Source organism: Mustela erminea, chromosome 2, assembly GCF_009829155.1.
Source record: "Mustela erminea isolate mMusErm1 chromosome 2, mMusErm1.Pri, whole genome shotgun sequence".
NCBI classification, from domain to species: domain Eukaryota; kingdom Metazoa; phylum Chordata; class Mammalia; order Carnivora; family Mustelidae; genus Mustela; species Mustela erminea.
In genome coordinates, this window is record NC_045615.1 from 1,951,971 (window position 1) to 2,095,119 (window position 143,149).

A 143,149-nucleotide genomic window follows, 5' to 3' on the forward strand; every position below is an offset into this window, starting at 1 on the left:
TCACAGCTACTCCTTCTGTGAGATGTTCTGCCGGTGGGGTGCAGGGGTCGCAGGAGGAATCCAGGCAGGGTAGGGCGCTGGTGAGAGGGGGTGGGGGGAGGCCCTCTTGCCAGCACCACACACCCAACGCCTACCCAGGCCAGGTTTGGCCAAAGTCATCTCTGGCTCGCGATTCCTTGCTGTTAGCACATTCTGTTTGAAAACGCAGGTTTTTCCAGGACACGCTCTCATTAGTCCTTGGGGACTTCAGAGAGAAACAGGAAGGAAACAGACTTTTTCCTCTTGACACCAAAGAAACAAAAACAATAACAAAAACCCTCACACAAAAACAACTAGGCTGCAAGAGCAGCCGAGAGAGGGTAGGGCAAAGGGCCAGGCTGCGGAACCCACCCCTACCCCTGGAGACGGCTGGCCTCCACAACGGGAAGCCCACGTTCCTTTCTCTGTCTTGCCCTCTGGCTGTGGATCCACGGGAGCCCTCGCTGGACGCCGCTCAGCCAGAGCCCCTCCGGGTCTTCCTGGTACATTCTCAGCAGCTGAGAGGCTTCCAGGGCCAACACTCGGCACGGGGGTCTCCATCAACATCTCCCTAACTTCCAGGGGGCATCCCAGAGAAGGCTTCCAAACCAATACCTGAGGACAGAGACCATGGTCTTGTTGTTTCCTCCGCCTCGTACTTCCTGCGTGGTCATGATTTACATTACTCTTTAGGCTCCCCCATAACAATTACCAATAACACCCTTACAAAGGAGGCCACTGGGTGGCTCAGTTAAGCATCCGACTCTTGTTTCAGCTCAGATCATGATCTCAGGGTCGTGAGATCGAGTCCCACGTCAGGCTTCACACTGGGCATGGAGCCTGCTTAAGGATTCTCTCTCTCCCTCTCCCTCTGCCCCCCACCTCCTGCTCACACACTCTCTCTCCCTAAAAAATTAGTTAATTAAATAGTTTATTAATTATAAAAACCCTCCTATAAAAAAGGAAGGGGAGGTTTACATGCCTAGTCAGCAGGGAAGTGAGGCAGCAGAGGTGACCGGCCTGTGGGACACACGGCCCTAGGGACACACAGTCTGTGGGACAGGGAGGAGAGGTCCAGAAGGAGAGAAAGGGGAGATGTCCTGGTGCCAAGAGATCCCCCCCCCAAGGCTACTGCACTGCCACAGTGACCCACTGCCCGCCTTTCAGGACTAGGGGCACGCTCTGAATTATCCCCTCCACCAACGTGGAAGCAGTGCTTCCTGGAGGGAGAGGAAGGACCACTTGAAGCAACTTCCTTCAGTTTCCACCAGTTTCCTTGAGCAAGGTTTGGGGGTAGGAGAGGGACATTGCTGGGTGGGTGCATAGGGATAGCCACTGGAGCTTTCAGAATTCCTGGGGGAACAGGCCAGGGTAGGGGTAGTTTGAAAAACGATCTTCAAGAGTATAATATTTCGTATTTAAAAACAAAATTAATTTATGTCATTTTCATAATGCAAAACCATGGAGAATGAAATCCAACATGCTTTTGATTGCTGGAGAAAGGCACCTAATAGCGGTGCTTCTCTGTGGGATGGGAGGACCAGCCCCTTGCGGGAGCAGAGCAGGATCCCTAGGGGAAGGAGCAAGATTTCCATGCCCATCCCACTGGAACCAGGACCGGGGTTGTGACACTGGGTTAGTCTTGTCTGCCTGGCTCCCGCGGGCACAGATGGGCTTGAGCACTCCCCTAGGTTCCCCTGCCAAGGATAATCTGGTGCTCATGGGCAAATGCACACTCCCAGGGCCCATTGCAGACCGAGGGCTGGGCTCTGGATTAATTTTAACAAGTAACCCAAGTGATTCTTAGGATCAAGCTAGGTTAGAACATACAGACTTCCAGGACAAGTCAGATAAAACATGTATTCATCAAAAGTCCAGACTAAATAAAAAAAGAAATCCGGAGAAACTTTGCCCCGTACCTCCCCTGTTCGCCACCACCTTTGATCCAACCCCTGTTCTTCCCCCAATGTTTCTTCATGCAGACACAAGCACAAATGAGTATATATATTCTTATTTCTTCCCATTTTTCTACAGAAGATATGATACTGTTTACATGTTCTCTACCTAGCGTTCTTCACTTAACAATCTCCTGGAGCTGGAGAAATCTCCAGCTGGGAAATCTCCTGGAGATTTCCCTCTTCCTCACTGCTGCAGTTTTCCCCTGGGTAGACGTACCATAGTGTATTCCTCCCTTCCCCTGTTGTCAGATGTGGGTGTGTCCCCAGTGCCAGGGCAGCTGCAATGCCATCGTTATACAAAATGACTTTGTTCATAGGTGACATCACACCTATGCAGCTGTGTCTGTGGGCTAGACCCCCACAAATGGGAAGGCTGGGTGGAAGGACAGATGCATTTGGGATGCGGGGAGACATTACCAGGGTCTCGCCGAGGGAAGCACCCCACCTTACACCCCACCAGCGACAGCAGAGGCTGCGTGCTTCCCCACAATTAGGCCAGCACTGTGTTTTGTCAAGATTTGGGATTTTTGCCAGAGCTGAGAGGTGAAAACTGGTATCTCCTGGCATCATAGTCATTTGTATTCCTCCCATTATGAACAGGGTGTGCTTCTGTTGGAAGAGGAAAAGACCATTTGCATTTCTGTTTTGTGAACTCGGTGTTCATATGCCTTGTCCATTTTCCTACTGGGTTATGGAACTTCCTGATTTCTCATTCTTGTCATGTTAGAAGGATTAGCTCATTGTGAGATGCATTGCAAATACTTTTTCTCAGTTTGCCATTTGCCTTTTGACTCTACTTACGGTGTTTCAGGCATGCATAAACTTTTTTATTCTTACTTAATCAGATTTACCCATCTTTTCTTTTTTCATTTTATTTTATTTTTTCAGTGTTCCAAGATTCAGTGTTTATGCACCACACCCAGTGCTCCATGCAATACATGCCCTCCTTAATACCCACCACAAGGATTACCAATCCCCCCACCCACCTCCCGTCCAAAACCCTCAGTTTGTTTCTGAGTCCACAGTCTCTTATCTTTCATCTCCCCCTCCGATTTCCCCCAACTCACTTTTGCTTTCTTTCACCTAATGTCCTCCGTGTTATTCCTTAAGCTCCCACAAGTAAGTGAAACCATATGATAATTGACTCTCTCTGCTTGACTTATTTCATTCAGCATAATCTCCTCCAGTACTGCCCATGTTGATACAAAAGCTGGGTATTCATCCTTTCTGATGGAGGCATAATACTCCATAGTGTATATGGACCATATCTTTATCCATTCATCTGTTGAAGGGCATCTTGACTCTTTCCACAGTTTGGTGACTGTGGCCATTGCTGTTATGAACATTGGGGTACAGATGGCCCTTCTTTTCATTACATCTGTATCTTTGGGGTAGTGCAATTGCAGGGTCATAGGGTAGCTCTATTTTTAATTTCTTAAGGACTCTCCACACTGTTTTCCAAAGTGGCTGCACCAACCTGCATTCCCATCAACAGTGTAAGAGGGTTCCCCTTTCTCCACATCTTCTCCAACACATGTTGTTTACTGTCTTCTTGATTTTGGCCATTCTAACTTGTGTAAGATGGTATCTCAATGTGGTTTTAATTTGAATCTCCCTGATGGCTAGTGATGATGAACATTTTTTCATGTGTCAGTTAGCCATTTGCATGACTTCTTTGGAGAAGTGTCTGTTCGTGTCTTCTGCCCATTTTCTGATGTGATTATCTGTTTTTTGAGTGTTGAGTTTGAGGAGTTCTTTATAGATCTTGGATATCAGCCCTTTGTAGTGTCATTTGCAAATACCTCCTCCCATTCCGTGGGTTCCGTCTTTGTTTTGTTGACTGTTTCCTTTGCTGTGCAGAAGCTTTTGATCTTGATGAAATCCTAAGAGTTCATTTTCACTTTTGTTTCCTTTCCCTTCGGAGACATGTCTTGAAAGAAGTTGCTGTGGCCGATGTTGAAGAGGTTACTGCCTATGTTCTCCTCTAGGATTTTGATAGATTCCTTACCCATTTTTTCCTTGGCTTCTAGATTTGAAATCATAGTTAGAAAGGCTGACCTCATCCAAGGTGATCTCCATGTTTCCTTAAAGCAATTTTATGTGTGTGTTTAACATTTAAATCTTTGTTCCACCTGGAGATTTTCCCAATGCATGGTATGAAGCACAGAACCAAATTCATCTTTTTCCAAGAATGGCTATTTTATGAAACCCATATCCTTTATTTAAAGTTGATCTTTGCCATATTGATTTGGTATCTGTATCACCTGTATCATTTATCACCTGATCTTTACCATATTGATTTGATATCGGTATCATCTGTATCATTTACTAATTTCTTATATATGTGCTTGGCCCATCTTAGAAGCATTCTGTCCCTTTGTCCCTTTGGTCTATTTTTCTATGCTGCCGCCACACCGTTCCAATTACGGAGGTTGTATCGTGTTTGCAAGTTGTCTGGTAGGACTAGTCTCCACTCCCTGCTATTTTTTTTTTCTAGTTATTTTTTGGGGTTTAAATTTCCATATATACTTTAAAATACCTTGTCTAATTCTGGGGGGAAAACAAAACTCATTGGTATGTTATTGGAATTACATTAAATATATACATTAACCCAGGGAGTACTGGCCTTTTCATGGTAGTGGAAACTTCCCATTCAAGAACACAGGTGGAGGTGGGGGCAGTGGAGATTGAGACTCAGCCTGAGGGTCTGGAGGCTGGTAAGGAAGGGGAGGATAAGCATGGTGAGCGTGAAGCCTGAACTGACCATGTTTCCCCCGCCCTTCCTGCTAGGATAGTGTTTTGTGGCCAGTGTTCATCCCAGCTGTTCCTAGTTTACTCCTATTACTTGAGATTTTTCTGAGAGGACATAGGAGACACTGAAGAAGTTGAGCAGGACACACTAATTCCATAATCTCCTAAACATCCAGTTTAGGGTTGAGACAGCTCAGTATCACTGCAGTGATTGAGGGGCAGCGGGAAGGAGAGATGGAGACGTGTTACAAGTAGTAAACTTATACAAGTACTAAACACGCTTCCCATGTGCTAAGACTGGGGAGGAGGTTTTACAAGGAGGGAGAGATTCCCAGATGCCCCAGAGCACGCAGCTGGGTTCAGCAGCTTGCAATTTCTCAGTGTGTGAGGTGAGAGGCTACAACACTGACACCAAAGGGGACCATATGTAAATGGGTTTTAAGTTTTAAAGGTGAAAAAGAAAGGCATTGATGGATAGCAGATATGGGCTTCAGCACAACATAGGGATCCACAGACTTAACTTTCCCCTTATCTTTCCGTGTAGGCCCTCCCTTCCATCCATATAAGACTTCCTCCAGACATATAAGCCTGCCATTAGTCCTGGGCCTGTCACAGCCAGCCACACCAAACAACCCAGGGTGCTCCGCGGCAGCGCCAGCTCTCATCTCTCTGTGCATCCACACAGGCTGTTCCTCCTGCCGGGTGCCCTATTCCCCAGGGTTGCCTGGCATCTCTTGCCCACTCTTCCAGACTCAGCTCAAGCACCCCCCGCTTCCGTGAAGCCTGAGCCAACAGCTGCTGATGCTCAGCCTACCTTCGTGGGGCCCTCTGGGACTGTGTGCTCTGCACACCCTCTCCTGAGCACCTCCCCTTGGCTGTGCCCACATAGTGTGCTTTGAGGACGGCCTCCCTGCTTAGACTCTGAGCTTCTCCAGGGCAAGGTCTTCATCTGTATTTCAGAGCTGGATTTACCGAAAACATCCAGTCTGTGCATGCGCCAATGGACAAGCTAACAAGGCAATAAGCAGGAGGCCGCTGCTTCAAATCCTGGATCTGCCACCACCACTCATGACTAAGTGACATCGGATGAGGTATTAAACGCGTCAGCCTCAGTTTCCATGCTCATGAGATGGAGAGAATGATGCCAACTCCTCATAGGAACATGAATAGGATTAAATAAGATAAAAGGTAAAATGCCTAAAAGGCACTCAATTAATGTTAGTTACAATCGTTGCCATTAATGAGATCTTAGATAATGAGGTGTGAAGCTGGGGCTCTATGTTTAACAAAAGAGTGTGGGGCTAGCTTGGGCTGACATTTCCTGTAGGAGAACTCTTCCCACCATACTCCGCCACTTGCCATAAATGTCCCTGCTCCCGCTGAGGCCTGAGCTAGGTGTGTTGGGCCCTGCCAATGCAGACCCACTCAGGGGATTTCGAGGCTTGAAGGGGGGCCTGCTGCCGCGGGGACACAGAACACCACAAAGGTTCAGAAGCCTGACTTAGAGCCCCAGTGGTACACGGAGCCCAGCAGGCCAGAAGCACAATTACAGCATCATGGGCTTTCTGGAGCATTCCTCAGAAATGCTTACTGAACAGCCAACCCCAACTTCACATAAGGTCCCATCAGAAAACCGCTGACAAAGGCCTAGTTATATAACTGAGACTGCAAATTATTAGCACAAATGTTCCCCAACAGAAGTAGCAGAAACTCCCCCTAAGGCCCAAGTCGTTCTCCAGAAGGACACCACAGAGGAAGTCGCCCACATTAAGCCCAAGTATCAGGAAAGGGTTTCCTCCCTGGGACAGACTTAATCAAAAACCTTCAATGTACGGCCTGAACACCCGAAGGAGCTAAGCCAAAGCCTGGGGATCTTCCTGTGGGGCTGCCCCGTCTTTCTTCACTCCCCAGAAAGGTGTGGGGGGGGAGGGGTCTTAAGAATTCATAGCACCAGTCTCCCATGCATGCAAAGGGGGAGCCCACCTTGCAGGCTGGCCCATCAGGGACTTTTGAGGCTCGTCCTTCTTGGGCTCCCCCTGGTCAGTCCAGAGTGGGCTCTAGATAAATAGTACTGAATGAAAACATTTTTCCACATATCAGGCTCCGGGCCCACAGGGATTTCCAGAGGACCAGGAGGAAAAACAGGTTATTGGGGCAAGGTAGAGGGTGCACACAGATCACCTCCCCCTACTAGGTGCCCGTCTGCTCCTTGAAGGTGCACCGGCCCCTGGGCCTCCATTGTCTTGCAGGCCCCGGTTACTGAGACTGGCTGTGTCTTGGGAGAGAGGATTCTTCCACATAAGAGTTAATACCCAGCTCTCAGCAATGTGGAGTGAGTTACTGCATAGATTATAAATCGGTGAGGGCTTCATAAAGAGCCACTGAATAAATAGGCTATGCTTTAAAAGCCCTTAAATGTGGGTTTAATTTTATACTGCAGTTCGAATTTGGAAAGTTGCTAAATGCCAATCCGTGCGTGCGTCTGGGTGGCCACTCCGATCGGAGGCCTGTGTGCATACACCACAGAGTTTCAGAGGCAAACCTCAGAGCCTCTGCTCCCCGTGCCGCGCCACCCCCCAGCCCCTGCCACATTAATGCTGTCTTCAGCTACACTGCCTGTCAGAGCTCTTGACTTTGAACACAGCCCCAGAAACAAACCAAGGCCTTCAAAGCCAAGCCTCCTGTCTTTCCCTGACGCCATTAGCCCGTGTAAACCACGGGCAGAGGTGGCCCTACCAGAAGGCCAGGCCCTCTCAGCTCCTGCAGGCTGGACTGGGATTCAGGCTCTGATCATCTTCAGAGCAAACTTCAGAGACCGTGCCAGCTGCTAGACGCAGCCCCTGGAGGCACTCCCACCAGGCGCAGGGCAAAGAGCCCTGAACCAGTCTCCCAGCTGCACTTTCTACTCCAGCCGTGCCGCTGGCTGGGTGGTGGATCTCCACCCCAGCACTTGACCTCTCTGGGCCTTAAGCTGCTCACAGAGAATCCAGATGAAAACACCCACCGGCCTGCTTCCCGTAGTCCCCGCGAGGATGAAACAAGATCATGGCTGTGAAATAGCACTTCGGAAATATAGAGCTCTAAGCCTGTGCCACAGGTAATTGACATAGCTTCAGGATGATACCCCAAAGCCATGACCTAGGAGGGCCAGTGTCCTCGGCCAGGTTCAGATCATCCAGGCCAGGGGCCCAACAGAGAAGAAGCTGTTCTTGCCTGATGTCTGGAGCCCAGGGTCTGGGCTGGGCTGTCCACCCAGAAGTGTGGCCTGGTATACCTACCTGGACCCCGATTGTCCCACATAAAATGAGAGGTAGACTCCCGACTTCATGGACCCCTCCCAGGTCCACGTGCCCCGAGTCCGAGAGCCAGACCAGTTATTTGTCTGCACGGTGTCTCCAATGGTGTTCAGTAGTTCATTTGGGGCTTTGTAGAACAAGTACGTCCGGCTTGCAGGAAAGGAGTGTCACCCAAAGTACGGCCTCAAGGAGCTTCCGGTGAAGTTAGAGAAGCAGGACACATCGGTGCTTCACATCCCCGCAAGGGGCTCCTTCATCACAAACCCTTGCTGAGTGCTCGCCACGGGCCAGACAGACACGCTTTTCCCACACGGTCTTAGTCTCCCACCGCTCTAGGAAGGAAATTGCTTCACCTCCACTTCTATAAATAAGACAACAGAAGGTCGGAGAGGCAGAGCCGTGCGCCCAAGAGCACACAGCGGTGAAGCGACAGAGCTGCGAAAATGCAAGTCCTTCTCCGCTCCAGAGTCTACGGGCTGGAGCCCAGGGCGCTCACGGGCTAGAGCAGCGCACGAGGCGCTGTGGCCGAAAAGCAGGTTATTCATGCATTCACTTATATACATTCCTGTCCCTACATTATTCCAAAAGCTTCAGAGTTGTGTTTACAATGAGAGGTGCGCAATAACTGTGGGAGATCGAAACATAAAATACCAAACCCCACTGAATACAAAAGATGAATCCGTCTGATGCCTGACGGAGATGTTTTATACAAGCACTTGTTTAATCATTCACCTTCAGTCGATGGGCGTTTACTGAGTATCTCACAGATTTCAGATGCCAGGGGTTCTATGCCCATGTACTGGACTGAAAGACGTACTCTGGCCTCAAGGAACTTACAGCTGGGCCTTGGGTGAGCACATGCGTGAGCTCGCATGCCTACCTGTGTGTGTGTGTGTGTGTGTACATGCACTCGTGTGTGTACATGTATGTGTTGACTGCATTGTGCATGCGTGTGTGTGTGTGTGTGTGTGTGTGTACACATGTGAGTGCTGAGAGAAAGGGAGGGAGGACATCAGCCTGACAGTGTTCTGTCTGAGGAAAGCCTGAACACCACAAGCACTAAACTGGGCCTCTTTCCCAGACTTGGGGAATCAGAGGTTTCCCTGAAGGATGTGTGAGAGAGGTCAGGTAGTACAAGCATTTCAAGCATTACAGCTCCTAAGCACAAAATTTAATTGAGTTTTCTGGCAACCAAGGCCAAAAGGGGAAATACAATCTGCTCCTTCATGGTCTAACATCAAGGAGGACTTCATTTTTCCTGTACTAAAATCTAAGATAGTATATTTCAGGGACTTTGCCTGTAACGGGCAGCGTCTTCCAAAATGGGCTTGCAGACAAAGCAAACCTCCTTCAAGCAGCTGTGACTTACAGAGATCACCCAGGAGAGGCAAGAGTAGAATGCCAGAATATTCCTCAATGCACTTATCTACACAGGGTCTCAAACTAATACGGGCGCCATACCTGGCTTTCCAATTCTCCAACCTGGTGCAGCAAGTGAGTGAGAAAGACTTGGGTGTGGACCATAAGGAAATAAGGACCCAAGAAGGCAACCTGTTCTGTTAAGAGCCCACTCGGTGCCAGGCCCTGCCCTACATTTACATTAGCTCACTCAATATTGTCAACTCTTCAAAATAAGGGTGACTTAACCCCCTTTACGGGAGACAAATTGAGACTTACAGAGGTTTGGTGGCTTCCCAAGGTGACTTAGTGGGAGCTCGTCTTTGAAGGAGCTGGAAATGGACCTGGCCCACACTGAGACGGCCCATACGCTCCAGTGGGCCACCCACAGCTCTCACCCATTCGGCTCATTCTAGATTTGCCCAAGCACCTGCTCCAAACCACTCATTGACAGAAGAGGAAATTGAGGCAGACACAAGGAAGTCCCCTGGACCAGGACAAGAACCACAGCCTTGCCTTTCTGACTCTCAGATGGACACCGCCTCCCCCACACCTTTTCCTCCAGGCCCAGCAAAAAGCCTTGCCCATCCTAGTGGAGCAGCCCATCAAAAGCCCCCTTCAGGGGCAGCTGGGTGGTGCAGTCAGCTAAGCATCTGATTCTTGGTTCCAGCTCAGGTCGTGATCTTGCGATAATGAGATCGAGAGCCCGGCATCAGACTCCATGCTCATCATAGAGTCTACTTGGGATTCTCTTTTCCTCTCCCTCGACTCCTCCCCCTGCTCGCCCCCTCTCTCTTTCTCAAGTCCCCACCAATGACTACCCTTAGTAATGAGGACCTCATTGGAACCCCTCTGCCCTTTGCCTGTTGTCCATCTCAAGGACTTTGCCCCTTCAATACCACCCTGAGGACCATGCACAGAATTCCCTGAAGGGCAAATACTTCCTAGACTCCATTCAAAGGGATGCAGTGTCAAAATCCTACCCGTCTTTTATTGTGAGGCAGTCTCCCCCATGTGCAGGGAAGCCAATTAAAGTGAAAGGGGAAATCCCTCTACAGCCTTCCTTCTGGATGCTTTTCTCCCTGTCCACTGTTCTTGTGATTTCTCTCTAAGGTCACGTGCAAATAGTCAATGACAGTTTTAAAAGTCAGATGAAAGCTTTAGCAAAATTCTTCACTAGTTGCCAGTTATCGCAGGAAGAGGGCCATCACAGGGACCATTGAAAGAAATGCCCTGGACTGACGGGCTTTCAGTTGGGTTTGAGACAGGAAGTCAGATGGATAGGCAGCAGGACCCCTCTTGCTGTGTGCACTTCCCCCCTGCCCGCTGCCAGGCCCAACTGTGGTACCCCTGGTCACCTGAGACCTGTGGTGGGTCTGGGTGGCTACAGGCCTGGGCGGGGGAGCCGAGTCTCCATGGTCCCACCCTATCTCAGCCCACAGCCCTTCGACTTGTCAGTCAGTCGGCTTCCCACAAAGGAACTCAGGTACGGTTCAGAGAATTGTCAGAGTGAACGATTCCGCCCACCCTCACTGTTCTGCAAGAAGAAATGTGTACGTGTGTGCTTGTATATATACCCACTGGGGCACACACACCCATCCCCCGCTCACAGCAGAACAGGAGCACAGGGAAGAGAGACGGGGCCCTCCGGCAGCATGCAGCCTGCCTGACTCACCCTGCATGGAGAGGAGAGCCTGGTATCATGCACACGAGGCATTTTTGGAAGTTGATTGCCAGTAAATTTCAAAAACTTAAGACCCAGGGTTTGCCGTTCCTGGTCCCTGACTTCTCCTTTGTCTTGAAAAGTCAGCTGCTTTGTGACCCCGACAGGAGGCCAGGGAGCTTTGTCTCTGACCCCTGACTTTGGGCCCCGACCGGCGCCCCTCACACCCTATCACCAGTGGCTGGGGGGATAATTATGATAAAGAGGCTGCTCACCCCAACAGACTTTGTATGAGGTTCTGTTTGTTCGCCAGGGCACTCCAGAACCTTTCCGTTTTATCGCCTTCCTGAGATTATATCTATGTCCTCCCCACTTCAAGAGGCAGCTGTTGATCTCGGCTGTAATGGCCTGGTGATTTCTAATGAGCTCCTTGTCCCTCTGCCAACGGCCTTTCTCAATCACATACCTGAACAAGCAAGACTTAATTTTCCCCAGTAATATCAGTAGCTCCACAGAGCGAATAAGCCCCCTGCCCCCTTTCTCTGTTTCTCCATTCCAGGCCCCTCTTTAACCCTTCCCAGCTCAGCCAACCTCCCAATTTTTTAACTAGGAGAGTGAGGCTGGGTAAACCAGGACACACAGTGATTTGGAGGGACGGGATGGAGAAATCCAGATGTGTGCCAGCTTGATTATAAAATAAGCTTCCTGCAGAGGAACTCCCCTGAATTTGTTAAAAACAGATGTTCGCATCACCATCGGCGGCCAAAGGCTCTCTTTAGACACCCTCATCAAATCTGGCCAGCCGTAAATCTGCGCTCTTCATGCGCTCCATGGAAAGTTCCCTTTGTCCTACCCACCAGAAGAGTTTGCTAAGCAAATTAATTCTTTTAAATGAGATCGCAGGGTATATAGACAATCATCTGAGAGAAGAAGCCGTTGCTTGGGATGGAAGGAGGGGGATCAGACCGACAGAGTCCTGAGCTCTAGGCTCAGCCCTGCTGTTAAGAATGCACGGTGTGGCCTTGGGAGAGAATACAGGTTCTGGACTTGTTGCTTTTCTTTTCTTTTTTTTTTTTAAGATTTATTTATTTGCAGAGAGAGAGAGCACAAGCCAGGGAAGCAGCAGGCAGAGGAAGAAGCAGACTTCCCACTGAGCAGAGAGCCCAAAGCAGGACTCAATCCCAGGATCCTGGGATCATGACCTGAGCCAAAGGCAGACACTTAACCGACTGAGCCACCCAGGTGTCCCAGTTTCAACAATAAGGAAAAGCTGTCCCAGGACAGCACTCTCTGGGCTTCTGCTTTGATATGCAAATTCAGGATTCTCTCTGTTCTTCCCACACCCTGTTTGCTCTCAGTGTGCCACCTGCACATTCTCTTGGGAACCACTGAAACTCCTGATCTACTTTCTTCCAGTCAATCAACAAACCTTCGCTGAGGTTCCCCCTCTGCCAGGCACTATTCCAGGGGCCTGGAGAAGGCAACAGAAAAACAACAGCCGAAGATGCTGCCCTCTTGGAATTGACATTGTAGTGGAAGGAGACAGGTCATAAATACCCAATACACATACACATACATCCACACATGAACACACATGCGTATGTATAGTCTGTCGGAAGGTGACGTGTGCTTGGAGAAGTGAAGTGGTAGGGAACAGGAAGTCCTGAAGGAGGGGGCTGAGAGAGGTGTCCTGGACAAGAAAGGATGTGAGGGAGGGAGCAGGGAAGGGAGCTATAATGATTGGGAGAAGAACAGTCCAGCCAAATGGAACAGCCACGGCACAGATGCTGAGGGGGAGCCAGCCAGGCATGTCCAAGGAACAGCAAGGAGGCAGCATGGCTGGAGTGAATGAGCAGGGGAGAGCGATTGGGAAGCGTGGGGGAAGGCGGCCAGCCAGATCCCATGGGTCTCACAGGCCATTACAAGGGCTCTGTCCTACTACAAATAAATACTACAAAAAGAACTTTGTGGGGACACATCCCCCAAGATGCCGCTCAGGTGGGCCTGGCTGCTAAGAGGAAGAGCAACCTGACATGAAGGACAGGGCTTAGAGGAGGAAAGCCCTAACTTCCCCAGGGCCTACAGAGGCTGAACAAACAGCCTGGTGAGCAGGTGACACCAGAGAAAACCAGCCCAGTGGAAGACGGTGGAAAGGGGAAGGAGGAAAGACAGAATCGCGGGAAGAGAAATGACCGTGACAATAACCCTGAGTTGCTGGTGCCCCACAGCCCCTCGGACTCCTCTGACCTGCTGAGCCCCACCCAGAGTCAAAACCCACATTTGCCTGCCCTAGGATAAGCTCTGGAGTGGCTTCCACACAAGGATGTGTCCAAGGCCACAGCCCTGGCCCAACCACAGAGGGTGAAGTGAAGAGAAAAGGGGAGGGTCTTTGGGACAGCAGCCCCCAGGGTGGAAGTTGGAGGGATCAAGGGAGCCCCATCTTCTGCTCTCATTGCCACAGCCCAGTTTGGAAGGAGGTAGGACCAGTCCTCCCACTGACCTGATGCTATCAGATTTCATGTCACAGCTGCAAATCCCTGAGTCCACATGGAGACGCCCAGACCAAGCTGAACTGTCCCCAGACACATGGGGTCTTTGCCCAGCAACCTCGGGGGCAGGTGCCAGGATGCATGGAGAAAGCCCTCAGCTAACACCCAGAGGAATGAGGGCCATGCATGAGCTCAGCCCCATACCCCCCGTGACAGGGACCAAGCAGTCCAGGCTGCTCGCACAAGCTCTCTTCCCACTGCCTGGTAGTCTTTCTAGACGGGTCCTCTCCACGGTTGCACAGGCCCCAGACACTGAGATGCACAGGCCTGGGTGGGTTTGAGGGGCTGCTGAGGGGTCACCCCATCGCTGGAACAACAGCCCCTCCAGACCATTTTCAGGAGCTAATAAAATCGCCTCCTCATTTGGAAGAGAAGATTATTTCAGCAGCTCCCCAGTCAAAATGCTATAAACGAAATTTCCGGGACGCAGGGATTTTGGACTCCTTCGTGTCCTGTGGCCTCACACTCGCCTGGCTTTCTAACACAAGGAGAATTAAGAGCGATTTCAGGTTGTGGAGGTCCCGGGAAAAAAGGCCTTTCATCTTCCACAGAGGATAAAAGTGAAGGATGGACCAGGCCAGAAGTGTCATCCCACAAGGATTTGTTCAGCCTGCCAGGCTGGACTCTGGTTTTTAAATGAAGTAGAGTGAGAGCGGCAGCCTTTATTTTAAATTGTCAACCTCATGCATGAGGCTGGGCAGGGAGGAGAGAAGGGGAGTCCACTGTGCGCCTAGGGAAAATCACGGGGGAGGTTTCCCCAGATGCCTCTCTTCTGGCTGCAAGAGCTTCCTCACCCACCGAATCACGCCGGCCATGGTGGCTGGGCAAACTCATCCTGCAGAGATATTTGACAATGATGAGTCACTTCGGGCCTCGGTGGCCCAAGGGTAAACAGCTCCATGACCTCTGATGGCCAAGCAGCATCCAGGTTAGATGGGGACGCAAGCGTGGCCTCCCCAGGAGGGGGAGGCAGGACCTGGTAGGCGTAGCTCCCTGTGGCCCCAGCAGGTGTCAACTTTCTGGGAAACGCAGCCTTGAAAGGGGAAGAAATGGAGCAGAGCGTGAGGGGTGTCACCACGGCCATACCCAGAACAAGCCCCACGGCAGCCGTCTAAAGCTCGGCACGAGACACTGGATGAAAAATGGAAGCAACCAAGCGGGTGGCGGTGTTTATTGAGAGAGAGATGAATTCCGTCTCCTTCGAAGTCATTCTGTGCCGGGCTGGTGAGTTCAGAAATAGCCTGCAGTCATAAAAACCACAGAATCCCACTTGCGGAAAGGAGCCTTGGTGAGCCGTGCCTCTGACCCTTTCCTTTGTCGATGAGGAAAGGGGGCACCCCAAGCCAGGTAAGTGACTTGCCGACAGTCCCACCAGGGCTCTCAGGGCCCCGGCTGCCACACCCCCCTTTCTCTGTGTGCCTGTGTGACTCTTCTCCCCTCCCGGCCCTGGAACGGCAGTTTCCCTTCATTGCTCTTGGCCATGGGTCAGCTGCAGCACATTCGGGAGCCCTTGTGCAAACCAGCAAGTGTGGCCCCCTGCTCAGGCCCAGGGTGGGCCCACGGGTGGCTGAGTTGAGTGCAGGTGAGTATCAGCCCCATCTGCCGGCCTGGCCCAAAGCCCCTTCACGCCGGACCAGCCCACTGTGAGCACAGCCCCTAAGGTACCTGGTTTCCCTCCTCTTTCCCATCTAGCGCGAGGCCCTTCCTTCCCACCAATTTCGCCTCCTTGTCCTGGTTGCCCTTTGTCATCCTCCAACCCCAGGATGATTCCAGCCCCGCACTCCCACCACCGAAGTTCCGTGCTCAGGCTGCCAGGGATGGAGAGCTTGGTCTCAGAGATGAATGAGAGAAAGGAGTGGCAAACTAAGACCCCTAGGCTAAGTGCAGCCTGCGTCTGCTTTTGTAAATACAGTTTTATTAGAAGGCAGTCAGGACCTGTGATTTACATATTGTCATATGAAAGGCCAAGTTGGTAGTTGGCAGCCAAGACCCGCAGGACTTACAAAGCCTATGATCCTTACTATCGTGCCCTTTACAGAAAAAAAAAGTTGACTCAACTCTTATCTAGAGCAACCTTCCTGCGGCTCAGAGAAGTTCAGGGACTTGGCTGGTGGACGGCCAAGCAAACTTCACATGCAGGCCCCCTGACACCCTTCCAGAAGTACCCTACATTTCTTGAGGAGAGCCTGTGAGGTTGAACATGGCCAGACTCACACCTCATTGCTAGCCTTGTTTCTACAGGGAAATTGCAAAGGAGAGCCAGTTCTGCTCAGCAAACCTGGAGGTGATTCAGACTTCATCTCAAAAGAGGAGCCTGGGGCTCCCTCCCCACAGGTTGTTCCCAAGAACCCATGGTAGCTAAGTAGCTCTGCTCTTGCCCTGGGCCACTGCCAGGACCCCTGTGGATGCTGACACTGCCCTTAGGCCCCATGATCAGTGTTTCCAGTCTCCCTTAGTGCTCCCGGCCTCCCGTTTCCCTTTGGAGCTGGTGACCTGAGATTCATTTGCCCTGGTGTCCTGGAGCTGAGATGTCAGCACCTTCATGCATGGAGAGGGGGTGGCCAATCAAAAGGACTCCAGAGAGCATGACATTTGGCTGTTCTGTAGCTACTGTCCCCAGTGACTCATAGATCAAGTCAACTCTGCTTTACAAATAACAAAGAAGTTTCCCTTTTCTCTCCCCCCTCCTCCAGCCCTCTCAATCCCAGTTGGCAACCGTTCAAAGAGGGCAGTCCAGGGTCCTAATGACCACCATGTTCTTTGTTTGCCACCAGGAATCCAGCTGTTACGTGGAGGAGCCCTGGCGGGCTGGGCAGAGAATCTGCAGAGGTCCCGGGTGGTGTGCCCAGTAGTGAAGGGAGATGGCCCACCGTGGACCAAGCCCTTGGGCACGTAATCCCAACAAGTGCTGCTGAGGCAGGGACGGCCATCCCCATTCTACCGATGAGAAACCTGAGGCTTATGTTGGACGTGATCAGCCAGCCAGCCAGTGGCAGACCTGTCCTGCACACTCAGATCCGCCTCACTCCCAGATGTACCCTCTTTCCTCTACACCACGGTGTCCCCGAGGCAAGAGCAGTCCAGCATCCAACAAGCAGCTTCTTAGATGGTGAAGCTCCTTCCTCAAGAGGCCCTCTTCCGACCAAAGCCATTTCCCCAAAGGTCCACACCCATCCCAGCACACAAAGAGGTAGACGGCTCCCTCCAAGGCAGACCTGGGACGAGCCGTGTCTGGTGCAGCCATGCCCGGGGAGCACAGTACTTGCAATTCTCCCCTTCTTGAGCCCACACGGTCCACACCTGGATCTCATGAACTTTGTTCACAGAACTCCCTCACCGTGTGCCGGGTAGGCTGGAGAGAGAAGAACAGGCAGGCTATAAGCCCAGATTACCTAGAGCCCCCCAGGGGAGGGACTGCCTTCGTCAGGCCAGTTGTGGGCCAGCACCAAGCAGGGTACAAAGGACGCAGCTCCGTTGGGCGGTAGCCTGGCCCGGCGCTTGAGCCCTGCCGAACCTCTGCCCGATCTGGGGCCGGCTCACCCCGTCTGTGCTTCATTCTGCTCGTTGGCAGAATGGGGAGACAGAGCCAGCCTCGCTGCATCCGCGTGGAAATGAAATGAAGGCATGATCATGCAATTTTAGAACCGTGTCTGGCACACAGTGGGGGCTACGTAAGCATGCGTAAATCTCACGTACATTGTCTTTTTTTAAATATCCACATTTTGTTTCAGTTTTGAGCAACGCTATTAAAATCCTCCTAAAATGTTAACTGCCCTTTCTCTGCTCTGTAAGGTGCAGCCCAAAAAAGCACATTAGTTCAGAAGTGGAACATGGCAAATCCGTGTTCTGATTAACTGATGTCTCAGCCCTGAGTCTACAAACCACATCTTTGCGAAGGTTTCAAAGCCCTTTCCGTTCACTCACTTGTTTTAGGATAGGAGTGGAACAATGAAGTAGCATGGCCGGGTTTTTAGAAAACACATCTGAACTTAGAAATTCCAAATGGCCACGCGGGCAGATGGGGCTGGTCCCCCTTGCTCAGATCGTGGGGTGGCTCCCTGGGCAGGAAGAGCCGCTGGGTGTGGGCCTCTGTCTGTCTGTGTCTCTCTCCCTGTCCACAGCTGATGCAGAGTTGAGAAGGGCCTTCAGCCTCATCTAACAGAGCTTTGCAGGTGAGATAACCCAGGCTGAACAAGAGGATAGCAACCAATCTTTTTAAACCCATTACTATGATATCAACTTTTTACCAGTTTTGGCTCCAAATGACTGGTTTTTCCTTAAAAAAATTAAATCTGTTTCTAAAAGATAAATATCACTGAGACTTTAGGGCAACGGGCTATGAATACATTTACTGATATTAACACGGAGGGTGTGTCCAGTTTTATCCCCTGGTATCTTAGCCTACAAGAGAGGGAAGACCCAACTGCAACTCACTTCTCAAGTCAGAAAAGGCTGGCAGAGAAGTGGAGGGCAATACTGGGGTTTCGCGCTTACGTGCAAAAAGGCAGGTCTTTGTCTCCTGCAGGCATTAGGCAGTCTCTGGGACAAGGTTGGCAACTAGGGACGGGCACATGCACACACCATCCCCCATGAGGTCCTCGGGCATGAAGTTAAGCCATCACAGGTGGGCCATCAGACCCAGGGAGCCCAGGGACCAGAAGTTAAGCAGCATAGGGGTGGTTAACCAAGGGCCCCTGGGTGGGCAGGAGCCCAGACACAGGTGACAGCTGGTCACTCTGGCAGCCCTGAAGAAGCCTGGCATCAAGAAGGTCTGGTGGAGACGGCAGGACCCAGCTGGGGCCTGAGGATGGAGTCAGGGCTTATGTCTTAGAAGGATTTAGGAGAGCAGGGTTGGGCTCAGTCCTGCGACACCTGTGTTGGCAAACAGGTTAGGAAGATAGAAAGTGGGATGCAGGGAACTGATAATGATCCAGCGTCTGGTCTCTGAACAAGGCAGAGGTGCAGCTAGGCAGCCTGTCACTGAGGTCAGCTCGGAACCTGGGCGCAGATCACTTGATGTGGCGTCCTCTGTGATCCTGAACTGGCCTTCTTGGATCCACTGCCATTACAAGTCTCCCCTGGGCCTGCAGCCCAGTCTGAGTGCTCCCAGCTACGTTAGAGGAGGGCAGCCCAGTGTGAGCCAGGCAGGAGGCAGATGTCTGGGTTCTTGACTGAGCAAATCTGTCCCAGGCTGGGAGCTTCTCCAAGGAGGGGAAAAGCGTTCCTCTGTGGTCTCAGTCCTGACAAGGTCCTGGGGCCTCATTGCAGACTGATGCGTGCCCCAGACCCAGAATCCCCCAGGAACAGTGACAAAGAAAGCACACTGTACAGACCATGCTGATTGGAGTAAAGGCACAGTGAGCCTACACTTCATGTAGCTGACTCTCCCCAGAATAACCCTAAAATGATCTCAGCTCTATCTCTGAAGCCCCCGCCATTTTTCCCCTGATTCTGTTCCTGCTTCCCTTCACTGAACTGTCCCCCAAACCCAATCTCAATGTCTAGGTCCAAATGTCTAAATGTTAACTGAGATTCATTGCGACCATTAACCTACTTACCGTTAAGGTAGTAGCATTTTTGCTCTTCCCAGTTTTATTTACATATTTTGAGAGGATCACGGAGAACAGGAATCATCCCAACCACAGGAATGAGTATTTAATAGTAAAATTCCAGCTATGTGATACCTGGAAAGGGAGAGGTTTTCAGGCAGAGTAAAGCTGCCCCACAACCGTTCCTCCTTCCTGACGGCACCTCCGTTTCATTTCGGGAGATTTCCTCTCCTTCGTTATGCAAGCCAAGAGCTTGTATCACACTAGGAATGCCAGACATGACATATTCTCCTCTCCCACCAAAGTGCGGCAGGAGGTGGGCACAAGGCCCCAGTGCAGCCAGTTGGGCGACACTTGGTGATCCTTCATCCCAGAGGCAGCAGCATGCTGACCCCACAGATCATGCCTTCTGTCCCTCCAGATGTCCTTTGGTTCCTGCCCTAGACTCCCCCGGTCCCCCCCTCTCCACTGATTCTGTGAGCCTTCTCCCCACAAAGCTTTTTAAGTTAACCAGGCGTCGCTCTTCACAAAGAACATGGATTCCCAAGTAAACTTCACGGCCACCTCGACCCAGAGTAAGGCCAGCGGTGGCTGACCCAGAAGACCGGATCCCTGACTTCACAGTCACATACCCTTCATAAGCAAGGAGTCCCAGTGGAAAGATACCACCAACAGGACCACTTAATAGGACCACCCAGGCAGCCTTAAAACCCAAACAGACTCAGGGCATCAAGGTCAAGTTGCCCCCGGCCCTCCATCCTCCCCACTGCTTTCTTTCTCTTCAAGGCTAGGGCCAAAGCACATTGGCACTGACTGGTAAAGGGAGCAGGAGAGGACGGGTGAAGAAGGGCCCAGCAGGCTCAGCCTGGCCAGGATGCCAAGATCCACCAAGTGGAAAACTGTCTCCTAAAGGAGCTCCACCACCCACACCAAAGACACAGGACAGATGGAGACATGTGTGCACATGCACAGACATGCACACACCCTCCCCAAGGCCCGCCAAGGGCCCAGGTAAGTGGCCAAGGGGTGGCACTGGGCTAAGAACAAAACAGGGGGAGAAGGCACGCCCAGAGTGAGGCAGAAGGCAAACTGCTTCCTAGTATATTTATTGGAGCCTTGGTTAAGTATGAATCCGGATCAGGAACCCCCTCCACAGCCCAGTCAGCCCGACGGGGGCAGAGACACGGGGAGTCGATCTTCTTTTTTTTTCCCTCATTATAGACAACATTATTAAAAAAAATAAACTTTACAATAATACATTTTCGTTCATCTGTTGGGTATTATTTCTATAGTTTTGCTTCTTAAAAAAAGGAAAAAAAGGGGAAACCACACAATATATGTATATGGATGTGTATATACATATATGTTGAGAAAGGAGGCGTGTTATGTACACAGAGTTGGCGTTCGTCTGGGAAATGAGGAGAGAACGTGGAAAAGAGAGAGAGGGAGCCGAGAGGAGGAGAGAGCTGCAGCCGCCGGAGCATGGGGCGGACAGGCGTCCCACCGTGCTCTTCTCTGCCCCTCTCAGGGCCCCCTCTCCCCAGGGTGGGGGAGGAGGGAGAAACCCACCAAATGGACCCACAAGAAACCAAAAGAGCCAACAAAGGATCATTTCTCTTTGATTTCAAAATACCTGCCACCAAGGAGGAAGCAGCAGCCTTGAGCTAGTGCCCAAGCTCTACTCCCTCTGCCCCAGGAGATGTCCCAGGAGGGCTGAGTTCCCAAGCCCCCCGGAGCTTGGCCCTGGCCACCCCCCTCCAGGTCACATCGGGGAGCCCAGTGCCACGCCCTCCCCAGGCCTTGCTGGGGGTTCCCAGGTCAGATGCAGATCCACTCACCCCGCAGACAGAGAGGGTGAAATCAACTCCATCCTCGAAGCCCGGTGGGGGTACCAAGGGACCCGGTGGGACCCCCAGTGGCCAGCTTCACTGCCCCACCCCCCAACACCCTCTGCCAGGCCCCCCGCAGGTCCCCGGAGTGGGTAGCTGGAGAAGGGCCGCCACCCTGCTCCCAGTTTGTATCAGCACAGCCACGAGTCCCTTGGGCTGCAGGGGTGTCGTCTTGGTCTCTTACATCAGCAGGATCCAGAGAGGAAAACACCAGGAGAAAGTGAAGCGCGTTTCTAGACCCCCACGCCCTTTCTCAGCGCTGGGTTTCCCCTGCCAAGGGACCTCTGGGCCAGCTCTCAGGCTGCCCACCTGCTTGTCTGTTTGGTTTAGAAAAACTTCTCCAGAGAAGAAACCTGGGAGGAGACAGGTTCAGAGACAAGGTGGGGGAAAACATTTTTTTGCAAGGTGTGTATGTGTGTCTGTGTGTGTTTCCATTTTGCCTGGTGGGTGTTCTCATCTGTGTAGTTTCCAGAAATCTCCCGACTTGATTCCCAGAGCCTACAAGGCCAGCTTCAGCATCAGGAAGGAGACAGCAGTCAAGGCAGCCGACGGTGTGGCTCTGCAGGGGCCTGAGTTAGGTTTGATCACCTTGTTACTCCCTGGGATGATATTGGTCGTGAGCTACAGTCAGGCACATGGGAGGGGTGGGGGGACAGAAGCAAAGACACAACAGAGGACAGAAAACCAAATGAGTCAGCAGGTCTGGGGTCAGGCAAAGAAAAGGACTCAAGAAGTAGAGTCCTCGATCCCCTGCTCTCCCGGGTCCACCCAGAGGCCCTGCTTTGTGCTCCCCTGGAGATGGAGCCGGGCTTCCACGGAGCTGACCTGACCCTGGGCTCTGGGAGCCAGGGCAGCAGTGCCAGCAGTCCCCAGGAAAATGGGATGATGCTGCCAAGTGAAGCAGAGGTCTATGAACCAGAGAGGAGGGGGTATAGTACTAAGATCTCAAGAAGTTCCCAAGGTCCACAAGCACCCTGGAGAGGAGAGGAGAGGGAATGGAGGAGAGAGGAAGGAGGGGAGGAGAGGGGAGTAGGAGGGCCGGGGGGAGGGGAGGAGAGGGGAGTGGAGAGGGGAAAGGGGAAGGGATAGGTGGGGAAGCTCTGTTCTTCCTGATCCTAAATTTCTTTGAATCCCTCTTCTTCATGAAGCTTCCCTGCCCATCTCTGTCTGAGCTTTCCCCTCCTCTAGAAGCTGAAGCTTCCTTACCTCTCTAGCTCTTCAATATCACTAAAACCAGCAGAGAGCAGATGCAGACAATTGTCCTAAAGAGCCAGGAGGGCTTGAGAGGGCCTCTGCTCAGAGCAGCTGCTTGTGTCTCACCCAAGGAGATGGCCAAGGGCCCCGGCTGCAGCCCTGCCTGCACCCCCAGCAGTGAGTGCCCACCCCAGCCTAGACCAAGAGCTCAACTAGCCCGGCCAATGCAAGTGAGTCTGAGACTCACCTGGGAAACATCCCACCCGCTTCTGGCCCCCGTGCCCATCCCCCACTCTGCCCCTCACTCACCTCTGTGAAGCACATGCTTAACTCTTTGGAGTTATTGGCCTTCAGCCCCTGTTCCTGTGGAAGAGAAGGCACTAGTAAGGACAGACCACCAGAGCTGGCTCTCTGGCTGAGCTTAGTCCCAGGACTTGAACGAGACCAAATAACATATGGCTTTGCCTTCCACCATTGGCATCATTAAGCTCAGGGTGTGTGAGGAGATACCAGCTGAATCCCAAGCAGCAAAAAGACCCTTATGCCTTTTTTCACACCATCAACACTTAGGTCCTGTCTCCCCTGGGCTCTTGGAGAAGAGATTCCTAACTCTGCTCCCCAACTTAAGGCATTAGGTATTAATAAACCATTTGCATGTCTGTCAACTATACTCAGAGCTCTTTGATGAGGCAGGGACCACGGCTTCTTTTCCTTGCATTGGGCAGTGCCTGGCTCATCACCCCAGCTCAGTGAATGCTCTCCTAGATGCATGAAAGGATGAATCAACGAATGAATGTCATAGAGCAGAACAGGGATCCAAGTGCCAGCTCCAAGAAGATCATGAGCCCTTGTCTGGGCTTGTGGGAAACAGAGTTGTAATTGATTAATGATGTCTGCCACTGGTGCAGGTGAGGAAGACATGGGCCACAGGGCCAGGTATTGGCCATGCCACTCTAAACAGATGTGTGGCCCGGGGGAGCTCAGCAGCCAAGGCAAGGAATGAGAAAGGAAGGCTGGCTTGCTGATGATTCCAGGATTCTCTGCTCCTGGCATAACCGCTTGGATGCAGGACCAGAGAGTGTGCAGGAGTAACCGTCCTTTGTTACCATCATCATAATGATCCATGGGAACCAGCTGGGGGACATGGTGTTTCTACCCTGGCTTCGAACGACTTGGTTCCCAAGGCCCTTGCCGAGAAGCTCTGGCCACCAAAAGCACTGGGAAGCCCAAGAAATTATTCCTAAATTGCTGCTCTTGGCCAGAAGTATCAATAATCCCTTAAACATCACAGGCAATCTACCACCCAGGGCATCTGGTCAGCTAAACAGGACCCCAGCTGTCACACAGAGGCCAGCCAAAATCAAAGTCTCTACCAACAGTGGAGATGTGAGCACGGTGACGATGAGCAGGAAAGGAAAGGAACCGGGGACCTGACCCAGGAAGATCTCATTCAAGACTACAGTGTCAGTGACTTCAGCTGTCAAGATCTAGCCCGGCCAAGCCCCCTACATTTGTGGGGCTCTTCGGAACCCAAGGACTGGATTCTACCACCCCCACCAAGTGGAGCTCCAGCCAGGGCGGTGGGAGGCCACTGAGGGACAGAGCCTGTCCATCCTGCCTAGGGGCTGTGCTGTCACCATAGTCTTCCATCCAACTGGCCTCCTCTTCAGCAATCTGCCCTCGGGCACCAGCCTTGAGCAACTTGCAGCACCTGTGGCATTTTGTGCCACATGGCCCAGCCACCCCCGCCCCGCCCCCCACCATCCCATGGTCTTTCCTGCTGTCACTGGTTCATTGGTCTGGCAGGCCTCTGTCCCCTCCAGCACAAGTCCTCTCCCAGTGCGTCCCCTCCCCCAGTGTCCCTCACTATGCAACCTGTGTAGAATCAGTCAGTCAGAATCCACGTCCTCACCCCCACGTCAACCAAACTAACTCTGTTTTGGTGTTATGCATTGGAGTTACATGCAAAACCGATCTTAAAAAATACTGCTTCAAAAAATAAATAAATAAATAATAAGGTTTGAGAAAACAAGTGAACTAAGTGACCTCTGAGGCTTCTGCAATGGGACGCCAGCTCTCAGGGTCCTTGGCACAGGTGCGGACCCCACTGGCTCTGGAGGGCAGCACCCCAGGTGACCCGGCAAACAAAGGAGCATGGGGACAGCACAGGCTCAGCCCAAGGGGAGAGGGTGAGATCTGAATGACAACCTGCAGCCAGCCGTGGGCCTATGGCTGGGCTTCCCCTCAGAATGAGTGGACTCCACAGGCTCCTCTTAAAAGCAGAGAGGAGAGGGGGCTGGGCCTAAATATTTGAGGAAAACGGAGTGGGGGAGGAGCAGGAGAAAAGAAGTCAGGGAGAGAGGAAGAGAGTAGCAGCAGCGAAGGAGCCAAGGAGCACAGACAGCAGGGAAGGGGGCGGGGGAGGGGGGGACAGGGAGGAGCAGGTGGAAGAAGCAGACGGGATAACGGAGGCAGTGAATGGAGAGGAAGGGAGGGTGCCGCAGAGGAGAAGGAGGTAACAGAGGAGGAGAGGAAGCTGCCCAGGAAATGTTTCCATCCTCTCCTCATACCTGCATTAACAGGAGAAAGGGGCACAGCTCCCCGGGCCAGCCCCCAGGCAATTCAACCCCAGGGGGGCCCCTGGCAGGAGCCACAAGGACTTTGGTGTGAGAGGACTGGCTTCCATGAAGACCAGGGCTAGGACCCCTAGGCCTGCTCCCCATTACTCACTGGGCATCCATCATCCACAGCATGGACTTAAGTCCTTCTGAATCAAGGACAAGTCAGTCCAGCAGGCTCCGGGCCCGCCGGCCACACACTGAACTGAACGTGTACTGAACGTGAGGGTGACATCCGGGGCTTCCGCCTGCTGTCCTCAAGTACTTCCTTCAGGTGCTCGGAGATCTGGCTCACAGACTTTTGTCCTCACAGACCCATCCAGCCTTTCCCTGTTAAGCCAAAGGGCCCTAATCCTTGGTGTCCATCCCCACAGGACCACTCCCGGATCCGAGGAAGGAAGAGCCTGAGAGGCCAGAGCCCCAGACTCAAGTTGTGTTCATCCGGTGACCCAGGCAAGTCACTTCATCTCCTGTGACATCAATTTCGCCATCTATAAAATAGGGCAAGACCAAAGCACCTCGCTGACCCACGGTGACAATTACACGAGACAGGGCACACAGCCCAGTAAGACCCCACACCGGTATAAGGGCTCCTTAATGCCATAAGGCATAAGGCTGAGCCAAGCTTGGTTCTGCGTCCTAAGGCAGGGCCTCAGGAAGGCAGACCCGGCCCAGGATGGGGCCAGGAGGTGAGAGCCAGGGCCAGCTGGAGCCCGGGGCTACCCCTGCCCTACCTGACAGCCGGAGAAGCAAAACACAGGGGCTGGCCAGGAGCACCTGACTTCCAGCAGACACAGAGCAGACGCTGAAGGCTGCAGCAATCTCCCCAGGAGCCACCCTGAGACCCTCACCCAGCCCTGGCCACACAGAGCCATGTGGGGGTTTGCCCACCAGCTGACCTCTGAAAGCAGCCTGTGGGCAAGGTGCAGAGAGAAGGTTCCTCTACATAATGGCCAAATGACCGGTGGCTCAGATCCACTGCCTCTCTCACCCATCATTAACTTTCCCCCACGGCTCCCACAAGGGGTTCCAAAGATGAATGACTCACAGCGCTGCTCACGCCCTAGTGAAAGAAATAAACATCCACACAAGTCACCTCAGGTCCAGCTCTGGAAAGGGGAGCAGGAGAGGCTGCTCCCTCCCCGAATCTGCCAGGCTATAGGCTGCCCTCTAAGGCTGGGCTCCACCCAGGCTGCCTGTGACACCCACTCATCCAGTTTTCCTGGACTCCTATGGAACAAGTTTAGGGGAACAGAGGTGAGTTGCTTCAACCCCTGCCCTGCCCCTGCTCCATCTCTGAGCCTTTTCTCTCCTCAAGGCCAGCTCAAGGGCTGTGGGGCTACTGTGTCCCAAAGGGCTGCAAGGACGGCAGGGGGCAGAGCCTTTGTGCCCTTGGCTATAGCGTGGGTTGCCTTCAGAGCATGAGAGCAGCAGGTAGCACTGGGGGACTAGAGTGGGGGTAGGGGCTCAGACACAGAGGGAGAATGGCATCAAAGGCAAAGCTGATCCTTCTAGAAATTTCTCCCAGAGGGGTTTTTCCCAGGCAGCTAAAAGAAATTACTGTCTTTCTCTTTCTCCCTGCCCACCTCTGTCCCCACTTCCAAAGCTGGGTCTGGCAGTCCCAGGGCCCTGCCAACCTGGCCTAGGTGTCGGGGACCAAGTCCAGTGTTGCATCCATAGGAACACTGCGTCTTCTGCTTCTGTTCCTGGCCCCGGCCCCAGATCTCAGTGTCTTTGGCCACCTCCCCTTTGATAGGCCCAGCTGGTAACTCACGCCTCTTCCCCTCCTCTCCTCACGCCCTCCCCCCATCTAGCCCTACCATCTTGCCTATGACTATCAATGCTGACAAAAATCAGACAGGTCCACAGGTGTCTCCCCCTTACCAACCAATGTCTACCTTGGTCCCAGGTGGAGGTCTCAGACCACAGAGCTCATCCTCCCACCACCACACTCCCCAGTCAAAGGCCCTCAGAGCCCCCTCCACACTCCCCACTGCAGCTTGATCATCAGATTGTCTTCCCACCCATCCTTCCCATCTAAGTACCTGGTATTCTCCCCCAAACCAGGGCCTGTGGTTCTTCCAGACCAGGGGGCAATCAAACATTTTCTGCAAAGGGCCCAGTTCATGAGTATTTTAGGCAGCTCTGCCCGTAGGACATGGATAATGTGTAAATAATGGGGTGTGGCTGTGTGCCAATAAAGCTTAATTTATCCAACAGGTAACAGGCCAGATTCCCTACTGGCCCCATCCTGCGCTATGCGGACCATGTGCCCTTGCTCCCACATGCCCCTCCGCCTGAACGCCCTCACACTCCACCCCAACTCCACTCCAACACACTCAGCCCTCCCTGCTCTTCCAGGCCTAGCAGCGGGGTGAACTCAGCCTGTGAGTCCTCTGCATCCACTCCCAGTCCAGAGCAGCCCTCCCTCCTCCGGATCCCACGTCCCATCATCAGCCTCCCTGATGTGCCGATGGCCTCCTCCCCCAATTATCTGAGCAGGCCTTGTACCCATCCTACAGTGTGGAACCAAGGCCCTGGCCCACTGAGCTGGGCAGCCTCGGAGCCTGGATCAGAGTAACACGCAGTGAGGATCCATGTTGAATAAGTGAATAAAGGTCCTGACGGACAAATAAATAAATGACCCTAAGGGAGTCAGAGCAAGGGAAGAAAAGCAGGAATGCATTCAAGTCTTTCAAAGCTCGGAAATGAGTTGTATTTGCACATCGGAGCTCTCAGACCACGGCCAGACCTCTCAGTCCTCCCACTCTGATGCCCGCGGAGCTGGGCACTGGCTGAGAGGTCCATCCTGACAGCATGAGGAGACAAAAGCATCTGCAGGCTGCTGAGGCCCTTGTAAGTGTGTAGAGGGGGCTTGGGTCACCCCCTCCAAATACATTTCTAACGCCCCCACATGTGATGGGAAGTACCAAGGGTAAGAGCAAAAACTGGCTGGAAGAAACAAAAAGATCAGAGGAGATTTTGTTGTCAGGGCCCTGCAGCCCCAGAAAAGATGAGACTCCAGGGGATCTCGTGGGTCCCTGCACACTGGCCCAGAGAAAACCACAGGGAACACCAAGGACACTAGAAACAAACCGTGAGCAGAGAAAGCCAGAGCCGGTGGCCAATCTCCCCGCCTCCTCCATCCGCACAGCACCACCCTGGTCCAGGCCCCATCATGTGACAGAAGAGCCTTCTGGACACTCTTCACAGGTCCTCCACAAAAAGACTGCTTTACCTCCCTACCCTCATGGCAGGCACACAGACAGCCGCCATGAGGAGGTTAGCTAGACAGAGTGGCCTGCAAGCAGGAAAGCACACAGAGCCTGTTCTAGAATGGAGAGCAGGAAGTTCCACTAAGCCCAATGAACTGGGGATGCTGGGTTCTTTCCCTCAGCCTCTTTGAAGTACCTGCTCAGCACCATGCACTGAGCGCTGGGGTACGCAGGGCAACGGAGAAGGTGAGAGGCAGCCTCTGTCCCTCAGGGACGCGTACCCGGGAGAGGGAGCAGAACACATCATAAGGGGGGCTCAAGGGAGGCAAGGCAGGAGCAGAGTCGGGGGAACACCCCAAAAGGTGAATCGAAGTAGGCATTTCGCTGCAAGGGACTGGCAAGTGCACGGGCCAGCATCTTGCTCACCACAGTCCTCAGGCTGACCCCAGGGGACAGGCCGGCTCGGCTTCAGATCAAGGAGGGAACTCGTACAGGGGTGTGTGGAAGCACACATAGAGAGGCAAGGCCAGAAGGGACAGGGAGGAACCATTTTGTGGATCCTGCCATGCTTTCTCCAAGTTCTAGAGAGTTCTAGGATGGCAGGGCTGCCTGGAATGGGGCCACAGCCAGGAGGGGAAGCATATGAGAATAGGACTCAAAATAGCATCCAGGACGCGCAGACACAGGGCCAAGTTGGGGGCCTCCTAGCTCCTGGCTCTTCTGTGGCCACCCATGTTTTTGCTCAGTGGCACCCTGACATGGACAAGAGCTCTTTGGGCTGTGGACCCCGCTCCACACCATGGGAAAGTCCTCTGGGTAGCCGATCTGGAGGCGGAGCCCACACAATACAGCCAGGGGACACTGTCCAGGAGCTGCAGGTGGGGGGCTCTGGACAAGTCACTGTCCTCCCCCAGTTGCCATCCTTTGGGGTTTGAGAAGGAGATCTCAGAAGGCCCTCTGGTCCTAACGTCCAATCACTTATGTGGGTCCCCAACTAGCTGCCATCTCTGTCAGTGAAGGGGGTCCCTAAGGCTTCCCCAAGGGCCTGCGCCTATTGATGGGAAGGAAGACGGAAACAGGTAAAGTGACCTTGCCTCTCCCTCTCCACGGGGTGTGTGCCACACACCCTGGCCTCTGCCTCTGCCGCCCTCACACAGGGACCCCCCTTCTGTAGCTATGGGTGGCTGTCATCCTCAAAGGCCCCACAAAGGCCACCATGGAGTCCTTCCAAGCCAGGAGAGCTGAGGGAAAGGGCATGAGCGGGGGACGGGAAAACCACCCACACCAGCCTCCGGCGGGAAGGAGGGCAGGGAGGGGGTTATTCACTCTGCCCTCCCAGCATCTGGCCCACAGCAGTAGGTGCTCACTGAAGACTGGTAAAAGCAGAAACAGGGCCCTCCTCCTTCAGGCTCCATGAGAAGGAACCAGGCGTGATGGTTAGTATCCCCCACCCCACCCCGAGGGTCTGCATCTCTTCCTTTCCTCCTGGAACCCCCATTCTCTGCTGTCTTGCCCACAGTGACTTAGTCACTGGACTGTGAGTGGGCGGTTACAGGGACCAGGGCTGGGGAGCCCCCCCACCAGTCAGCTTCCCCTGCCCAGCCCCCCGACCCCCAACATCCTTAACACCTAACAGGCCTTGAGCTCCTCCATACCTACGGTGAGTCACAGCAAACATCCTGGGAAAGGTCAGCAGCCATCTGCTGAGTCAGCATCTCCCTGTGCAAGCCGGCCCCGTGGGGCTCGGGAAGGCTGACAGTGCCCCGACGGACATGGGTGTCACGGGCAAGGGTGGTGTCTGGTCATGTGACAGGGGGCCCAGCCCTGACCAGGGATCTGCTCGCCTCCATTCTAGCATGAAATTGAGTTAGGACTTCTGGGGCAGGCCCCCGAGCCCCCGCCAGTAGCCACTCGAGCATGGCTAGTGTAATTAGGAGCTGCCCAAGGGTGACATGAACCCCTTAGCCCAGATCCAGAGGGGTGACCTCATGGACGGCCGCAGGGCACGGAAGGGTCCAGGCTGAGTCCCACACGTAGGTATTTGAAGGTCAGCTGTTACAGCACAGAGGAACCCACCAGGAGGGAAGCGGGTTGGGCTTCCCAACGAGGACAGGCACCCTCATCTGCTCCCACGGTTCAACAGGTCCCAGGGCACCGGAACGCCTTCCACAGGGCCACGTCCTGATCAAGTCCTCATCCTGGCACTGGGGGGTTTCCAGCTTTACTGAGGTTATGATTGACTAACAAAAACTGTATATATTTAAAGTGTACAACCTGATGACCGTATACACATACTGGGAAAGATACATATACACATATTGGGAAATATTTGCCACAAGCCAATCAACATAACCATCACTTCACATCTTTACCATTTGCCTTCTCTTTCCCTTTTTGTGGTGAGGACACCTGAGGTTTGCTCTCTTAGCACATTTCAAGTTCACAGTATGACACTGTCAGCTACGGTCCCACGTCTATACACCTGTCCTCCAGACCCGCCTCGCCAGGCAGGACTGCTCCTTTGTAAGGAAGGGCAACTTGGGACCCAACTCCCCCACTATATACCCCACCACCCTCAAGCTCACTGATGTCCTTCCTCTGCCCTGATACTCTACACAAGGTCCTCTTGTACACCCTGCCCTAGTGGGGGGGGTGTGTGTGTGTGTGTGTGTGTGTGTGTGTGTGTGAAAGAGAGAGAGAGAGAAAGAGAGAGAGAAAGCATATGTGTGTGTATGAGTATGTGGGAGAGAACGTGTATATGCAAGTTAAGTGTCTGAGAATGTGTGTGTGTGTGTGTGAGAGAGAGAGAGAGAGAGTGTGTGTGTGGGTGTGTTGTGTGAGTGTCCATGAGTATGTATGTGTGTGTGTTGTGTAAGCATAAGTGATATATGTGTGAGTGTGTGTGTTCTGACTGGAACCAACCTCCTAAGCAAAGAATCCACTGCAGCCACTGGCATGCAGGCCTGAGAGCAGACAGCAGCCAGGAGAACGGCTGAGTGGGGAGCCTATGACATGCCCCCACAGTGCCACCTGTGTCCCCTGTGTGGCACTGACCACAGTCCATGCCCAATGCTCACTGATTTGTTCGACCCCTGACGAGACTATAAGGGCCACAAAAGCCAGGACTGTGTCCTTTTCATTCATTAATGCCTCCCTTGCCTCTCCCATTAGTCCTGTTCACAACGTGTACATAACACATGCTAGGCGGATCGATGGACGGACATATGGACAAGCAAACGAACATCAAGGGTTCTGGAGTCTGACGTAAGTCTGAAATCTTATTCTACCACTAACCAGCTGTGTGACCTTGGGTGTGCTACCTAACCCTCCTGGGCCATTTCCCGTGTGTAAAACAAGAAGCCCAACACCTCGCTGTGCGAAAAGGCAACGAAAGAGGTAGAGAACGCGCTAGCACAATACCTGGTCAGTAGCAGATGGCTTGGAACGGTAACCCTTACATCTCTCTGAGCCCCAGGGCATCTAGCACAATCCTCTGATAGGACAGGTGCTTCGCACTTGTAAAGTGAATGCCCAGGGAACGTATGCACAAAAAACTAGCCCCAACAGTTCCACCCTGCCTCTTGGGTCCCAATCCAGAGGAAGGAACTCATGCGCCCGGGCCCCGGGCCCCGGTCCCCGGTTCACTAACGTCTCACCCCCGCCTCTGGTGTTGTGGTGCTTCTCTAGGCCCTCAGCCTGCCCCCGGCTACAGAGCTGTACCCCCTCACCTGGACAGATGTGCAGGTGGTGATGACGCTGGTCCCCAGGCTGGTGCTGTCACTGAGGTCATCTGGCAAAGAAGGTGCTTTCTCCACCCGAGGGGCCTGTGTGGCCTGGAATGGGGGGTTCTTGGGGGACAGGTTCACATCTGTGCCATTGCCAAAGGCCTGGATGGCATTCCCTGTCGGGGGAGAGAGCAGGTAGGCGCAAAGGAATGGGGGCTGCTGCTCAAATCCCAATGCTGCCTTCTCTAGAGCAACCCAGAGCCAGGCACAGGCTGTGGCTTGATCAAACTTACCTTGTCCAGAGCTCGTATTCAGACACTACTGACATGTCCCATGTAGAGAAGAAAACAGCAAGAGGAAAAGACAAGAAACCACAAGAGAAAGAAATGTAGAAGAGGAAGGGAACAGGGGAAATGGATGTGGGGAGCCTAGACGGAGGCAGCAGGCCAGGCCTGGGGCGGCGAGTGCCAGCTTGTCCGGGGCACCACTCCCCTACACCAATCCCCCCATCCCCAGAAGCCCCCCCCCCAGTACAGGTTCTCCTGGCTCCTTTACTACCTCAGATGGTTCTGGGTCCCACTGCTGGCATTCCAGGAGCCCCAGACTCAGTCTTCCTCCCGGGGTGGCCTCCCCCACTCCCACACCATTATCACCAGTGTACTGAGGACTGGTGGGCCCTCTCGGACAAACCTGTCCCCAAGACTTGACCCTCGAACGAAGTGCCTACAGACACCTCCACCTCCAAGTTCTACACACACCTCAAGGTCATCACGTCCACACCCCAACTAGTCATCACTCCCTCCTGTTGCATCACGGCTTTCTGGGCCTTTGAGGGGTCAACTCTCCCACCCAGGTCCCCCACTATGCCTCCCTAACTGCCCCCTTGCACTAGGGAAGCCCACCTCCTAAATATCCATCCACTCCCTCTCCCCCTCCTCCCCACCACTGTTCCAGCTCAATCACGCCGTCCTCTGCGAGCAGCATCTCCGCCCTCTGAGCACACTTGCAATGGGCCCCCTGTCAGATCAACATCCCCACCACATGCCCCGCACCAGGACCAGGCAGAGGGACTTCTGCAATGTGAGTCTGGAACAATGCTACCTTCTGACACCCCTTCAGTGGCCTGCACCACCACCTCTGCCACCGGCAGGACCACCAGACCCTAACATCGTCAGGACTGCAAGGCCCTTCCTGAGAAGGACTCCCCCTCCCTACCCAGGCAACTCCAGGCATCCTCACGCTCTCTAGCAAGACTAAGGGGTCTGCAGGTCCTATAACCACTTCTGCCTAAGGTGGACCAGCATGCCCCTGCCTCATAAGCGGACAGATGCCCACTGTCCCTCAATGGGCCAGACTCTGAGAAGCTTCCACGGTCTGGAGAGCTCCTGAAGAGCCCGGCGCAAACCTCCTCCACCCTAGCGTCATTCACCCCGTCCTGTGATCGCAGTGACCCCCTGATGGTGTGCCTCCGTGAGACTGCGAGCTTCTCAATGACAGGCACTGTGACTCATCTCTTTGAATCCCCAGTGGTATAAAGAAAGGAAGGATGGACAGATGGAAGGAAGGAAGGACAGAGGAAGGGAGGGCGGGGATTTTCAAGTGCACAGAAGGCAAGGCTGTCAGGCTAAGCAAATCCAAGCAGGCAGGACTTGTGGCTAACCTCCCTCTCTAGCCTTTTGAATAGCAGTCTGATGACTTGAAAAGAAAAGTCACCAATTCTAAAGGGGAGTGGATCCTTAAAGGGACAAGTGACAGATGCTGAAAAGAAACCTGGCTGAAGCTGTCAAGAAAACAGACCAGAAACTTTTGACCTTGACTTGACACAGGTTCAAGGCTTCCACTGCTAAACTGAGGCTGGCCTACTGACCATTCAGGAGGACGAGTCTCCAAGAGCACAAAACCCAAGGTCTCTACAGGTTGCTGGGGAAGCCCCAGCACTGAGCACCCCAGTGAAGAAAGAAGGGGAGGGCTAAGGCAGCCATACACGGGGCCCCTCTGGGACGTCAGGGCCACAGGGAAGGACTGGGAGGACTTACGGAGGCACGGGTTCTCAGTGAAGTCCCTGAGGAACTTCTCACACTCCTCCTCCATGTTCCCACTCCCACGACAACTGCACCAGGGGGACACCACGATGCCTGTGGGGCTGGAGTCCACGTAGTTGGGTGTCATATCAAACCCTGGGCAGGGAGAAAGGGAAGGCAAAGGAGAGAGGAACAGTGAGCCTTCTCTTTGGGACCCAGGCCCCAGACACAACAGAGAGCTACCTTCTCCAGCAAGCAGAGCGAGCATTCTAGAACGAGAGAGACTAAGGCTCTCATCCTGGGTTTAGATCCGAGGGACCACATTTATTAGCCAGGTGAACCTTCGCAAGTTACTTGACCTCTTTAAGCCTCAGTTTCCCCATCCGTAGAATGGGGACACTAACCCCTCCCTAGTAAGCCCTGTTGTGAGAATAAAAGTAAGACAATCTGCGTATACCACTCAGTGCAGTACCTGGAATGTCTGAGCCATGCAATATATGTTACTTCCTCATTTCAAACGCCTTATAAGACCCCCAGGACTTCCCTGCCCCACACTAAAGGGCTGGCCTGGTTTCCCACAGCAGAGAAGCGCAAGCTCAGGCTGTCCACCCTCTGGCCCTGAGCCGGGCCCCCTGCCCATGGGGGACAGGCAGCCAGGAGCCCCAACGAGCCCAGGTGTGCGGGGAAGGCTTACCAATCATGCCAGCGTAGGAGCCCAGACACGCCTGGTAATTGTCGGCAGGGCAGCTGGTAAGCGTCTGGTAGGAGGCACGACAATTGGCGTGGAAGTCTGCCAGCCGGGACCTGGTGTCAGGAGAAGACCCAACAGAGAGAACGGTTTAGTCTGGCTGCCTTCCCACCTTTTCTGCGGCAAAGCAGCTCCTCCCTGCAGGTCCCCAGGGCAGGAGGAAGCTAGGAAGATGGAGAGGACAAACATGGAGGGGGACACAAACCGCTGGGGGCTTCAGGCTGGGAGCTCCTTGATGGCAGGACGTCCTGGAGAGCCAGGGACACAGCTGAGGCATGGCAGGCTCCTAATGGATCTTTCAGTCAGAGGAACACAGTCAGAACCCGGAGTGGGATTACCAAGAATGTCCGGGACCAAGGCAGGAAAGTGGGCTTGCTCTCTGCTTGGCCACACTCCCAGGTGACTTTGTTCTAGGCCTTCAACACATCACTCCTCCTGCCTGCAAAACGCACACAGTCATCCCTGCCTTGCTCCCTCACAGGATGTGTCCGAGGGTCATAGGAGCCAGCCCCCAGGCAGGTGAAAAGAAGAGTTTCCCTAGGGTTGAGATACCCATGGGCTTTCTTGACTGGCCTCTTCTGAATTGGGTCAGAGCAAAGCCTCCCCTGCTGGCTCTCCTCCTGCTTCTCTGTCCCACAAGGGCAGAATTAGCCCTTCCTTCCCGTGGTGGCATAACCCACTGTCACCCTTCCCCTCTGTTGGCACCTGTAATACTACTTCATAACTACCTGGGCACCTCCCTCCTTGACCCTGATCCACCTGAAAGCAGATGCTCTCTGGCCCAGGTATGTCTCCAGCACCTGATGTGCAAGGTCCCACAGAGCCCAGGACACCCAAGTCTAACCTTCCCCAGCACCCTGGCTCCCGTCAGCCTAGGCTGGGGGTGGCCATCCCACCTCCTGTCATCACTTCCTATAGGTGAGTGCCCTTTGCCATGGGTTCCTCCTGTATCGTATCATTTGTGCCTTGTAGCAGCTCTAAACAGGAAGGAATAAGGTCTTGTTCACTCGTATTTTCCCAGTGGGTACACAGTAGGACCCCAACAAATACGTGCTCCATGAGAAGGCTATGGTAGCTACAGGAAGGGACAGAACACAGCCCTTGATGCCCTGCCCCCACTCTCTCCACGCAATACCTCATGAAGCCATCCCAAAGGGTGCCCCAAATTTGGCCACCCTGATCCTCCACTGGAGCCCTGTCCCATCTGAGAAAGGAGTGGGTAGACAGAGACAAGAGGTTGAGAGCAACTCCCTCAGAGCAGACAGCTGGATGTGTCTCATCATGGGACACATTCCAGTTTGTCCAGGGGGGGTGCAGTTTGGGGGAGAGAAAGCTCCCCAGAGGAATTCAACCCAGGGATGCTCAGACATCCCCAGATCCTGCAGCCCACAGAGGTGTAAGACACGGAAGACAAGCAACACACTCACTGGCCAGGGCCCCAGGTTCTCGCTTCAGCTATGCCCCTAACTCACGGGGACTCAGGCAAACCCTTCCTTCTCTGGCACTCAGGCTCCTTAGTTATCCAGTGAATAGAAAGTGCTCTTCATAAAACATGTTTTCACTGTCTGGGCAGGTGAGAAAGCTCCGGAGGCAGAGGGACGCTGCTGCTGTTTGCACAACGTTGTAATATCCTTAACGCCAGGAAGCTGCACACTCAAAAATGGATAAAACGGTCGGCTTTATGTAATGTGTAATTTCCCACCATAAAAAAATGACTGACAGAAGGATACTTCGCACTCATCCGTTTATCATTCAATCCTCACCCGCACTGAGACCTGAACTCCAAGACGGGACGCACGACTGCGGTTACTGCCCCACGTTATGGAGTTGGAAGCTGAGGCTCAGAGAAGCTATTACCTGAGATCACAGCTCCTGCGCAGAAAGCCCTTGACGGGTCCTTGCACAGACAACATTCTGCATCCCGGAGAAAGGGAAATCTGCAGGTGTCCTCCCTCTTGCTCCCACCCAGGAACACACTCTCTATTCCTCAACACCCAGCCCCAAAATAGGGAGAAGCAGCGTCTCTAACCAAGGCTTCAGGTTCTGCAGAGTAAGACTTGATCTGGAGCAGCAGGAGCAGCGTGTCCTACTGTGTGCCCTGCAGGTGTGCAAAGGTGCTCTGACCGTGTGAGCGGGACGGCTTCTGCCCACACCCCAGTCTCCCAGAGACCTGGGGATGGGGGCAGGGACTTTACTGGGTGGAGGGGATTTGGAGGTACATGCTGTGGGCTGAGGCGAGTCCTGACTCCCAGCACCCGCGAAGGGACCTTACTTCGGAGTGAGCTCCCTGCAGGCGTGACTGAGGTGAGGGCACAGTGGTTAAGAGTGGGCCTCAAGCCAACGACAGCTGTCTTTATAAGAAGGCGGAAGGGACACAGACATAGTGAGAACGCATGTGAGGATGGAGGCAGAGACTGGAGGGACGCACCTACAGGCCCCGGAAGGCAAGGACCACAGGCAACACCAGCAGTGAAGAGACCGGCCAGAGCAGAGTCTGTCCTTGAGCCTTTCGAGGGAGCAGGGCCCTGCCAGCTCCTCAATTTGAGACTACTGGCCCCCAGAACTGTGAGAGATTAAATTTCTCTTTTAACCCTCCCCGCCTGTGGGACTTTGTGACAGTGGCCCTGAGAAACTCCTAAAGCCCCTCTAGGGACATCACTGCTCACTTTGGCCAAGTGCCTCCCTCCAGAAGGAGCCAAGAGCACATAGTCAGGCCCAAGGTAAGGAGCTCTGCCAGGGGGGCAGGCAAAAAAATAAAGCCAGGATGGAGCCCCTGCATGGTGTGAGCAAGAAAGCTAGATAACAAGCAAAGCCCTAGTTTCCATCTCTTCTTTACCAAAGAGGAATGCAGGTCAACTCTTAGCCCAAATACAGGAGTGCATTGCTATGCCACTTGTTCATGCTAAGCCTGACTCCGTCTCAGTGCCTCCCCAAGGACCCCCAGCAGCCCTTCCCCAGGAAGCCCTTCCTGGGAACATACATCCCCAGAGTGGCAGACTTCACCGATTTCTTCATCCTTCCTCTAAACACACAACTGAGCCCCTGCCATTTGGCTGACAGACTACGGATGGGAAGGGTCTGTGGGTCAGTGCAACATCAGAAAGGAAAACCCAGCCCCTGCAGTCAGGACAGAATGGCCACCAGGCCAGGACCCAGGACTTGATGAGAGGCGTACTGCCCACCCCAGGAGACCTAAGGGGAGTCTCCCAGGCAGCTCCACTCCACATGGGCACACATGGCCTCCTTCCCTTCTGCAAGGTGAGTTTCCCACTCACGGGCACCGGGAGGCTCGAGGACCTTGCCTGACCCCACCATCCACAAAGCCTCTCAGAATGTCACGAGGCCCCAGAAGCTGGAGAAGGCACCAAGCATGAGAAAGGAGAATGTGACTTGTCTACGAAGAGAAGAGACGAAAGAAAGGGAAGCCAGGGACTGGAAGGTAAAGGAGCCCCAAGTGGGTGGGGAAAAGACAGATCCAGCTGCCAGGAGAGGAGAGAGCATCTGCCCGTGGCCGTTCTCTCTCACTCATGGCTGTGTGACCTTGGGCAGCCCTGTCATGTCTCTGAGCACAGTGTCCTCAGTTATCTAACTGGGTGAGCTGTGCCTGCCTATCTCCCTCACAGGGCTACACTGGACAGCTGGGGCACTTAGAGGAGGCATCACATTATCTTCCTTCTCTAACCAGACATCTTGTCCCCAGCACTGTGCCTGTCAAGCACCAGCAAGTGAAAACAAGGAACAGCGTTTCCTGTGTCTGGGAGAAGAAGAAATATCTGTTCAGCCTGCTGAGGTGGGTCTGCCTTCCATAAAAGGCAACCCGGGAGAGATGGCCCCTCCCCTGTCCCTCACCACGAGGGTCAGGGGAGTCACCCTGCTGGCCCCAGGTGCATGACGGCCTCCCTACCCACCGCTACATTCCACATCACTCTGAGGACACAGGAAGAGGAACACAGGCCCCCGAAGCCAGACAACATGCACAAAACTCCTTCACCAGACCCCTTGAAGGCCATGGCCAACTTCCTGTAAGCAGGCTTACGGGCTCCGTGCAGAGCTCATGGAAGAGAGGAAAAAGGCCCAGACCCCACAGCCAGCAGAGGGGCAGGTAAAGGGAAGGGCCGTGGCTAGGCCTTCTGTTCCCCCATTTCTCCGTTCCCAGAGTCAAAGTGGCCTTGGCAAGAGAGAGGGCCAAATGGGGCCCATTAGGAGGATGGCGCGTCCAAGTCTCCAGAAGGCCTCTGATTGCTCCAACTCTGTCTGCCCCTCAAGGCAGGCTGAAGTCCATGGCAGCGGCTCCCTCTGTCAGCATCAGAGACCAAGGCGTGTCAATTTCCTTCAAGCCAGCAACACGCAGGTTCCGAGCCCCATGCGAACCAGCCCCGGGAGGTGTGTTCTCCAAGGCAAATGTTATCCTCTTCCTAACACACCGCCAGCCAGTTGGGGCTCCCTGCCCCATCCTCGGGCCTGCTGCCGCATTTCCCTGCAGACACCATGAGGTGAGCTCTCTGGACTCTGCTCTCTTGGCTAGGAACAGACTTTGTCCTTGGCCTACCCCCAACACCCGGCAAACTTCTACCTTTAAGAATCCCCTTAAGAAGGATGACATAAAAGGAAGCACGAGAGAAAGAGAGAGACAAAGAAAAGCCCAGAGAGCCAGCAAGAGAACCAATATGAACACCAGCCAAGTCCCTCCCAGCAAGACCAAGTGAAGACGGCCAAATGAGCTGGGGGGCAGCAGGTGGCTCTGTCCGAAAAACACAGACCCTCCGTGGGCTGGTCACAGCAGCAGCTATAGCATATTCAATCACCGGCAAGCGGCAGGAGAAGCATGGAGAGACACTTGACCCGCAGCCTGATGAAACAGTTGCCAGATTAAATACAGGATGTCCGTTTAATTTGAAGTTCAGGTAAACAATGAATGTTTTAGTGTAAGTCTTTCGCAGACAGTATCTGGGACATACTAATGTTAAGCCGAACACAACTAATAGTAACACTAAGCGGTTTTTCATCGTTCATCTGGAATGCAAGGCCTGAATTTTTATTTGTTAGCTCTGGCAACCCTATTTGACAGGCAGATGTGTTCCCACAGAGGGAAAAAGAGGCAAGGCCGGATACGCAAAGATTAACCCACGCAAGTGGAAATCACCCAGACCGGAGCAGTGGGGTCGACTCCCTGCAGGGGACTGGTTCTCAGAGTGTGGTCTACCAAACAACAGCATCAGCAACCACTGGGAACTTGGTAGAAATGCAGATTCTCCAGGCGCAGCCCAGACATACAGCCACCCGTGCTTTCACCAGTCCTGCTGATGAATCTAGGGCAAGCTGACATTTGGGGATGTGGCTGGCCATCGGCACAGGCTGCAGAGCGGGACTTCTGGGGTCCCTTCAGATCTCACTCCTTGTCTCAGCTGTAAATATCCCCACCTTCGGGGCGCCTGCGTGGCTCTGTTGGTGAAGCGTCTGCCTTCCACTCAGGTCACGATCCCAGAGGCCCGGGATGGAGCCCCACATGGGAATCCCTGCTCAATGGGGAGTCTGCCTCTAACCTCTGCCCCTCTCCCCATTCTCCTACTCACTCTCATTCTCTCAAATTTAAAAAAAAAAAAAATTCTTTAAAAAATCTTTAAAAAAAATAAGTAAGCAAGTAAATAAAAAAATAAATATCCCCACTTTATGACCTAGTCAAGGAAGAAAGTAACGCTTCAGACCATGACCTGAGAAGGCTCTTGGTGACAAGGCAAAGAATGCTTGTGTACACACATACAGACACACACACACACACACACACACATCAATCCCTACACAGACATACACTTAAACTTGGATATACTCTTCTCTGTACTTTGCTCTTAGCCAAGAGAAAGTACAGACACCTGTAGTGCCCTTGATCCAAAGTATAAATACCTTCCCAAACATATATGGTTTCTCAAACCTATCTACCCTAACACAATAAAAGGTGAATCACTCCACAGAATCCCAAAGCATTCCAATGCTGGCCAGTACATGGCTTTTTGGTCTGAAGTGCTTGTCAGCTGCCCAAAATTCCCATTTATCAGATTATACCTGTTATGCTGTTGCCATGAAAACCAGTGGGTTTCTCTTGGTCTTCTATAGAAGTGGAGAAGGAGAAAAGGAAGCTAATATTTATTGAGAACCTATTATGTGCCAGACACTGTTCCCTCAATTCATTTTCGAAACATTCCCGCAGAGTACATGTATTCCCCAGCAAGGCCACGGCAGCTCTGACACACAGGCCACACAGCTATATGCCCGCCAGCCCGCACACCAAGACCAGGCACCTGCTAACAAGGACACAGTCTTCCCTCCGGCTCTGCTGTCACAAGCCACCGCTGCGGATGATGATTCCAGAGGCAGCCACCAGCCCTGCCTCATGCTAACGAATAGGACACTTGAATATTTCATGGAGGGGAAAAGGGGCTCCCAAGAAGTGCAAATTACTAATGATAGGCCTCATAGACAATTTATGGGAATGCAGAGAAAATGACTTTAATAGACCCAAGTGCTCTGGAATGGCTTTCTGAGGTCCCCTCCAGCAGTGCAGGGCTTGCCTAAGTGGGTTCAATGTTATGTGACACTGAGAAAGGGGAAAATGGATTTCACTCACGTGGCTGCTTTCTGACACCTCCGGGGCTCACCATGGACAACCTGATCCTCCGTCCTTCCCAGGACACTGCCACCACTGATTTCATGAACTCAAGTCCCAACGTGGCTTCCTTCCCTTCTGTTTATTCTTCGAGTGTGCAGTGAATATTTATCTATCTGCCCAGAATAGCAGATAGGGGGTGGACTGAGGGAAGGGACTTCTTCCTCCAGCCGGGTAGTTCTAGTAAAAGCTGTCAACCATGGCACTCTATCATCCTGGGCCAAAGGTGGACACGTGACCCAGGCTGTCCCCAGCCACCCTGACTAGTGGTTTAGGGATAAGGAGGTAACACAAGCGAGGCTCAACAGGGTTCTTCCCTGAGGTTTTCCTAATGGAGCCAGCAAGGAAGAACATTCTTTTCTCTCCTGTTATGAGACACCATTGATGTGAGCCCAGAAAAATTGGGCCCACAGTTCTAGCCTCACGGTCACAATAAGAATAAACATCCAGCTAACCCGCAGAGAGAAGCAGAAACAAGGCAAGGAGAGATGGAGACAGGCCCCTGTGTAGCTGAGTGCTGGCATATACTCCCACCCTTTCTATACTTCACTGGAAGCCAATAAATTCCTTTGTAATTTTCTTAAGCTAGTTGGGGCTCTGTCTCTTACCACAGAAATATTCTTGACTAATGTTTAGCTTTAAACTAATGTTTAGCTTTACTCTCTGGTTTTATATGCTCTTCTCTGTCCAAGTTAAAAGCAACCAAAAAGGCATACACTGAAAAGGACAGAGATCAAAAACCAAACCCACAAAGGGTCTGGCTAACCCATATGAAAGGCCCAGGCTTTCAGGAGCACCTTAGCGAGAGCTTTGGAAAACAGATGCTAATAAAATTCACGAAGGAAAATGGACCTGGCCTTGGATCCTTTCCCCAGCTTCACTAGAGGGGAATGGCTCAGACGGATCAGCCACAGAAAGCTGCATTGCTATTAAAAATGACAAGGATGTAGATTGTGCCAACATATGAAAATTCAAACATGAAATCACGTGCAGGGATTAAAAATCAGGAGACAATACCGTCTGCTCACCCTGGTTGCAAAAACAGGGGGGAAATGGTAAATATACAAACTAATGAGATCCAGAAGCAAATTCCAAAGATGCTAATAGAAGACACTGCTCCTTACGTTCTTTTAATAAAGTTGCTTAAGATTGTAATTATTTCTTCAAGTTTAATTGAGTGAGGCCTCAGGAATCCTGAGTTATTATAAACAATGATGTTTCTAAGCCTTCATTTAGAGAAAGTATTACTGGTTCCAGGAGCATTAGCAAATTTAACTGACCCTCTGTCCCAAGACAAAGAGGCTGACAGAGAAAACCTACCACCTCAGAGAACCAGCTCCTCACTCCGGGGCATCTCCAACACTAGGAGCTTACAGGTCTGAGACAGAAGCTGGTGCCAGGCTGGGAAATGCAGAGCAGGCCCTTCTGGACACGAACATGACCCCAGTGCAGGTTGCCACAAGTAGAAATGTTGGCTCTCCCCACCACAGGAGGTCCTGAATTCTGCAACAGCCCTCGCCCCTCTCCACCCCAGCCAGAAGCACACTCGGCCCTAAGGTCCAATTTCTGACATCTCGCCTCCCGACTGGGTTTGAGGCTTGGCTTTAGCCACTCACTAGCTGTGTAACCTTGAGTAGATCATTAAACCTCCATCTCTTCGCTGGAAAATTGAGGTAATGATAGTATTTACCTCATATGGCCATGGCAAAGATTGAACGAGATGTCCAGCGAGCAAATGTACGTAAGGACCTGGATGGTGCCTGGCACGTAGCTTGCTGCCGCCGCTGTTGAAATCAGAAGACCCACAATCCACTCCCAAGCGTGCGACATGGTGCGGCAGGCAGGAGCCCTCTGCCTTCAGGCCCAGGCACGTAACATCTCTGATCTATTAACAAGCACCCCCTGTATTTGTACAGTGTCACACAAAGTACTTCTACTAACATCCCCACATTTTACCCTGACAACAATTCTCTGAAGCTGGCATTATTACCTCCGCTTCACAGATAAGGAAACAAAGACCTAGAGAGGTTAATTAACTCAGTTACTATCGCAGCAGCAAGGCCGGAAGACTGAGCTTCAAATCTCAGCTCCGAAGCCAATAGGTTTTCCCTTCCATCATGCAGCCCACCCCATCACCCTCCATCTTTTTCCCAACCTACCACCCCCTCCCCTTCTCCCAGCCTTCTGAAGCCACAGAACTCAGGTGTCACCCAAGGAAATCAGAGGCATGCCACCTTGCTCCTTGGACCCCCTTGCCATCCAGCCTGGAGATCCCACAGCACCCTCTTCTCCCCTCCAGGTGAACCCTGAGAGTATCCATAAGAAATGGCCTGGTGAGTGCTGTGGTAGGAGCCGCTGTACCTCCAACTGACCAGAAGCAATCAGCTAGACCAACGCCACCATCAAGAGACAGCAGTGACAACCACAATAGCCAACCCAAGCCTGCTTTGGGAGAGGATTGGGAGGGTCTGGATGGGTCTCCCACCTAGGGTCCAGAGATGGAAGCCAAGACCATATCCGTCTTCCCAAGACCACCACTGGATATACTCCTTCATGTCCTCTGAAAACACAAGCAGATGGCCAGATATCCTTTTCTCCATTTTTCCCCCCATCCCTTCACCTAGGTTCCAAACCTATTATTACCCAGTAAGAAGAGAAAAGAATTAAACATATGCATCATTTGATTTTAATTGAAGGACTGTTCTATTTCATTGAACTGCTAAGTAAGCTGAACAAGAGATTGTGTTTACATAAGCAAAGCCCGAGTCACTATAGACTTGCTGTCACATTAAGTCAATACTTATGAAGGCTCTCTATTTAATTATTCAGTGAGGATTGACTTATTATTGTGTTAAGAGTGTGGTTAGCCTTGAGCTAGGTAGCCAGCCAGCGGAAAGATTTCTTTCAACTTTCTCTGAATGCTGATATGGTTCTTGTTGGTGGTATGAGGTTAGGTTTCCTCCCTCTCTCTCTTTCTCCCCACCACAGTCCTCCTCCCTCTTGCTCCAGAGCTCCAGATCCACCACCCTCCAGTTGGCGGTAGCGGGTGATCCTGCAGGGCCAAGCACTGGGCAAGGTCCCAGGTCTCAGTGGCCGGCCATTCACATGGTCTTCCTAGGGTTAGGAAGACCTAACTTTCCTAACCTTCTAGGAATTAGTCCTGAGACGCTGACCCCGAAGTCCCACTAGCTTACTTCCTCTGCTCTTGGTTCTAGCAGTTCCGACATTTTCTTCCCCTTCCTGATGATGAGGACCTCCTACTCAAAGACCTAGATCCCTCCTCGGCTTTGTTATTCTCAGCACTTCCCCTCCCTTCAACCTCCACAGAATGTGTTCCTTGGCCTTTGCAATCCATCCAAACCTTATTATTCCATGGCATATTGTTACAGAGATTCAGATAGATTCTTACATCAAATAACATTCCCTGAAACCTAACATACAAGAAAAATCTAGAGGTAGATGCTTAGCCTAAACTTCAGAGCAACGGAAGAGACAGAACAGCATTTAAGAGCAAAATCACCTTCAAACCCCAACTCTGCAAATTACAAGGGGTACGATCTTGCCTAAGTACTCACCCCTCTGTGAGCACCCTAATGCATAGAAAAGGTCTGGTAGTTTCTGAGAAAGTAATCGAGATTCCCATATTACACCTAGGATTGTGCCAGGCATGCTAGCATGCTAGGCTTTTATGAAGGGTTCATTGTGACCTTGTGGCTCCACCGATGCCCCAGGCTTCTTCAGCCCATCATGTACCACCTTGATCGCCACCCATAATCTGGACTCCACTAACATCTATCAACTCACCCCTCCTTATACTCCTCCTCTCTTTCACCCCAGACCTTGCAGCAATACCGAAGAGCACACATTCCCCAACCACGTTGCTTCACAGACCCTTACCCTCTGGAGCTGCTTCCACCAGGAACACCATCCCCCAACCATGTCCTCCCTAAACTTCTCCCAGTTCACCCTTCTAAACCCAGTTCAGGTGCCAGCCCTTCCAGAACGCTTTCTGTGAATGTTCTGCTCCAACTCTGAACGTGTTTCACAAACTCCAATTCCTGAGCTTGCGCCACCAAGCATACCATAATTTATACTTTTCATATCTGTTTCTCCCATTAAAGTAGGAGTTCTTTCAGAATAGAAACAGTCCTATTCATGTTTGAATCTTCAATGTCCAGAGTAATACCTGACATCAAATAGGGACTCAACAGCCACTGGATGGAAGGAGGAAGGGAAGGAGGGAGGAAAAGATGGATGGATGGATGGATGGATGGTTAGGTGGGTGGGTGGAGGACTGGGTGGGTGGGTGGATAGATAAGAGAGTAGTTAGGTAGATGGATAGATGGATGGTTAGGTAGACAGATGGATGGTTAGATGGGTGAGTGGATGAATGGGTGGGTGAGTAGATGAATGAATGTGAACTATTCTGGAAGCCTGGAAGACTTCCCTCAAAGCAGGAGAAGAGCCAAGAACTCTCTTAATACCTTCTCTTGAAAAATAAAATTACTCCAGATTTCTAGCTGACAGCACGGCAAAATGCATCAACATTGCATTAACTTAGGAAACAAGAAAGATAGCCCTTTAGTGGGTCTGTCTTCCTCCTCCTCCAATCCTGGAGGTTGTTAGGAATTTGGAGAAGTATCTTCACTATCTCTGGTAATAGCCATCTGCTAAAAGAGGCCCCAGTGGCCTGCAAGAATTAACACACATCCTTAAGCACCACTTTAACATGAAGAAGTGCCTTGGGGCCCTAGAGAGAACAACACAATGGGTCCCTGTGGAGCAAGGCTGGGCAAATTGTCCATTCTCAAACAAGCAGAAAGGCAAAAGGAATCCGTGACGGGGTCGAGTTTTGGGGTCAAAATGCCGCTGCTCACTGTGCCATAAACTCTAGAACTATCACTGCCTCTCTGAGTTCCTAAGCGGCTCCGTGATACCTACACGGAGGAGTGGTTGGAATGAAACCACATACGCAAAAGTGCTTTGCAAAACAGAATTCACTCTATATATGTATACACTTATTTTTTTCCTTCGGCATAATAATAAGAACAAGGCAGGACTAAAGCACCCAAATTCTCTTCTTCAGCTGACTCAAAAAGACCAGGTCCCAATCAAAGCAGACAGCCAGACCCGGAGACAGGAGAGGGCTGGGGTGGGGGGGGGGGGGGCAGCATAGGTAAGAAGCCAGCATACCCCAGTCTGTACCCACCAGGAAGCAGGAAAGACCCCATGTGCTTGGGGTCTGCTCTTCGAGAATGCTGGGAGATCACAGCCTCGGAGCCACAGAGACTGCAGGGAGCCCTCAGCCCCTTCCCCACTGCCCTTCATCCCAGGCCTTCTAGTTCAGACTGCATAGGCAAATATTCTTCCAATCAGGCAAATATCTGGGCAGCTCTGTCACCACTAAGAGTCTTTCTCATTATATAGACTAATGAGAACGCTATGCTTCTCGGGAGCAATTTATCAAGGCAACATCCATTATAAATGACGTTTTTCCTGAACTAACAAAGAATGTGAGGCTGGGGAAACTGGTTAAAAGGAAATGTTTAGCTGTTTCCAGAAATCATTCAGAAATTAACGACCTACCCTCTTGCTGGTCAGTGTTCCCTCTGTGCTCCAGCTCCCACGCGGATCCCCTGCCCCGGCCACCCATGTGCGCCCAGACCACCTGAGCCCGCAGGCTGGAGAAGGGGAGTGATGCTGGCTCCCAGGAACACCCTGCCGTAGGAGGGGCACGCGGTCTTGACCAGCAAGCATCACTGAAGCATGGAAGACCAGATTATTTGTGGTCCCAACTTGCTGAGGCAAGATGAAAAATACAGCAAACTGCAGTTGCTGAACTCAGCTTTTTTTCTTCTTCTCCCTCCTTTCTCCTTCGCTGAGGTTAGTGTTTTACAAAAAGGGCTTTAAAAAAATAAAATCTATAAATGAGGGGGTTCCAACCTGTCAGCTTAAGGTCAAGCACACAGACTGCAGCATCCAGGGAAGAGAGAACACAGGCCCTTCCCTTCGGTTCACCAGCATGTGGGACACTTACCAACACAATCCCCATGGGCATGCCCACGGGAGGGCCCCGCCACCGGGACAGACACATGCCCCACACCCCTACACACAGGTCCTTCCCCTACGCCCTGACTTGTGTGGGTCCTCTCTGTTGCTACCCTCCAACGCCAAAGCAAGTGACAACTTTGTTCCCCTCTGATGTCAGAGGGCCAGGAGCCCTGCCTCTTGCTGACCATAGGGAGCTGCGGTCTTTCAAAGGGTCAGTGCCTATCAGGGCCTCCCAAGGGAAGTGGGCAGGATGGAGATTAGAGGGACATGGCAAACCACTCAGAGAAGCAGATGGCCACTGGGTCCCACTGGGCCAGTCACTAGCCCCCCAAAAACCTCTACTGTAAGTCAATGAAACATCAAGACCCTCAAGTTTCTGAGAATTTGAACCAAAGTACCTGGCGAAGGTTCAAAGGATGCAGGACAAGACACGGGAGTACAAAATACCAAGGAAAGAAAAGCCTGAGTCAACAATGAGACCCAAGTAAGGGCAGCCCCAGGAGCAAAGGGAAGGCCATCATAGTCAATGGCAGGATGAGGAGTAGGAAGGGGATCCAGCAGTGAGTGGAAATGAGTGGATTCCTGAGGCAGTCTCTAGAGTGATGTCCCAGAGTCTGGATGCAATAGAGGACTTTCCAGAGCACCCATGCTCCAGCCCAAGCAGAAGGAAGTGCCTAAGGGGTCTGCTACAGACTGAATGTTTGTGTCATCACAAAACATGTATGTTGGAACTTAATCCCCAGTATGATAGCACTAGGAAGGTGGGGCACAGTGGGTGAGAAATCACAGACCACCACCCCAGGAAACAAGAGAGCCCAGGGGCAGTCAGTTTCCACTCAAAGAGAGCCACAAGAGAATTACAGCACAGGGACAGAAGCCGATCAGGCTGATACATCTGACCCCAGGCCCCAAGAAGCAGTCCTCCAGTTTCCTGCCCAGGAAAGTAGCCTAACCCAGCAGGAGAGCCTGATGGGGTCCACCCACAGATGGTCTTCCAGGGGGCATTGTGTTTCATGGTGCTCTTCCTTGCTGTCCCTTGGCCTTCTGGACATCCTTATGGGCAACCTGTGTCTCATCTAGGTATTGCTGGTGATGTGGGTGTTCAGATAACGAAGGAGTAGAATCTACCACTGCACTGGAATGGGTTGTGATGAGTTTTGATATATACGAATCCATGGGAATGGGGAAGGTAGACCAGTTGTGTAGCTGACAAAGAGTTACTCTTTGAATATGCAGTTGATATGTTCCTCTGTAACAGTGGGTCTGCAGCTACTGGGTAAATACCCAGGCTATAGAAGAAGTAGATACTTAGGCCTTCTCAAACCAGGAGGTAAACTGGGAATGGCAATTTGAGATCAGGTAGCTCATGATCTGTAGGCCAAGGGTCTGCAAAGGATGAAAGCTGCTCTTCTAATGAAGATGTCCAGGACCCCCAAACAATGGTAAGTTGACATGCACAGAACTGAATATAAATGAAATTAAAAAATAATCATACCCTGGAAGGCATTCAGGAGCTCATAGGATGCACCAGACTCCTTAGCCTCCTGACCCACCTCTAGGCTCAGATACAGGTAGCATTTCTAATGCCATCACACAGAGCATCACTCCTGGTAGAGGTCCCCATGGGACACATCCAACATCTTGACAAGGCTGCGACAGAGCCGCGGCCCACACATAACGTCTGAACGCCAGCCTTCCCACTCAGCTCCCTACAGCAGACCTTCTCAAAACCCATCCCTTTTGACCCTTCCTGCTCTTAAAGGGAGCAGAGAGGTGCAGCAATAGGCATAAGAGAGAATGAGATGCCACCCCAGCTTCCATCTTCAGAGCAGAGAGCCAGCCAGCCGGGAGAAGTTGAAGAGTCAAGGGTGAGTACCAGTTAAGTACATCCCAAAGGAGATTTCTGAGCTTCTCCCAAAATTTCTGAGACCTCAGAGCTGGGCCCCTCGAATCCAGTTCCTGACAAGGAGCTAGACTGGCAGCCACCCTGCTCCTCCTCCATGGATACAGGCTGCTGTCACAGCGGCAGGGGCCTAAAGAGGCTGAGAGGTTTTCAGGTCAAGGGCCAGAGCAGAAGTCCACTTCATGGAAGCCCAGCACCCAGCCCAAGGAGAGGGAGAGCTATGAGGGAGCTGAGCCAGCCCAGGCACTCAGGATTGGAAACCTAGACCTTGAGAACCTACATTTTTATGCTGTTTCTGTTTTTTACAATTATTCCCTCTCAGTCTTGCCTTTGCATGTACTGAGGCCTACCCAAACTCAGACTAAATAGCAAGAGCTAACAATCTGGAGTGCTTACTATGTGTCCACTAAGCACCCCTGAAAGCATTACCTTGTTTACCCCTCACAACACCCTGAGACAGGGACCACGAAACTCCCACTTTCCAGAGAAGGAAATCCAGCCTTGGAGACAGGAAATGACCGGAGGCATGGCTGGGAAGTGCTGGGGCTGGGATACAAACCCAGGCAAACCCAAGGCTGCTGATCCTTTCAGGGTTTGGTGGGCTGCTCCCCTCTGGGATGGACCTTGCCCTCGGGGGTTGGCTATGATAGTGGTGGTGGTATCCAAGAAAGAAGCCCCAGGGTAGGGAACGGGTCACAAGGGCGGAGACAATGCCACCTGAGCTTGAACACACCTCACCTGCTTTCTACCTGCCCCCCCCCCAGTCACACCCCAGCTCCACCCAGAGGGCCCTGGACTTCACTGCCAGGAAGAAGGTACACACCCTACAGGCCTACTGCACACCTGCTCTTGGTCTCTGTCCTTGAAATTGTGGCCTTTCTCCAGCTCCCCTCTCTGCCTAGGAAGTCACAGTAACACCTCACCCCAAAACAGACCCAACCTCTGCTCTCCCAGCCAAGGATCCTGGCACCCACCATCTCAATCCCACTCCCTCTCCTCAGAAAGCCCCCCTCGGGATTTCCTGGCCCTTCCTGAACAGCACCTGCCCATCTGAGCCCCCTCCTACCTGCCTCTCATGAGCTATGAACTGTCATGACCTTTGCCAGGGCCCCCAGCCCCTTGGGGCGGGTCACAGTGACAGCAGGAAGATGGCCTTTCCCTGGCTAATGACCACCCGCAGAGAAGTGTGGGAGACCCTGCCCCCATGCATGAGCATCCTAGGGCTGCCCAAATAGATCACCACAAACCAAGTGGCTTATAGTTAGAGAAATTAATTCCCTCCCAGTTCTGGAGGCTAGCCATCTGAGGTCAAAGGTCAGCACTATCTTGTGGGCCCTGGTGGCTCCCAGCAGCCTGTGTGTTCCTTGGCTTGCAGCCCCATCTCTCCAGCCTCTGCCGGTCTCCACTGGCTTCTTCCCAGCATGCACTTATGGTTATGTCACAAGGATGACTTATGTCACAAGGATGCCCTCATCCAGCATGGCCTCAGCTAATTACATCTGCAACGACCCTATTCAAACAAGCCCACATCCGATGTTCCCAGTGGATGTGGAATTTGGGAGGGATGTTCTTCGACCCACTTACACTCACCAATCTCCCTCCCCTTACAGCAGGTGCTTGGCTTCCCACCACCTCCCAGCTTGGTTCAGATGCAGGCTAAGACCCCAATGTGTGCCCAGCCTGGCTCACCACCCCTTCCAGGGCAGCTTTCACTCTCCAGGACATGACTCTGCTGTCCACCCAGGGATGGCCCAATCCCCCATCCCTGCTGGGGGCCTTCTCTGGGAGCCGCCCTGGCGGGCCAGAACCCCTCCAGGACCAGGTCCCCAGGACACTCCAGGGAAGCAATTCTCACTGTTCTCTCCCTATTCCCTGGGTGCTGCCAGGAAAAGACAACTACAGGCCTTAGCCTCACTTCCTGCAAGTCCTCGAAGTCCAATCCTATGTCCCCTGAGGGCCAGGTACACCTCAGCACGGCAGTCAGAGAAGCCATTCAGGACACCATTTGGCTGCCAACTCGCAGTAACAGGCCAACCAGTGTCACCCGTCTTTGAGACAAGCACTAGTCTCCACACTGGGCCTAGCTCAGTCTCGGAGGCTCAGGCCATCCATCTGGCCCAGCCATGCCACAGTGTCTCTCTGCACTGACGTCCCACTTCCAGTGACCGTCTGGGCTCAAGCAAACACTCTGATTGTTTTCCAAAGGATGAACAAGCAGAGGTCATCTTCATAGTAAAAATGCCAGCTGGATATTAAAACAAAAGTTCTTGGATGCTCCATGCAAGTAAACAGCAGATACATCCAGGCCACTCTCCTGCCCGAACACACTCCATCTGCCACAGAAAGGGAGCTCTGGAGAACACAGAGAAGGCGAAGAGATGGGCACACGATCAGCCCCTTGCAGGTGGATCTAGGAAGGAGATTCATCAGACCACACATCCCAGGACCTTCTCTTGAGCCCCCGTCCAGCACTGACCATGGGCACGGTGTGCCCGTGTGCTTCTATTCTTAACCCTCACTGCTGTGAGGACAATGATCCAGGGAGCCAGATGAAACTGGACTTCTGGGCCCCAAACCCAGAATTCTGTTTCCATAGGTTTTAGGAGGGACCCGGGAATCAGCATTTTCACAGCTAATAGAAACAGGGGCCACATCTGGGGAGACAAGGCAAAAAAAAAAAAAAAACAGTGAAAACACAGCCCTAGGAGTCTGCCTGCTTCAGGCTTCTGCCCGCCTTATTAGCTGTGTGCTCCCAGGCAAGTCACTGAAAATCTCTGGTCTGGGCGTCCTTCCCTGAGCATAGAGAAATGGTAACAGGGCCTGCCTCAAAGGGTCCTTAGAACATGTGAGGTTGGGGGTGAAAATTCCTAACACAGTAACATGGAGTCTAACGCACAAGAGCTCCATCGATGTCACCCGCCTTCAAAGGCCACATCCTGGGCAAGGCTGGCCTCCCTGAAGGGGTGGCAATCCAGCCTCAGTCCCGTTTGGCAGCCTTGCTCTCTGGGGTCTGAACAGCAGAGTCGGGCACTAAGGCCTGTGCCCGGGTAGTGGATTCCAAGTGGTGGGCACATGGGGCGGACAAGACCAGAGCAGGATGGGCTCTGGCGGCCCCAGAGAGCATGCTGGGCCCACAAAGCGGGTGACTCAGATGCACTCACTCCCCATGTGTATCTTCCTTTGCCTCCCCAAGGCTTTATTCAGTCCCTGAACATCTCAGCTGATCCCGACTGTGACTGGGGGTACCGGCAGGTGTGGACGCACCACCCACCCCTGGAGCCTGCGTGCTGCCGACCCCTTCACACAGAGGGAGGAGGGCTGGCCATCCGTGGACGATCCCTGGGGAAGGGCCCCAGGAGACCAGGGTGGGATGTAGAGGCCCACCTGCCCCTCCTCCTCGCGTTGCAGATTTCCTCAGGAACAACGGTGGAGAGCGTGGGTTTCATTACGATGAAAGCAGGAGGCAATTCTGCCCAGAAGCGGCCCCTGCGGTTCAGAAACACTTTGGAGGAGCACGCTGACAAAATCCACAGACAACACACAGACCCACTCACAGAAGGAATTCCTCTTAATTGTGTATAGATGCATTCACTCCCTCACGCCCCTCCTGTGACCACATACTTCTCCTGCAGAGAACACACACCCTGAGTCTCCTTCCCTCCCACTGCCACTCCAAAGGGCACAGTGACCCAGGCAGAGTCACCAAGGAATGACTCTCTCTGGTGTGCTCTTCCGAGATTTAGGAGGCTACCTCCCACTCCACCCTGCCTGGCCCCCATGTTTCTGAGTCTGGGAAGCCCAGATGCTACCAAGAATGGCCTCCAGGACTGCAGACACACGTTCATACCTAGAAAACCTAGACTCAGATATGGCGGCACCCACGTGGCCCCGGAGAGATGAGCCGTCATGGGCCACACCACCTGGAGGACTCAAGGACAGGATGGACCCATGGGCAGAACCTCCCTGGGCAGGAGGAGGAAGGATTGTAAAGGCATTTTCTCAGGCTGTCAGTGTTGTCGCCGAAGAGGGACCATAGAGACAAGTGAGCGCACTCCTCTCACTCCAGAAATGAAGCTGTTGCCCAGAGGGGCAAGCAGCTAACCCGAGGCCCCTCTTTCAGCTCCTGTGCGGGGGCTAGCAAAGTTCGAGCCTCATAGATCAGGGCAAAACACAAGGCCCTCTCCTAATGGCTCAGCAGCTCCAGCGCAGCCTCACATGCCCCGGGGATCTCTCTGTCCCCCACAGCTCACACATCCACACATGCACAGCACCCAGAAACACTAAGCACCCATGTCTCTCACGCAAACTTACAGAATCAGAAGACAGATGTCAATGAAAAACCCTCCATTGTTTTTTTTTTTTTTGCCTCACTGGATGGCAGAAACTTTACTGATACCCTCAGCCCAGCGTTCTCCTCAGATAAACTATTCCCTCTCTCTGCCCCCAAGTCTAGAAATAACACATACCAAATTATGAAAAACAAAAGCTGGGATGAGTGTCATTTCATTCAGCTCTGATGTTTTCTTTCAAAGGAGCAAAACCCCGACAGGTTCCCTAACATCCCTGAGGGTTCCCAGCAAGAAGGGCTGATGTAGGGGTAAGGTCCCAGGCATTCCGGCCGAGGCCTTATTCCTTCCAGCAAGCCGCCCCCACCAGTCTAACTCGCACTGGCCTCCTATTTGAAATGAAGCTCTCACCTCGCCCCATTTCCATCTGGTCCTCACGGCACCCCTGCCTGACACGGGCATTGCTGTCACGGGAACTGACGCGGCGCTCACCATCACGGGGTGGGGAAGCGACAGTGCCAGGAAGCCCTCGCGGCTGCGCAACCCCACCGGACACCAAAACTGCCCTCATCCCTATCCCTGGGCCCACGGGCAGTGACAAAAAGGGTAAAATCGTGCTGTTACCCAAGGTCATCAGGAAGAACAGGACAATGAGGATTTGCTCACATTCTTTTGCATAGAAAACTGAGGGTTTGCTTATCCTTATCCGTCTCAAGAGCCAACTCTAATTCCAAAAAGTCTTACTATGCTCTCTTGTCCCTTTTCCAAAGTCATCTCACAATATATATTTTTAATCTGAAAAGGCTCCAGCACAACAGCGTTTCTGTAGGTCACTCGTCGGGCAGGCTGCCAGGAACACGGAAGCCGCCGGCACGGAGTGTAAAGTTTGCACACCGAAACAGAGATTTTACTCCTACGAAAATCCTTTCTCTCTTAGAGTCTAATGGCTCCTGATGCATATGTAATTCTAATATATCGGTGATCCAGTTTTCTGTGCCACGGAAACCCCAAGAACGAGAAAGGATGACAGAAGGAACCTCCCAGGCAGACAGAGCCTTCAGCAGGAAATGACAGCAAACACCAAGAAGGAGACGGAACGCCTGGTAAAGCAAAATACGGTAACTCAAAATTCACAGTTATCTGGGGCTAATTAGTGCAGGGCAAACAGTTCCAAGTCAGGGACACCTGAAGGCATCACCGTGCGTTGTCCACACTACGTAATTGGAAGTCACAGAGAGCACTGAGTGAAAAGGAGCAACCACCTTCTACAATCTCTATTTGAGGAGACAAGGAGCTTTCGAGAACTCAAGTGCTCCCTGCCCCTTGCACTGTGCCAGGCCCTGGGCCAGATGCAGGGGTACATGAACAGGCCCCAGTGTGACCTGGGCAGACACATACCAGGAATGCGGTGGAAAAGGCAGCAGTGCCTCACACTCCTCAAGGTGCAGCAGAATATGAATAAAGATGATGAAAGGCATTTTCCTTTCCTCCCTGCACATGCATGTGCCCCTTCTAGAAGGGGAGCAGGATTCTGAGGCCTGGAGGCCTGGGTGTCCCCGCCACTGGAAGGCCTTATGTCCAGACACCTCATGCAAAGCAGGCCAAGAGCCAGAGCTGCCCAGGGCTTGGCAATCGGGGCAGGAGAGAAGGCCACCTTTCCTGGGCTGGACGAAGCTGGGGCCACTGCCCTGCAGCCCCGCGCAAGGAACACCCGGAGCAGCTAAACAGGGAGCCCCATGGCCTGGAAGGCCGTGCCCCGGGGCAAGACTGGAGTCAGTTGGGTTTACAGCTGTGGTGGCATGGAGGTACTGGGCAGATGCGGAAGGACCCAGGCCCATGGCGCAGCCGGCAGGAGAAGCACCACCACAGGCTGAAGACAAGCCTCCCCCGCCTCTTCCGGCTTCCCCACCTGAGGCTGGGCTTCTGCGTGCCACAGACAGGGAAGCTCCATTAACTGGGACTACATTTCCTGCTGGCCAGGATGGGGAGCGGAGAACTGTAGCTGGTTTAGAAATATCAGGAAATGTGATCTGACCCCAGAGTGTTGTGGAGTAACATCCACCCACTTTACAAATACAATGCATCCTAAGAATAGCTCTCACTGGTTGGGGACAAAGTCGTGTTGGGAGCAAAGGCAACAGAACACGGCTTCCTGGAAGACGGAGAAGATTCAAAGAGGGGATGACCTCCAAGGGTCTGGAGGGCACTCTCCGTTTCACATAGAAACATAGCTTATTGAGGGTTGCGGGGGGGCTGTCCCTGCAAGATCCCAGAGACAAGGAAGGCTTGAGCACAGGTTGTCTGGAAAGAGTGCCGGGGAAGGGGGCACAGACCAGATCTGAGGCAGAGGGCTCAAATCCCAGGCTCTTCAGGAACCCGAGGCAGGAGGGCCCCGGGGTTTGAGTGCTTTGAAAAGTTCATTCTGAGGACTTATCTGATGGCTGCTCACTGCCAAGGTGTTTGATTGCAAAATCCATTTCCAAATGGCCTGCTCGTCTGTGAGAAGCTACAAGAGCTGTATATCAGGAGCCGCCGTCCTCCCAAGGTTCCACATCCCACCCCTCCCGCCGGCCTCCTCAGGCTGTGGCTGTCTAGGCCCCCCTTCGCCCTGCCCAGAATCTCCACAAATCACCAGGCCCCTGGCCTGCCCACCGCCCAAGCTCAGGAGGGTCACTCCTCCTTAGAGTGAGATGACAAGCCCTGCATTTATCCACAGTATGTGGTTGGAACAGAGGGTTGAAGCCCACCGTCCCACCGCTGTGGGCCTCTGCCCAGCACCCCACACCTGAGGACATGCCCTCTCAATTCTCCAAGGAGAAAGATGAGGCAGAGAAGACCCCGTCTTCTCCCCCACACACCCCACCCCATTTGAACCACCTGGCAGGTTATCCCAGGCCCAGCAGGGCCCACAGCTGAGCTGGGGGGCCCCTTGGAAACCCTGCTCTAGTTAAAATACATCTATCTGCAGCATTCAGAAAATAGCTATCTACAGCATTGCTTTCAGCTATAATGGAAAACTGATGGCTTTTATCTCCCCAACTTTATGACTATTGATGGGATAGAGGCTGAGGTTTCATGACCATTTAATAGCCGACCCTGTGCAGTTAGAGGAGCATCAGAAAGCAATGAAAGCGCGAGATGATTGTCTGGCAGAGAATTCTCCGCTGAGGTCCAGGAAGCAAAACAACCACCCTCCCCAGGCTCCGACAGAAGAAAAAAAATCAAAGTCATCATCATTTCTGTTTCTCCCCCCTCCTTTCTGCCATTGACCTCTGGGAGGTTGATCCAAAGGGGAGAGAGGAGCGGGGGACAAGAGCAACGTAGGCGTGAGCCCTGATGAAGAAAGGGAGGGCGAAGGGGCCACTGACTGATGGACACTCCCCCCTCCCCCCACCCCGTCCTGCCCAGCCTTTAGTCTGCCATGGACTGGCTGGGCTTCTGGCCGGACTGCAGGGGTTCCGGACTGTCTGATGGGCTCCCTGGGAAAGAACTGGAAGGAAAGGAAAGGAGTGCAAGTCTGGTCTAGCCCATGATCCAACTGGTCTTCAACCTTCTGTCCACGGCCAGAAGCCAAAAGCCATTTCAGGGCTCTGCAAGCACTCAAACACCAAGCCTTCCCTGATGTTCCAGCCCTCCCCAGATCTGAGGGGATCCACCACGTAGGGCCATCAAGGCCTACCTTTCTCTCCAGGTTACGGCCAGGGCTCTCTCTAGGGGTAGGGGTGAACATATCACACTGTTTTTTTTAAAGATGCATTTATGTGCGCCCACATGTGAAGGGGGAGGGGCAGAGGGAGAGGGAGACTTAAGCAGGCTCCTCACTGGGCATGAAGCCTGATGCAGGGCTTGATCTCCCAACCCTGAGATTGTGACCCAACCCAAAACCAAGAGTCAGTCACTCAACCACCTGTGCCACCCCAGCGCCCCAACATCACACTTTCAAATGTGCAAGGAGAGGATACTGGGCCGGCTTCTTTGCAGCATTACAAGCACCTTGACTGATCTCTCCTTTTCTACAGCAGCCATGTAGGTGGACGGGAAAGATTTGATTCTGTATGCTCTTTTCAGTAAGTGAACGGAGGCTCAGAAACATTCCATGTCCCAAGTGTGGGACCCCAGTTTCTGACTCCCTGTCCAGTGCACCCACTGCCAGGCCAAGATGCTTTGCAGTGCTAGGGAGGTTCGACCTGACCTTCTGCCTGGGGTCTGCCCTTCCCTAGCTCTGTGGCTTCAGGCAGATGATTTTACCTCCCTGGACCCTGGAGTCTTCTTCTATCACTGAAATTTTGTTGGGATGAGTTTCAAGATCTCCTGCAGCTCTATTTCCAAGTGGACTCCTAGATCATTGGGGGCTCCACCCAAACACAATTTTGGGCACCAAGACTTGTTCTTCCCATAGCTGCCACCTTCTAGACAACACACTTTTCTTCCATCAATAGGCTGAGGAACACTAAAGACACAAAAACCAAGCCCCTACCCACCCCCGCCAGCCCCCCTTGCTCCACACCACCACACCAAAGTCCTTCCAAGCCACCCTTTCTTCAAGCAGCGCAGAAGAGAGGAGGGTGCTCAGGCCAGTGGACGGGGACCTCGAGGGCTCTCCCTTCCCTCCTTTAAGTTAAGGTGCTTAGGTTGGTTCTCTCTCTGAGGACCCCTCTCCCAGCCCAGCCTCCTCAAAGACACAGGCCTTAATTAAAGCAACCAGAACACAAAAGCAGGAACAGGCAGAAGAGGTGGCCAAAGTGCCTCCTCCTGGGGAGGAGCTTCTGGGGGCAAGTTCCCAGCAGGGGGAAGGAGGAGGCAGGGGGCCCCCAGACCTGGCCACCTGTCCAGCTTTCTCCCCACCCTGGCTACCTCTTGGGAGAGGAGAACCCACCTCTGCTCCAAGCACAGCTCTACACCTCGGTCCATTAGCAGGAAGAGCTGGCGGCTTAATCGCCTGGCTGCGGCAGCCCCCAGGTCTTCTGAGCTCACTGGTTACCACTCGGTAGCTACTAGTTGATTTCTCAGGGATTTCCAGTCATCCCTGCTGGAACTAGGGGAGAATTAGCAAGCAGCAGGCAATGATCCTTGCTTAGTTTACTTAAAACTCCCCCAGAGAAGCAAAGCACTTAGGAAAACCAAGTGGAGAAAATACACCACCCCCAGACCTTCCTTCCAGGCTCAGCCTGCCAGGACTCTCCAGGCCAAGCCTCTCCGATGAGCCCTATGGCCTCTTGCTCTCAACATCACCAGCCAGCTTATGTTTCAATGGTGCCCATACCGATTCCTAAAATTTTCCACATTGGGCATCATCGTTCCTTGTCTTTGGATAGCTGCTGAAGAGGCCTCCACATATTCCATTCTAAAATTCATGCGCTCTATTACAGTCCTCTCCCTGCATACTGCCTCTCAGAAGCTAGAGGAAACAGACCACACTCTCCTTAGGGACCTCCTCCAGCCGAGCGAACCCAAACCCACAAAGAGAAGCTAGCCACAAGCACGCATACCCACTGTAGAGACCCTATTCCATTCCAGTCCCCTGCCCTCCCCTCCACCTTGAGAAAGTCCTGAATTGGGCACCTGAGAGCTCTCTGGGGGTCTTGCTCTCTGGTACCCCCCTCCCCTCCAAGGGCCTAGAATGTGTTGTCCCCTACCATCCCACAGGCTTGGATCCCGACGAGGTTCTCCCACAAGAAGAGGGAACGCACACGTGTATGAAGAATGAGTGGAGCATGTCATCCCCAGGGACACAAAGCCATAGGGAAAACCAGACCTCCATCAAAATCCAGGAAACCTATACATACAGAGATGTTGACAAAGGTTGAATGTTAACAGTATATTTAGAGAAAAAAATAGTTTACAAAACAGCATGCACTGCATGACATCATTTTTTTAAAAATATGTGTATGCATATTTAAAAAGTCTGGAAGTGTATTTTCTCCAAAACGTTTGCCATGGCTTATTTCAGGGTGTTAAAGTTGAAGATGATCTCTACTTTCTTTACGATGCCTATCTTGCCTGAACGATGTGTTATAGTGAACACATATCACTTTTATAATCAGCAAAAATGGTAAAGTGAATTCCATTTTTAAAATCAGGGGAAAAAAGAAAGAGAGAAAGGCGAGGGGAGGGTCCCTGCTGGATCACACAACCCATTCTCTTCACTGGGCCCCAAGAGCCAAGAGCTGTGTCACACATGCTCAGAAGGAACCTACCAAGCCCATCCAACCTGACCTGGTGAGGGGGCTCAAGCCTCTGCTTGGTACCTCTGAAGATGGGGAACTCACTACCTAAAGAAGCAACCCATCCCAGTTTCCAGCAAGGTCTCACACAGTCCAGTAACAACAAAGGGTAGAACTAGGCCTGCAGCAATATTAGGATTTAGCATGACTCCTAATCCAGGACCCTTCTCACCTGATTCTGTTTCTTCAACTACTAAGCAACAAGTTTGGAAACTCCTGAGTCTGCTGGAATTAGGACCAACAGTGGGAGCCTGGGAGGGGATAGGGGAGACCCTCTCTGCTCTGTGTCTCCCCAGGGCATGTCAAAGCTCCTGCCTCACACGTGTGTGTGCGCACACACACACACACACATGCACACGCACACTCACTCTCCACTCTCCACGTGTGGCACCTTCCACTGCTCCAGCAGGGCATTTCTCCCTGCCCGAAAAAGCCATGCCCGGTCCTGCTTCTCCCTCCCGCCCCCTCCCCAAGAAGCCTCTGCCCCCGAGGGCACCCTGCCCTCCCTTCCACCCCAGCCGCAGGACCCTGACTCCACACCACCTTTTCTGTGGCTCTTCAAGCCGCAGGGCTCCCCTCCCCTGAACGCCTACAGCAAGCAACTTAATCCTTACAACACTTAATTAAGTGGGGCCTCCTCTTTTTGTATTTAAGGTTTTCACACTTGTGAGCCTTGTCTCCCCAAATGAGCTTATATGCTCTTTGAAGGAACTAATGTTTACCTTGTGCCTATGTGCCAGGCCCCAAGCTCACTGCTCTTCCTGCCTTACTTCCCTTAATCCCATAATCTCAATCCCAGGCCCGGCCTCCCGCATACACAAACTCTTCACTGGATTTCCACCTGCTTCCAACAACAGGTTTGAAACCCAGACGCCCTCCCTCTCTGCCTAGACCTCTTCCTCTTCCTCTCGTCTCTCAGGTGGTGCCTTCACCAATCAGCAGACATCCGAACCAGAGACCATGGCATCAATCTGGACCCTCCCTCCCTCTGGTCCCAGTCCTCTAAGTCTCCTGCAAGTGACCTCTGAAGGTCTCCAAAGCCCGTCTCTGACCTGCTCCTCCCCACTAGCCCTTGGCCCCGGCCTGACCTCAGGGGACATCACCATGTGGTCCCAGCACGACTGTCTCCAGCCTCACTCTCCTCAGACTGCAGTGTACACAGTAGCCCAAGAAATCTTTCCGAAACCCCCAGGACCATGTCATTCTCTTGCTTAAAAGACTTCACGATTTCCCACTGTCTTCTGGAGGAAATGAAACTGGTTCTCCCGGGCTTCCACAGGGGCCCCACTTAATAACACACACAGTCTCTCTGCGCGGACCAGAGGCCTGCCTCCCCACGCAGGCCTATCCTTCCCTCATCCTCAGCTCAGCTATCCCCCCAAAGCTGTCTTCTGTAAGAGCCCCCCAGCAGCCTCGGTGGGAAGGCCTGGCCCTCAAAGCCAGTACCAGGGCGGGCGTACTGTTCACCTGAGCATCCCGGGCACCCAGCACCCACGGGAGCCCCGCTGACTGGTTACCAAGCCTCAGCCTGGTGTCATCACGCTACTGCCCTTATCTTGACGAGGAGCACAGAGGCTCCGTGATGTTGAAGAAACCACCCAGGCTCACACGACTGCAGAGGTGGGGGTCTGAAGCCAGGGCTGTGGCTCCAGCTGCTTCATTCTGCCCTTTGGAGAATACATCTGGGAAGTCTTTGCTCGAGCCAGTCACAGCGCTCAGACAGCCCCCACCGCCACGGGCCAAGCACTGGAGAAGGGGCACACTCAGAAAGACCCCCGCCAGACTAAAGCCAGGCACCATGGGCAAGGCGGGCTGTGCAGAGCTACCCCCAAATTCCCTACTACTGCGTAATGAAGAGTGAGTATCTTAATCTTCTGTCATACCCAACTTGGTGTCCTGCTTCTACTCTAGGTGAGTACACCAACACTTATCAGTTTCCTCATCTCCAAGATGCTGGGAGAGCAGGGCCACTGGCACAAGGGCTGCGAGTCTTCCGTAAGAGCCCCCAAGGGGTCCTGAGGGGGACAGCCAGCTCCCAGATACCAGGAAGAAGGGGAAAAGGGCTGCCTCCCCGCTGGGGATACCCCCCCCCAAGAGGACAAAGCACAAATCCTGGCTGACCATGGAAAGTCCTGTCCCACCCCCTAAGCACCATGGAGAGGACTGCCCAGGCAGGTGGCCCCAGGGGCTCTTCTCAAACACTCCTCAGTGTTATAGTGTATGCCTCCTGGCTGAAGAAGCTAAAAAAGCAAGGCCCCTCGGGCAGCCCCAGGCTGTCTTCTCTGGGACGACAGATCGTGTCCGTTGATCAGAAAAGTATGAGGCTTGGGGCGCCTGGGTGGCTCAGTGGATTAAGCCGCTGCCTTCGGCTCAGGTCATGATCTCAGTGTCCTGGGATCGAGCCCCGCATCGGGCTCTTTGCTCAGCGGGAGCCTGCTTCTCTCTCTCTCTCTCTCTACCTCTTCTGACATTTTAAGGACCCTTTCAGTCATGGTTAGAAAACCTGAGTCAATGGCAGCCATATCATGGCACCTCAGAGCCCAGGGAGGACACGGAAGGTGGGGCTGTTCAGGGTTCTAATCACAGCGCAGTGCATGGGTCAGCATCAGAGACCACCAGGCAAATGGGGCCCACACCACGGGCTCTCCCCAGGGCTGAGAAGCCTCAGAATCGCAAACTCCTCCTGGCCAAGGGTGTGGCCCCGGGCTGTGCAGAGTGTCATGGCAAAGCACCTGGGAGTGCCCATGGGGGAAATGACCCCCACCCCACACTTCTCAAAGCCAAGCCAGTGGGTAGGTGCCCCTTGGCCGCTGAACAGACAGATGAGCAACTTCTCCATGCTGCACATATTTCCTCTCCTTGAGGAGCTATCCCAGGAAGCTCTGACCAGCCAACTGATGAATGTTTCCTTAGCTCTGATCAAGTTTCCATAAACTCCTTTTCCCCCAAACTGCTAGAAGTCACTAGTGCCTTCCATTTCCCCAAATCCAATAAGGAGCTATGTTTCTGTCCTCAGCTTTCTGGACCTTTCATGTGGCACAGACATCTATTCGCTGTTTCTCAAAAGTCTCCTTCTGACCCCTGGGGCACCATAGTACCACCACCAACCCCTTACCAGGCACTTACAGGTACCAGGCACATTCTCAGTGCCTCTGTCCAGGCCAGCCTCTCCCTAGGAGACCCTGCCCATTGTGCTGGCCTTGAATACCAGAAATATGCTAATGACCCCCAGAATTTATAACCCCTGTCAAGCTCCAGATAGGAATGTCTCAAAGGCATCTCAAAATTAACATGCCCAAAATGGAATCCCTGATTTATCTCCCTGCCCAAGCCTTTGCCATCTCAGAAAATGGCATGATCACACAGCAAGCTGCTCAAGCCAGAAGGCAGCAGGTTATCCTTGAATTCCCTCATCTCCTCACTCCCACATCAAGGTATATCATTTCCATCTCCAAAATACCTCTCATTTGCCCACTTACCTCCCCACTCACGGCCACTTCCTGGCCCAAGAAGCCATCACCTCTGGTCTGGCAACACTAGGATAACTTCTTCCCAGGCTCTCTGAGGCCACTCTTGCCTCCTCCCTCGGCTCAAGTAATCTTTCCATATCATGATTTTAATAATGTCACTAGTGGGCTTCAAATCTTCCTTCTAATTGTGCTCAGAAAATATCCAAACTCCTTGTTATAAAACAAATATGTCATGGGGATGTCATGTACAACACAAGGAACAGAGCCAATAATATCGTAATAACTTTGGTGACAGAGGGTGACTACACTTATCATGGCGAATGCTGCATAACGTATAGAATTGTCAAATCACTGTCACGTTCCTGAAACCAATACAACATTGTATGTCAACTATACTTCAATCTACAACAAAATCCAAACTCCTTGCCGTAGCTTGCGAGGCCCTGCTTGACCCAGCCCTGCCTCTCTGCTCCCACCTCCCCCTGCTCCTCTCTCTCGGGTCCCCTCTGCTCCAGCCCCGCCAGCCTCCTGTCATTCCCCCAGCAATGCCAAGCCCCCTCCCTCCTCCAGACTTCTGCACAGGCTATTCTCTCTGTGTGAAATGTTCTCTCCCATCTGTCTTACCTCTGGCTGCTTCGTGCTTCAGGTCTTGGCTTAAATGTCATCTCCTCAGATAAACTTTTCCTGACCCCTGTCCAAGTAGCTCCCCACTTCCTTCCCCATTATCCTCTATTTCTACATCCTGCTCATTTTGCAAACTTTTCCTCCTACCTCCACCATCAGACTATATACTCCGGCGGGGGCAGGGACCATCTCTATTACATTCTCCAGTAAGGACCTCATGTCTAGCACAGGGCCGGGCCCCTAATAAATATTTGTTAAATAAACAAGTCAACACCGTAATAATATAAGAATGTAAGAAACCAGAGACCTCACTGGGAAGATAAAGTATTAAAGGAAAGTCATGTGATCGCTGCCCCATGAAGGATACAGACAAGTTCGAGAAAGCATCAGTAGAAGATATAGCTAGGAGATGAGGACCAAGCAGGGCTGTGAATGAAAGATAAAGTCTTCATGCCTTAGACTGAATGTTCATGTCCCTCCAAATGGATGTGTTAAAATCTGGATCCCCACTGTGATGGCATTTGGAGCGGATTCTGTCATGAGGGTAGAATCCCATGATGGAATGTGTGCCTTTATATAAAAAGGAGGAATACCAGATCTCTCTCTGAGTACACATTCCAAGGGAAGCCACATGAGGACATGACCCCAAAGAGGGCCCTCTCCAAGAACCTAACCATGGCGGTACCTTGATCTCAGACCGCTAGCCTCCAGAACTATGAGAAGGAGATGTCTGCTGTTTCCGCCCCCCAGGCTGTGGTATTCTGTTCCGGCAGGAGCAGACTGAGACACTAATGAGCAAAGCAGGAGAGTGCCTGCGTCAATGAGTGCAAGTGGAAATAACCAAGGAGCCAGTAAACAGAGCGGGACAGGGGCAGCCAAAGTGTGCAATGGTCCTATGCCATCAAACACACACACAAAACTGGAGTTTGATCCCTCTGGTGTGACCAAACCTGGGCTCCTCAAGAGGGAACCTCAGCTCAGCAGGGGCTGCGTCACCACATCTCTGCGGGGCGGGAGATTTATGGAGCCCAGATGCCTGGACAGCAAGCCTGGAGGGGAAAGGGGAAAGGGAAAGGCAGTCGGGGCCCAGCCATGCGAATACCCCTGGCGTGGGCAGAGCCGGAAGATGTAGACTAGACACGCAGGTGGCAGCTTCTCGCCCTGTTTATTTTCCCAGAGCCTTCAGCACAATAATGTTCAACATTCCAGCTGGGTCTCGAGGCCCACAGGAAATTCCAAGAGGAATCATTTGGGCATCCTTAGCCCACAGCCCAAGGGCAAGCAGGACCCCTACTGAGGTCAGCCACCAGGGCCAGGACGGGGTCCCTGGTGGGAAGATGGGTTTTGGGGTTGCCCGCAAGGCTGAAGATCCTAATGCTGCCCAGGTAAAGAGTCTTCCTCCACTGGCAAGGAAGATGGTGACCTCTCTACCCCACGGCACTCCTGGGCACAGCTTTGCTCTGGGAAGACAGAAATTTTCAGTGCTGAGCTCTGCTCAAGACCAGGCAGTTCCCTAAGCCAGGATCAGATGGGTATGGCTCCTCTCCACAAGGGTTGCTCTCAGTGTAACCAAAGTGACCCAGGGAATATCTGGTAGGCAGCAGAACAGAACTGTGATGGCAAGAGAACTGGCAGGAAAACTCTCTAATCCCTGTACAAGACCTGGTCCACAGTGGGGAAACCAACAAATAGCTGTAAATGAACAAAGGAATGTCCCTACAACCCCCATTCCTCTGCTCTGAGTGACCCACTGGGCCCAGGCCTGCTGGCCGGAATCCATCAGGGCGGCCATTTTGTCCCACCCGGGCCTGTGGCCAGCATCTTTGATCAGTCACTCCAGTCCTCCAGGGAGCCCATCCAAGCTGGCCATCCAGAGAAGGCAGAGGTTTGTAAACTTTGAGAGGTCAAGAAACCCTTTGTGGATCTCATGAAGGTCACACATTTCTCTCTGGAACATATGCACAAAATTTTGTATATGATTTCAAGATAGTCAAGACCTTCTCCTCTGAGAGAAGGGAAGGCTTGGAAGCCCCAGAGCCCACACGCCCCCTGCAAATAATCATTTGCTGCTATTTAGAGATAACCCACTAAAAACATCAGCCAACGGATTATTCTATAAAGAGTCCAGAGGACGCTGAAGAACCACTCCAGGGAGCCAAGAATCAAATGCGGACGTGTCCATGTACACCGCCTACAGGCACCAGACATGCCTAAGCTAAGTAAGCAGGCGGGCTTGCCGGAAGGACTCCTCCCCACTCCCTGTGGACAGCCTTGGTGGAGGGGACCCCAAGCCCTCTGCCTTCAGCAGTCCTCCTGGACAAGGACAGTGGCCACTGCATGAAGAGACCCAGGCAGCCAGGGTAGCCCAGGGCTGGAGTCTATTTATACACATCCTCAGTCCCTGGAGGTGAAATTACAGCCTGGGATATGGCACAGCGCCAGCACCAAGTTATTTATGTCCTCTCCGTAGACCAAGAGGAACAGGGCATTTCAGAGAGCCTCTTCCAAACAAGGCCTGAAAGGGACACCGTTTACAGGACAACAGACTCATCCTCCCCACAACTTCCCAGCCACACATACCCCACCCCCATGCGCTCACACACATGCAATCCAGGTCATCCTTACAGCGAAGGTAAGCAGAGAGTAGCAATCAGAAGATTGTGTTTAAAGAAAAAAAAAAAGTAGGTCATGGCCCTTAGCGGGGCTGGGGTGAGAGAGAGAATTGAGCCAAATTCCATGGATTCATTCCAAGAGATTCTCTGGGCTTTTCAGACTCCATATCAGAACACTGTAAAAGGTCTCCTGGTCTGACGTTTACAGCTCTAGAAGCTCACAGGATAGGAACCAGACAAAGGCTAGAGACAGGGTATGCAACTTCTGAGTAGGAAGCTTCCACATTGATCCTGGTCCAAAGAACCAAGGGAGGGGGCGCCTGGGTGGCTCAGTGGGTTAAAGCCTCTGCCTTCGGCTCAGGTCATGATCCCGGGGTCCTGGGATTGAGCCCCACATCGGGCTCTCTGCTCTGCAGGGAGCCTGCTTCCTCCTTTCTCTCTCCCTGCCTCTCTGCCTACTTGTGATCTCTTGTCTGTCAAATAAATAAGTATAATCTTTAAAAAAAAAAAAAAAAAAAAAAAAAAGCTCCAAGGGAAGACTCTGAAATGCCTCCCATTACCCCCAGGCCTACAAGGAGATGTTCTTGTTTAACCAAAAGCTTCTTTAAACTCCAACACCTTGTGGTTACCAACATTTCATAAGATGGCACAGCAAAGTCTGTTAAATATCACCCTGGGGAGAGACAAGGCCTGCCTCTGGGTATGCCCCAGAGCAAACCAACAGGCCTGCTTTAACATAGTGCCAGGTGAGGTGGGCTCTGGCAGATCTGCCCCCCAGGTACGCTGGGCCAATATTCACCCAGGGAGAAGCATAGCTGGGCCTGCTTTCCGTTTTCCTTGGCAATATAGTGAAGGGGTCTAGCCAGGCTTGGGTGCACAGCCCTGGAGCCCAGGGCAGGTTCTGAGAGATGCCTCCAGGCAAGGGCCCCATTCCCAAAGAGTCAGCTCAAAGAAGCTTCCCCATGACCCCCATCAAAGCCAGCTTTGTCCATTAAAGTATCCAGGAAAGGAAGGCTTGGGGTCTCCACTTCCTGACCCAAACACCCCAGCACTGGGCTCTCCCATTTCACGGTAAAGATTGCCACCTGTTGTGTCCACCCTGGAGGACAGAAACCTAAAAGGATCCAGTGTCAGGAAGGGAAAGGAGGGTGCTCCTCCCTGGGTATAGAGGAAAATGAAGCCTGGGCTGCCTCTTTTCTACAAGCCCCCTCCAAGCCACCCATCCCCTCCTAGGCTCCTCCGCAGATGTGAAGAAAGCATCCATAGGTCAGTAAGTCAGGCTTGCAGGTGCATGGAAAAACAATCCCTGCAGGCCTGCCCTGGAGTCCTTCAAATCTGCCCTCCCAGATCCTCTGCCCCAAGGAGGTGTCTCTGCCATGTCCTCCTGTGCCGAGCGCTCATCTCTCCAGATACAAAACCTCGAGAACAGCAGATGCGGTGGGAGAAGGCTGCCCCAGCAGACTGACTCACAGACCTGGAGGGGTCCCTGGAGCCAGGTGAGCATCCCTCGGTGATCAGTAAAGACAAGGAGGGCATAAGGAGTGAAACGGCCCATCCAGGACCACCCGGGAGACCAAGGGCAGGTCTTGCAGCTCGAGGGTGTCCACGGCGACCACTTCCGTCCACCACCATCACTCTGTCTCACCCGAGGGCACCATTCCCACCCTGCCTCAAGCCTTGACACTGAGCAGTAAAGCTGCCCAGAGGACAACTGCCCAGGCCGGAACAATGTTCCAGGCCCTGTCCTTCCACTCGCAGGACCACACTTTACAACCATCCATGGCTGGGGGCCGGGCAGGGAGAGGTGGAATTATGACCTGGTTCTAGATCAGGAGCTCACCCTGTCACACCCTGGAGCTCCTAGAACTTTTATCCTTGACCCAGTTCAAACATGCAGAGACTGCACCATCCGTGGGTCCCACGGTGCCTGCTGTCTCAGTTTAGGTCCTGAAGCTCGGTCTCCCCCACCCGGCTCAGTGCCTCTCAGACACCATCAGGCCTTAGTTCCAGGGACGCTTCATTCCTGACCCTCCTGAAGCTTAAACCTGTTGAAACAGCCCCTGGTTCTATGATGTGAGGCTTACTCCCCAAACCCTTGTCCCTGGCTTCCCCCGCCCCTAGAAAAACAAATGAAAAGCCCCTCTAGCTCTTCAAATGACCCAGAGGTTATGTGAGCCTGAAATCACCCTGCTCTAAAGTCTCCCCTCTCACACAAGGCCGCAGACCCCCCGGGAGCCACACATGTCGTCCTTCCATATCAGAGGACTCGTGAAGGGGGTCCCGGGGCTCCTCTGGTACCGCCCCTCCTGGAGACAGCTGAGGGAGGCTTGCCCGCCGGCCACAGTTTCCCCAGCCCACAAGCGGGCACAGGCTCCTGAGGGCCCTGGCCTGTCGCTCCCGGGCTCAGACTCAGCGATGCTCCAGCTCCCTCCCAGGCCCAGCTCCTGGCACATCTGTCCCTGCACATACACTGTGTGAGACAGCCTGGCAGGCCATGTTAGCACCTAGAAGGAGGGAATCCATCTCCTTCTGAGAACCTCGATGCTCCCTTCCATCATGTTTTGGGACTCATAGGACCCATCAGGTCCCGCTCTATCCCAGCCACCACCGGGCTCAGAGCCCCAGCTCAGCGACTGCTAGACCTGCAGCATTCACTCCTGACTTCCTTGGTAGGGCCCTCACTTCCTTCTTCTAACCATGCTCCTGTTGTATGCACAGTTTCTTTTCTTTTCTTTTTCAAGATTGATTTATTTACTTTAAGACTTTATTTATTTATTTGACAGACAGAGATCACCAGTAGGCAGAGAGACAGGCAGAGAGAGAGAGAGAGGAAGGGAAGCAGGCTCCCTGCTGAGCAGACAGCCCAATGCAGCGCTCGATCCCAGGACCCTGGGATCATGACCTGAGCTGAAGGCAGAGGCTGTAACCCACTGAGCCACTGAGGCGCCCCTGATTTATTAATTTTGGAGAGGGAGGCAGAGAGCGTGTGTGTGAGCAGGAGGAGGGAGAGAGGGAAAGGGAGAAAGAATCCCCAGGCCAACTCCTGCTGAGCACAGAGTCCGATGTGGGCTTGATCCCAGGACCCTGAGATGTGACCTGAGCTGAAATCACTAGATAGCAGCCAAACCGACTGAGTCACCCAAGTGCCCTGCATAGTTTGTTTTAAATGGCCTCAATCAGTGTCTGTAGGTGATAAGGCCTATTTTTTTAAGAAAGCAAGAGAGAAAGGCCCCTCCTTCATAGCTCTCCAGAGCCCTGCAGCTGGCTCTGAGGATCAGGACCAGAGCCTTGGAACTCAGCATCTTGTTGTCCAAAGCCAACCAGCATTCCCCCTTCATCCAACATGGCCCCAGCACTCCCCTGGTACAAAGAGGCCTCCCTTCCCTCTGCAGCCTCTGCCTCAGTACTCCGCTTGTGCCTCCTGCCAGGCCCAGACCAACCACAACTGGCTTCAACCCTCCACTCACACACTCACTCACTCACACGGATTCACACACTCCCTCACACATACACGCCACACACATACACTTTCCTACACTCTCACACTCTCACATACAGACACACTCCCTCTCATGTCCACTCACAGCTATACATGCACATACACACCATGAGGCATCACATCTTAGTCACTCCCTCCCTCAGGAACCCCCTTCTCTTCTGCAATCTGGGCCACTCTCTCCTGGCTGTCCTTCCACATGTGAGCCTCCCTGTCACAAGCCCCCCATCCTCTGTCCCTCCCTGAAGAACCTGCATGTCCAGCAGAGCTCTGACTCACTATCCACACCAATGGCTTCTCCTATCTTCAGGCCTCTCCAGCCTAGACTCCCTCTTGGGCTACACCAACCCACCCTGCACCATTCCACCCACTGCTGGAGCTCTATCCACCAATGAGGTGTCCAACAATTCCCAAACCCACTTCTCCACTCTAGCCGCTTTACTGGGCTTGCCCCCAAACATAACCAAGAGGATGGCAACAGACCTCCAGGCACCACAAATGCTGCACATCCAACCCCACTCCCCACACACACACTGAATGGCTCCTTCATCCCACAGTTACTTGACTAGGAAACATGGTGGTCATCATTCATTTATCCATTCCAGTGATGTTTGTGGAGTGCTCATCATGTGCCAGGCTCTCTGTGTAGGATGAGGTGTGGCATAAACAAAACAGAAATGACTTGTGCCTCCAGGAAACGAACATTCACCCAATCAACCAGTCCTGTCAAGTCTACTCACCAATCATATCTGAAATGGTACACTTCTCTCTGCTCCTACATCTGCTGGCAAACCAGCATCCAGTACACCATGAGCAAACTTCCATCTCTCCAGCAGCCCCACTTGTCGCCTCCCCATCCCACCGCCCTCACTGCGAGCACCCACCATCTGCAGTGCCCCATAAGGCCAGGCTCTCTCCTACAGCCTCTGCACACGCTTTTCCAGCTGACAACACTCCAGGGCTTCCTCCTTCTCATTTTTCAAGTTTCAGCTCAAGACCCCCTTCCCTGGTCCCCCAGGCTGAGGCAGATGTCCCTCCCTGATGCTGCCTCATCGGAGAGCCCACAGCCCTCACACCCCTGCACTGGGAAGGCTTCCTTGTCCGTCCTCCCTTCCAGACTGGCTGTTTCTCTCAGAGCACAATGTTCGCCTCTGCAGGCCCTGAGAACGGAGTGCTGGATGCAACAGGGGCTAGATAAACACTTAACAGCAAGCAGAGATGACAGAAGAACTGTGCAGAAGCACATTTCCACTCACCGACACGACAACTGAAAAAACCTTCCCAATCATTAGGCTACACTTACTAAGCATTTCCTCTAAGCCAGGCTCTGTGCTAGGCTTGGGGCACACATCCCATCATCTAATCTTCATGAGGACCCTGTGATATGGGCATTGTTAGTCCTGTTTACAGGTGAAGGAGAGCCAACTCGACAAATGTTTACAACTTGCTCCCAGTCACACAGCGAGGGAGCAGAAAGTCAAACCCGGGCAGTCAGACTCAGACCCGCACTCCAGGGCCCCACCAGCCTGGCTCAGCCAGCCGGGCGGAGAGAGCTACCTCTGTAATGTAGAAGAGTCCCTTCCTGATGGCCACACCACGTCCCGGGGACATGAGGTGGGGACTTCCTTCAGAGGTGGGACTGAAATCACTGAGGGTCCCTTCTTAGTCCAGGCTCTAGGGGTCTCTGATTTGACATTCTACCCTCCTTGGCTTGTTCACCTTAGTTTCGCACGGTCCTAAGCACGCGCTGAGCACGGAGCTGGCAGACAAACCACAAGCCCGTGCGCCAATGAATGAATGAATGAGTGGCCGGCAGTTCGGTCTGCGCGTGTCCGCGTCCCCGGGGTCCCGCAAGCGCGGAGTCCCGACCCGCGGCGGCGCGCTTACCGGCACAGGTGGTCGGTCCGGCAGACGCTGCGGAGGTCCAGGCAGTTGGGCTTCTCCTTGTCCTCGTACGAGCAGCTGGGCAGGATGGTCTGGCGGCGGCGCTCGGCGCACGCCTGGTCCTGGCAGGAGCAGAAGAGCATGCGGTAGGTGTACTCGCTGGGCACGCGGTCGAAGAACTGGCGCAGGGCCTTGTGGCACTTGCGGCGGTTGCAGCGCTCGGCGGGCGAGATCTCGCGGTTGCAGATGGAGATGTAGGAGGAGCGCAGCTTCTTGCAGTTGTCGTTCAGGTTGCAGGCCTTGGCGGCGTCCAGGCAGTGGTTGCTCTTGGCGCTGACCGCGGGGTCTGCTCCTGTCCCTGGAGGGGGAGGAGAGAGCAGGTCACAGGCTGGCCAGGGGACGGAGGCCCACAGCCACCTGCTCCCGGGGGACACCTCCCAGCGGTCATGATGCCCTTCGCCTCAGTCTCCTCATCTGTGAAGTGGGGACACCTAACAGGCAGCTAGATTTAAATGAATGACTAAAGGGGTCCACCACAGGCTTAGGACAGCCCCTGGTACCGAGCAATTGTACCTGTGGGGAGCTCTGATGAGGAGGACTGTTCATTCTGTCTTGTTTTAAACTTACAACCAGGAGCACCTGGAGGGTTCAGTGGGTTAAAGCCTCTGCCTTCGACTCAGGTCACGATCCCTAGGTCCTGGGATCAAGCCCCACATCGAGCTCCCTGCTCAGCAGAGAGCCTGCTTCTTCCTCTCCTTTTGCCTGCTTCTCCCCCTACTTGTGCTCTCTCTCTCTGTGTCAAATAAATAAATAAAATCTTTAAAAAAAAAAAAAAAAGTATCACAACCAAAATGGCAAGCAACTAGGGGTTTGCAGTCCTGTTCACAAACGCGGGTAACAGAAAATAAAGTGACTGGCTCTAGTCTGTACAACCGAATGGCAGCTGAGGCAGGACGGGACCCCAGGACCCAGGCATCCAGCAGCTGCACATTTGAGCAGGCTTCTGATTGGGGTCCTGCTGGCGTTCAGGGAAGGACAGGTCCCATCACAGTATCTTCAGCAGCCACCACCACCACCATCAGGGCCACCACAGGACCACTGAAACTGTCCCTACACATTTCAGAAGGCGCCAGGGCAGGGGTGCTGCAGGGGCCAGTTGGTCCGGAGAACCATTACAAAGGATGGTGCCGGTGGGAGACCAGCAGGACGAGTGAGAGGCTAAAGGCCAGCTCAGACTCTAACAGGGCCGAGCGCATAGCCAGCCAAAGGGTAGGCATGCTGGATATGGTGACTTCGGCGTCGGTGCCGCACCCTTGAGTTTGGGATCACTGCCCGTGGAGTGGAGCGTCTCGGACATGAAGCAGGATTCTCGGGAATTCCCAGGCTCCCTTTGTGGTGGCTACCCTATCCCACAGGTCTCAGCTCTTCTAAGGACCACCTGACCCTCCCCTGCCAGCCGACCCCCACCACAGAGGGCCTCTTGGCCATCCTAATGACAGACAGTGGAGGGAGGCGGGAATCCAGTCCGTGCGTGCCCCCCTGAGATGTTCGGACAGAGCCAGACGGCAGATCACCTAACCCTACCTCTTGATTTCACAAATGAGGAAACTGAGGTACTATGTAGGCAAGGGCTTGGCTCGGGTCACCCAGCACACTGGGAGTAAACCAGAGCAGGGACCCAGTCGTGCCAGCACTGTGTATACCATCAGCTCAGCTTTTAGGATGGGTGAGCTGCACCTTTTTCATTCATTCTTCATCTACCCAGTAAAGTCTTGCCAATATTTAGTGAGCACCACCCCTGTCGTGGTGTTGGGAAGGATGCAGGGTGAGGGAGGCTGACAGCATGCTCCTCTCCACACAAAGCCCCCCGCCCCCCACCCTGGCCAGCATAGGTGCCTGAGCATTCCAGCACAGTTCCTGGTGTTCAGGTCTCTGGGTCATTAAAGATCTACCAAATGCCCCTCTGCACGCCCTCTCTCTGCTAGGTGCTATGTCAGATACAGATGTGTAAGAGCTGGTCCCAATTCTCAAAGAGCTCACAACTCTAGCTAGGAAACCAAGAGACAGAATAGCATAGCATAGTGGTTAAGACTGGGTGCTCTAAACCTTAGGCATCGTCACTGGACAGCCCTACTGTGTGGCTTTGGACAAGTAACTGAATCTTCCTTTGCCTCAGTCTACCTGTCTACAAAAGAGTGCCTCCCACATAGCATTGCTATAAGCATGAATGAGCTAGCTCATTTTTTTTCTCTTGCCTACATGATAAATTTGCCCTGTCTATGAGATCATCCCCATCAGCTGTTACACCGCCGGTCTTTAAGGGAAAAAAAGCCTCCTTGTGACCATACACCCACCCTTAAGGTAGCACCTTATTTTTCTGCTTCCTTGAAAGCAAAACCCCTCAAAGGAGTTGTCCATACCAACAGTCTCTTTCTCCCCTCCTGGTCTCACTTGGACCCACTGCAGCCTGGCATTGGCCTCCCGCTCTTGCCAGTGGTCAGGGATCCTGGGCCTTCCTCTTCCTCAGCCCATAAGGACACTGGACACAGCCAATGGCCCCCTCCAGCCCCCTTTCCTCACATCCTTCCCCTCTCTGCTGGTCTTCCTGTACTCACCTGAGCAGCCTTCGGCACTCTCCTCTAGGGTTCAGCCCCCTCTTCTCTCTGTGCACCCACTCATGGCTTGTCCCCACCCAGATCTCCCCCCAGGCCCCAGATTTGTATGTCCAACTACTTGCTTGCCCTCTCTACCTGAAAGGCTGACACCCGCATCTCAAACTTAGCCAAACCTACATGTTCCCCAGGAGGCTGTTCCGCAGCCCCAGTCCTCCTCATCCCTCTGAAAACAACTCACCCTCCCAGTAGCTCAGGCCAAAAATCTTGGTACATCCATGACTCCTCTCACATTCACACACCACGTCAGAAAAACCAGGTAGTTTCACCTCCAAAATACATGCAGAATGCAAGCATTTCTCACCACTGCAACTGCTCCCAGCACTCTACATGCCATCCTCACCACATGCTGGCAAGAGCTTCGGTTCCTCATCTCCCTCTTCTGTCCTCATGCCCATCCCAACCCCTGCCTCAAAGCAATCTTCTCATCACATCTGAAGTGAACCTTCTAGAACCCAAGGCAGAGAGATAATGTTCCTGGGCCCCAACGCTTCTAGCGGCTTCCCCTCTCACTCAGGGTATGGTCTTCAAGGCTTTATACCTGTGCTGTCCAATATGGTAGCTGCTAGCCACACATGGCCATGGAAGCTGAAATGTGGCTAACCCAAAATGAGAGGTCTACACCAGATTTTGAAAATATCCACAGGTTTTTAAGGCTTGCTAAGAAAAAAAAATAATGTAAAGCATTTCATTAATAATTTTTTAGATTAACTACACAGTAAAGCAATACTGTTCTGGAAATATCTTAAACAAATATATTGTCAAAATTAATTTTACTTGATTCTTTTTACTTTTTTAATGTGGCTACTAGAAAACCTAGAATTATATAGGTGACTTATATTTCTGTTAGCCTGCACTGTTCTGGATGACCTCCCCTCCTACTCCTCCTGGTCACTTCCTCCATTCTAGCCACAAGGCAGAATGCTCTTCCTGGACTTGCTCTTCCTGGATTGTGCCCTGACCTCAGGGCCTTTGCACTTATTTCCTCCTCCTGGAAAGCTCTCCATCATCATCATTCCTCCTTTCTTTCAGGTGTCTGTTCAAATGCTACCTTATCTGTGAATCCTTCTGGACCACACTATACATAATAAGAAACCACTCCCCTTACCCCTGCTCTGATCTCTTTTTCCCACAACTCATCACTGTCTACCACAGTACACGCTTCCTTAGTCATTTTTTTGTGTCAAATACAAACTCCATCAAAGCAGGCGCTTTACTGGTTATACTCACTGCTGCATCCGTATTTCCCAATGTCTGGTGCATGGTAGGTATTGAAGACAAATTTAACAAGTGAAAGAATAAATGTACCTAGAACAATATTTAATTCCTAACAAGTACTCAAAAGTTGTTGGCTAATGTTATTAAAGAAGCCAAACTGACGCAGAGTCAGCAATAGAGGTCAACATAAGACCACATGTAAGCAAGTATCCATGCGGCCCAGAAGGGTGCAGATGTGGAAGTTGGGGCGCGATAGACAAAGACGGGACCTCACCCCGATACCCTGCCAACAACAGCGCCACAAAGGCCCAAAGAGAAAAGTTCCCTCTCTTCTTCTCATAGAAACAAAAGGGGGATTAAAGCAGAAAGAGAATCGAGGTTGGTTTTCCCACTCACTGGATAAACAAATCTTTACTGAAGACCTACTGTGTGCCAAGGAGTTCCTCAGAGACCCAGCTGGAAACAAAGGGCCTGACCCATGCACCGGGGAAGTCAGGGTGCCGTGGGAGCAGAGAGGAAAGCATCGTGCCCAGACCAAGGGTCACGGAAGCAGTGGTATCTGAGCTGAACCTACAGCATGAGTCAGAGGAAGCAAAAAGAGTACAAAGCAGGTCCCGGTCTGAGTCAACAAGGAGCTGGGCAAAAGCTGGGAGGAGCTGACAGCAATTCGGGAAGCCTGGAGATGGAGACTGAAAGAGGGGCCCAGGAGAGCAGAAGAGGGGCTTGTCCACAGTGGGGTGCGGCCTCCCAAGCAGTCGCCCTGAGCTGAGGCCACACCATCCTGCCCGGGGCCAGGATCCAAGATGCCCGTCTGCACACGGGCTGTTCTGGGGGCACCCCGTCTACAAAGCCTTCTCTCCCCCCGCCAACCGGGCTATGCTGCCACGTTCCCTGCACCTGTCAGGATGCCGGCAGGCAGAAGGGAAGAGCCAGCAAAGCAGCCTGGGGCGGAGGTGGAGGGGAGCAAGGACGACGAGGGCCCCGGAGAGGAGCGGGGCGACTCGGCACATGGAGCAGCAGCTAATTCAGGCCTGCGGCTGCTTTTAGGTTCCCCAGGTGCTCTGCCCCTGCTCCTCTCAGCGTGTTCCTGAGCTAATGCCGGAGTAATTACAGCCTCAGTGCCTTCCATTTGGAGCTTGAATAGTGAAAGCTTGTGCTAGGGGGCGGGAAATGTAAACCCCTGGGCCAAAACTTGGTAAATTTCCTAGAAAAAACAATAAATGTGGCAACTGTAACAGCAATTGCCTAGTTGCAGGGAAGAGGCCCCTTCCGACCCTCCTGGAGCGGGTGCCCGCCCTGGTAGAGAACGGCCCCTTCAGACCCCCACTCAGAGCGGGTACTGGCCCTGGCGGAGAACGCCCCGGAGGCTGGCCTGGGCTTGGCTTTCCTTTCTAGCAAGGAGACACACGTTCCTGGGGCAGGCAGGCCGACCAGACAGCCCCTTCCCACGCGCCCTGCCTCTCTCTCCACCACTGAGCCACCTCTCCCCCGGCTCCAGAAGGCTTCTGTTTTCTCTTCTCACCAGTGGGGGAAGAAGGAGGGAGTGCTGGATTGCAAACACCAGCTCCCCCAGTGTGGGGCTCAGCCCCTTGATTGAAATGTCCAAAGGGTAGGAAAGAGGGGCCCCTGCTACCCCTCCCCTCAGACCCCCCCACAACCCTAGCAGAGACCACACAGGACCTGCGAAGGCCTCAGGCGCTAGAAGGGGACATAGGTCTGGGCCAGCCTGCTCTCCACACTCACTCTGCTTACCCCACACACATCCAGGTCTCCCGGGCCTGCTGAGAGGAGCCCAGATGGGCCAAGGAGTCAAGGGAAACAGCTGCCCCAGGGAGAGCAAGGGGAAACCGAACCAGACCTGGCACTTTCCAAAGCCTTGGTGAACACAGCCTCTGGGCTTCTGCCTCTGAGAGATACACCCTGGCTTCTTCCTGCTCTCCCTTCCTGTCCTTCCCTAAGGCCAGAGCCAGGGAAACTACCGTAGAGGGGCTCCCTCACCCCAGCCAAGCCTCACCTGCCTCCCCTCCTTCCTCCTGGGGAGCTGCCCTAAGCCGATGACCATCCGTCCCTAGAGCTTAAAACCAATATCCTTGAAATAAGTGTATGACCTTGTAAGGAGCCAAGTCTGCCTTGGTCCACCTCTGTCATTTCAGCCACGCTACCGGTACCACACATACAAATATTTAATTAATTTCTCCTTTAAAGAATTCTCTTAATACATAAGTAAAATGTTTAAATTCTTTAATTGACTCACTTTTTAAATGTTTTAAAGATTTATTTATTTATTAGAGAGAGGGCAAGTGCACGTGCAAGAGGGAGCAGGGAGGGGCAGAGGGAGAGGGAGAGAATCTCAGACAGATTCCACACCAAGCACAGAGCCCCACCCCAGGCTCGATCTCACAACCCTGAGATCATGACCCAAGTGGAAACCAAGAGTCGGACACTTAACTGACTGAGTCACCCGGGCACCCCTTTACATTTTTTAATACCTACCCAGATTTATCCTAAATGATAACATCTATGTTAGTTCTGGACTTTTCTAAAATGTGTTAAAATGCACTGCTATTAAAATAAAAATGTGCATTCCTCGCCCCTCTCCCATTCCAACAGCCTTGTGTGTGCAGTCGGAGGGAGGTCAGTGACTGACAGCTGAAACTCTTCAACTTCCGTGCATTTGGGAGTCACCTGAAGTGCCCATTACATGCAAACGCATGGGCCCCACACCTCCCCATCAAGAGCTCTGCGACGGTGCCTAAGACTCTGGATTTTGCAAGCTCCCCAGTGATTCTGAGGCTGCCTTCCGAACTTGCGGGACCACAGACTTGGAGCAGGGGCTGGGCTGGCAGCACCTTCCTCAAACACGCAGACTCCCGATCCAACACACCGTTTATCAAACCCACCCTCAGCAGAAGGCAAAGCACTTTGCAGATTTCCCGCCCCCTAGCATTGACAGCCCTCTGACATCATCAGAGTATGCCCCCTGGGGGCTTCGCCCCCAACCCCACCAGGAGGCTCATCAAGGCTGACCTTCCAGGGGCCGACAGGCTTCTCCCTGTGGGAGCAGAAATCGTCAGAGCGAGTGTAGAAGGCGTTCTGTGATTCTTGCAAGCCAGTGGGGCACCGGGTGCTTCTGTTCTGCTTCTGGCCTTCCAGGAAACTGCCAGCCTGTTGCTTACCCCTAATCTCATTTCTGGCTGCAGTGTCCAGCCGCAAGCCCACCCCAGCTCCCTGGGCCTTACTCTGCAGCTCTGCCAGTAGAGCAGGAGTCCGAGGCCTGACTGTCTCTGCCTCTCCCAATGGGTCAATCCCCAGACAAAGCCCGGCCCTCTCTGGGTCTTAATGTCTCGCCTGGAAAAGGACAGGTTTTGAACTATATGGACTTCTACATTTTGTGATTCTCCTGCCTACCCTCACCCCCCATACACACACACACACACACACACACACACACATACAATATGAGGGAGTGAGGAAGGGAGTGCAGGGAGTGAGGAAGCTCCTGTCCCACCTCATTTAGAAACAGGCTAAAAGGAGTTCACCCTGGCCCCAGGCAAACCCAGCATGTATACTCACGGAAACATGCTCATGTGTCCTAGGGCTCACAAGTGCCCCTGCCTCCTCCATGCCCAGACCCCAGGCCCCTGTCACCTGGCAGTCAGTCACACAGCTGGCAGTCAACAAATATTTTCAGGTATTGACCACATGCCCTAGAAGCCCAGCTGTGAACTGGGAAGACAGAGTCGCTTCCCTCCAGAGGCTTTCAGTCTAGTGAAAGACTGATAAATATATATATATATATGAACAAATAAATAAATGCCAATAAGTGCTGTGAAGAAAATAAACTAAGGGAATTCTGAAAAGAATAAATGGGGGATGGGAGGGCCTGTCCTAGGATGCAACATCCAAGCTGAGAAAGCATGGTGGGCAGGAAGAGTGAAACATGCAAAAAAAAAAAAAAAAAAAAAAAAAAAAAAAATCCAGGATAAGAGAATCCCAAGCAAAAGGAAAAGCAGGTGCAAAGGTCCTAAGACAGGCATGAGCTTGGTGTGTTCACAGGCCAAAGGGAGGGTAAAGTGGCTGAGGTTTACCTTAATGAAGCACAAGTAAGAGAGAGAAGCCACAGGTAGCGTGGGTACTATAGTGACTACAAAGACATCACACACTGAGCCCACTGTGCATATAACTTGGAGAAAAAACCAACAGGGTCAGTTGGACACTGAACAGGAAGAAAGAAATCCAGGAAAACTCTTAGGTGTTGGGCCTGAGCACCAGGTGGATGGTGGAATCACTTGGGAAACAGAAAAGACCTGGAGGGGAGAAGGGGGGCAGAACTAAACACATCATGATGTTTTCACTTGAAGTGTGAGATGCCTACTAGCTGTCCAAGTGGAGATGTTGAAACGGCAGGAGGACAAATGAGTCCGGAGTGTAGGAGGCAGGTCTGAGCTAGAGGCATAAAACAGCATGACTGATGTGGAGGCCACTTGCTGCCGTAGGACTAAATGAGTTTGCCTAGGTTGAGGGGACACTAAAGTAGAAGAAAGGGCTCAGGACGGAGCTTCGGACACCATCATTCAGTGGACGCTGGGAAGGAGAGCACCATGTGGTGGTGGGAAGTCAGGGGTCCTGGGAACCAAGCCAAGAGCTTCGAAGAGAAGGACAGCTATTCAACTGAGTCCAAATAATTAGGGACATAAGGGTGAACAGAGAGGCAGTCGACAAGGAGATAGAGACAAAATGCACTCTAAATGGGGCTGGATAGAAGACAGGACCCGTGGGGAGCTAGAGGGAGCGCACCTTCCCCACTGGGTTCCAGCCACCCACACCATCACCTCCACACCCCTCGGCCTCATGGGGCCATCCATGCCCAGCTGCCCCTCAAGATCCACTCACTCCCAACGTTGGCATACTGAGCACCCGTACATGCGGAGCACAGCTGGAGAAATGAACAGAAACAACAAAGCCTCCTGCCCTCCTGGAGCTTACATGCCAGGGTAAATGAGATTATAATGAAGTAACTAATGGAAACTTAGCCTTGGCCAGAGGCTTGCTCTGCTCGCCCATCCCTGCTCGGGGGCTGGCTGGTGATTATGAGCAGGAGCTCTGGCCCAGCTGGGAGGCAGAGGACCTCGCTGGGCCACCCGCTAGCAGAGTGAGCATCATAGGTTACACAACCTCTCTGAGCCTCGTTTATTTTCCTCATCTGCAAAATGAGGATGAAACCCCCAGCCTGCCAGTACACAGGACAGTGCTAGAGATCAGACAGGATAAGGTAGATAAAAAGTCCTCTCGCGGTTTCCGGGACACGGCACACACCCCATAAATGCTTGTTTACAAATGTGTTCCCCACCTGGAAAGATCTTCCCTCCTCCCATCTCTCCATGGTCACATAACCCTGCAGAAGAGACTTACCCCATGCACCTCTTGCTCCAGCCCCACACACCACACCCCACAAGATAGAAGGGTGCCCAGTCTCCTCACTGAGGAGCAGGGGGCAGAGTGCTCTCAGGTCATCCAGAAGCCGAAGAGAGCGGGAACTCCAGGCTCTTCCTCACCACTGGTTGTGGAAGCCAGGAGCCCCATACCATCTGCATGAAGTGGTACCTCAGCTTCCCCCAAGAGATGACCTTGCCAGTCCCAGTGCCTCGCTTGCCAGCCATCTAGCCTCACTCAAAGCCCAGGGATCCAGTGGGACCGCCACCTTCGTCCCCACCACTGTGGGTGCTGCCCTCCTCAAACCAGCAGCAGTCCCAGGCTCCCCTGTATCCTCAACCTTCCCTAGGATCTCCCCCTCACCCCCAGCCCCACACAACACACAGACGCCCCAGCGCCCTCCAGGGTCGGCTGTGTTTTTGGAAGCAGGCCAACCCACCAAAAGTCCATTTGATGAATGGCAAATTCACTGAAAATCAATTCCAAAAATCGATTGCTCTTGAATATCATTTTATATTTTGTCAAATCTTAACCACTGTCAGAATTCTTTCCCATTCTTCAAAAGCCTTATTAGTCTTAATTTTGTGTTTTAGGCAATTAAAAATTAAAATTTCATTATTTCACATTGGAAGGGAATTTTTCAGCCACTTTCAAGGGCTCTGTGTCTTTTTAAATGTAGTTTGGATGGGGTTTTTTTTTTCAACTCGAATTTTTACCATACTCACAACAATTCCTGCAGTGGTGTGTTAGTGTGTTAGCTTTAATTTTGTATTTATAACAATTAAAAACCGAAATTGAAGCATTTCATAGTGATGTGATTCACCTAAATCCTTCATCAGCATTTTTTATTTGTGGTGAATGGATGCAGGATTAGAAGCACCAACCACAAGCTAAAATTTTTTTACTAATTATGAAATACACTTTTCTCACCATGAGAAGCCCTTCTTCACCAAGAAATTCCAAAAAGCCACCTACCGCTGCTGTTTTAACCTTCGTACCTCACATCCTCTCTTCGATCCTGCCCAAGTCAAGCAGGCCCCAAACCCATGGCCCCACTGAGACATTCTGGTCAAGGTCATTAGTGACCTCTATGCTACCATATGTAAATGTCTCTAAACTTCTCTGACTTGACCTCTTGGCTACATTTGGCATAGCTGACCCCTTCCTCCCTCTTGAGACCTGGGCTTCTCTTGGCTTCCCCCCCACACCCCTGACTCCCCATCAGCCCTCATCTCAGCTTCTTCGCTGCTCTTCACCCCTGCATGGAGAGCCCAGCCTCGCTCGCTCTCTGTCCACACACTCTTGCTAGGTGACCTCATGGGTCCACAGCTTTAAATACCACCTATATGCTAACGACTCTCAACCTACATCTCAACCCCGATCTCTCCTCAGAACTCCAGGCTTACATCCAGCTGCCTACGTGGCATTTTCAGGCAGAGGTCTGACTAGAACCTCCACCCTACTGTGGCTGACAGAGGACTCCAGATTACTGTCCCCCAACCTCTCCTTCCCTGTTCCCTGTCCTAATACGTGGGAGTACCATCGCGGTTCAAGCCTAAATCGCCAGTTGTCCTGAGATCTGTCCCACACCAGATCCCAGATCACGCACCCTCTCCAGCCCCTCCTATCTTATGAGTCCAGCCAGTGCAACAGCCCCAAACTGCTCGCCAGCTTCCTCCCCTGCCCATGCCCCTCCACTGCCCCACGATCCGATATCCCTAGCGCAGGAGTAAGCTTTCCCGAGTAGAAATCATACTGTGCTACTCAAGTGATTAAAATCCTCCAACGTTTCTCACCACTCTTAAAATGAAACCCAGAGTCCTTAACTTGCCGGCCGCAGCCCAGGGAGCTGGCCCCTGCCTGCACCTGTGCCCACCTCCCAACCACCACCTCCCCCTCACTCACCAGGCCCCAGCCATATCGCCTTTCCAGGCCCCACCCTCCCGAAGGTCCTCGGTACCTTCCCCTACATGTGCCCTCTGCCATTCCCCAGATTCCATGGCTGGATCCTTCCTAGGAGTCCGATTTTTGGCCCTCCCCATTGGGAAGGGCCACCAGCCACCTCTGTCCTGGCCTCCTATTTAATCCTGAGTGACATCTGTCACCATCTTTTTGTCGGTGGTGCTGTTCATTTGTTTGTTGGCTTGTCTTCTGTTTTTCTCTGTCTCAGACAAATAGAAATAAGCTCCATAAGAAGCAATGACTCCCTTGTCTTGTTCGCTGACATACCTCCAGCCCCTAGAACAGGGCACAGCACACACGGATGCTTCTGGAGTTTGAGGGATGAATTCACACACACCCCACATCTGCGAGATGGGATGGAAGCATCCAGAGTTCAATGATGTAACCTCCAGATTGTAGGAGGCCCCAAAACACACATATATAGGTTTATTCCATTAATTATTTTTGTTGATCACGTGAAAATGGCCTTCCCATCTTCAAATGGGAAAATCTCCCATCCCTTCCCTCTGTATTCACCCTTGCACCAGTGTTCCCAGGGCTCCCCTAGGAGGCAGGAAAGAGGGCTAAAGGCAGTGACTGTTCCACTGAGGGAAGGGCCACATCACCCCTCTCCACTTTCCCTCTCAGGACACACACACACACCCTACTTGTGCACACCCTCATGTATATATACCACTCCACACAAAACACGTGCCACACATATACGGCCCCCACACTCATATCATACATGCCACATGCACATACCACCTCACACACACACACACACCAACTCATACACACACACTACTCCACTCACAAACACATAACATGCTCACAACACACACCACCCCCACATATACATATACACCAACTCATATACACACACACTACCCCACACACACACCACCACCACCCCACATACACCAACTCATACATACACACCAACTCATACACATACACTACTCCACACACAAACACATAACATGCTTACAACCCACACACATACATATACCAACTGATACACACATATACCACCACTCGACACACACACACATACACCAGCTCATACACATATACACCACCCCACACACACATACAGCAACTCATACAAACACACACCACCCCTCCCACACACATAAACCCCAACTCATACACACACACCACTCCACACACAAACATATAACATGCTTACAACACACACACACCACCCTCCCACACACATACACCAACTCATACACACACACATACACCAACTCATACACACACATATTCCAACTCATACACACACACACCACCCTCCCACACACATACACCAACTTATACACACACACATACACCAACTCATACACACATACACCACCACTCCACACACATACACACCAACTCATACAGACTCACACCTCTCCACACACAAACACATAACATGCTTACAACACACATACACCACACACACACACACCACCACACACACACACATACACACCAACTCATACACACACACCACCACTCCACACACACACATACACCAGCTCATACACACACACCACCCCCCACACACACATACACCAACTCATACACACATACCACCACCCCCACACACATACATCAACTCATACACACACACACCACCCCCCCACACACACACAAACTCATACATACACACCATTCCACATGCAAACACATAACATGCTCACAGCACATACACACACACACACGCACACACACGCACGCACACACACCACCCTCCACACACTCTAACCTGACCCCCTTCAGACCCATTCCTTTCTCTCCACAGCCTTGGGATTAAAGGAGTCTATCAACAGATAGGACAATGAATCTTGGAACACTGAAAAAATAAAATAAAATATTTTTAAAAAGGAAAAAAATTCAACAGAAATGGTTGGAAGGGGCATTCCCAGGGCAGTTAACCAAACCCTGCCTTATACTGGGATAAGTAAGATGAACACGGTTCCTGACTAAACCAGGAGCATGCTTGGAGGGAGGGCAGTATGTGGAATCTTATAGAATCATCTCAGGAGGCTCTAAAAAGCAGAGAGACCCAGCCCAGAACTCCCCCCACCCCCGTCCATCACCACTGCTGGCAGAGCCTGTCTTACATACCTGAGAAGAAGCAAGTAGGTGCCCCTAAGAGATATTATTTTATTTTAAAGATTTTATTTATTTATTTGACAGAGATCACATGTAGGCAGAGGCAGGCAGAGAGAGAGGAGGAAGCAGGCTCCCCGCTGAGCAGAGAGCCTGATGTGGGGCTCGATCCCAGGACCCTGGGATCATGACCTGAGCTGAAGGCAGATGCTTTAACCCACTGAGCCACCCAGGCGCCCTGAGATATTATTTTAAAAGTACCAGGAGGGGCACCTGAGTGGCTCAGTCAGTTAGGGGTCTGACTCTTGATTTTGGCTCAGGGCGTGATCTCATGAGAGGTCATGAGATGGAGCCCCTCATCAGGCTCTGCCCTGGGTGTGGAGACTTAGGACTCTCTCCCTTTCCCTCTGCCGCACCCCCTTAAAAAGGGGGGAAAATGTCTGCACTCCGAAAACCTCACCCCAACCATGACATCTCAAATCCTACCATTAAAAAGCCTTTCTTTGTTGTTAAACTTTGTTTTCTCCTATTCTTTCTTACTTCCTTCCTTTCTTTTTTCTCATAGCAATTTCTTCTTTAGACACAAAGGCAACAAAACATGATGTCACCAACACCCTGCTCACACCTGAGGGCAAGCAAATCCTCCCCCGGACTGACAGGAGCTGAGGTCACCGGCACTGATAGGAGAGAGCAGGAAGGGAAACAGAGAGAGAAACACCTCACCTCACCCCCTTGATGGCGGAGCCTGTCTCCTCCCAGTTTCTCCCAACTGCTGACCAGCACAGCAGGAGTCACTGGGCACCTGACTCTATCCGCACCATCACCTCCCCTCCCCCATCCCCACAGGCCCTGTCCTGCCCACCCCAAACCCTCTCTCCCTGGCCATGGGATGAGTTCTTCAGGAAAAGGGAGGGGTAAGAGGTGACAGAGCTGCAGCTAAAGCCCAATTTTCGTTGACACTCAGAGTCTCTGACAGCTGTTAGGAGAAGAATATGATTTTGAAATTTAAATAACATGCTTCTGCATTCGGCTCAGGGAGACAACCTGAGGATAAGCAGTTTATCGCCTAAGCCACCATGCAGGGGGGCAGGGAGAGAGGCTGCCAGCTTCCTCAGCTCCTCCCCTGCCCTCAGTCCCCAAACCTCCCCCACAGCCTCCTCACAGGGGCTGCCTCAGAGGGGGGCATCTGAGAGGCGCCAGACAACCTGCTGAGGCTGAGCCTATAAAGCCCCTTCTCGACAGTCTCCGTTAAGCGACCTGAGGGGAGGAGGGGCTGGGGGCACAAAGGCTCTAGCACCCGCTCAGAAGAGCCAGGGAAAGGAAGGGGCCTCCTGAGGCATCTGGCAGAGCCAAGTCAGGCCCCCACTCCGGCCACAGAGGTGTCCTTCCCAGAGGCCTGGCTCTGGAGCCTAGGACCTGACCCTCTCCTGGACCCCTCCCCAGGGACCCAGGTCCCTGAGCCAGGCAGTCATGCTGAGCCCCGTCCTGGAGAAGTCCAAGGCAAGAGTCCCAAGCACAGAGATCCCAGAGAGGCCAGCCTCACCTCTGACACAAGTATCTCTCTTCACTGTCCTCAGAGCCCAGGGGGCCCAGAGGGTGTGTGGTTCCTCCATCACCCCAGCTGGGCCAGGCCTCTAAGCCATGATGCTGCCAGAAATGGCATTCCCAGAACCCTCTGTCCTCTTCCAAGCTGCTCCTGATTTACCCAGGCTCCTTGAACTCGTAGGGCGGCCCTTGGTCTACACCACCACCACCAATAAGCCTCCTAGCAGGTGTCTAAGTGGGAGTCCCCTCACCCCACCAGACAGTGAGGACGTGAGTCTACGTCACTCTAAAGCAGGGTCTGATGTAGTATCTAGAACACAGCAAGCTCAATGCTTACTCAACAGGTCGCCCCCACCACGAAGCACTTATGAGCACCCTGCCCTTCCCTAAGTCTCAGATACTCCAAAGATGTGGCACGCACAGGCCCTTCAGACTTGCTTGGACCTCTCTGCCACCTGCCTTGTGCAGTCTAACACCCCCCAGGAGCCAATAGCTCCCTCCCACCCTCAGCAGTGACACCCACAGCCTTCACCCAGGGTGCCCCCGCGCCAATCCCAGCAGGGCAGGCCCCAACTACTCTGTTTGATGGGTCAGAGGGATCAGGTGCCCCACCTTGCGGTCACCCAGCTGATAGGGTAAGGCCAAGATGCAAACTAGCTCTAGCAGGCCCACCAAGTTCTCCAGAATCTTCTGTGGATTTGTATTAGGAGGCCAGCGCTGTGCGAAGCACCCACAGGAACACGAGAAGCGTGGATGTGTAGACACAGACCAACACCCTCGATCATACTCGTGCCCCCAGCTCATGAGAAGGCTGTGGTACCAAGGGGAAGGGTGGCTCTTCTCTGTCAGGCGCCACCTGCCAGGCTTCTTGGCAGGGATGGCGTCCCCTCCACTTCTAAGCGCCCAAAAAGGGGACCAGTGGAGCCCGAAACATCCTTAGGCCTTTCCTGCCCCTATCCAGGCAAGGCGGTCCACCCACCCCAGAGGCTTACTGGTCAAACTGAGGCAGACGCCGCCCACTACATCTTCCTCCAGCCCACAAGAGTTCCCAGCCCAGACATTTCACTAGGCTCCATGTGTCCGTCCCCACCCCTCCAAAGTGTGGCTCACCAAGACCAGGATGCCTCAGCAGGAGCCCCCGGGACCTGCTGTCCTATGAAAATTGCCCAGTCACCTCCCACTCCAGCCCCCACCAAGCCCTATCATGGGTGGGAGGCTGCCTCACGTCACTGAAAGGCTTGCAACCATTTCCCAGATGCAAGGTTCTAGGCCAACCACTCCAGAATAAGTTTTAAATAGCTACACATTTCAGTGCAATATCCGCACACTGAGTCAAGCATTTACCTGCAGGATCTCATTTAGTCCCAACAAAAACACTAGAAGGTAGGTGTTTCTACTGCCGTGTAAGAGGAAACCAGGGCTTCGAGGCACCTGCCTGAGGCAGACCCTGGGCAGGGTGGTATCAAGGACCTGAATCCCAGTCCAGTCTGTCCCTGTTCTCAGGGTCTCCATTTCCTTTCCTGCCAGGAGAAGAAGTGGGCCTAGGTGATCTCTAAGTCCCTTCAGAAAGCAGAAAAGACATGTTTACATAAACATGCTCCAGGCCCAAGCACCTGGTAAGGCCCTCGGGGGATGCAGAGCCCCTTGGAGGCTCCCCAGACTCACCAAGAATGCACAGCCCAGCAGAGGCGGCCACCGTCTATTCCTTCCCCCTGTCCCCCAGGCATGGCCCATGGTTACGAGGGAAACCATTGCCTGGGCCTCCCAGACCCTTCAGCCTCGGAACGGAGAACAGAACCCTTCCACCACCTCTCTCCGCCTGAACAGTCTCTCCCTTCCCTAACAAGACCTTCTTCTCACCTGTTCCATCCTCTCCTGCCTCCCCACGTGCGACAAGCTGGGGTGCAGTATTCATGGGGTCACGGACACCTGGGGATAGAGCGGCTCTCGACTTCAGCGCCCCCTCCACCACCAAGCCCCTGTTCCACTACTGAGCATCCTCAGCACAGGCTGGATAACTCTGTTACTCTACCTACATCCTTTCTCAGCGAATCCTTGGTAGCAGTCCTGCCCCTAGGGATCCTGTTCCCACTCTACACAGGCACTACAGCTCGAGAAGGCCCAGTGAGACCCAAGGTCACACTCCACTAAGTGGCCAGGTCAGGATTCAAACCCTGGACTGCCCACCTTAAGGCCCACACTCTTCTCACGCACTGGGCTACCTCCCTAAGCACGCCACCCCCTGCTTGCAAGTGCAGCGAATGGCTAGAAACAGGAAAAATCTCACTTCCCCATGAACTCTCCCTTTCCACCTGGATGCCTCCAACATCACTGCCGCCATGGTTCAGGGCAGAGCCAGCCTGCTCTCCTCCCAGCCTTGGACTCAGGGCTAACGGGACACCAGTAATCCCGGCCCCAGTCACTGATCCTAGGGCCTGTCTTTGAACTAGGCGGGGGGGGGGGGGGGGGGGGGGGGGGGGAGGCTGGTCCCTGCCCCAGAGCCTCTGGCATCAGACAGTGCTGGAGGAATCCTGGCAGCTTTTTTTGCCAGCAGATTCCCAGTGGGACTTTCTGAGAACCCCAACAGAGAGAGGAGGCCAGAGATAAAGAACACATGTTCCAGGAGGCTCCAACAACAGGGACCCAAATTCTTAGACACTAGATGTGAAGGAGATAGTAGCAACTGAACCTCAAAGCTACAAGAGTATCCTTTTCCGAGTCCCAAGGGCCCTGACTGGGCGTAGTGTGGCCCAGAACAGGACCACAGAGACCCCATGCTCCCCACCTACAGCCTCTCCATGCAGAGATGATAGAGGAGGCAATGCACAGCCAACTCCAGGCCTGTGCACGAGTAGACGGGCTCCGCCCAGTTCTCGAGAGTGGCAGCCTCATATGCCAGAGCCCCAGTACAGATCTTGGGTCCCGCAAGCCAGACCTTCTCAGCCAGCCAGCCACAGCTAGGTGATATGTGTGCCCAGATACTGACCCCACGGGGCAGCCACAGAGAGGCCCAGGTCCCCCTGAGCACCAAGATGCTCTGCTCACTTGAGCATGCCACCCGATACTGCCGCTGTCTTTGTGCTTTGGTGGGGAAGATCGGGGAGCTCTACTCTAAGCTTCTGTCTTCCTTCTTCAGAAAAGAGACACAAGGTCTGGAGCAGGCAGGAGGACCTGCTCACAGCCCCTCAGGTGATCTGTGGCAGAGAACGCACTGGCACTCGCCCCGGCCTCCCAGCTTGGCGTCCAGCCTTGTTTCTTCTCTGCGCCCCATCCTGGCCCACTTGGTGTGCTGGCCTGGCCAGGGCCCTCTTCCCAGCTCTGCACCCAAGCTTCCCAGACGGAGCCACCCATGCCCCAACTCTGGGGCTTCTCTGGATGGAGTGGGGTGAACTGAACGATAAGGGGGGGTTGTCACAGACCCTGAAGCTATGCCCTCTCCCTGACCCCAGGGATCCAGGGTCATGTGAGGTCTAGTTTCATCTGGACAGCAGGTAAATAAATCTGGTTCAGTAAAATGAGATCCAGTAACTTCCTCACTTGTCAATATCCTTACCCTGCGGAGTATCAAGCCCATTACATAAAGATTTTCTGCTTGAGGGATGCCTGGGTGGCTCAGTCGGTTAAGTGTCTGCCTTCAGCTTGGGTCATGATCCCAGGGTCTTGGGATCGAGTACCGAATCGGGCTCCCTGCTCGACGGGGAGTCTGCCTCTCCCTCTGCCTGCTGCTTCCCCTGCTTGTGCTCTCTTGCTCACTCACTCTCCCTCTGATAAATAAGTAAATAATTTTTTTTTTAAATCTAAAAAAAAAAAAAAAAAAAAATCTGCTCAAAAGAAGGAAAGATGTTTAGTGGAAGCCCAGGAAGCAGACCTCTGACCTTTACCCTTCAAGGAGCAAGCCTAAACGATTTCTTTGTTGGAGGGAAACCCAAAGGCTCCTACTCCTCCAACACTACCCAACTGGCAGGGTGGGAACTGAGTACATCGGGGCTGGAGGGCATCTCCACTATACCACCCCAGGCTGAGAATGTTCTTAACCTGTATCTGAGCCCCAAGGCCATCTCTAAAAAAGAGTGGCCTAAGGTGGAGTTCTAGCCAAAACCAATCAGGATTACCTCTGAAGTCTCCATTCCATCACTACCACCCCAAACACCACCAGGGCTCAAGGGCAAATCTAGATGGTCACCCTTTCGCCAATGCCTCCTTTCTCATGGGGTTCCAGAATTTCCCCCACCAAGTACCTCTGTACTCTTGCATATCAATCTCTTAGATATCGCTCTCTTAGAAATTACCAGATTTCACATATTCTCAATGGAACCAAGGGTGCAAAAATTGGTTCTTGGCTAGGCAAAAAAAAAAAAAAAAGTAGGTATTCCTTGGTATTTGCTCTGCACTATATTGTACCCACCAAATTCATATGCTAAAGTCCTAATTTCCAATGTGACTGTATTTCCAGACAGAGCTTTAGGAGGTAATCAGGTTAGGTGAGGTCATAAAGGTGAGAAAGTAGGGCCATGACCAATAGAAATGGTGTCCTTATTTTAAAAAGAAGAAAAAGAAAAGAACCCTCTCACTCTCTCTCCCCTTCCCTCCCTCCTTGCCACCCCTCACTCCACTCTGTGAGGACACGTAAAAACGTGGCCATCTGCAAGCCAGGAAAAGGGCTCTCGCCAGAAACCAAGCCCCACCAGACCTTGATCTTCAACTTCCAGTCTCTATGAGATAATACATTTCTGTTGGTGAAGCTCCCCAACACAATATTCTGTTAGGGCAGCCCGAACAGACTACGATGGTATTTCTCTACAGAGAATTTACTTTTCTCCTTAGGGGGGCAATAATGGAAAAAGAAAGTTTGAGAAACAATCTCCGAGAGAATTCTTCTTTTGAAAGGGTTTAGGGTCTCACTGGAGAGCCTTTCATTTCACAGTTTTAGAGCACTGTTTCTCAACTGGTGGCAGTCTTGTCCCCAAGAGACATTTGGGACATCTGGAGACATTTTCGGCTGTCACAACTCAGTGTGCTAGTCCTGGCATCCCATGGGTAGAGGCCAGAGACGCTGCTGAACATCCAGCGACGCATGGGCATGGGACAGCTCCGCCCACAGGAGAGCGCTATCCAGGTCAAAACGCCAACGGCGCTGCTGTTGACAACCCATGGTTTAGAGCAAAAGAAACTTCAGAAGGCTTCACATACTGCCATGAAACTTCCTAGAATCCCAAGGTCTGGAGCCTTGAACCGGAAGAGGCCCCCATGGCCACCTTGGAGCCCCAGTGATGGCTTCAGAAGGCGTTCATCCCCAGCACACCCGCCCCAGAGCGGTTCCCAAGACTGAAAGGCCCTCCCCAGGGCCCGAGCAGGAGCGGCTGCCCTGCGCCTGCAGGTCTCCCAGATGCCAGAGGGAAGAGGCCAAGAAGAAGGAACCAACGGACTCATCAGACTCCTACACAAGGACCATGGCAAGCCAAGCTAGAGCTCCAGAGTCCTCTCAGTTCCCGGGGCAGGATGGGGCAGGCGTGGCCAGGGGACTCAGAGGCCTCTCAGTCATGCTCAAGAAGAAGAGCCCTCGGGGGAAGGGGAGTCCCAGAGCGGAGCAGGGAGAGATGACACTACTGCCAAGAGCCACGGCTAATGGTTCCTGGTTCGGGCCCTGAGCTGCGCTGCCCAGCATCTCTCTGAGCCACTGACTCATCCAGACCTCATGCCAGTCCAAGGTATGTACTCTCCCACTGTGCAACTGAGGAAACTGAGGCACAACAAAGTTGAACAACTTGACCAAAGTAGAATTCCAAAGTGCAAGCATTGGGGACTGGAAAGAAGGAGGCCACAGGGCAAGAAAAACTCAGGGAGTGACACCAAGTTTCCGATTCAAGACCCACTGCAGGGTAGATGCATTCTACGCAATTCCCATACATGCTCCACTCCACACACAGCCTCGGGACTAGGTGTACGGTTTCTTCTTTCATAGACGAGGACCCAGAGCTCAGAAACACAGAGGGGCTTGCTGGTGGAAGGCAGAACCGGATAAAGGCCCGGGCGCCGGGGAGGACTGGGGAGGCCCTAGAAAGAGCCCACTTACCTGAGAAGATTGAAGCAAGCCTGAAGATGTCCGAGAGGCGGGAGGTCACCGGCTCATAGGGTGAGGCTTCATAAAACTCCTCACCTGGAAGAGAGAATCAGCATCAGGCACCGGCTCACACCTCCCACAGTGCCAGACAAGAGGGAGCGATGCATGGGATGTTGAGTACTCCGCACACATAGGTGAGCTCTTTCTCTCCAACTGGAGTAGAGGCCCCCCACAGCAGGTCAGTACTGCTCACGCTTCCTTCTCCTGACCTCCCTGCATGTCCAGCCTTCTTCTAAGGACTTCCAAACACTTCCAGAAATCAAGCACTGGGAAAGTAGACAGCCTGTGGAAGGCCAGGCATAAATTTGAAGCCAAAGGCCCTCCAAGGGTGTTCAGTACAGCTTCCTCATTTCACAGGAGAGGACTCTGAGTTGGCCCAGAGAGGTAAAGCAACCTGACTGAGATCACACAGCTCCCTGTGGCAGAGCTAGACTAGAATCGGGTCCCCTGGCTCTCACGCTTTGTCCAGGCCACCTAAGGGCCCAGAAGTTCCTCTTTGCTTCTGGTCATGTCACCAGAAGAGTCTGACTGGAGGGGCTGAAGGTCTGCTAAGTGGAGGCCACCGCCACCCCCCCCCCCCGCCCCCGCCAGCTTGTCTGACTGACTCCCCACCTCCGCACTCCCTGCTGGGCCTCCCCACCCCCTCCTGGCTTCTCGGATTTCCCCTCAGGGCTTTGGGGTGCCTCAGAGCCTTGGTGAATGGGAAAAGCTAGCGAGTGACAGGAGATAAATGGCACAGGGATGCCCTGGAGACCCAGCACCTTCTCGTCGGGACTCCCGCCCCCTCCGCCAACACCTCGGCAAGAGAGGAAATATCCTCTTGAGACGTCACTGTGAGGAGAAATCAATGGGTAATCACTCAGACTGTGTGTGTGCGCTGAAGGGGCGGAGGAGACCGGTGACGACCCGGAGTCTCACACATTGATTTCCCATCCACCCGGGTCTGGCACCTGAAGAAGAGCACACGTGCGGTGGCATCCATGGGGCCACTGGCAAGAAGGGGCCAGCCACCCAGAAGAGGGGACTTGCAATCTGCCTTTAAGGGGCTCATCCAGCTAGCCCCAGGAGGTCCCCCAGAGGCCCGCACTCCAGGCTTGCCAGTCCTCTGCTGGTTCACAGCAAGGCATCTGTCTGCTAGCAGACGCCCCAAAAATGGTGCGGACCCCAGATATTCATTTTCCCCTGGAGAACAGGCCCCCACCCTTCACTTCCCCTCATAGGAGCGAACACCCCTCAGGCCCTGCGACACACAGCGGAGCCTGAGTGCTATCTGCCCACTGACATCCTCTCAGGCCAGTCTCCAATCCCACTTTCCCTGGGACTGTCCAGGCCTGGACAACCTCAGCGTCCTCCTCTCTACCCACAGGCACCGGGGAAACCCCCAGCAGCTATTTGTCGGGGTCAAATAATACAAGAGGTTAGAAAGCGTTTTTGTAATAAAAATGGTGTTATACTGAGCCCTCTGTGTGCCGGCACCACTGAAAGCACTTTTGGTCTACAAACTCACTTCAGCCTCTTAATATCTCTATGAGTTAGGCACTCTTCCTCTCCCTGTTTTATTTCTAAAGAACTGGCCTGAAAACCAGTATGGAGGTTCCTCAAAAAGTTGAAAATAGAGTTACCCTACAACCCAGTAATCGCACTACTGGGTATTTACCCTAAAGATTCAAATGTAGGGATCTGAAGGGGCATGGGCACCCCAATGTTTATAGCAGCAATGTCCACAATAGCCAAACTATGGCAAGAACCTAGATGTCCATCAACAGATGAATGGATAAAGAAAATGTGGTACACACACACACACACACACACACACACAATGGAATACTATGCAGCCATCAAAAGAAAAATGAAACCTTGCCGTTTGCAATGATGTGGATGGAAGTAGAGGGTATTATGCTGAGCAAAATAAGTCAATCAGAGAAAGACAATTATCATATGATCTCTCTGAAATGAAGAATTTGAGAGGCAAGGCAGGGGTTTGTGGGGTATAGGGAGAGAAAATATAAAACAAGATGGACCGGGGAGGGAGACAAACCATAAAGACTCTTAATCTCAGGAAACAAACTGAGGGTTGCTGGGGAGTGGGGGGGAGGTAGGGATAGGGAGGGATAGGGTGGCTTGGGGGATGGACATTGGGGAGTTTATGTGCTATGGTGAGTGCTGTGAATTGTGTAAGACTGGCGATTCACAGACCTGTACCCCTGGGGCAAATAATACATTATATGTTAATAAGTAAATAAATAAAGTAATTATTGATGGGTAAAAAAAAAAAAACCTGGCCTGAGACGATACAGAGATAAGTAACTGGCCCAGTGTCCCACAACTGGTAAGTGGCAGAGCCAGGTTTTGAACCCAGGCAGCTGGCTCCAGAGTCCAAGCACTTAGCCAGACGTATTCAGTCTCCAAAATGAAAAGTGTTGATGAACCTAACTGTTCTTAAACAAGTACTGCTGCTGTTTGACTTTTCACGGGGTCAGCCTTATGCCAGCTGGATTGCTCCCCCAGCCCAGGGCCTGTCCTTTGCTCCTGCACCTGGCACAGCAAGGGCCCTGGGTACAGATCCAGCTAGCATGAGTGACTGCAGAATTGGCGGGGGAGTGTCCAGGGGGAAAACAGCCTCTTCCAGGACTGGCTGAGAGAGGACCATCCTATTTAAGTCAACTCATGGGACCTGCTCCTGCAGCAGGATTCACAAGTGGGAAATCAGAGACCTGTCCCCTCGGGCATCCTAGCCACCAGAATGACCCAAATCTAGCATGTCAGATTCCTGGGCCATGACCTGTGGGAGGGGCCTGTGCTCTTCACATCTGAAGCACCAGAATGACCCTGAACTTCAGTGCCACCTCTGGAGAAGGCAAGAAGCCTGGTCACCAGTGCCCCATGGAACCATCAAGGGCAGCACCCCCCATGGAAATACTGGTGGTTATGGTGGTGGTGACAGAAGGGAAAGTTGAGCCCCAGGCCACAGCATCTCCCCAGAGCAGGTGGAAAGGGGGCCTAGAAAAGGAGTCAGAGCTCCTGGTTCCACAAACCCTCTTCCCTGCACCTCAGCTTCTCCACCAAAGCGGGAGTGGGACAGAATGATCTCTAGGTCCTTTGCAATGGGACTGTCCAGGAGCTCAGCAGAGGGCACATTCCTGCCACCGCCACCTCTGTCCGCTGCTGAGGTTCTCAGACTCTGCAGAGTTCAGCCTCAGGTGGGGCCCACCCTCCAGGGCAATCTCATCCGTGGGCAGGGGCCAAGGAGAAGCCGCAATCAGAGTCCAAACACAGATCTCTCCTCTCCACCATCCCCCACCCTGCCCCGGGCCCAAGCCAGGTTATAAAGTGTTATTAAGGAATAGGGAGGAAGTGCTTGCAGCCTCCCCCAGGGAGACCGCTCATCCCACACCGTGAATAATTAACTCTGGGGTGGATCCTGTCACTCACAGGGACGTTACCTGCTGTTAAAAGGCCTCTCAGTCTCCCCTGGCTGGCTCTAGGCAGAAACTACCTCTGGCTCCCAAGAGCCAGGAATGGGGGTGGGGTGGGTTCTAAGGAATGAGAAAGCAGAGGCTTTACTTTTGGAGGATTGGCCCAGGGGAGGTTCTCCTAGCCCAGACACAGGCCAGCACAGGGACCATGGCTGAATCAGCACTTCCCCGAACACACACACTAATTCTGAAGCACACAGTCAGGGCTTCAGAGGTCTTTGCTGAGTAAGAGAACCAGCAAGCCAGCTCACACCTCTCCAGTCCCCCATTCCTGGGTTGAGAGGGCCCTGAATTCAGACCACAGGGCATAAAGCCGGTGATGCGTACCATCGTCATCCAAACGCCCCACAGCCGGGCTTCCACTCATAGGGGCTTCAGTGCTCTGGCCAGAGGAAGCCACTCTGGTGGCAAGGCTTTCAGCAGGCCCACCTGGCTCTTCCAGCTGGCAGTCCCTCTGTCCCCTCCCTGTGTGTCCTGCAGCCCTCCGCAAGCCCACCCCAAGGAAATGCCCCACCTCCCCTGGGTTGAAACTGAAGGCCTCAGGAAAGAAAACAAGAAACTAAACAACCCGCCATGGGCTCAGGGACCTCATTTTCAGACCCTGCGAGGCATTCTCCCTCACCTCGCAGAGTAACAGACAACAGCTTTGTGGCACTGTTTCCCCCTCTTTCCTCACCTCTAGTTCCAGGGCTCGAGGTTGCTAGAAACAGGAGACTGATTCAGGGGAATTACTTTGCTATTCACGGTGGTGACACTGTTCATAATGACATGCCCACTTTACTCCCATATTCAGGGCATAATGGAACCATCGTGGTCCCTGATCGGAAATCACTCATTCTCTGGCCCCGTTTCCTCCTTCCCTCCAGCACCCTCCATCTCAGGCTAAGCAAGGGTGCAGCTCCACAGCGTACCCCTCTCTTCGCCTCCACACCTCCATCACTACTGGCCTAACCTTTGGATTCAAGCTATTCTACCTTCTCACATCTTTAAAAACAGTTATCCTTTGTTCTCTCTCCTCTTCGTGGCAAAATTCTAGAAGTGGTCCACAGTCACCATTCCCAGCTCCCATTCACTCCCTAACCAGGCTTCTGCTCCCAGCAGCCATCTGCAGAGCTCACCCCAAAGGCACAGAGACACTGCCAGCCCCCTCCCGCTGGAGCCCAAGTACTGGAGACTGCCGAACCTGCTTCCTTCCCGGGTCTCCTGCTGCCCCTCCCACCTCTCTCCCGGCTCCCCTGCAGGTGCCGCTGCGTGCTGGCCATCTTTAAATGTCGGTGATCCCCGGGGGGGGGGGGGGGGGGGGGGGGGGGGAGCCTCTGTCCCCGCCTCCTCTCAGTGTGCGCACACCCGCTGTATGTGCAGTGCGGCTTCCCCACCTGCGCTCCAGCCCTACAAGGATGGCTGTGTGCGGGCCATAGCCAACCAAAGCCACATGCCCCAAAATTAAGGCATCATCTCCCTAGCCTCCCCCTACAGGAAACCTTCACTGCCTCTTGTAAATGGCCTGATCACCCACCTTGTTGCCCAAAAGAGAAAACTGCCCCCCTTGACTCCTCTCCCTTCACCAAGACCTGTTAGTTCTACCTCCCACGACCCCTGGCCTGGATCACAACAGCAGCCTCCAACCTACTCTCTCCCCTGGAACACAGGAGCACTGTCCTGAAGCCCAGATCACAGGGCCTCCGCTTGCGGGACTCCCTGAGGCCTAGTCAGTCCACACCCCTCCCCTCTCCTCACCCATCCCCACTTTCAACTCCCCACTTGACTATACTGAGTTACTTGAAGGTCTGCAGGTGAGTTTACCTCCCTCCTGGGGCCTTCGCCCAAGCTCCCCCCCCACCTCCCACACTTCCCGTATCCTTCCCAATGTAACCGCAGCTCACTCCTTAGTCTCGCCTCGGAGGCTGCCTCTTCCAGGAAGGCTCTTCGGATTTTCTAAGATGCTGCCTTGGGGCTCCCACAGCACCAGTGCTTTCCAACAGCACTCATGCCACCAAACGACAGAAAGCCCCTCACTTCTCTGCACCATCCCCCCAACTATGAGCTCCTCTGAAGGCAGAGGCTATGCCAGCTTATTCTCAAGTGTTCCCACAATGCCTTGCAGATAATACCCTCTCAATAAACAGTTGTTGCACCAATAAATGAACGTCTGACCAAGGTGTCCCATCCTCCGGCACTATATGCAAATCCTCCACACTGTGGTCCTGAGGGGGACACCATCCGGGAGCCGGCTGTTAGGGGAGGGGCAGTTGCAGGTTCCACCTCCAGAGCTGCAGGGGCCTGCTGCCCACACACTACTCCAGGCCCTGTAGAAGGAGCCTAGGCCAGCCCCAGGGTCAGGAAGCCACCTGCAGAGCAAGCCTCCTGTCAGCAGGAAGAGCAAAAGTGGGGCTGCCCTCAGCTCAGAGCCCAGGGCTTGGCGGGGGCCAGTTTACTTGGGGGCACAGCTCTGCCTGCACCCCATCTGCTGCCTACCCTTCTCTGTTACCGCTTCACAGTCCGTCCATCCGTCTGTCCATTCATCCACCCATCCATCCTCTCCCCGACCCTGACTCCCCTCCTTTCTCCAGCCTTTTTCTCCTTCTCCCACTTGCTCCCACTGTCACTCCACCTCCAACAGCCGCCCTCCCAAGTGGGCCAGCAGCTTCCTCTGGGTTCTAGGCTCCCCTGGCAGGGAGCGATGGAGCAGTTGCCAGCTCCCTCTGGTACCAAGTCTGCCCCTGAACCCAGGCCCCCACCCTCCTCGCCCCGCCCCGCCCCCCCAGGCCCCGCCTACCCTCGGTCAGCCCCAGGTGGATGCTCCAGTAGATCTGCAGACACTGCAGCTCCTTCTTCATGCCCCGCTTGCAGCGACAGTCGTACAGCGGGCTCTCCTGCAGGACCTCCAGGGCCGCCTGGCACTCCTTGTTGGCCAGCATGGTGTTGCGGTCCCGGCCCGCCAGGCACTGCCGAAGTGTGCGGTAGCGGGAGCTGCAGTTGGATTCCGCGGCGCACAGCTCATTGGCCCGGACGCAGTCCACCGGGGGGCGCCAGCCGTGGAGCTCGGGGCCCTGCGGGGAGGAAGGGCTGGCCAAAGAGCGGAGGGTCTCGTCTGGGTGGTGGGGAGGGAAGACAAGCATAAATGAGGGCCGCCAGGACCTCCGACCCAAGATGCAGGCCTGGAGGCTGGGGCCCTTCTGGGAACTTCACACCCATCTCACGCCAAGCACACCAAAGCCAACTCCATGCTGCCTTTCCCCACCACAGAGCAGGTCGGAGGAAGAGCCCGGAATGGATCCCCAAGACACCAACATCCCTCCTCAATCCCAAAGGAGACCTTGAGCTGTCACTGTGCCCTGACTCCACTAGATTCTCTTGGGATCCCACTCGGTCGCCTCTCAGCCCTGGGCCCAGAAGCTGACCACAGTAAAGCCGGAAGATCCTCGAGCAAGACCACAGAGGCCAGAGAAAAATGCCACAGCCTCAGAAGAAAGCTGGGGGGGGGGGGGGGGCCTGCAGGGCCTGCCCGAGTGTGCAGAGTGGGACTCTCACTTTCCTGCTGCCCAAGCCTCCATCCACCTTGGTTCCAGCCAGAGGTCTGGCCAACATGCTGGGTCAAACGGGGAAAGTAGCAGGAAATAATTTTACTTTCCTAGTCTGTTAGGGCCTCAGAGACCACAGCATCCAGCTCCACCACCCCACCATTTTACCCTGGGGAAACTGAGGCCTAAAGAAGGGAGATGACAACTCAAGGTCACAAAGGACCCCTCGGACTACTGGCCTGTCCATTCTGAGTTTCCAGGCTCTAAAAGAAGACCCTGAGAGACAAGCCTGAACTGGTCCTGAGGCAAGCCCAGAAGGGGGCAGCCACTCCTTTCCAGTCCAGCCCTCCACACCTCCCAGTCCAATGCTACCCTGGCTGGACCCCTAAAAACATGCCTTCTGTGGCCAAGTTCTACCCCAGCCCTGCAGAAAGAGTGCTGCAGGCATTGCTTTCCTCTGAATGTGTGTGTGTGTGTGTGTGTGTGTGTGTGTGTGTGTGTTCGTCCTGACAGGCTTTTCTCATCTCTCTCTCACACACTTCTCTCTCTGACTTCCTTCCTTCTGAGGTCTATTTCTCCACCACCTTTGCTCTTTGAATAGCCCTGTGCTCGCTCGTGCTCTCTCTCTAGCACCACCTACTTCTTCTCTCGTCCCTTTCCTCTCCACCCTTCTCTGAAACCCTCTCCCCGCTCCATCTCTCCTTTTTTTCTTCTTTCCAAAAGCAGAATAATAAGCCAATTTGCAGCTGCAAAAGGCAAGAGCTGCCCTCCCTGGAGTCTGGCCTTGCATGTGGAGCCTCATCTCTCCAAAAGTGAACAGCCACCCTTCTTACCCAGTACCCTCAAAGCATCTAAACCCGCAGTCCTCTGAAGGAAGGGGCTCAGGGAGGAAAGACTCATAAGTGAAGGGCAGGGAGGAGCCCACCGGTCCTGTCAAATCAAGCTCCCAAAATGGTTTCCTCTAGACAGGGACAGTCTCCCCTTCCCCTCCAGATCCTGCCCCAGAAAAAGCCCTTCCATATGCCAGAGCCAAGACTGCCTTTTCCAAGACCCAGGAGTGACCTGGGAGGCTTCCTCCATTCCATCCAGCCCAAAGCATACTAAGATCTTGGGCCAGAAGTCCCCTCCTCAGAAGTCCACAGAATCTGCCCTTCCCCTCCCTTCATCCCTACCCAGAAAGGCCACTTCTCACTCCTTCCCCCAGGAGGCCCTGCTCAGGGGGGGAGCTACCATAGGGAGACAGCGACACCTAGAGGCAGAGCCCTGCATCACGATCCTGTCACTCCAGACGGCTGCTGAGGGGAAAGGACTCCACCACTGGAGGGAGCCGACCTACCCCACAAGAAGAGGAAGTAGAAGAGCAAGGGGTAGGCCTGGAGTGGAAAAGCCCATAAGGGCCAGAGCAAAAGATACTCCTTCTCCCACTGACCATAGCAATGGCTTAGGACAGGGAAGAGCTGAAGGCTGTGGCCAGGCTGAGAAAGCCCAGAGAAGAAGCCAGCTGTTGGGCGGCACGGGCTGGAGAGGCGTCCTCCGCCCAAGCAGAGGCAGCAGCTTTGTTTCTAGGTCCCCCGAGCAGGACTCAGTGCCTCTGGGCCACCCAGGAGCAGCTGGGCTGACCCGGCCTCACTTGCACCTGCTACACCCACCTAGCCAGCCAGCCAGCCTGCCTTCTAGAGGCTCAAGAACGACCCAACCCGGGACTTCCACTGACTTCCCCCAGCATCCCAGCAACCTTCTCCCTTCCCACTTTGACTGTGCCTGAGGCTGCACTGTCTGTGACAAGTTAGGACACTGGCCTGGGGTATTGTGGTAAGAAGGACACTTACCCTGCCTGCCCTACAGGTGGGTTCTAGAGCCCCACAGAACAATCCTCGCAGTATCCTGGGCTCCTGGGCCAAAAGCAAGGGCCTTCCCCCATCTCCCCAGTGATGGGGGATGCTCTGTGGAGAGCCAGTGTATCCTCTCCCCAAACTCCCTGGCTGCACCCATCCTTGGCTCTTCTAGTTGGTGTCATGACCCCCAGAACCAATCAAGTCCAGCCAGAGAAAGAAATAGCAACTGGGAGCCTTGGGCCAAGAATTCTAAAAGAGTAAAGGTCAGAAGGCATCCTGGTGTGTCCAAATTCTAAATCAGGAGAAAACTCAGATCCATCAAGAAAAGACAAGTGGAACAGCTGCTACAGAGACAAGGGGGGGACAGAGAGACTGCACGGAGCTACAAACACCCTCCCACACTTGAGAGCCCCGCAAGAGCTAGAATGCACACTAGGATCCCAGTGGGAAGTGGGCCCTCTGACCAGCCCTGCCCCCAAGTGACTTGCCCCATCTCACTCTCTCCCTAGGTACGTCAGCCCTCGAGGTCAGGATGACTGGGCCAGAAAGGCCTTCCTACCTCCAGGCCTCACTCGGAACCTTGAGGGGGGCACACTGAAGACCCATGCTCCTGGCACCACACTTCGCCATGCTCCCACACACACGCACTGAAGCTGCCTACCCAGGCTCAAGCTTCCCAAATCTTCTCCCCCCAAGTAGAATTTCCAACCAACTCCCAAACGGCGGGCTCCTTGCCAAGGAAAGTGGCCCCGAGGCTGAAGTTTCCTTGCTATCAACCCATCCCTTCCTCCTTGGCTGGCCTAACCCAGAGCCTTCTAATATCTGGTGGTCACTCCATTAACCCCGCCCCCCAGTTCTGGAAAGGGGCATCTCGAGGGAAGGGAGCTGAAGGGCTCTGACCAAAAGGACTGCTGTCCCCGGCTTTTCCTTCTCCTCTCACCTCTGTCCCCAGGGTCTCAGACTCCAGGTGCATCTCTGACACACAAAGACACACACACACCCCTATATCATGAGAACAAAGTCAACTCCGCAGCCCTCCCAGCTGAAAAAAGCCTGCCTGCAACATGGGGTTCTGGGCCTAGGAAGGACTAAGGGGCCCACACCACTCTTCTCCACCCCAGGACGTCAGAATTCACCTCTGGGGTATATACATACAGCTCAGCAGCAGACAATCTGGCTGCTTTTCCCGAAATACAATTTTCTTTTCTTCTTGGCCCCAGAAAGCTGGGTTTTCAAACCAGCAGTGGGAGAAAAGGTCAGGTTTTATAACAACCCCTCGAATGAAAGCCCACTTGCAGCGGGTTGCCAGGAAGGGCTGCAAGCTCACGGTGGGCCCCAGGGCCCCTACCTAGTTTCCTCCTGCTGCTCCTTCCACCCTGGAGACAGCTGCCTCTGGCTTAGGGGGCAGGACCCGTGAAGGCCACACCCTAGAGCAAGGCCAGGCACCCAGGGGAATGGCAGTTTCTGAGAGGGGGTAGAGGCAGGGGGTGGACAAAGGGTCCAGGGCCCAATCAGTATTGACTCAAATCCCTTATTCAAGCCAGGAGAGCACTTACCAGACCACCCACATCTTTCTGTGATGGGCACCTACCCCCTCAGGCCTTCCCTTCGCTGCTCCTCCAGGAGAGAAAGAATACAGTCCTGACCCAGTCAGGCAGCCCAGCTCACCACAGGCTGTCCAGGCTGTTGACAGGCTTGGGGGGGGGGGTGGACAGCACCCACACTCAAGTAGATGTGAGTATCCTCAACACACTCATTCCCCAGCTCCTTCTCCAGAGCACCTACCCAGGACCAGCTGCCTCTCCAGAGCATCTACCCCAGGCATCAGCCTTGCCAGGGACTCAGGTCAGCACCAGGCCTTGCCAACACCTTCTTCCTCACCTCCACTCCCAGAATGCTCTCTCTATACCCACTTCCCAAGCAGCTGGGATTTCACACAGCACAAAAGGGCGAGAGGGGTTGGGGATTCTGGGTGGGAAAGAGCCTGCCCACGGTTCAGGGCACCAAGCAACCCCTCCTCCCTGCCCCTGGAGAAGGGGGCTTATAGAATAAGCAGGTGGTCTTGTTCAGATTCCTTTTTTTCCCAGCAACTCCTCTCTGTCTTCAGCCAAGGAAGCAAACTTTGACCTCCCTCCCTCCTTCTCCCACAAGCTACAGGGTCCCCAGGCGGCCAGAGGTGGTGAAGGATAGGTAGTGATGGGTTGCCCACAACCCTCCACTCCTGCCCACGCATCTGGCTCGGGTCTGGCTGGGAGGGCGGGCAAAGGGTGGGGAGAAACTTGAAAAGTATTCCAGGGAGCGGGGCCACTGGAAAGGGGTTCAGAGAGAGGGAAGTGGGATGCATTTCCCAAAGGTTGATTGGCAGGTGAGGGGATGGCTGCCAGCGCTGCCCCCACCAATGTCCAAGCTGGAGATCCTGGAGAAACCCACGCCGTCCACCGGGATCGATCCGGGAGCCGACCAGAAAGATGGAACTGGCATGATTTTTCTCTCCGTGACACAGAGCCTCTCCCCACCCTTCTCTCTTCCAGATCAAGAGTTGGAATTCTTTTTTTCTTAAGTTGCCGCAATTTGAACCGAATATTTTGAGAGAAATGAGTGCTAGCATTGTGTGTGAGTAAGCGAGGGTGCGTGTGTGCGGCGATGGTTTGGGTGTTCCAAGTCTCCTTCCCAAGCCCCGCGCGTAACCAGCCAGCCGCGGTTCGCGTCCCTCCGCCCGCAGCCTCGCCGACCGGCCCCGCTCGGTTCGGCAGCGCCGGGCCCGGCTCGCTCCGTGGCGCGCTCTCCCCGCCGGTCTCCAGCCCGCGCCCCGCTCGCCCTCCGCGTTCCCGGCTTCTCGCCGGCGACCCCGCGCGGCCCCCCCAGGCTCCGGCGGACAAGCTGCCCTCCCCGCCCGCAGGTACTCACCTAAAAAGAAGAGGAGGCAGAAGATGTTTGCCAAGATCATGTTAAATAAATCCCACAGTTTTTTTGTGTGTGTCTTTCTCCCTTGGGTAAAAAATAATAATAACAACAACAATAATAATGGCCAAGCAGTGATAATCAGCCCCAAATCCAATGCGGAGATTCCAGCTAGTCCACCCGATAAGGATCCTGAGTCCTGCGGTTCTCGCCTCTGGCTGAAGGGGGTGGGGGGGAAGGAGAGCGGTGGGCTACCTCTCGACGCCCCCCTTGCCCACTAAAATCAAATATACACGTAAATGAGGATATATCTGCTTTACAAGCCGACAGCTTGGTCCTCGCTCGGTCCTGCCCTCCGCTGGTCCGGGAAGGCTCGGGTCCCCACGGGTCCAATTCCCCTGCGCTTCCCAGGAGCGGACTGGGGAGGTGGGGAAGAGGCGATTTGAGAGTGAAGGACTGGAAGGAAGCAGCGAGGGTGGGGGTCAGAATAAAATGCAAATAGGAGAGAAATCCACCGACGAGTGTTAGCGCCAGGAACAATCCAGTGGGAGCTTCGAAGACCAGAGCCCGGAGTCGCTTCTTTCGCACCCAGACGAAGAAAAGATTCAAAGAAAAAAAAAAAATCTTCTCCTGCTAACCTCTGCTCGTCTCACTTTTTTCTACTGGAATTCCAGGGACCGTGTGTCTCTGCGTGCGTGTGTCTTTCTCTCTTCGCTCCCTCCCTCTCCTCTCCCTGGCTCTCGCTCTTTGCTCTCGCTCTCTCCAGCTCTCCCTAGCTCTCCTCTCTCCCTCCCCCTTCTCCCTCTCTCCCTGCTCCTCCCTCCGCCCGCCCCCTTCCCCCTTCGCGGCTCCCTCGCCGCGGCTCTCGCGCCCGCGCCCCTCTTCTCCGCCCGGGGCTCGGCGCTCAGGCTCCCAGGCGGCCGGCGGCGCGGGGCGCGGGAGCGCGGCGGAGCAGCGACACTCTGCAGCGGCGGCGGCGACACAGCGGTGGCAGTGGCGCCGGGGAACGCTGGACGAGAGGAGTGCTTCGCCGCTGACTCCCTCTGCTCTGCTGCCCGCCCTTCCCGGGACTGACCTGCTGCCTTGGCCGGAAACTGACCGGCTATACGAGCTACGGTTCAAACCCACCAAAACCTCCGCACCCGCCTTCTCCACTCGCAGCGCAACACCGCCCTCCGCGCCCCCCGCCCCCACCCCGCGGCGGAGGGGCTGAGCCCTCCAGCCCTCCAGCCCTCCAACCCCCACTGCCCCTGCCTCCGCCGCCTCGGCGCACGGGTCCCGAAAGCCTGGGGAAGCTCAGCAGAGGCCGAAGGGCGTGGAGTCCAGGACACCCCAGCCATCCCGGAGGCATGGGGCGGGGCGGGGGGGTGGGCTCGAAAATCCCCGGCTGGGTGGCCTGGGTCTAAGGAGGGGCTCCACCCTCCTTGGGCAGATGCGTCCTTGGGCGGGAGAGTGGAAGCAGAGCTTCTCCCCTAAGGCTCAAGAGAAAAGAAGGACACCCCCCCCCCCATCCCCACTCCACCTCCAGCGCCAGCCCCCAGCGTCCCAAGCAGCCTGCCTGCCCGGGTCTAGCCCCTAGCACGCTTACGCTGTGCTTTCCACGGGGAGCTCGAGAACTTTCCCCACGCGCCTCGGCCCCCTCGGACCCCTCACTCCCCGGCGTTGCAGCCCTTCGAGACACCCCTTCCCCACTCCTCTCCCCTGGCGCGGGAGGAAGGCCGCTGTGCCCGGGCGCCCTGACCGCCTCCTCCGAGGCCGGCTGACCTGCCCGAACCGCACGGGAGGGATCTGTCGGGGGCTCGCACCCTGCCTCGGCTGGCGGGAGCGCCCGAGACCGACCCGGCCCAGGGCTCCATGCCAGGCAAGCTCCGCGGCCAGCGCTCGGCGGCGGGCTGGGCTCCGAGAGCTCTCCCAAGGCAGCCGGCAGCAAACCGCTTCGGAGGCTCCGGGTGGGGTCCCCCTCCCCCAGCCGAGAAGGGGGCGATTGATCCATCTGTCGATGGGCCGGGCTCACCGGCGTGCTTTAGTCACGGAATTTACAGTAAACGCCCAGAGGCACCAAAAAGGGAGCGTCTGGCTGGGAAAGGGCTGAAGGAGAGCTGAGGTTGCTGGCACGTTTCTGCAAGAGGGGGCGAGGCGGCGGGCCCGTGGACATGCGGGGGCACACGCCTACGCACGCTGGGCACCCCAGTTTCACTCTCACTCCCGGCACATCCTCTGCAACGTTAGAGCTGCCAGGGTCCCTCGGCTTTGGTGCACACATTCTTGCATTCTGCTCCGCGTGCACCCCGTGTGGGGGGTGGGGTACATCTAGCGCCTTGTAAACTTTCTGTGCTACGCAAAACCGGGTCTGGGCCCGAATCTAAGGGGTATTTGGTAGTGTCTTTTTCCATGCATTTTTAAATGAACAAGACTCTAGAAAATAGTAAATGTTAAAAGTCGACCCGCGCGAGAAGGGAGGGGTCACTCCCAAAACCAATACGCTGCGCTAGCGGAAAAGCTAGAGGGAGCAACTTCCATCTTGCGGATTTAGGCGGGAACTCGGCTTCTCCAGCCCTGCTTGCACAGCGCGCGGGTCTCCTCCGAATGCCTCTCTTATTTGGCTGATCCTGGCGCGTTGGCCGCAGCCCTATCTCCTCCCCACGCCACTGAATTATGCCCCATGGAGCCGCAGTCCTAGGCAGTTAGTGGAAGATCAGCACCAAGAAAGCTTGGGGATCGGAGCGGGGGAAAGCCTCCTCGGGGCAGCCCTCCCTGCCTTTACTCCGGGCCTCTCTAGTTCTAGAAACAGACTTCACATCTGACAAGGTCTCCCGGCTTCTTCTCCAAAATTTGGAAACTTAAGGAACCAGCTTCAGAAAAGTATAGATGAAAGGATGACAGGCCAATAGGAATTATACTGCTGGGGAGTCTTGGACTGGAGGCCAGAGGTTGGGAGCCCGCTATAAATAAAACTATAAATAACCTTTCTCCAGCGGCTCCCCCACTTCAGGGCCCTTTGGTGGCCCAAATACCCTCCACCATCCCCACACCACGTTATCTGATGCAGCTTGTCCCTCTTTCAAGGGCTCTATTCCAGGCTCCCAAATTAGCACATCTTTCTTTCTCCTCCAAAAATGTGTTAAACTGTCTTTTAACCCCAGTGGGTATATGAAGGATAACTCCGAAACTTATGTCGAAGCTTTACCTGGCCCCCGTGTCTGTGAAGGGGGCTGAGAAAGCAGCAATGGACACCCAAGAGTGGCTCCAACTGACATCTCTAGTTGGGGGGGGGGGGGTAGCAAGAGGTGAGTGGCTGAGGCCCCTTACAGACTTGAGGTTACCATGCTTTCACAAGGACAGTGGACAACACCAGCCAGATTAACATTCAGCTTGTTGGGGCTGTGGGGCACTCTGACCTTGGGCCCTCTCTTCCTCCCTATCTGTATAAGCCTCTTCCACTACAGCCCACCCTCTGCTAACCCCAGCCCTCAATTATTCCCTGAACATATGCTGTATGTAAGGCTCCCCTCAGCCAGGATCTACAGAGGAAATACAGATGAACACATGCTAGCCATGGGCGATTTAATCTAGAAAATCTCTACTCTATAAAATGGGAATTAAAAAAAAAAAAACTTGAAGAAATTAGATGAGACGCTATAGACAGAACAGCTAGTCAAATGCCTGGTTCATAGGAAGTTGTTCATAAAATGTCACCCTTTTCCTCTGGGATCCGGGGAAAGGATTGGGAGGAACCAATGACAAGACATAAAATTTAGTGGGAAATGAGAAGATAAAAGGCTGTGGGGATCCAAAGACCACTTTGTAGAGTATGAGGGGTAGGAGATCTTGCAAGAGGGAGTCATGGGAGAAAGGAGAGTGAGTAGGTGTGAACAAAAGCCCCAGGGGCTTATTGACACACTTTCACACTCAGGTACTATATCCTTCAGACCACCTGCAAAGGCCCATCCCAGCTATCCTGAGCTACCCAGCAGGTAAGCCTCCACCCGCCCACCCACCCAGCCTGCCTGTCACTCCACCATCAAAGATGGACAAGTTATGATATGCAAAGGGGAGGGAAAGAGAACACTTAGACCTTTAGTTTCTTCCCTTTGCCTCATCTCTCTAGACCTACTCGTCTTGTAGAGTGGATTCTCTGGAGGGCAAGAGCAGTAGCAGGGAGGGAAGAAGGACTGGGGGGGTTGCAGCCCCACCTCGGTGCACACACGTGCAGTGCACACACATGCATGTACATATACACACATAGGCATGTGCACACACGCATTAGTCACAGAGCTCAGCTGACCAGACTTGGGCTGCCCTTAGCAGAAACTCATCCTTTCCTTTCCTTCAGTGGAGGGAAGAAGGCTGAGTGAGTGTTCCCTTGTCCTGGAGATAAAACCAACCAAGAATAAAAAGGTGCCAGCTAAGACATTTCAAAAACCAGTATGAGACAGCCAGAGACCCACCAGAGTCTCCTGCAGTCAACCAACCAGCACAGACTTACCCGACCCCTTGTCTGTCCCCAGCACAGCATCAGACTGTCCCTGCCACGGAAACATTTACAGCTAGAGTTAGGGCATATACCATAAAAAGAGTGAGCAACCCAAAGACATACTGGGCCAAGTAAGAGAAAAGAAGAGCACCACTGGATTTCAGGACTTTCTGGGGAGGCAGGATGCCAGCTGGACCTGGAATGATGGGTAGAATTTGGCTGCACACAAAGGAGAGAGCTCTGGGAAGGGGGCAGCATAGGTAAAAACACAGTGGTAAGAAAGGTTTGAGAAACAGTCCAAGAGTAAGGGGGAACCATGGGCACAGGTCGGGATGGGCTAATGGAAGAGGATCTAGAAGGTCGCATCGGTATGGACAATGGAGGACCAAACTAGTGAAGGCTTCGGACTTGCTCCCCCTAGAAGCCAACAAAAGTTTCTGAACAGGCAAATGACATAACGAAAATGGTATTTTCGGAAGATTGATCTGACAACTCTGTGAAGGATGGAGACAGGAGAACAGTTAGGAGGCAATTATAACAGTCTCACCCGAAGTAACGAGGGTTACCCAAAACCCGAGGAGGTGGTGGGCGTGGAGAAGGAGGTGGTGGTGGGCGTGGCAGGCGGTGACTATGGGCGTGGACAGAAAGCAGTGGGGGTCGGGGTTAGGAGAATGTGGGCATGGAGGAGGTGATGGTACGAGTGACAGCAGATGACAGAAGGAGTGGACAAGGTGGTAGTGGTGGGAGTGACAGAAGGAGACAATGGGCGTAGACAGAAAGCAGTGGTGGGCAGGGATAGGAAGAGGTGGGCCTGGAGAAGGAGGTGGTGGTGGGCTTGGCAGGAGGTGAAGGTAGGAGTGGACAAGGAGGTGGTGTGGACGTGACAGGCAGTGACAAGCTCCAGACAGAAAGCAGTGGTGGGCAGGGAGAGGAGCAGGTGGGTGTGGAGAAGAAGGTGGTGGTGGACAGCAGAAGGTGACGGTGGGCATGGACAGGAAGTGTCAGAGGCAAATATCAAGATAAACCTTCAAACTCTTGGTAACACATTTTCCATCACAGAGGGCCGGACGACCAGCACTGACTTTTCAGGATTTGTCACTGGAAAAAAATAGTTAAAGTAACCAGCTTTATGGCAAGATACATGTTGTTATTTAATTCTCTTTTTTAAAGATTTTATGTATTTATTTGACAGACAGAGATCTCAAGTAGGCAGAGAGGCAGGAGGGTAGGGGGGTGGGGGGGGGAAGCAGACTCCCTGCTGAGCAGAGAGCCAGATGTGGGGCTTGATCCCAGGGCTCGATCCCAGGACTGAATCCCAGGACCCTGGGATCATGACCTGAGCCGAAGGCGGAGGCTTAACCCACTGAGCCACCCAGGCGCCCCAAAATTCTTATAAGAACTCTGTGGGGTAGGTACTATTAATAGCCCCATTTATGAATAAGAAAACTGAGGCAAGAAAAGTGATTTAACTCTGCTGAAGTCCTATTTTAAGTGGCAGAATCATGATTTGGACTCTGGCAGCTGGGATCCAGGGTTCCTCCCTGGTAATCTATGTGCCCTAAATAAATAAGGAAAGTGATGTCTCTCCAGCCTGTAAGTTTTCATGTCCCAATACAGAGCATCTTAAATATTCCCTTTCTCCCTGCCCTGCCCAGGAGGGACATTGTGAGGACATTGTAAAAACTGAAATTTCTTTTTTCTTTTTTCTGTGGTCCTTGCCTGGCCTCATCCTTGGAATTCAAGTAGGGAGCCTAGCAAGGATCATGTCCAACATGGTGAACCTGCACAATGCCCAGCTCAACCATGGGCATTCCCAGCCCTGATCCGGCCCTCTGTCTCCCTGTTAATGGAAGGCTGAACACCCTTACCAGCATTCCCTCCCCTACTCCAGATCCCTGAGGCCCAGCCTAGGAGAGAACTAGTGGGAATGGAGACCAGCAGGGATTCAACTAAACCATCTGATCCCCAAGGGTGAACAGGGCTGCTGGGCAAGGTGGGTGGGTCCAAAGTAGGAGAGAAGAAGGGCATACTGCACTGGGGAGGTGGGCATTGATTTCTCTAATTGATTTCGGTCAGTGTTCTTTGTGCTTCATCATTGTCTTTAGAGGTAGGCACCAAAGGGGGTGGGAATCTGGCTTTACTTATCCTCTCCTCAGGGCATCAGAGACTTCTGTGCAGCCCCACCCATGCCAGGGAGTCCCCAAGCTCCAGGCTAGCCCACCAGAGGAGGAGAAAGCTGCTGCTGCTACTGCAGCAGGGATGCAGGAAGGCAGATGGGATGTTACTCCATGACTCCCAGCAGGGAGCTATCAGAACCACCTTATGTAGGTATAGGACCTCAGAGTTTCATGGCTTTCTCTTCCCTGATCTTGAAGCCCTTACAGCATCTCTGAGAAGGGAGTGTGGCAGGATTAGCCTCCCTTCCAAGTGAACCAACTCAGGGTTGATGATGTCCCACGATGTGGCCAAGGTCACAATGCAGTCTGCAAGTGGCAGAACCGGGACTCAAAAGTAGGTCCTCCCACACTCTGGTCTAGTGAGTTTTCCCCTTGTAACAAGGAAACCAAGCACTCATCCCACCAGGGTGCCTCGCCTCTCTGCTGCTTTCTCCCACATAGGAGATCATGGAGAAGAGGGAGAAGGCACCCAATATTTTTTGGCAGTGACTTTCTTTCATCTGGGACAAATGTAGGAAGGACTTTCTCTAAACTCCTCTTTCACCTGAAGTCACAGATACCCTGAGAAAACTGCAAAACCCCCTTTCTCCTCTGCCCCCTTCACAACTCCCTAATGGCAGCAGGAGTGGAGCTGGTAAATGGCCCGTCTATAGAAGCTACTGTCAGCTTAAAATATCCCAGCTCACTGTCAAGCCTCCTCCCCAACAGCTCTGACTGCGAAGCTTGCCGCCCATGTTGGCACCATCCAGGCCACGCCCCCCAGGATTGTCCTGGTGCCAGCACTGTGCTTGGCAGACCCCAGCTGCCTGGAACAACCCCACAGCCTCTCCTGAACATGCACACCCTCCCCAGCTCTCAGGCACTGGCGATCCGCCAGGTTACCCAAGGTCAGAGACAGAATCCAGGGAGAGGGGCAGGGATTGCTCCTGCTAAGCTGTGGGGAGCCGGCTCCTGCTGCCTGGTGCCCCCCAGGAGAGCTCTCAGACCCAGCAGCTCCCCACAGGGACTGTGTCTTTATTTAGCCAAGCCTGGCAAAGTGGGTGGGGCACCAGAGCTAGGTCTGAGATGGACTGTCACTTGAAGGTCTCCAGCGAGCTGGAAGGCAATTCACAGGGAGCTCTGGACAGAAAACGGGAGCAGAATGTCCTTCTTTGAGCAGAAATGCCTTCCCTGGACCCAACCTAGAGTTTAGACAGATGATCACATTTATCAACCCATCTTCCTCAGCCCGACATCTCATCCTGGGAACTTCTTTTCCCATCATCCAAAATATTCTCTCCTTACCTCCACTGTCCCTGTGCACTGTGCTTTCCTACTATCCTCTCTCTTGCCCCAGCAGGAAAGTCTGAACCGATGCTGCTCCCAAGGGGAGGGGGAATGCTTAACCCAAAAGAATGAAGCACTAATGGTAGAATTTCAATCATCATGGGCCCTCGGGTTCTCAGGGTTGAAGGAAACTTGCAGGACAAGAATAAAGAGCCAACACATGGGGCACCTGGGTGCTCAGTGGGCTAAGCCTCTGCCTTCGGCTCAGGTCACGATCTCAGGGTCCTGGGATCGAGTCCCGCATCGGGCTCTCTGCTTAGCAGGGAGCCTGCTTCCATCTCTCTCTCTCTCCCTCTCTCTCTGCCTGCCTCTCTGCCTACTTGTGATCTCTCTCTGTCAAATAAATAAATAAAATCTTTAAAAAAAAAAAAAAAAGAGCCAACACATGCAGAAGACTCAACAGCTTACAAAGTTGTTTTTTTTTTTCTGTAAATTCAACTCCCTTGGGCTCCCACAAACAGCCTCTGAGGTGGGCATTTCCCAGATTAAAAAAACTGGAAGTCAGAACATCAGGTGACTTATCCCTGATCACATAGTGAGTTGCTGACCTTGGACTTGAACCCAGACTGAACTGATTCCAAATTGCCTATTTGTGAGGTAGCTTCCGCTCAAACACTTCAGTAAAATAAAAATGAAATGCTTTTCAATTGTAAAAAAGTAAGACAGTTTCGCAGAAAAAGTCACTATGCTTTGGGGCAGCCCCCAACCCATGGTGAGTTCTGGAGGCCCCTCCCTGTCGGCTTCCAGATGAACCACCCACACCTGGTGCATGGCTTGAGACAGCTCTGGCTACTCCAGTGGCCTGGAGCTCCGTGGTAAAGAGGAATAGCCCCTCTTCACAGATGTGAAAACCAAGGCCTCCAAAGCTCAGCACTTACCACTCTACTGAGAATCCATGTTTTCTTGTCTATACTCCTCACTGCACTCAAAGCTCTAGGCAGACTAGACCTATATCTTCTTCATCCCCATATGGTCAGATGCTGGTACATAATCAGTGTTCAGGTAAGTGCTTGTTGAACGGATGGATGGATAGATGGATGGATGGTTCCCCTTTCCTGACCTGAGCTCAGCACAGAGGCTCAGACCTGGGATCGCCCACCTGGGTCAAAGCCCTTCTTTTACTGGACTATTGCTGGACTCACTGAGGCCATATAGAAGGCTTCTCTTTCCTCCCATTCTGTTCTCCTTAGGAAAAACTGATACATCTGACCAAAGGATTTTTTTGCCATTTAAGTTCTTTTAATTCAAGCTAGATTGGCTTATACTCTTCACTTTAAAGTCTAATTCTATAAAGACTTAGTACATTAACGGTTCATTAGAATTCCCGATCGACACAATGAACTGCCTGGCTTACTTGTTAGCATGTAATGCCCCACACCCAGCACTTCAGCCTAGCGACCCCAATAATATTTACTCGGAAGAAATGAAGTGGCTACAAAACTCATTCTCCCCAAACCTGCCCCCCCTCAAAGTGGGTGATAAAGACACAGCCCTCAGAGAATGGGCGATGGTGCCAGGAACACACAGTCTCCCAAAAAATATGGTTTCTGAACAGAAGGAGTAGAGCTGGTCTGTGCCCTCCCACAGGTCATGTTTCCATACTTCTGACCCCCAGTGTGCACCCCGTCAGGGAGAGGGCCTCTACTTTCCAACCTTGCCTTGCACCGGGCTGACCTGCTGTCCCATTTCCTTTCAGCCCGCTGCCACTTCAGAAGGCGGTTGATAAACAGATCCTAAGCCAAGTGATAATCCATGCATTTTAAGGTTGTCAGTGTGTTGCATTTTCCAGAACTAGCAAAACTGATAAGCGTCCTTTCTTTGTGATCAATCCTGATCAATCAATCATTGAATTCTTCAATACCTTCTTGGTACTCCTCCCTGACACATATGCATTTTAAAGAAATATGAACAGAGAGAGAAGGCCTTAATGCAAGGTAATGGTTCTCTAATGGTGGAAATCAGGCACCAGGAGAAAGGGATTCAAATGAGATCCGAGAAGGCAAATCTGCTGCAGCATTCATGCACACTCCCCTCTTGTAACCACCGCAGATACTGTTAATTGATCGCAGCCAAGACTGCTCAGGGCAGCGCTCCAGGCAGCCATAGCCAGTCCCTTGCAGTGGGCACGCAAGTTCATCTAATCCATTTGCAAGGGGCACTTGATGAATTCTGAATGCCCTCTGGTCCTCAGGTCTGGGGTTCTGGGAGGTGTCTGAGAAGCTGTTCTCTTCACCCCTCAAATCACACTATGGCTGACCTCACGGTACCCAGCCATGCCAGGAGTGTCCAGTGGGGGTGTCAAAGGGCTTTTCAAAAGAGAAAGATCTTTCTGCTCCCCAAAGGAGGACAGGGAATGGGTCTTTTGGAAGAGAACTACTGTGCCAAGAAAAGCAACCAGCCCCTGTTGGAATCTGATGACTAATTAAGACCAATCTCTGCCACAGAAGAGCTCCCACATGCCATCAGCCCTGAGGGAGCAGGCATTTCTTCCCCAGGCGCTGCTCGCAGCCCCCGCTGGACCACCACACCCGGATGCTCCATCCATCTGCTCCTTGGATGGGATTCAGGCCACCAGGTGTGAGAAAGGGACTCCCGTCCACCCCCCTACCCTGGTGTTGAACTAGGAATAGGGGAAGCCCCATGGCTGATGTTGTGTTTGTTAATGGGCGTTCTGGGAGCATTTAAACGGACGGCACAGGTGCAACAGTAAGGCGGCCACACATAATATCACCTGCTTGGCGGCCAACCCAGTCCCGGCATTTCCACAGGGGCAGGAGACAGATGCCACCTGAGCTGCCGGGGATGCACTCAGTTGGAGGGTGGGCAGGAGGGAGCCTGTGCACCTTCCCCGCCCTGCACACCCCGTCACAGATCTGTCCCTTCAGAATTCAAGTTGCAGCTTCCTTCCCAAACTCCCTTCACCTGTGGGTTCCTTCCCATTTGTTCAAGGGGGCATTGAACTGAGCGCCAACTATGCTCCAGGCCCCATTGTCCTGCCGAGGATATGGCAGACAAGGCCTCCTCCCCAGGGAGCTCCTGCCCCCGTCCTCGCAACAGCCCTCTTTAGTCAACCCAGCTCTTCTCCAGCTTCTAACCTCCCCGTGCCCCACCGTCCCAACCTGGGACTCCCCACTTGCCTTTAGAAATAGAAAATGCAAACATAATGGGAATGCCTCACAAGACACCTTGGCAATATCTCATTTGGGTCTCGAATGAGTCAACAGGCTGTGGTTCTTAGTCAGGAAGCTGGGGCCCACTGCTGGCTGGACTACTTGGTAGCTGCGTGACCATGGGCCAGTCCCCTAACCTGGCTGCCCCTCCACAAAACAATGACGATAGGCCCACACGGCTCACACACAGCTGTGGCTCGCTCAGCCAACATCTGAGCACCTGCCATTGGAGACACTGACACGCAAAATGGACAAACACGGTCTTGAATAAGACAGGATCGAGGAGCTTCTAACCTGGCTGGATGTAAGAACAAAGAAGTATAACACCGTTGGGAAGCAAAACACTGGTAGAATTCGAGCATAGTAGGGAGAGGGATTGATTAAAACCTGGATGTGCGTAGCAGTGGGGATTTAAGGAAGTCATTGCATAAAGAATTAACATTTCCTGAGCTCTCGCCAGGGACCGATTCCCATATATATGTAATTGCTCCTAGGATTGAAATGATGGTATGAACCTGCTCTCTAATAAGCTAGGGAAAGCTGTCCAGTGAAAGCTGTTAGGTTTACTGTTAAATAAAAGGTCAGACCTCAGTCTACCGAAATGGGTTGTTTTAGTTAAACTAGACTACGCTAGGGCAGAGAACACCTCCAGGGTCTCCGAGGGTTACACCACCACAAAACAAAGATTTCTTTCTTCTTCACGCAACATGCTCTCCTCAAGGTCGCAGGGAGCTCTGCTCCACACGGTAGCTCAGGGATTCAGACCGAGCGACGCCCTCTCCCTTTGTGGTCGCTCCTCCTGGAACAAAAGTCCCCTCAGCCACTGAGGCAGGAGCAGAGAGGGCTGGCCAGAGAGATCCGTGTCACTTTCACCCATGGCCCGTTGGCCAGACAGGGACGTGGTCCCGTCTGATGCAGTGGAGCTGGTAGACGTGTGGTGAGCCTCTCTGTCTTCGACATGGGAGCCAAAGAAAAACTACCTCCCACAAAACCCTTTGAAGTATCTCGTCGGACTTTTGCCAACTTAACGCTGTTATGAGACAGAAACTATCTGTGGATTAAATGTCTCCTAAGATGGGCGAGGGTCTGAGGGGAGGTCTCCCCTGCCAGGTGGAAGGCAAAGCAGGACAAGTTCCTGTGTCCCCTGAGGAGACTTGGCATCACAGCCGGAACAGCCCCAGCCAGTCCCACTAGACGCAGCCTCCTTCAACTCATCCTCCAGTCCCGCACTCCTTTTGGCAGCTCTGCCACAGCTTTGTATTTGTTTATTTTTCCTGCCGGGGCTTTTGCAGTATTTCTCCTAAGTGGGACAGCTACATCAATAAGTTCCATTGCATCACGAGCGTGATTGAAGAGCGGAGGGCTGGCTTGCTGGCTGGGGCTTCTGGTCTGATGCACAAGGCGCTCTCTCACACACACTCCCCCTCGACCGCAGCTGTCTGGTCCCCTCTGCCCTCTCCAGCCCTTTATCCTACCTCCGGGCCGCCAATTCCCTTCTGCTCCAGGACCCCTGCTCCAGCCTGCCCGGTCCACACCTCCATCTCCCGGAGCCCCCACCCCAGGTCCTACCCTCCTCCAGCCCAGAGCTTTCACTCAAGGCATCGCTTCCACCTAGAATATCCTTTTGCCATCTTTGTCTGTCAAAATCCTCCCCAGATACACACAAAAATGTCAACAGCAGTTATCTCGGGCTGATGAGATTACAGATTATCTTTATCTTCTTCTTTCCAATTTTCTCTATTTGGAGATTTGGGGGAAGGAGTGCATGTTATTTTTACAATCAGAAAAACACAATGAAGTCATGCTTCAAGTCCCTGCCTTCCTGGAAGGCTCCCCCATCCCTCGGTTTACACTTCTTTTTCTCCTCTGAAATTCTGTGGCTCTTGGACCCATCAAAGACGGCTTCGTAAACCAGTGAGTTTGCTGTGTTTGAATGCCTGATATTGGCAAATGGTAAGCACCAGCAGAGCAGGGACCCTCCATTCACATCGGCCCTACCCTCCATAGTCCTCGCATACACTAGGGCTCCAGGCAGATACTAAGTTGTGAGTGACATTCCCCCATTCCCGGGGTTCTAGGGATGGTCCTGGTGTGCCTTACATCGGTTTGGGGAGGTACAATCATAGGGAGTTAGAATGAAGGGGCCTTGGAGTGGAAACCTGCATTTATACAGACCGTTTCTGACATTTTATTTGCCCACTAATAGGGTTTTATTACTCCCACCATGTGAGCAGCCAGACTAAGGCCTAGAGAGGCGGAGAGATTTGGCCCAAAAGTCCAGAACCCTGGGACGCCTGGGTGGCTCAGTTGGTTAAGCAGCTGCCTTCGGCTCAGGTCATGATCCCAGCGTCCTGGGATCGAGTCCCACATCGGGCTCCTTGCTCAGCAGGGAGCCTGCTTCTCCCTCTGCCTCTGCCTGCCATTCTGTCTGCCTGTGCTCGCTCTCTCCCCCTCTCTCCCTCTGATAAATAAATAAAATTTAAAAAAAAAAAAAAAAAAAAAAAAAGTCCAGAACCCACATCTCCTATTGCCCAGCCCTTGCCTTCACCACTAAACCGCAGCTGCCACTGCAAGACCTTATTAATAGCCATTTCTCCCCCCAGTCAGCAGCTGGACATGGCTTGCCAGGTTAATAATTTGTTCATTAGGCGCCTAATGAATTACTTGTTAATTGCTAACTTGATGAACAGCCAGCAGTCCCCATCTGCCTGCAGAAACGGCAGCGACCAACCAACCACACAAGGGCCAGCCAAGCCCCAGCCTCCCGAGAGCAGGGGCTTTCGGCCGGAGGATGGTGGTGGCGGCTCCCAGGAGACAAGCCTGGCCTGGCTGGCACCCTGATCATGGGCAGGACACCCGCAGGAAGTTCGCTGCAAATGTCCAGAGCAGCCCAGATTGATATCCCCTGAACCGTTCTAGCCCCCCGCCCCCACAAAACCTCCCCTCCTGATTCCCTTTCGGTTTTATTTTCTCTGTGCACCCACCGCTGGAAGTCAGCACCACTCAATTTAAACTCCACCTATACACACAGAATTAGATGCCAGTGTGCTTTCTCTGAGTGCCGGTCTTCAGTCCCCATCCTGAAGGCAGCAACACTATCCTCTCAGACACTAACCTTGCTGAGAGTGCAAACCACCTCTTTCTTCTTCATGCTGGTGTCTCCTGTCCACCCAGCGCCCACCTCACTGAGTGGTCACTGAAGGCATGAATGCTTTGTACTTTTCTCTGTAAGTCTACCTGAGTCTGCTCAGGCTGCCAGAACAAAATGCAAACCTTAAGCAACAGGCATTGATTGTCTCACAGCTCTGGAGGCTGCAAGTTCAAGATCAAGGTGCTGGCTGGGTTGGCTCCTGCCCAGACCTCCCTTCTTGATCTGCAGGTGGCCACCTTCTCCCTCGGTCCTCACACGGTATCCCCTCTAGTGCCTCTGTGTGGGACCAAATGTCCTCTTCTTATTAGGACACCCTTAAAAAATTGGATGAGGGCCCACCCTAACGGCCTCATTTTAATTAACTACCTCTTTAAAGATTTATTTCCAAATACAGTTACATTTTGAAGCCCTGAGTGTTAAGACTTCACCCAGGAATTTGGGGGGTGGGGCCATGACACAATTCGGCCCATAACAACTCTCCCCTCAGAATGCCTACCTCCGTGCCAGGCACATATTAAATATTCCCTACATGCCCCAGAATTGATAGGCATTTCTGTTTTCTCCAGAGAAGGGCTCCTCTCTGTGGCTTGGGCTCCCAGTCCTGCAGAGGTCCCTGAAAGATTCTAGGACGGAGCATTCAAGGCAAGCCCCTTTGGTCATGTCGGCTCCGAAATCCTCACAGCTCTGTCATTTTTGGAATCATTTCAGAGCAGCACTGAACAGAAAGGATGACTTTTTACATTTGCATAGCAATTTTGTTTTATCAGAGCATGTTCCCATTTCTTCCTTCCAGCACTGCTGCGAGGGAGGAAGAGGAAGGTTATGGTGTCCATCCTAGAAACAAAGAATTGAATTAATGACTTTCCCAATCAAGCTAAGCCCCTGTGACTTTCCCTCCCAGAGTCCTTCCTCTTGAGCCCCCGGGTAGGACCCGCCTTGGTCATTTTCTTCTCTGTGTCTGCACACCCAGGCCAGGGCCAAGTCACAGAGGAGATGCTCAAGGAAGGTTTGACGTGAATGATAACAGAGCTGCCAGGAAAGTCTCCACGCAGAGTAGCAAGAGGCTGAAGAGTCAGAACTGACCGCCTCACCACCCCCCTCACCCCCACCAAGCACCCCCAGGCAAAACCAGCCTTAGGGCCCAGCAGATGGCTGGCTTTGGTGTCTGAGGATCTCCCCCCTCCCCCAACCCCACAGCCCAGCTTTTCAGTTAAGGCCCTGAAGGCCAAGGTTAAATTGAAAATGAGTCTGGGAAATAATATATCTATTATCACTTTCACACTGCTCCCAGGAACGATAAGGAAAACGTGTTTACAGTACAATCGCAAAATGATTTCACATATTATTTATTTTTATCCTTTATATCACAGGTATTTTTAGAAGCTGCCTCAAATCCACTGTGGAATGAAACAGGGTATGAATTTTAAAAATACACTATTTCATTTCATCCTCAGAACAATGCTTCGAAGTGGATTTAGAAGGATATCATTATACCCATTTGACAGATGAGTAAAGCAAGATAAAAGAGAGGTCAGCTATTTGCCCCAAGTCATTCAGGGAGCAGATTAATGAACCAGACCTTCACTCACACACCAGGCCACTTTCCTGGAGTGACTGGATTGGGGTGGGAAGAACCCTGAGGAATAGACAAGGAGAGCTCCCTTCTCAGGGCAGGACAGAAGAGAAAGGTCAGCATGAGCTGCTGCCAGACTCTAGCTGCAGATCTATCTTCTTTGGCAGATGCCATTCTTAAACAACTTGTATCTGAATGACTTCCGCTGCAGTACGGACTCCCCAGCCCCCACAGGCCCCACCGTGCCCTGATGCACCCACCCCCAGCTGTCCCAGTCCACGTGGCCATCAGGACACTCAAGGTCTTTGGAATTGGCAACCCCTTTGGCCTGTGACCAGCATCTTTGCAATGGGCTTCCTGGAGCAGCCTCCCGAATGTCAGGGGTGGGAGAGAACTTCAGGGATGACACAGAGCTCGGGAAGGGGATTGGAGGAGCAGCACATGCAAACCACTTGCCCCTTTTCACTCAGCAACATGATTCTGTTAAGGTCAGACAGACCCTGCACCCCGTGCCCTAAGCCCCAGATGCTGCTTCTCCTATAGTCCTGGGCATAAGCAGACCCCACATTTTTTATCTTCCTGATCATCTTCTAATATGTGGTATGCAATAGGCACAGAATTAACAAACCATGATCTGTCACCAGCTCAGCTCAAAAAGGAGAATTTGTGAGCCCTGTGGTCTCCCTCGAAAGCCAGATAAGAAAGGCACGTAGCAGATGGCACACCCCTCCGCTGATGAGCACAGGTCCCCAAACCCAAACAGGTCCCTGTTGCTGTCGTAACTCTGGACTTCAGGGGGTGGAAATGAGCCACAACATAGGTCTTCTCCACACCTCCTCACCAGGTATGTCGGTCTCTAGCTTGGGGAGAGTCACGCTCCTTTTTCCTCCGCCTCCCCTAATTGTTCTAGAACATTTAAGTTGCTCCTTTGTCCCATACTGATGTCCCTAGTCTCTTCAAGTCCCTCCCTCCCCAGGCAGAGTCCTTCCTGGGCATGTGCTGCCTGCATAGATCAAAATCTACAAGCCCTTGGTGCCAGCTCCTTGGCACAATGAGGATATAAAAGGAATGGGCTCTGGGGTGCAGGAATATGGCACATTCCAACGGGGCTGGGGAACAGAACCATCAGAGGAGCTGTCACTCAGAGACCCAGTCTCAGCAGGACAAGAGTAGTGTCAAGGACCCAGGAGAATGTCATCCAAGGAGTGGGGCTATGCGCCCTCGACAGAGCGATACCATTGGTGGGAGTGTCAGCTGCAGAGGCCTGATTTGCAGAGACTCTGGCAAAAAGAGGAGGTGGTTTGGGACCTGGTTCTTGGAAAGAAGCCATGGGAATGATGTGAGAGATGCACTGAGGGGCATCTAGTGCAGCTCATGCCCTAGGTACCAGTCTTGGGGACTAGGAGGAGCCCCAGCAAACAAGCAACCCATGGGAGAGAAGAGGGCCCTGGAAAGCCACAGGCCCCTCCTTCTCTGGACATCAGGGGAGGGGGCTGCCTCTTGATAGCCTTGCCAAAATACTTGACACTCCTGTCCTCTCTGGAAAATCCATTTCCAGATCCCACTGTCTTTGGGAGCAGGACTATGACTAGCCTCTCCTGGGCCCCAAAAGAGGGGTGGAACAGCATGCCGAGAGCAGTACAGTCCCAAGCCCTCAGCAGGGACAGGACAGAGGACACACTTGCAGCCACATCCTTGGAAGTCATTAGGGCCCCCAAGGAGGGTCGTCCTGGCAATGTCCTCCAGGGCAGTGCACACTCTGCCTCTCCTCTCCCCCAGAGCAGAAACTAGAGCTGGCCTCCCTCAGAGGTGGCCTCACAGAGCCCTACGCACAGCTGGTCATCACCTCAGCCTGCTCTGCAGGAGGTCTGGGCTGAGGTTGGCCCAGGGCAGGTCTCCCTAGGGCTCCAATCCTGTCTAATTCTCAAGCCAGGAGACCTTTACTTTCTGCTTTTCCAGCTCTTAGAGAACTTGGGGCAGGTTTTCCCAGGCTGGATCTTACCAATCGTTGAGTGTCCTCCAGGGATAAAATCCCCAAACACCTCTCCCTAGCAACCATTAACCAAACTCATTGTCAAGGACCCAGGAATGGGGAGTGCCTCCGGTCCTCCACCCAACTGGAGCATCTGTGGGGTTGGGGAGTAGCTCTTATCTCCATCGTGCATAAGCTTTATATTCCCAAAGTCCTGGGCCTTGCCAAGGGCTCTTCAAATGCCAGTGACCCGGAGGACCTCCTGGATGGGAGCCTCTCCTCCCTCCCCACAGGCTGTCCTAACAGCTTGTTTCTGCAGGACTGAATGGAGATCTGCTCCTCTACCCCCATCCGAGGGTGTTCATCGCAGAGTCTGGCTTAGTTTTTCTCCTATTTTGTTTTCTTTCACTTTTTAAAAAAATAATTACAGATTCACAGGAAATTGTAAAAAGTACAGATCCACCTCCTAGACTCTCCATGCAGTTTCCCTGAATGGTTACAATTTACATAACTATAGGACAATAACAAAACCAGGAAACTGACGAGGTACCACGACACAATGTGTGTATGCCATTCCCTGCCGTTTTCTCTCACGGGTGTTGATTCATGGAACCAGCACTGCAATCAAGATACAGAACTGTTCCATCACCACAAAGGTCACCTCCTCTACCTCCTCCCCCTCAAATACCATGCCCCTCCTTCCCTCCCTACTCTCAGGCTGTCACTCATCTGTTTTCCATCTCGAGAATCGTGTCATTTCCAGTCTGTGCTCCCCACGGGGTTAGTGGGCATGGAAAGCCCCTTCAGAGACTGGGCAAAACCCAGCTGAGAAAAGGACTGACGAGGGCGGTGGCCTGGGACAGAAGTGACTCAAGGCACCAGGAGCCCAGCCTCACTTGGATTCAGACAGCCCACACACGTGGAGCCGGTGTGCTGCAGATCAGTCCTCCCCCGCCCATTCAGGGCCCCCTTGTCCCCTTGTGCTTTTGTGCCTCTTGCTGCCCAAACAGGCACCCCATACCTGCCTGGTCCACACTCCCTAGTGAGCTCCAAAAAGCAGCTGCTCTCTGCTGCCCCCGTCAGGCAGTTTCTGCTCAATGAGTCCCAGCCACCCAATTTTAATTTGAAATCCTGCTTCCCCATACTGTACCTACATAATTCATTTTTATTACCTAAATATAGGGCTTAATATTTGTCCCTATTAAATTTCATCTTGTTTGTTTCAGGCATCATTTCAGCTTATCAGGTTGTTTTCAAGCCCTCAGCTCTTTCGCCGGACCTCAATTATCCTTTCTAACTGTCATCTAAAAATTTAATAATCCTGCTCTCTGTGTCTTCACCCGCATCATCAATGAAATCATTGAGCTGAGGAGAGTTTAGGGCTGAGTGTTATGGCTCCATACTTGGAGTCTCCCTTCTAGACCGAGATTTGAGATTTAAGCCATCTCCTTTAGGGACACTATGGGCCCACCCAAGGGCACTACCAACGAAAGATCATCTTTTGTCATTTCTTCACAAGGCTGTCATGAGCGATTTTAACTTGTGAGTTCAAAGATTGACCAGCCCAAGTAGCTAGGTCTCATCAGCCTCTACATATAAAATGTGGTCACATTTCCTTTCATGCCCAAGTTAGTATGGCGTTGAGTCCCCACCCACTTAACCAAGGATCTGATCGCCAAAAATTCCCAGGAATTCCTAGGGTTGTATAAACTTGTCTAAACTGTTGCTATCTTCAAAGAAATCAGAAACTTGGAGGCTAGATCCCCTCACTGGCCTTGCCATAGAGGTCAGTCTGACTTGCAGGGACTACGATGGCCCTCCAGGGTGAGAGAGAGGATACCACATCTACTCAGGACCCCAAGTTTTGCGGTATTAATGGGAAGTGTAAAGCTTTTCCCAGGCCCCCAGTGTTCTAAATTTGCCCTGGGCCCCTATGGAATCCAGAGCCACTTCCCCACCCCACCCACACATACATTCCCCTGCCTCGTACTAATGGTCTCAGAGGTCTGGACCCGGGGTCCCACTGCCCTTTATTTACTGGTGAGGTGCCCCCAGGGAGCCATGCTGCTCCTGCCTGCCCATGTGCCTTAGATGTAGCCATCCAATGTGGCAATGTGGCCATGGGGTCCGCTTCCCCAGTCTCTCTGGGGACCACCCCGTTTCTGCATGTTTTCAGGATAAAAATAGAGACTTGTGAGAGGGACAGCCCACAAGGCCGCCCACCATGCAGTACCTAAGTCCCACGGGCACATGGACAATATGGGGAGAAGGAGAACTCTCAACTGCCACCCCCCACCCTCCGCTGAGCAAAAGCGCCCCACCACACTGATTATCAATCCAACAGCTGTCAAAAGGAAGGAAAGGAGGTGGGTTGATCTGCTTTGTTCTAAGTGAACTCATGCTGGCTTCTAGCAATCACCTTTCTTTTCCAAGAACTCACAAATCATCAGTTTTAGTCATCTGTTTTGGGATTTTGCCAAGAATCAACACTGAAATTACTGAATAATCATTTCCAGAATCAGGAAAGGTTCCAGGCTCTCTGGGCCTGATGAATGAGTAAGATCCTTACGTGGGAGCCAGGCTTCTCCAAGCCCTGCCAGCTATGGCTTGCCTCTCACTCACCATCATGGTCACACGTGTGCACACACAAGCAAGGCATCCCCCCACACACCCAGAACTCCACAGAGAGGACCCCGCAACCCCTCTAACATGGACCTGACATCCAGTACAAAGACCCCAACGTCAACGTCCCTGACTCTTCCCCACCTTTTCTTCTGTTTGCCTCATTCAGAATGGCTCTGTCCCCTCATGCCTCCCTACCAGGTAATAGACGTCTTCATAGCTCTGTAATTGTGGCCAACTGAGTAGCCATGTGATCGCAGGGAAAGGGGAGCCAGGCATGCGGAAGGCGCTCGGCAGGCTCTGACCCATGCCGCAAACACACCTCCATCTGTCAGCGGCGGCCCTCCCTGCATGGGGAGTTGATGGAGCGTTGACTGCCAGTTTGCTAACGTCCTTGTCTGCGGACGCTGCAAAGACACGGTTTTCCGTGGAGGAATTCTGAGGCTTAGACTCAAGTCTTCTCAGAATTATAGTAATTAAAGTTGAGACAAGCAGCACGCCAGAGCCCTTCCTTAACCTGTCATTTCTGGGCTAACGACAGGACTTCAGCTTCAAGGTCACGCTGTCCTCCTCTCAGATGCCCTCCCTTTTTCCTGCCTGCCCATTCTCTCTTCTCCAAGCCAGGCCTCACACAGGCAAGAGCCCAAGCTTCCCTAGTCACAAAGGAGAGGCCAACCATGTTCCCTGGGAAAGCAGACACCTTCGAAATTCAGCTCATGGGAACCAGTTGAGTCCTACTGGGCTCATTCATCTAGGCCTTGTTGGCGGGGGTGGGGGCTGCGGGGGAAGCTGGGTCAGAGACAACATCAGAACTAGAAGAGAGGTAACCCAAGAAACAGACTCTTAACTACAGGGAACAAGCTCATAGTAACCGAAGGGGAGGTGGTGGGGGATGGGTGAAACAAGGCACAGGCGTCAGGGAGCCCTTGTGATGAGCACGGGGTCTTGGACGGAGGTGAGGAATCACTAGCTTCTACGCCTGAAGCTAATATAACAGTATGTTAACCAGCCGGAATTTAAATAAAAACTGCAGTGTAGGGAAGGAAAGAAGAGCAGTTGTGAGCTGTAGGAAACCAGGCACATATCCTAGCCTGACCCGACCCTGACCCTCAACACTAACCCTTAACCCTAACCGGTACCCTAACCCTAACCCTAAACCTCACACTCTGGAGAGAACTCTTAGCTGCAGGTCACTGGGCACACAACTTCACCCTGACCCTGACCCTGACCCTCACGGTAATCCCACTCCCAGCCCCCACCCTCACCCTAACCACCCCCCCACTCTGGCCCTCACCCTGACCCTAACCCAAACTCTAATCGTAAATCTGAGGGGGGAAAAGGAACTTGTGAGATATATAGAGAGAGAGATAGATTAGATAGAGATAGAGATATAGAGATATAGATATGATACATGTGTGTATAAAACGGAATATTACTCAGCCATAAAAAGCTACAAAATCTCCCATTTCCGATGGCATAGGTGGGGCCAGAGAGTATTTTGTTAAGTGAAATAAGTCAGTCAGAGAAAGACAAATACTATATGATTTCACTCATGAGTGGAAATTAAGAAATGAAACAAATGAACAAAGGGGAAAAAAGAGAGAGAGAGAGAAGGAAATAGACAAACCAAGAAACAGACTCTTAACTCTAGATAAGAAACTGATGGTCACGGAGGGGAGGCGGAGGGGGGACAGGTGGTGAGGATGAAGGAGGGCACATGTGAGGAGCAACAGGTGTAATATCAAAGGGTTGATCACCATATTGTACACCTGAAATAAATATTATTACACTGTATGTTCACTGGAATTTACATACCTACATATATACATACATACATACTTGAAAAGAGAGAAACTGGAAGAGACCTCAAATATCATCCAGACCTGCTAATTCCACAAATGAGGAAACCAAGGCTCCAAAGATAGATCTGTCTTGTTCAAGTTCAGTTTGAACGGTCACAGAGTCAGGATGCAACCTCCGTTCTCCCACTCCTGGTTTATTCCCCTATCCCAGGGCTGTTTATTGAAACCAGCATTGTGCTGGGTGCTCTACCTAATTCTTTCTACTTTTCACAGCCACTCTTTGAGGTATCATTATCCTCACTCATGGGTTGAGAAAAGGGACTGGTTTGCCCAACAGCACACAGATAGAAAGTGGCGGATGAGGAATTCAAGCTCGTGAAGCCATCCTCTCTCATAAAGATCTATCAAGGGTGGACAGAAGCAAGTCTAAGTAGGTTTGTGAACACATTAGAGTGTCCCAATGGGAGAACCCCTAAAAACTACCTCGTGGAACGTCAACTCAACGTTTTCTTCACAATACGGACAAGTAAGGATCCTACATGGCCAAATGTCGACAGACAGGGTGCCAAGAAGGAAAGATGCACCTGAGTACAAAAGACAAAGCAAAGTTTCATGGAGGAGGTGTGCCTGGAGCTCGATCTCCATGGTCAGGTAGCAGGGGCCTGGGTGGGGGGCGGGGAGCATGTCGGGGGCAGGGGTCATGGGCAGGATCTGGAAAAGCAGATGAAAACAGGGAGGACCCAAGAATTCATGGCATCTCAGGGAAGACCTAGTAAGACTTACAAGCTTCCCTTGGGTATTGATGACTATGTGTATGGGAAAGAGAAGGAACGCAGACTCCCAACGCAGCTCGCAGATGGCTGCCAGCCCCTCCCCTTCTCCAGGCTGTGTTTTGGATTAACTGGAGGATGGTGCAGACCTCAGAGAAAGTGACAGGATTACTCTGTTCCTAGGGCACTTGCTCCAGACACCACAGTCCTACCCAAGCTCTTGGGTACTTAAGAGGCTTGGCAGAGAGACACCAGAGGAGCGGGGGTGTGGGGTGGGAGCACAATGTGGCTGTGCTTGTAGGGAAGATGGCCCAAGACAGCTGGGGGATGGGGCAGAGGCGGGACCTCACATTTGTGCCCTTAGGCTAGCAAGACAACGCCTGCCTGCAGGTGGAAAGGCACTGCACGAGGTGACAATTGCCATGTCCTCATCAGTTGAGTTATACCAGCTTTTTAGCCATTTTTCTTTGTGAAACGAAGATGATAATAGTATGCACTGTACAGGTAGGTTGTGAGAATTAAATGAGATGCAAAGTACCTGGTCGAGTTGCTGGCACATAATCAACACACAATAAATGTTAGATTTTTATTATTGTTTTTATTTCTAATCTTGATGAAAAATGTATTATTTTCACACTGTTCTAAAACTACGAGAACCGTGAGTTAGGTCCCACCAATTTTCTTGCAGAAATCATGTACTTTGGACAATTCTATTACATTTGTGTTATTCAAACAAAAATTTCCCTTCTTAGGCAAGTCGGGAGGAAAGTGCTTCCTCTGCCACCTCAAGGCCGTGTTCCTGTTCATAAACCACTTTTTCATTTCAAGGTGATTTCTGACTTCTCCTTGTCACATGCTCATGGTTATAATTCTGAGGTCAGCGGGGCAGATGTTGTTATACTTCCTTTATTAGACCCTGAAACTCATGGCAAAGGAAGTGTGTTGTCTGGACCTAAATCCAGATCCCCAATGCCTCCCTCAGCCCTCAGTCCGGCAACACCGAACACAGTTGTCTCAGCAGGCTGCCTCCTGGTCTGCCCCAGCATGCACAGGTGTTCCTGTTTGTGACCTGCCCCTGACCTTCACTGAATCCTAATCTCTCCCAGGCTTCAGCCAGACAGGATCCTCACCTGGGAATGAGATGTTCAGAATCCCGAGGGGGTTATAATCATATAAAAAGCTAATAAGATTATTCTTTAGAAAGGAGCATAATGCAGAGATGTTTTTCCATCCTACAAGGGCTTCTGGTCCCCAAACCTGCTATTTCCAGCTCCACCACCATCCCCAAGCCCTGTTCAAAACCAACTCCTTTCCTTGCATGTCCTGTTTCCAGAAAGACAGTCAGGCTAGCCTTGGTACCATCGCTCTGGCAGGAGGGCGCCCAGCTGGTGATGTTCTGATTGGTCAAAGCCCGTGTTCATCCAGGGGTCAGAGATATTCCCAATCGGAGCTATTTGGAGTATCACTCCCGCCTGTTTCCTATTTCCCATTACCCATATAGGGCCCCTCTGCACAGGTAGGCTAACCCTAACATGTAGGCTTATCCGCCAAGGTCTTGCTCAGGCTTCTCTCCTAGGATGACTTTCCCTTACTGATCCAGCTCCTACCCCTCCTCCAGGACCCTGGTCAAGGGGCTCTTCCTACAGGTAGCACCCCTAGACCCATCCCTGGGCCACAGTGTTTACCACCACTTTCTAGCTCCCTAAAGTCCTACCATATAGACTCATTTTTTTTTTTAAACTGCAGACTCATTAGAGGGTCATGGAAATCAATTTAGTGGGCCGCCATGAGCATTCTTCAACAGAATTAAATAGAATACGAAATACCAGAATATATTTCCAGTGATATTGATTCCATCCCTGTACATACATGTTGCATTCTAATGAAATGTAAACTGTATTTTTCACTGTGAGTTGCAATCAAAACTTTTTGAAAAACATTGCATATTAGTGCTTTCAAGCCTCAATCGCCCCACAAACTTATAATCTGCCTAATTTCTCCACCAAAGAGTCAGGAGGGAGGTGGCCAAGAGTGAGAGCGGAGTCACGCTAGAGCCACTCCTACCTGGGAGAGAAGGCTCTTGTCCCCCATCTGGGGTAGGTAAGGAGAGGACAAGACCCTGAGGACAGGGACTCAGCCTCTCCACTTGCCTCTCTCCCCAGCACCAGGAACCAAATAGCAGGAGCTCAAAAGTAAGTGTTGGTGAATGAATCATGCAGGTCAGCCTAGATGACTCTGTGATAACAAAAAAAGAAACTCCCCATGGCTTAACATGGCTTGCTTCCCACTCATACAAAGTTCACCCTGGGTCAGGTACCCTCCAGGCAGGAGCTCAGACATCTAGGCTACTTGCATCATGTCACACTGCCTGCTGGGTCGATGCAGGGATTTCAGGTAACCATGGAAGGAAAGACAGAGCTAGAATGCTGTATGCGGGGCAGTGTGTCAGGCCCCCTCCCGGCCACTGGCCAGGGCTTACCACATAAATCCCCCCAGCTGCAAGGAGGGTGGGAAATGCGGAGAAGCACACAGATATCTGAGGGGAAGTCAATGTCTCTACCACAGTGCTGCATGAGACAAGTCGCCTTGTGACGATGCTTAACTCTGTGTATTACCTCCCCTCCCTGGCTACCCAGTGCTTCGTTCCACGGAACTTGTGGGGGTCTGCTCTAAAGTCAGTACTATGCTGACCTTTGGAAATACCTAGATGACTAGAACCACGTCCTAGTTTGGATCAGCCTGGAAGCGCACCCTGGGCCAGGGACCAATGTGGCTAACCGGGGAGGTCCCGGGAACACCAGCGAGGTAGAGGGCAGTGGTCCAGAAGTGTGTCTTACTAGGCCTGCGACCTCAGTGTGTGTCTGAAGCTCAAGCCCACAGAGAAGCTCTGGGAAACAGTGTGAATCACACCTCCAAATTACCCCCACTTAAGGGCTGGGGGAGTGGAGGCACCAGCCCACTGCCGTGAGCCACCCCCTTGCCAGATTCTTGCTTTTCAGGCTCTCGTATCCAGCAGTGGCCACATAACCCAGTTCTGGCCAGCGAGAAGGGAGAGGAGGTCTGTTGGAGAAGGTTCTGGGCCAGCATTTGCTTTCCCGAGTGAAAGAACAGATGGATTTGTGGCTGTCCCTTTCCTTCCTCTTGCCCTGAATGCAAATGCGATGCCTAAAGCCGCCACAGCCATCTTGCGACCACCCTGTGGGAAGCCAGACAACAGAACGCCAACCAGCTAAGCATGGCAGAGTGGGAAGGGAGAGCAGACCTGGGATTCCAACGGTGCTGCTGAATAGCCGAATGTCTGGCAGTGGCCTGTCTTCCTCTTGCGGAAGAAATAGAAGGTCCCAGGGATTGAGGCTGTGCTTGCATCAGTGTCCTACACATGCCGCTCAACGCCATCCTAACCCACCCAAGTGGGAGGTTGGATGGAGGCAGCTCTGCACTGGAAATCATGCCCACGGCTGGGGGGTGGTCTGGTCTGGCCAGAGTTCGGGGGCGCCCTATGGATTGGCAAGAAGGAGGCTGCGGAGGATGGTCTGGACCGGACTGTAAAAGGCCTTCTTTGTCACGCAAAGGAGAGGTTTACGGAGCTCCGAACAAGGAAGAAACAGCACTGTGCTGGAAAACGACATCAGTCCTGTAAAGGAAGAGCCTGTCACCCCCAAGAGACAGAGACGATCTCCTCTGAGTAACGCCCAGGACGATTTGGCTCCCCAGCTCCCACTACTACATTCACATGTCATACGTGTTGACTTGGATGGCAGTGAAGTTATCCCAGTTATTTTTGTGATACACACTGCTTCAAACAACTGCTAGGGGGTTCAGAAAGGTCTCAGCCATGCCTCTGGCTCTGCCCCTAACCCAGCCGTCAGCCTCAGCCACATCCGTCCCCGGTCACCTGCACAAGGCAAGTGGAGACACGGCTCTCACTCTTGGCAGTGATCCTGGGAACTGTGGCTTATAGCATCCGGCAGTTGGGAGAGGGCTCCAGGGCTCCCTCCTCTTTGCTCCCACAAAACGGGCAGGAGAAGTTGCTGGGACAGCTTTATCAAGCAGATAAAATGGGGCCATAGCTATGCCACCCCAAGCCTGACTGGAGAGAGAAAAACCACAGAACAAATACACATATTTCTGCAGAGGCCTCAAATCACCCAGGTCCCAACCTAGATCTTTCTCTACGTGTAACATATATGCAAGTTTCTGGTTTTGTGTTTGATTTTGACTCTTCCAACTACTTTTTTTCAAAACCAAGGATGAGGGGAGAAGGGAAATCAAATGCTTTCTCCTGTCACATTCAAATAAAGAATGATCAATTAACCCCCCAAATTGGGTATGACGTGAGGAGACCCACAAAGAGGAGGCTCTAGACTCCATGTTCATACACCCATCAGGACTGCAGTCTTAAATTATATTTGACATTTAATTAAAACTCCAAGGCAATGAAGTCAAGAGCTGAACTGCTACATTTCTAGAAAAGGAGCTGCTCTTTAGGATGGATTCATTTATCTCCTGTCACCAAAGGCATCAACACCCACCCCCTACCACCACCCCCTACACCCCGGCCCAGCCCCACTATACGACTGCCAGGAGAAACACAACAGAGGCAGTGGCTGGCCGAAGGGACCCTCCTCGGCCGCTCTCCCCTCACCAGCTCACGCTCCCTCCGACTCTATGATGGCAGAAGAGAGCTGATCCATCCCAGGTTCCAAGTCGCCTAGAGCCAAGGCCCTTCCTGGCCTCCCGCCGTGCCCTACCCCCAGTTCCCACTCATGGCCTTTCCTAAACATAGCGCTTTTACCTGTCCAAAGACAGGAAGGTTTTCACCACTGAGCATTTCTTCCTTCTTCCCTTCCAACCATCCTTCCCCTCTTCCCTCCCTCTTTCCTTCTTCCCTGAAGAAGTTCTGCCTTCAGAACCCCCTGAACAGTCTCCATCTTTTAGGGGCGCCTAGGTGACTCAGTCAGTTAAGCGGTCGACTCTTGGTTTCAGCTCAGGTCATGATTTTAGTGTTGTGGGATCGAGCTGGTGATGGGCTCCATGCTTAGCCGGAAGCCTGCTTGGGAGTCTCTCTCCCTCTGCCCCTCCCCCACTGTCTAAAATAAATCATCTTTAAAAAAAAACTCCACGTTTTAGGGCTGTGCTCAGTCTGATGGGGACACAAAGACCTATAGGACTTAACTCCTGACCTGGTGATCCTTGGGTAGAAACCACAGAACTCGTGAAATGCTGACTGTGGGCACTAGATGTAATGCAACTGTGTAGTTCCCCCCGGCGAGGGCTCGAGACAGCAGAAATTTTGGGGTGGGAGGAAGGAGAGACTCAAGTGTGTAGGAAGGGTTTCCGGGAGGAACCAAGAATTGTGCTGGGCCCCAGATACTGACAGGATCTAGAAAGATAGGAGGAGAGGAATTCCAAGAGAGAGAACAGCATATGCAAAGGTCCGGAAATGGGAAATAGTGAGACGGCTTTCTGCTGGAGGCTCTGTTAGAAGGGTTCTATAACGCACAGGGTGGGAGAAGCCCGGCGACAGGAGCTAGTGCATGCCGGCTGTGGGGTCCATGCTTCCTCTGGGATCCTGGAACCCTGCAGGCCCTGGTGGGAATCTGGGGTGTTGGTGACTGGGGACAGGAGCTAGTGCATGCCGGCTGTGGGGTCCATGCTTCCTCTGGGATCCTGGAACCCTGCAGGCCCTGGTGGGAATCTGGGGTGTTGGTGACTGGGGACAGGAGCTAGTGCATGCCGGCTGTGGGGTCCATGCTTCCTCTGGGATCCTGGAACCCTGCAGGCCCTGGTGGGAATCTGGGGTGTTGGTGACTGGGGACAGGAGCTAGTGCATGCCGGCTGTGGGGTCCATGCTTCCTCTGGGATCCTGGAACCCTGCAGGCCCTGGTGGGAATCTGGGGTGTTGGTGACTGGAACCCCGCAGTAGACTGAGACTGCGTTGCTTTCTGATGTGGCTGGAGCAGGGCTGTGTAGCCTTGGGCAGTTTGCCTCTGCTCAGAGCCAGATTGTCTTCCCTCTGTGAAACAGGGAAGAGTTCCCCCAGCCTACCTTTCAGGACCAGGTCGGTGCCAAATGAAACCATGTACCAGGTTTGGGGAGACAGGGAGTGTCCCCGGATGCTTCCTCTGCTTTGAGGTATCAGATCACATGGTACTTCCCTAATACAGACCACAGCCCCAGGACAGGATCGAGACCCAGTAGCAATGACTCAAATACACATAAATCTCATTCTGCTAAACACAGAACATCTCATAGCCTCCAGACTCGCCTGTTCGCAATTTCATCCTCAGAAGGTTTAGGCGACAACAAAGGCAACAGCCCGCTCAGGCTTATGTCTGACCCAGCAGGAAGAAATTACTGAGCACTGGAAGTGACAGAAACTGCAAACAGAGGGACAAGAGCTTAGGAGAAAGTAAGCATGTCATCTTAGAGTTCAGAATAGCCCAGAAAGAGAACAGTAGTACAGTCCCTTAGAGAAAAGGTGGCTACAACCCTATGACCAGACGCTCCAGAGGGGAGACAGCTGGAGAAAGACGACTCGCAGTTCCTGGAGACACGATTCTCACTATGTGATTGCAAAGTATTCCAGCAGAGAAGAGAGAGGAGAGAAAGCTAAAGAACACAGGAACAACCTCGGCCATCCTAGCAGGGCTTCCACAAGAAAGCAGCCTTACCAAGCTCCTGTCTCCATCTACGTCATGGAGAGTGACTTCTGCCCTAAAAGTCCAGTTTCAGTAATATCACTCCCCAACTCTAGAATGTTCGTGGCTTCCTCTTTCACCGTGAACGGCCTGTCCAGCGGGGCCCCAGCTCACCCTCCCAGCCATAGCCCCATGCTCACTCCCGACACATCGGATGCCCTAGCTGGGTAAGGACGGGCTACAGTCCACAGGCTACGTGCAGCTCACCACCTGCCTTTGTACCTCCCACAAGCTAGGAATGGTTTTTGCATTTTTAAATGAGGGCGGTGGGGTGAAATCAAGAGAATAATATTTCGTGACACACAAAAAATACATGTTCAAATCTCAATGTTCACAAATCAAGTTTTATTGGCACAGAGCCACACTCATTTGCATACATACTGGCTTACTGGGGCCGCCGTAACAAAGAACAAAATACCACAGTCTGGAGGGCTTCATCAACGGACACTCATTTTCTCACAGTTCTGTGGGCTGGAAGTCCAAGATCAATGTTCTGGCAGGGTTGTTTTTCCTGAGGTCTCTCTCCTTGGCCAGTAGACAGCCATCTTCTCACTGTGTCTTCACGTGGCCTTCCCTCTGTACATGTCTGGGTCCAGATTTCCTCTTCTTACAATGACTCCAGTCATATTGGATCAAGGCCCACCCTACAGACCTCATTTTAACTTAATCCCCTCTTTAAAGACCCTATCTCCAAATGCATTCATACTCTGAGATACTGGGGGTTAGGACTTCGATACAGATTTGGGGAGAGACAACACAGTCTATATTACTGCCTACGGCTGCTTTCACGCTACGACGACAGAATTCAGTCAGTGCAACAGAAACCACATGGTCCACGAGGACTATTACAGATAGATTTGACTATCTGTAGACTAGTTATTTCTGGTCCTTTACAAAAAAAGTTGGCAGACCCCTGTCCTAGACAATGTGTACTTGCTACAGATTCCCGAATGGTATGCCTTGTTTCTGTATTCTGAACTGATGCTAACATTAAATGCCCTCTCATTCTCACTAATAAAGCCCTTCCTGTTCCTCAAGACACCCACACTGGCAATGGCTTTGTGTGTGAGCACTCTGGGGGGCATTTGCATTTAAGCCAAAGAAATGAGTGTGTGGTGAGAAACTCCCAAGTTGTCAGACACTCTGAACAGAAGTGTGATAGCCTCAGACACACTCCTCATGGTCCCCACAAGGGTAGGCGTCAGGATTGGAGGTGGTGGCCCCAGAACAAGCATGGGGCAACAGGAAACATGGCTGACACTTAGATGTGGACGTGGCTGTCACCACCGTGGAAATGAGTAGGTCTGAAGAATGAGCTTTGGAGACACAAAAGGGAAGAAAACGTGGCAGAAGCTTCTAGTCCAGAGAGCTCTAAGAGGTGAGTAAGTTTCAGAGTTGAAAGGAGAGGGGTGGGGAGGGGCAGCCAGAAGAGCAAGGGACTAGGGAGGGAGCTTGAAAGCAGCACAGGGTCGTCTTGGCATCCCCTAGGGACAGGAGGCTTTGCTGCACCCAGTATCCTGGCACCTAGGCTGAGATGTTGGCATTTAATGGGAGGGCTGGAGAAGTGACGCAGGAACCTGGGTTTCTCCCAGGTCCACTGGGCATGAATCCGTAAAGAGCATATCCATGGGATAAAGAAGTAAAAGCATGCCAAAGAACTCTGGTCCCTCCACACGGCTTCTTCCATAACTCGACCCCCACTCCTACTGCAGCGGACGAGGCTCAGAGGGGGCAATCCCTCAACCCTTCTCTCTGCACCATCTCCGACCCCACTACAAACAGCAGGGGACAGGTATGTCACAAGGTCCATCTCAAGGGCACCGAAATAGAACCCACCCAGGTACACACAGGACCGGCCCAGGCCCCGATCTCAACCCCACCAAGCCTTAGCTCTGGAACTTCGGACAACAGTGTCCCTCCTTCAGCCTCAACATCCTCATTCGAAACACAAGGGGCTGTGCCAGCTCCTTCCCGGCCCTTCCAGCAGTAATGTCACAGGAAGGGATGGTTGTAAGGGACTGGGCACAATGTGGGCCTTGCAGAGGCCTGACAGTTGCAGGAGAGGCCTGAGGAGAGCAAGAGAGAAGGCTGGCTGGCTGCGGCCCAGAAACTGTCCCTGTGTCTTCTGCTCTGAAAGCCTGAAGACGGTCCGCAGCAAAGAAGGAGAGTGATCTCGCAAATGGGGACCCCTGGCAGAAACATGGTATGCTTAGCACACTGAGCTCCATGTGAATGCACACACAAACGCAGCTGTGTCCCCCTGCCTGGAGCGTGCCTGCCCAGCCCAGGAGGAAGGAGGGGCTTAGCAAGGAGATAGAGTTAGATAAGGGAAGGACAGAGGGAGACTGGAGGATCTCGTCCTGCCGTATAACTTTCTCTGTTTTATCGAGAGAGAAACTGAGGTTATCCTCAGTGAGAGTATTCCCTGGAAGAATAAACTGGAAACAGGAGAGAGGCCTCCGGCCCCGAAGAAGGTCTGGATCTCACTTTGACTGGCAGGGAGTGCCTGTGGTAGATGAAGATGGTTCTGATAGCAGGTGTGCTGGAAAACATTTCATTCTTCATAGAGGAAAAAGCCACAACCAAACAGAGCAGCCATCAGCAGGGAGGAAAGAGAGGAACGTTCTGGGCACGGAGGCTGTAGTCAAATAAATGGCCCCACAGCCTCATCCAGGTGCCCAGCCATTTCCCCTCTCCGAGAGGAGCAGGAGTCGAGGGTAACTCAAGCCCGAGGTTTCTGTATCCTACCCTTCATGTTAAGATACTACGCCCTTCACTCCCGGACATGGCCAGCCTGGACCCCCACAGAGATTTCTCAGTCTGTCACAGACCTCTCTCAAAACAAAACTCATGCCTGTCTCGTTCACCGGAGTCCACGAGCCATGGGAGAAACCGGTGTGAGCACTTGTAGATGCGGGTCCCTTTCCTGGGGTCGTCGAGGGGTGGGTGCATCTGGGGAGACCCTTCTTTCCTCCAGGACCACTGGCCTGGATTCACAGCAGTGTGGAAACGGCCACCAGCGGGGACGGCCACCTTCACCCACCCAGACTCTCCATCAGGAGGGGGTCCTGCGGGCTGAGTCTGGGAAGGAGCTCATGGAGGCTAGTGTTGCCCACAGCCTCATCCTCAATATCCTCCCATACCCATCTGTGGCGCCACCACCCACGACGTGAGCGAAACACACTTACTTCTTCCCAGTACATGGGTTCCACTCTTCAGGGTGAACTGCTCCATGTCTGCACTGCCCACAGTATCCAGGGGTCTGCTTTCCCTGTGGCCTAAAACCGCCTCCCTCATGCTCCCTGGGACCCCTTGTTCTGAGATCCGTCTCGCCCTCTCCACCAAAGGCAAGGGGCGGGGGACTGAATTCTCTGTCCATCTGGGTGCTGTGAAGCATGTGGGGGAAGAGGGTGGAGCCCACTTGGTCTCAGGGGTCTCCAGTGGGGAGTGTGAGGGCCCCAAACAGCACTGGAAGAAGCAGCTCCCGTGCCTTTGCGGGTTGCCACTCCCGTGCTGGACAGAAGCGTTCCTGCCTCTGTCAGGATCCTGCGGTTGCTGAAACAAATTACCTCAGGCTGAGTGGCAGAAAACAAAAGAAATTTGTTCACTCATAGTTCCAGGGGCCAGAAGTCCAAAATCAAGGTGTTTGAGGTGCTATGCTCCCCGCAAAGGCTCTAGGAGGAGATCTTTTTTTGCCTCTCCCAGCTCCTGAGGGCTCCTGTATTCCTTGGTATGTGGCTGCATCCCTCTGGTCTCTCTGCCTCTGAGGTCTCTGAGTCTCAGATTTCCCTGTTCTTTCTCCTATAAAGACCCCAATCCTAAATCTAGAATGATCGCATCTCGAAATCGCTAATTACACCTACGAAGTCCCTATTTCCAAGCAAGGCCATGTTCCTGGATACTGGGGGTTAGGACTTGACATGTCTTTTACGGGGACATGATTCATCGCATTACACTGGTCTACTGGTCATTATCTTGAAACTGATCCCATCATCTTGGAGGTCCAAACTCCCTCCGTGAGTTCTAGGAGGGCCCATCTTACTCAGGGGCTTGGCAAGGAGATAGAGCTACTGGGAGGGGGAGATGGAGGGAGGAGGGAGGGCCAGTCCCGCTGCAGCTCTACACAAAGCCCATTTCCCAGAGGCCCCAGAGCTTGCCCCACAGCAGTCCTCCCGTGTCCCCCTTTCAGCATCCTTGTTCATACTACCAAACCCTGCTCAACCTGAGGTGACCTCCCTCCTTCCCTCTGTCCACTAGGTCCTGCCTCAGAGCCTTCCCTGACCACCCAAGCCCTGAGAGTGAGGAAGGAAGGGCTTGGCCCCAAGGCCCTAACTACTGGCTCTGTCACCTGCCGGCTGCTTGAGCTCAGCTAAGCCTCTCACTGTCTCTGGACCTCAGTTTCCCCATCTGAGAGTGTAGACAATCCCTTCCTTACAGATTAGTGAGGAATAAACAGCACAACACACAAGAAAGAATTTCCCAAGACATGTTTGTTCTTCGGTTATTTGATCTTTCCTTCTCCGAATCTAATGCGAGTTGTGTCATCACTGCCCTTAACTGTGTCATTCTGTTGGCCTTGTCTCCTAAGGTCGAGCTTCTTGAGGAAAGAGACAGAATTTACTGGCTTCTCTGGAATCTCCTACAGCACCTGACAAAGTCTTCAGCCAATAAAGATCTTATGCGGGAATAAGCTCCCCGGCGATGCCCGTATGTCTGTATTTCAAACTAAAGAGGCAGCTCTGGCCTGGGTCCCTTCAGTCATCTCCCTGGTCTGCTTACCCCCAGGGCCTCATACCTCATGGGAGAGGCCGGGCCTGCCTGGTTCCTGCAGGCGTCAGCCAAGCTGGGGGAGGCAGGGCTGGCAGTAATGGAATGAGAGGCACCGAGATCCAATTCCGAAATGATTAAGGTGAGAGGGACAAACTCCAGAGGCCAGTTGTTGGGTGTAATCAGGACGAACAGCAAATCACGGCCCCTGAAAAGCCTGAGGCCAGACAGGCTGGGCCCATCCCTGTTCCAGGAGGACCCCTGTGGTCAGCCGGGCTGATCTCTCTCCATTAGGTCCTGGCAGGGAAGGGCAAGCGGACTGCACTGTATCATCTGGGCGGAGCAGTTGAGTGGATGTGACATAATTGAATGAAGCCTCCGCATCCTCCACCCAGAGCGGGGGAATTAGCAGGCCGGACCCTCGCCTCTGGAGACAACATTCAGCCCTCATCTGCCTGCATTGTTTTGCTCTGAGGCCACCTATCTGGTCAGGGTGCTGGGAAGGGGTGCCAGGAGAGGGCTCCAAGAAAGGCTGTGGGAGGGAAACGGGGCGGGGCGGGGCCAGAGGGAGATGGGCAGGGGGAGGGCCTCCACCAGGGAAGTCCCAGAGGAGGGTGCGGGGACGGGAAGAGGTGACAGTGATGGCCAGGGGCAGGGAGACAGAGTGCCGGCCAGACTGCCAAACAGATGGCAAGGAGATAGCCAGAGCGAGAGGGAGGATGGGGGTGGAGGGGCCCGGGAGGGATGGAGACAGGCAGAGAGCGGGAGATGAGAGCAAGATAGACAGAGTGATAACGTGACAGTGGCCAGAGATAGAGAGATGAGCTGAGCGATCACGGGGAAGAGAAAGGGCAGATAAAAAGGAGCTCAGTAAGAAAGACAGACTGATGGGCAGCAGGAGGAAGAGGCAGATGCGAAGATAGGAGCCCCGTGGAATAGCGCTGGAACCTTCTCCCGCAGTAATCGCAGGATCCCACGTTCCTCTGTGCACTCGCTATGCGACAGGTGCTGTTCTAAATGCTCCACTGTATCTCATTTATTCCTCACAACACACTGCCTTACCGATGATGATGAGGCTGGCGGAGAGGATAAATTACATGCCCAAGGAGACCCAGCTAGAAAGCAAAGGAGCCAGACATGCCCCCAGGTCTTGCCTAATTCCACAGCCCCTCACCACCCCCCCAGCAGTGGCCCCTCTGGATTCAGCCCCAGGTGACCAGACACACCGGACCAGATACAGAGAATGTTCTGGTGGCTGCAGGCAGGAATGTGGTCAGGGAATAGTGTCTTTTCACCTCTTCTGGTCTCTGTCTATCCCCTTCTCCTGAGACCCCTGGCACTCCCCCTAGCCATCTGCCTGGGCCTCTCCAGGTCTCCCGCTAGCCATCACTACATATGCACAAAAGCGTGGACCAGCATCACTTTAAGGCATGGCCTCTGGCAGGAAGGCTTCACTTTTCGGGGGCTCAGAGTGTAATAGGGGAAACACTGGGGAACAGGAAGTGTTCGCTCTAAGCTTTAGTGACCCAGCGTGCACAGGTCCCCCCATGCATACGCATAGATCCAGTTCTGGCTGTGTGACCTGCTCTGCCCAGGTGGGAAGGAAAGATGACTGGATACACATGACTTGTTGCCTTTGTGCCCGTGACTCTACCACAGAAGGTTCCCAGCCATACATAGCCACCAGCTTGGAAGGCTTTGCCAGCCAGACCGACCCCCCTCTCCCCAAAAGCCAGGGTCTTGCTGCTAGTGGGGCCCACCAAACAGTGCTCTCACTCACCAAAGGAGCTCTGCTGTCCTCCCTGGCTGCCCTCTGTCAGGATTCAGAGGGGCTTCGGGCTAAGACAGCCCCCATGTCTAGCAGCTGGGCACTCTCAGACCCAGTCAGATGGCTCTCTGGGTCTGTCGAGGGCCCTCTACCCCTCCCAGTACCTCCCCAGTCTCCTGTGGGGAAGGGAGAGGAATGCCCATTTCCGCTCACAGCTCGCCAAGGAACACTGAAGGGAGGAAGAGCCGGTTCACCTTCACGGGCTGGTAGTTTGCTAACAGCAAAGCTGGGACGCTTAGCACCCAGGAAGGAGGTGCTGATCCCTCCATCCCCTCTGCTCTGGTGCAGCAGGGGAGAAAGCAAATTAACCGCTCCACCCTGCCCACAGGAAATGGACTGGTGAAGCAGGCAGGGAGAGGCACAGAGGCAAGGAGGCAGCGCAGGAAGAGGCAGGCAGGAAGGAGATTGGAGAAGAAACACCAACAATGGAACTCCAAGCTAGAGGGATAACTTCATCCAGGTGCCTCTACTTTCACCTCTAAGGACCCAGCTCCCCCAAGGGATTCACCCAAGTTCACCTAGCTCATCCTGACCTTGCAATCTCATTATCAGATCCCAATTTGCGGCTCCAAGAGGAGCTCATAGTTTAATCACCAAAGTCCTTGGTATCTAGCTCTGCTCCAGGAACCAAGGGGCTAACTCCTCTCCTGCTCAAAAGCCCCCTGTGGCTTCCTTAACCAAGGCTCCCCACTGAGCCTGGCAGTCAGGGCTCTCCCCGGCTGGCCCCAGCCTACCCTCCAATGTGTCTGCCACCAGTGCTCCCCGCATATCCCTGATCAAGCATGCTTCCTTTGCTGTGTAGTGATGTCCTGCACTCCCTCACCTTGACTCATACTGGAATCCCTTTTGCTTCAATGCTTCTGCAGATGTCAGCCACTCTGGGAGGTCTTTCTAGAGGCTCCGGAACCTCAGGAAGCTCTCCCTGTCCTTGGCTGCCATGCCACATTTGTTGTCCCTATCTTTCATTTATTTATGTTTATTCAAGGATAATTAACCTATAGTTATATAATAATATATAATGTTATTGTGCATTGTTATATATTATATATAACATATCATAACAGTGCTGTTATTTTCAGGTGTAGAGTATAATGACTCAACAATTCTATATATTTCTCAGTGTTCATCAAGATACTGTTGTACCTCTCTTCCAGAGAGAAGAAAGTAACCTTTATTGAGAATTATCTCTGCATTCAATACGCCTAGTGTTATTATCTCTCTTTACAAATGAAGAAACAGATTCAAGAGGTTAAGTAACTCACTCAAGATCACACGACTATCAAGCCAGTGGTGGAGGCAGAAATCAAATCTAGGGCTAACTCTAAAATACTATTGTGCTTTGTATTATAGATGCTGTATAGAGCCCGTTCATAGCCTCTTGGGCAGTTAAGTTCTTGTGTGTATGGGCTATGCCTTCCTATCTCTTTATATCTAGGGCCTAATGAAGTGCTTAGATAACCATTTTTAGGATGAATGGAGGGATTGTGGGATGGATGGATGGATGATATATGGATATATGGATGGATGGATGGACAGATGGACAGATGGATGGACAGATGGATAGATGGATGGATGGATGGATAGACGGTTGGGCAGGTGGGTGGGTGGGGGGATGATAGTATGATATCTCCATCTGAGAAGGCGGAAGTGGCCTGGAAAAGCCATGCAGATTTGTAGAATGAAGTTTAGGTACCACACCAAGAACCACGATTGGCCATCAGCTCTAAGCAGAGCCTTAGTAGGGGGAGAGCTGCTAAACCACCAGAACAGGAGACGGCCACCCCAGCAAGGGGCAAGGATCCTTTGACTTGAAACTTCATCATTGGACTGGGGAAACTGAGGCACCAAATAGCACTGGACAATTTGTCCAGGCTAGCCCAAGAAACAGAGGCACAGCTAGAACCCTTGGACCCCTCAGTCCCAGCAGACCCCGCCCTGCCTGCCCTCTTGGTCTCCAAAAACCCCAAAGGCATGGCTGGGCTGAGAAAATGTGCTCCCTGAGAGAGTATCTATCCTTCGTCCCCTTTAATTCCAGGGCACATCTTTTTTTTTTTTTTAATTTTTTTTTTTTATTTGACACAGAGAGAGAGAGAGAGAGCGATCACAAGTAGGCAGAGAGGCGGGGTGGGGGAGGGGGAAGCAAGCCCCTGGCGAGCAGAGAGCCCGATGTGGGGCTCGATCCCAGGACCTCGAGATCATGACCTGAGCTGAAAGCAGAGGTTTAACCCACCCCGGCGCCCCTCC

At 52.9% G+C, this 143,149-nt stretch overlaps 1 protein-coding gene across 2 annotated transcripts; it reads right to left on the reverse strand.

Annotated features, from left to right (window-relative positions):
- Positions 1-19,209: 19,209 nt before the first annotated feature.
- On the reverse strand, positions 19,210-105,348 carry GFRA2 (GDNF family receptor alpha 2). 2 transcript variants are annotated; one of them, XM_032332077.1, is made up of 9 exons: positions 103,457-104,414; positions 99,092-99,406; positions 92,792-92,875; positions 71,807-72,161; positions 34,539-34,648; positions 33,860-34,000; positions 31,827-31,999; positions 22,575-22,628; positions 19,210-21,692 (listed from the first exon to the last, which is right to left on the reverse strand). In XM_032332077.1, the coding sequence occupies exons 1-9, from the start codon at positions 103,494-103,496 to the stop codon at positions 21,570-21,572; spliced, it is 1,395 nt and encodes a 464-aa protein (XP_032187968.1). In that variant the 5' UTR covers positions 103,497-104,414; the 3' UTR covers positions 19,210-21,569. The 2 variants fall into 2 exon arrangements, with proteins under 2 accessions (XP_032187968.1, XP_032187967.1); XM_032332076.1 differs by lacking the exon at positions 103,457-104,414 and adding an exon at positions 104,579-105,348 and having other exon boundaries at positions 19,211-21,692.
- Positions 105,349-143,149: the final 37,801 nt, after the last annotated feature.

Coding starts and splice junctions, on each gene's coding strand:
- GFRA2 (XM_032332077.1), bottom strand. CDS start 103,496: ATGCCTGGGGTAGATGCTCTGGAGAGGCAGCTGGTCCTGG. Junction 99,407..103,456: donor GGAGAGGCAGCTGGTCCTGG/GTAGGTGCTCTG, acceptor CCCACCACCCAG/ACGAGACCCTCCGCTCTTTG. Junction 34,001..34,538: donor CTCCTACGCTGGCATGATTG/GTAAGCCTTCCC, acceptor CTCCCTGCCCAG/GGTTTGATATGACACCCAAC.